Source organism: Spea bombifrons, chromosome 3, assembly GCF_027358695.1.
Source record: "Spea bombifrons isolate aSpeBom1 chromosome 3, aSpeBom1.2.pri, whole genome shotgun sequence".
Lineage (NCBI taxonomy): Eukaryota > Metazoa > Chordata > Amphibia > Anura > Pelobatidae > Spea > Spea bombifrons.
In genome coordinates this window covers 71,223,374-71,367,552 of record NC_071089.1, presented here as the reverse complement: position 1 = coordinate 71,367,552, position 144,179 = coordinate 71,223,374, and the positions used below count along the sequence as shown (strand labels likewise).

At 38.8% G+C, this 144,179-nt stretch overlaps 5 protein-coding genes across 5 annotated transcripts; 3 read left to right on the top strand and 2 right to left on the bottom strand.

Annotated features, from left to right (window-relative positions):
- Positions 1–6,020: 6,020 nt before the first annotated feature.
- LCA5 (lebercilin LCA5) lies at positions 6,021–14,158 on the bottom strand. The gene is made up of 8 exons (XM_053459982.1): positions 13,956–14,158; positions 13,071–13,432; positions 11,299–11,828; positions 10,466–10,603; positions 8,972–9,068; positions 8,469–8,608; positions 8,125–8,275; positions 6,021–7,046 (listed from the first exon to the last, which is right to left on the bottom strand). The coding sequence occupies exons 2-8, from the start codon at positions 13,417–13,419 to the stop codon at positions 6,247–6,249; spliced, it is 2,205 nt and encodes a 734-aa protein (XP_053315957.1). The 5' UTR covers positions 13,420–13,432; positions 13,956–14,158; the 3' UTR covers positions 6,021–6,246.
- A 1,972-nt stretch (positions 14,159–16,130) lies between these two features.
- On the top strand, positions 16,131–18,794 carry LOC128483993 (DC-STAMP domain-containing protein 2-like). The gene has a single exon (XM_053460314.1). It carries the CDS (start codon positions 16,131–16,133, stop codon positions 18,792–18,794), a length of 2,664 nt encoding a protein of 887 aa, XP_053316289.1.
- Positions 18,795–27,142: 8,348 nt separating this feature from the next.
- On the top strand, positions 27,143–42,655 carry SH3BGRL2 (SH3 domain binding glutamate rich protein like 2). The gene is made up of 4 exons (XM_053460600.1): positions 27,143–27,429; positions 35,303–35,488; positions 41,373–41,453; positions 42,061–42,655. The coding sequence occupies exons 1-4, from the start codon at positions 27,385–27,387 to the stop codon at positions 42,073–42,075; spliced, it is 327 nt and encodes a 108-aa protein (XP_053316575.1). The 5' UTR covers positions 27,143–27,384; the 3' UTR covers positions 42,076–42,655.
- An 8,906-nt stretch (positions 42,656–51,561) lies between these two features.
- On the top strand, positions 51,562–131,845 carry LOC128483992 (uncharacterized). The gene is given in 106 exon segments (XM_053460313.1): positions 51,562–51,700; positions 52,989–53,140; positions 53,892–54,137; positions 54,731–54,882; positions 55,208–55,381; positions 55,605–55,809; positions 56,545–56,747; positions 57,481–57,683; positions 58,455–58,579; positions 59,534–59,660; positions 60,163–60,251; positions 60,721–60,874; positions 61,433–61,568; positions 61,951–62,088; positions 62,756–62,876; positions 63,333–63,425; positions 63,978–64,189; positions 64,293–64,377; positions 66,482–66,693; positions 68,793–68,913; positions 69,634–69,759; positions 69,934–70,093; positions 70,518–70,752; positions 71,147–71,367; positions 72,211–72,389; positions 72,516–72,629; positions 73,080–73,255; positions 73,875–73,965; positions 74,575–74,640; positions 77,216–77,328; positions 78,184–78,283; positions 79,086–79,199; positions 79,971–80,102; positions 80,538–80,647; positions 81,175–81,271; positions 81,842–82,105; positions 82,874–82,966; positions 83,535–83,734; positions 84,614–84,824; positions 85,691–85,804; positions 85,987–86,121; positions 87,995–88,219; positions 88,526–88,634; positions 89,391–89,518; positions 90,553–90,621; positions 91,066–91,164; positions 92,392–92,529; positions 94,256–94,507; positions 94,783–94,948; positions 95,055–95,203; positions 95,341–95,533; positions 95,953–96,176; positions 97,184–97,270; positions 97,630–97,737; positions 98,886–98,972; positions 99,419–99,483; positions 99,811–100,017; positions 100,297–100,447; positions 101,854–101,968; positions 102,058–102,156; positions 102,632–102,732; positions 103,196–103,345; positions 103,515–103,589; positions 103,690–103,860; positions 104,167–104,319; positions 104,929–105,033; positions 105,120–105,286; positions 105,748–105,938; positions 107,405–107,508; positions 108,257–108,396; positions 109,097–109,228; positions 109,420–109,606; positions 110,273–110,415; positions 110,675–110,841; positions 111,865–111,954; positions 113,175–113,320; positions 113,408–113,491; positions 113,792–113,939; positions 114,203–114,299; positions 114,867–114,994; positions 115,711–115,983; positions 116,124–116,209; positions 116,565–116,677; positions 117,093–117,218; positions 117,532–117,640; positions 118,180–118,362; positions 119,697–119,852; positions 120,323–120,532; positions 120,992–121,137; positions 121,423–121,608; positions 121,689–121,800; positions 121,887–122,054; positions 122,546–122,662; positions 123,219–123,343; positions 123,700–123,913; positions 124,493–124,678; positions 125,190–125,387; positions 125,556–125,654; positions 126,515–126,626; positions 126,849–126,979; positions 127,082–127,199; positions 127,714–127,871; positions 128,315–128,431; positions 129,094–129,306; positions 129,778–129,939; positions 131,323–131,845. Coding segments are annotated over 106 exon segments (15,630 nt in total). The 3' UTR covers positions 131,647–131,845.
- Positions 131,846–133,708: 1,863 nt separating this feature from the next.
- ELOVL4 (ELOVL fatty acid elongase 4) lies at positions 133,709–142,679 on the bottom strand. Its single transcript, XM_053460725.1, has 6 exons — positions 142,450–142,679; positions 137,691–137,878; positions 135,958–136,038; positions 135,234–135,405; positions 134,762–134,889; positions 133,709–134,119 (listed from the first exon to the last, which is right to left on the bottom strand). The coding sequence occupies exons 1-6, from the start codon at positions 142,517–142,519 to the stop codon at positions 133,820–133,822; spliced, it is 939 nt and encodes a 312-aa protein (XP_053316700.1). The 5' UTR covers positions 142,520–142,679; the 3' UTR covers positions 133,709–133,819.
- Between the last annotated feature and the right edge of the window lie 1,500 nt (positions 142,680–144,179).

The following is a 144,179-nucleotide window of genomic DNA, read 5'->3' as shown; positions in this document are numbered from 1 at the left end:
ATTTTTTTTCAACAAATTCAACAAATTCAATTTACATATTGAATCGTATCTGTAAAAAAATCAAAGAAAAAGGGGCACATGTACAAAGGGCATAATCCAGGGGTGTCCAAGTTTTTTCTGCAGTGGGCCACTTCATCAGAATTGTATACGTGCGCGGGCCGCACTCATTTTTACTGTGACAAAAAATATGGCCTTTAATAAAATATGCAGATTAAAATAAAGTAAAATGACACAAAACCTTTACTCTTCCTCTCACTGATTTCTGGGCCTAGCAAGTTTTGCGACTACAAATTCAGGATTCCCTAGATTTATTCTAGGGATGAACTAAAATGAAAATTCTGGACCAAAACATTCAGGGTTCACTTAGCCAAAACCGAAAATGGCCCCCACCTTTAAAAATAATAAAAAAACTCACATTTTTAATAAAAGTAGGTAACACACAACTGGACAAAATTAGCAATATGACTTGGCAACCAGTAAATGCTGGCAACCCAGGCAACCAGTAAATGCTGGTACCTAGGCATGATGGGACTGTGCTCGCTGTGATTGCTGTTAGCAATCACACTCCTATCATGCCAAGTCAGCCAGTACATGCTGGTACAGGGTGGCTGTAAGTGATGTGCAGACCCCATACTGCTGGCAGCATCACTACACAAGGGGGGCAGCTAGCTAGGTTTCAGCATGTACTGGCTGACTTGGCATGATAGGAGTGTGATTGCTAACAGTAGTCACAGTCCCATCATGCCTCGGTTCCAGCACTTACACATCCATCCAGTAAATACTGGAACCTAGGCATGATGGGACTGTGATTGCTGTTAGCAATCACACTCCTATCATGCCAAGTCAGCCAGTACATGCTGGTACAGGGTGGCTGTAAGTGCAGACCCCTTACTGCTGGCAGCATCAATACACAAGGGGGACAGCTGGCCAGGTTTTTAGCATGTACTGGCTGACTTGGCATGATAGGAGTGTGATTGCTAACAGCAATCACACTCCCATCATGCCTAGGTTCCAGCACTTACACATCCATGCTTTCACACACACACACACACACACTCATTTATTCATATAATCATTCATTCACAGATTCATTCCCTCAATCACACACACTCATTCAAACACCCTCCCCACCCCCTTACCTGCACTGCAGCTCCTCGATGCCGCTTACAGACTTCAGCAGGGGGGGCGGCCTCCCTCTGCCTTCTCTGCTAAAGCACAGAGGAAGTAGGATGTCACGTGAACTCCGCTTCCTCTGTGCAGTCCAAAAGACCCTCCCACAAGCAAGTAGCAGGGCTTGAGGTGCAGCTCGCGTAAGATCGGTTGCCCTGGCTGCCGATCTTACGCGGGCCGCACCTCGAGGTCTCGCGGGCCGCATTTGGCCCGCGGGCCGCATGTTGGACGCCCCTGCCTTATTTAAAAAAAAAAAAAACTGAAAAAAGATTTCGGGCGGCCCCTTGGCTTGGGCCCCCCTGCCGCTGGGGCCCGATTTCGGGTGGCCCCTTGGCTTGGGCCCCCCTGCCGCCGGGGCCCGGTCGCAGTCGCGACCCCGGTAGTTCCGCCACTGGATGTGATTTATTTAAATGTTGTAAAAACATTTGATACATTTCAACTTAAAAGCTAACAATACACACTGAAACACGAAAGCTTAGACAATATTGCTTGCAACTTGATTGAAAACGAGTTCAGAGAGTTCCTGTTAATGGAAAATTTTGCAAGTGGACAAAAGTGGTAGACAGAGCACCTCAGGGTTCTATCCTAGTCCCACTATTATTTAATATTTTTATTAATGATCTTGCAATAGGTATTGAAAGCCATGTATGGGTATTTGCAGACGACAAGGCAATACAGTATGAACTAGATGTTACTTCCCTGCAAGGAGATTTGGTAAAATTGGAGGACTGGACAGCCAAGTGGAAGATGAGATTCAACAAGTGCAAAGTTATGCACTTTGTGAAAAGAAAGAGATGTGCAAATTACACCTTATATTGAATTGTGGCATAATTGTAGACAATAAACTTAGCAACAGTGTTTAATGTCAGCTTCTGCAAAGGCTCATAAGATATCGTCATGTATTAAAAAAGGGGTATTGACTCGTGTAAAAAATATAGTTTTTCCTCTGTATGAAAAAAAGGAATAAAAGAAATGGTACCGGTAAGACTCCTTGAATATACAATCTGGGCACCTGTTCTTAAAAAGGACATCATTCATCTTAAAAAAGCACACGGGTGCTCTACAAAATGATTAAGAGTAATGGACTACCTTGGTTATGAAGAAGGGCTAGAGTAGTTTCATTTTTTTACACTAGAAAAAAAGGTGTCTTAGATGGGATATGATATTATTATACAAATACATATGGGGACAAACAACTCCATGATGACCCGTTTATTAATAGGACTGTCCAAAAACTTTAAGAATTGAATTTAATTGATGACTTCAAGTGGGGGCTGGATGTTTTGTAAGTTTTGTAAGTTATAAGGATGTGATTAAGGGGCATGACCTGATGCTGAGCAAGATGGCTCTGTGTTAGAGTAGCTCTCAACAACCACCATCATTTCTGACCTTGAAAGCTAATTCATAGCTTGCGTGGGGAGGTCACATCAATTGCAGGGGACCCCTAGATCATCGGGGACCAGACCCATCTTGCTAAACCACACCATAAAAGTTTTTTTTAAAACTTTATTTAACATGGAAGATGTTAAAGTTAAAACAACAACAAAAAAACAATGTTTTAATTTAAGTCCAGGGCAGGGGCGCCGAGTGGTCGCTCGTGAAGTTTTCAGCAACCTCACTCTCCGTGACTCCGCTGCGGTGCCGGCGTTTCATGCTGAGCACCGAAATATGATGTCATATTCCGGTGCTCAGCTGTGAAGCATGCACCGCGGCAGAGCGGGAAGACGGACGGCTCCCGCTCCCACCGCAGGACTTAACAAGGTAAGTAAGGATAATGAGACATAGGGAGGGGAAGGCAGTGAGAAGGGGCAAAGGGGGGGGGCAGTGAGAAGGGGCAGAGGTGGTAGATAGTGATAAAGGGGGAGACGGGATAGATAGTGAGAAAGGGGAGTTTTGCGACAAGATTTTTTTCCTTTCTTTTTTTTGGAATGGCAGAGTAGTCCGCACTGATACATTTAGAAGAGTGTTTTGGGGTGCATCAATAGGATGCCGAAGATGCTAGTCAAAGGGAGACTAGTAACATATTTGGTGAAGTTGCCTTGTTATATAGGAATTTTAATCAATTATTATCATTATCTGATAAAGGCAGGGAGTAAATGTTGCACCCTCTACCGAGGCAGTACAGTTACATATGACACTGTTAGATACTCCAGATAAAACACGGATGATACATTATCTGAACTCTGCAAAGGCCCACGTTCTGGTGCATTTGTGCCCCCTGACACTCCCAACTTGTTAGAATGGGTCAAGAAAGTAGAATTTATTAGAAATATTGAAGTCTATGTGCACACTACCCTCCTGGGCAGGGTTACCATCGTGAGCTTTATTGGCTTCCATGGGCACAGTTTCTTGCTTCAAAACATTTCCAGCTCAGGATACAGGGAGGAAGATGCTAGATATGGGATTTGCAAAAATGATAAGGGCTATAAGGTTTGGAGTGTCATATGCATTAGGGAGACCATGCGTCTGCACTTTTTGAAGTTTGACTTTTGTTTCTTTAAACGTTAATTGCTTTCACTTTTTTTTTTGTTTATTTATTTAATTAATCTATTGTCACTAATAATTATGTCATATGTATTTCTATGACTTTAAAAGAGGGCCTACTTTTTCCTGCACAATATAATGTATAATTTGTGCAGGATCATCAAATACGGAAAGAAGGAACCATGGTTTAACAAAAGGAAAAAAAAAAAAAAACCTCCTTAGGTTATGAAAACCCCTGCGACCGAAGGGGTTAAAGATCTAGGACTATAAGATGTGCATTGCATAAACGATATGAATGTTTAAATTCACGCTTTGTGAAGTAAAAAAAAAACCAGGCAAACCAAGTAGCCAACCATTATTTACTATTAATCGAATTATAAAAGAAAGACGCTCAACATTTGTTGGAATTGTGTTTAATTAAATTAGCCGGGGAACAAAAGTTGATATATAGCCATCCGTCCACAATAAATAAATCAAAAGATTATATCTCCCTTTTGGTACATCAGGTGTTTTCTTGAACACCACTAATAATTGAAAGCAAAAAGCAAAGTTCAGGTGAAACTGGTTCTACAAGCTTACAAGTTTTAGTTTATTTATTAACAGTACATTAGTTCTGTGATTTTTAATTGTACTCAACTTCTGATTGGCTGGGAAAAAAGCACTTAACAGGCTTAAGCAGACATTCCATAAAAAAAATCTTTAAATTAATAGAGCAATATTTATTTATCTCCTCAAACCAGTATGGCCACAAGATGAATATATAAAGACATTTAACGTGAAAGCAGAATCTTGATGTTTTGTACCTTCAGTAATCTACGTTGTATTTTAAAAGGCGCTTCCAAATCTGGCACTGTTCTAAAACTCACGATACTGAATAATCAAACAGCTACACCTTCCCAGCACCCTCATAACTACTGAAGATAGCAAATTGAATATGCAAGTCAGCACCTTTCTACTGCCAGTCAAAATACTTTTTTGGAAAAAGAAAAGAAATTCAATAAATCTAATGTATAATATGAAGGCCACTCCAGCCATTAAAAGGTTAATTTCATTCATTTTAAAAATAAAATATTCCAAATAGTTTCCAAATGATTAAAAGCTTCAGTGAACGTCATGGGGCTATAAAACATTTAGACATACTTAAGCATCTCCCATAAACAATTTCTTCCATGGCATACATTTGACAATGTCAATCATTTATTTTGTTGTGAGATATAATAAATCAGATAAACACCAATTTTTCACCAGTGTTCAGATGTTACATACCTAATTTAAATTAAAAAAAATAAAAATATTATTAACATCTGAACTCTGTATCACAAAGCAATCTGGCTTGTATTGTATGGAAATCACACTTTATTATCCCTATTCTATTATTTACTAGCCCTTTATTAAAGTAGGAGACAATGCTTTTGAATCTGTGGCCTTTATGTAAATGAACATCCCAAAGCATTGAAATTAATGGTTGGCCAAAGGCTAGCCATCACCAAAGCCCTATAAACATACATATAAAACGAAAAAATAACACTAACGCTTTGCTTACATTGATAAAGAACAAGATCTGTGCCTAGACAGCGGATTGTTGTATGATGGGTGCATTTTAATAAATTCCAAGGATTACGGGTTCTGTGTTCGGATTAAGTCACGGTTGGCACAACATCACCGTACAGAAATATCACGACACACAACTCTGGCTGCACAGAAATCACAAACCACATTACGAGTGCTTTGTTTATTTGCATTGACGAAAACGGATGCAGATATTACGTACGATATAATCATAGGAGTACCAGGAATATATTACGCAATGCGGACAAATATCAACAGTTACACAAAACGATAACAATGACAGCTTAAATAATAGAGAAGGATAAAGCTTGTTGGCAATATACTCTTCTCTGTACACTGTGAAACATTCACCTTGTTGCTTCTTTAGGTATGAAAAACACTAAACCCTGTAAGAAAAACTATAAAATAAACATTTCCACTTAACAGTTTTGCGTACACACCATAATAACCCCATCATTTGTATTCTGGTTAATGCTCCTTTTACAGGACATAGACTTAAAAGGACTGCCTTTCCAATGTAGTTACAGCTTGAATTGTCACAATAAAGTTACACTTAAAAACAATATTAAATCACAACAGCCAAACTACCGTCAAATGTCACGTTGCCGCTACTGCAAAGCCGTGAGCTGAACCCCGAAGACGGCATGAGCAGACACCGGTAGATCTTGGTAAATGGCGTTACACTAATTATAAGAAAACAACATTTATTTCTGAGTTATGTGCGATTTACGTTCACTTAAAGTGCTAATTACGATGAAAAATATATAAATATATAAAAACACTCTTTACTATACACAGATTTTTGACGTTTTATTTTACAGAACATGAATCAAGTTTTTCACAAGCCTTGAAACGTGACAGAAACACAGCGTGGAGAAATCCCATTAAAGTTCTCCGAGTCTGCGTTTTGTGGCATCCTCAAAAAAATATGCAACTTTTATAATATTTCTGCTTTTACACTGGCATTGTAACCACGGGCCTGTGATATCTTTCTTCTCTTCTACATACTATCTCTATACTATTCTACAAGGCAACTTCTTCAATTTCATCCTCTAAATATTCAACAGCTTTCACGAGCGGCTTTCCTGCGTGTGGTGAACGGTGCCTACTAGAATTTGCAATTTTGCCATCCACAGTCAAGAACGCATCGTCTTTTCTTTTCCCTTTGCTGTTCTCCCAAGGAAAAGCGTTATCCGATTCTTTGTCAGGCTGGGCAACGGCTGAAGAAAAGCCACCAGAATTGGTGGTTTTGGAAATGGAAGGCAGTGCGGTACTTGCACCGCTACCAAAAAGCTGCTCCATTAGATGCGACTTTTTATCTTTCTGTATATTTAATTTAGTATTGCTTAGTAGAACAGGGTCTTCCAAATTCTCACTCTTTTGATCAGATGCAGGAGATCTTCCCTTACCAAAAGATGGAGCATAGCTACCAAACGTAAAATCACTAGTAAAATCAGTGTTTTTCTGCTCGTTTTTGCGGCCAGGGGCCTCTGTTTTTGAAGGAGCATCACGGCCCCCATGGACCGGAAGCCCATTAAACAGTTTCTGAGTTGGCTCAGTGAACCTGTAGGTTTTGTGCTTTGTCTCAACCATGTCTGGTTTCAAGTCCGAGCTGGATTTTGACACTTGTTTAGGAGGAGATGACGTTGGTCCGGAGACAAACACATCTTGACTTTCCTTATCAATTTCAAACATCTTTGCAAGCAGGAGCTCCTTTCGACGTCTCTCATCGTCAATCGCGCTCGTATTCACATCTTTGCCAGTTTTATCTTCATATATGAAGTTTTCTTTTCTCTTTCTTTCAGATTCTTCTCTTTCCCATTCTGTAACAATTGAAAAAAAAAAAGAAATCCACAAAAGTAAACTTAGTACAAACCCATCAACAAATGAAACTAATTTATGCTGCCGTTATGTGTAGTTACCAAGAGTCATTACATAAATAAACAGATCCATGGCATGGTGTAGATTATTCCACATTACTTCCTACTTTAGCAGCACTTTTACATGAATATTAGTAAAGCAGGTCTATGATAATCTAAGTAAATATCAAAAACAGATCCGTGGAAGCTGCAAAAACATTTACATATACACAAGTACTAACTTACGTAATGCGTGAGAATCAGTGACGCCGCGGTGAAATGGTCTTGTTTTAAAAAAATAAATCCATGCAATAGTGTACTAAAAGAGACCCATCTCAAATAGATCATGTCGTTGTCTAGTGACAATTAATGACCCATCTAGGCCTAGCTGAGGAGACTCCGACAGCATCCGCTGTCTAGGAATTTGGAGAAAAATGTTAAAAAAATAAAATAAGAAGTAATAGGAATTTAGCACAGAACAATTACACCAATACAACAAGTTTGCATGAGAGATGGCTACTGAACGTGAACATAGTTACATAATAGCAAGAAAACAGAACACGACTAACACGGAGTGTATGAAAAGAAAAAATGTAAACTGTTTGACCTCCTACACCAAACTGTCTAACCTAAGTTATACCTTCCCCATACCCACCCTACCCTTCCCACCAGACTACACTCTGCAGCACCACCCGCACACAGCAGATCATCCGACCAGTTCCACAAAACCAAATGTGTATTTCCCGCTTACTCTACAATCTACCACGCTATCTACAATACCAAGAAACATAGTTTCCAATCACATCAATGACGGATCACAGTGGAAATTGTTGATGACGTGGGGCAAAGCTAAATGCAGCGTTCCTATCACACTCCAGCACCTTCGCTCTGATTAAACCCGATGTGACAAGACTTTTATGGAGTAATAAAAGAAAGTGATAGCGGGACTTTACCTTGCCTATTTTGGTGAAGGCAACGCTAATACATAGAAAAACAGTAACAGGTTATCATAATACGGAGAGAGAAAATAAATGACAGATACCTTCACGCAACTTTCTGGCCTTTTCCTCTAACATTTTTTGCTCTGTCTCTTTTCTTTGCTTTTCTTCCAACTCTCTCTTTCTTTCTGCTCTTTCTTTTTCTTTAAGCTTTTCCGCTTCCTCTCGCAGCAGCTTTTCAAGATTGTCTTGGTCCTTCAGGGACAGTAAACGTATTTGGATGGAGTTACAAATCATACTATTAGATCGACAGCACCAACAAACTCACTCTGATCGATGGGACATAAAACTAGCTACAGGTCTTCCTTTATGAATCCTTTTACATGTTAATTAAACACACATTACTATAGCTGAATGTAAAATCATTGCATACATGCTGGTTTATTACCATTTGCAGAGCCACTTGTTGGTTGTTCTCCACTTCATCAGTAAAAACAGGAGGTGGAGGAGGAGGTGGCGATGGAAATAGGTCTATCTGTAGGGTGTTATCAGCTGTCTGGACTCCTGTGCTTATATTTTGATTTGCACCTAACAAAAAGTCAATAAAACGCTTATGTACAATCCTTATTTTGTATTATACAGATTTTCTTTTTTATATGAAATACATACTTAAATTAAAAAGAAACAGACCAAACAACCAAAAAGTGACAAGAAGACAAACTTGAGTTATGTGGAAATTACATAAAAAAGGGCGTTTTTTCTTTCTTTCTGGGCCATGTGACCCTTTCTACGTTACTCACCTGCATCACAGCGATACTAATTAAAACCCCGTTTCCTGCATCTTCTGTATGCAAAAGCGTGAAACTAGTATTTATCATCCCTATAAACAGCCACAGAAATGCTAGAGAGTATATTCATTACACGGTCTGCACCAAGGAAACATATACCCACCTTTCCTCCTCGGGGTAATCTCTGTGTCTTTCTTTGGCGATGGCTTTGATAAACGGTAAGCATATATGTTCTTTACATCAAGTTCCCTTTCTTTCTCCTGAAATAAATATCAGATAATCCACAAATGTAATTAACATGTATTGCACATTCGTTAAGTTACCAAAGGGTACCGAGCGATAATTCTCTGCTTAACTAAGTATTTTTTTTACATAATTCCAGCACCTTCATGTCATGGCCATGTCCCCAATTAAGCAAACCACCTACAAGGCCGTGTTTGTGATGTGCATTCACGATGGGGTAAGAACGAGTTGAATTAGGGCCCTAGGAGTGATGGAACGGCCCTTTACGAGCCAAAATACATGCCTACAAATACACTTGCATATAAATGTATATGGGGCAGTATCAGCTTGTAACATCAGTGTATATTATCAGTCTATATTAGGAGTGGCCCTTGCGATCACACGTTACTTTGAAACCTACATAGTTCTGTGTGGCCGGCAAAGAGTACTACAGTAATGACACAACAAGTTTTCATATCACAGCCCTTTAAATTCATAGCACATATTAAAAGACAACAATCGAAGTGGGTCTGAAAAATCTGCTAAATAGATTCTACTTGCTCATAATAAATTTTATTTTTATTTTAAAAATTTGTTTTTTTTTTTAATATTTTGCTGGAACTGGATGGTTCCTCTGATGCATAACCACTTTTTTTTTTCTTCATATGTTTTTCAAATATATTACTAATCACATTGTGATTAATGAGCTGGTCTACATTGACTTGCATGGTTGAATGCAGTACCTGTATTCAACCTAAAAATGGAGCCAGAGTTCTCAAGAGGGTCTAGAGACCCTCTAGCAAACTTTTCCAACTTTGTTTAAAGGAAGTGCCTCCATGTTGCGAGGGGCAAAATAACTTGCAGTGGCGGTTGTGACCACTCTCCGGAGTGGTCACAGTGCGTCCTGGGGTGAGTGTTCGGTGTTGCTGAATGCCTCGCTATCGAGGCATTTCAGCAACACCATTGAAGTTTTAACTCTTTTAAAACGGGCGTCCGCCGCCATACAGTGTATGGCAGATGTTGATGCCCGGGGAGGGGCCAGACATGCCGGTCTCGGTGTTGCTGAATGCCTCGACATTGGTCATCATCTGACAGTTTTTGCGTGACGTACCTGACCCTTCAATGGATGTTAAGGGGTTAAAGAAACACTTCTGTGTATGTCAACATATGCTTTTAATGAAACCAAGAAGTATAAGCAGAAAGCATGCTTCCCGTACAGGTTCAGTTGAACTCCCATGCATCAGCCAGCTGCATGTGTGCTTGCCAAACATTTGTTTTCACTTAGCACACTTGTGATTGGCTGATGCTACTCCAACCAATTTCCTATGGATTAGAATTGGAGTTCTGAGGATTACATCTTTAGGTCTTTTCTACAGCATGTACACAAACAGGCCATAAAGTAATATATCGCCCACTTTATTAACAGCAAACCTACTTTTAATTTCAGCATCAGCCTCTGGAGCTCTTCTTGAAGCAGTCTGTTCTGCTCCTGGGCATCATGTGCTTTCTTTTTTTCAGACTGCAGCTGTCTCTGGAGGCTACTTTGAGTTAGTTCAATATTCTTCTCCAAGTCCTGAATAATGTGACAAAAAAGACAAGAAGGGCAAAGCTTATTGGCAAGTGAAAAGGAAGGAGTTCAGTTTCCACTGAAATTAAATGGGAGAAAAGACCTAAAGGTAACTCCCATCAAATCATTTTCTTACTAGTATCAGATTAAAATGAGTTTTCACAAAAATTGCCCCCCCCTCATAATATTATGTTTTCATGCAGCTGCATTAGCCATCTGTGTGTCTACTATTGTAGAGTCTTGTGATACACAATAGAATAGCTCATTCTAGATCATCTGATTGCTGAAAGTCTACGGAGGAAAGGAGTTCATCGGGCAAGCAGGGTCTCTTTCCATAAACAGCTCAGTGCGGTGAGTAGGGAGAGTCACCTAAAATATCACGACTGCCTACAATGGCGAGTTTACTTCATTGCTAATTGTCATCACTGTATATAGAGCTATGCACTAAAGAAAAATATACAAGCAAAGTATATTTTGATATTTGTATTTTTTTTAAGTTGCTTATTGTTGTTTATTGGGTCAGCAAGACTGAGAAGGACAGGACATTTTTTAACTATGCCACCTTTATCCACAGATCTAACCTTGAATTAAGTATTGAATATTTTCAAAATAATTAGATTGACTTGAAAGCAAAAAGTCCAAGATATAGGCAAGTACAATAAATGAATCTGGTGACACCATAACAGCAAGGCAAAATGTACCTTGACTCTCCTCTCCCGTTCATCCAGCCTGCTTTCCAAAACGTCCACCTTCCTGGTTAGTTCTTCTCGCTCTGCTAGGTGTCTATCTTCAGACAAGTGTTTCAATTTCTTTAAAGCAGTATTTGTCCTGTACAGTTCATCCTCGGTGTCCTTTAGTTTCTTTTCCACAGCTCGTTCCCGCTCTTGGGATTTCCGCAAGCGCTCCCTCAGGGTCCGGATTTCATTGTTGTGCCGGGACAGAAGTTGAGAGATCTCATTCTCTGTATCTTCAAATTTATTCAGTGCCTTTTCCTGCCTACATTGTAATCTCTTTAAAATCTTGTTCTCTTTCTGGAGCTCATCCAGCTTGATCTGGTGCTCCGTGAGCTCGTTTCTTAACTCGTTAATTTTTAAGAGCCGAGCAGAGAGGACTCTTTTGGTTACCAGATCCATGTCCTTTGGCGGAGAGTCCTTGTTTAGACTCTGGGAACGAAATCCCCACCTTGGGCCTTTTTTACTTGAAGGAAACTTGGATGCTGGTTTTCTGGAACCTTAAGAAAATATATGTTAAATATATGTTAGGATATCAGGCTAATAAACCTAAGCGTATCTGTTATTTTATTATTTTCTATGAAGGTTAATCACACCAGAACAAAAACCTTGAACTCTTTCATTGTTTATGGCATCAACCTAAAACAAATATGTTTCAAAACATTTGTACAGTTTGGTCATATTCTATGAACTATTAAATAAAAGTATTTCACTTCACAGAGCTGTATGTTTGTCATGCGTATGTATGTGTTCCAGCTCAGAAGGATAATTAGCACTGTCCCGAAGAATTAGCTCAGTGTTGGAGCAGGAAAAATATCACGTGACCGACAATGGAAGCTTCCAGGTGTGCAGATAAAGAGGATTTTCTAAAACGCTAGTCTATATTATTGTATATGGCACTGTATGTGCCATATGTTCATTTTTTTCCCTTTAAAGACCTTACGCCAATGATGCTCTTGATTGCACCTCACCAAATATTTAATCATCTTCTAACATTTGTGCCTAAAAAGGTTTTTCTTCTGTTGCGTTGACACCTTTAAAGGGACACTTCAGCCATCAAACGCTCGATAGACAAGAGGTCCTTTTGTGTCTTTGTGGTGTCCCCCTTCCAAATGCAAGTAGGGATTCAGCAGGAACACACACACACATGCGGTTTGTCATGCAGGACATGTGTTCAGCCAGTACTGGCCCTGTGAATGCTCTGGGTGGGGGACTAAAACGACCCCTGTGAACACACTACACTCACAATTGCAGCTTCTCCCCAAGTAGGGATCCATATTCAGTGCAGTACATTATCTTTCTTAAAAGTGATCTGGTACTTTTCCAAAAATGTACATGTTGTTTAGTACACTAAATAAACCCTGGTGGCCGTAGTCATCTTTACATTTACTGTAGAAAACGCTCACAGCAGCTGCTGAGATCTGCGTCATGGAGCACGCTTCATTAGACTGCCATCACAAAACTAGGGCATATGTTTGCACTTTTCCCTGGTGTAGCTGATCTGTCTCTCAAATCATTTCCTCTTGATGACTGAAAATGTGTTATTATATAATTAAAGAAAGTACGCAAGCTGTATCGGTGGGGCAAATGTAAAACAAAGTTTTCAGTAAAATGCATCACGCTACAAAGCACAACATACCGACACTTAAACACATATTTAATAAGAGGTGAATATAAACCGCATGGAAGCCAAAGTGAAGAGATAATGGGCGACCATGAAATCTGCAGAATAAACGACCTACCGCCGTTGTGCATCGGTGTGGAAGCAATCATTTTCTGATCAGCTTTTTTGACACGTGGAGATCTAGACTTAGAGCTTGGCGTCGGCGAGCGGTCAGACTCATAAGTTGTGTTATCGAAATCCTCAGAAAAGTAAGATTCGCTATCCTTCTCTGTGTCGGAGTAACGCCTGCTCCTCGTTCTTCCTCGCTCACCGGCGGCCACATCCTGGTTTCCTTTCATTTTGCCGGGTTTCCGTTTCTTGGAGATATAGGACTGCGTGCTGGTAGTCTCTCCTCTACCTGGAGACAGCGGGCCCTCGGCTTCCTTGTAACCTTTGGCATACTGTGAGTAAGGGCTGTTGGGGTTCATGTCCTATACATTTCTGTAGAAAAATCATTTGAGAAGGAATTAGGGGAAAGGCGCAGTGACAATTTTTTTAGACTATCGCACAGGCTGCATGCCGATGCACGCAGACAAACGCCAGGACTAGTGACACAAACACATCAAACCTACAGGTCATCCATACATCAGGCTCCACAGCCACGATCAGCGCAGGCCATCACGTGAGATGTACCTGAGGAAAAGGTATTTACGGGAGTTTTTTCACACTGCGTGTCTTGCCAGCACATGCCCCATTCCCAGTGTGTAGAGAGCAGGCAGGAAACACCATCTCACCCTCAAAGTATTGCCTCCCACCACCCAGTAACACACGATGTTGTGTTCGTCTGTATGCTGAGGGGGTTAAACATGCAGCAGAGGGGGGGGGTGTAACGGGGGTCTGGGAATTGAAAGATAAAGGTTCATACAGAACTATACAGCGCGAGCAACAGGTGTGACGTTTCCTCGTTCCCCCCCTCATGAGGATGAATGACAGCTGTCACGAGTGGGCCGCATACACGTCTTACCCCACTTCTCTCCTGGAGCCCAGGCCGAGCGGTGTTTGTCCTCAGCCGGTCACCTGGCTCTCCCCAGGACCCGCGGCAGCGTCCGTGTTCTCCCGCGTTGCTAGGCTGTAGCCTGCCTGTCACTGCAGCCGACTTATTTACACGCAGCTCCACGGTAACGGAGTAAGGACGTGCCCGTCTCCAGCCAAGCTGCAGCAACAAAACCCTCCCCAGGCAACAACCCGAACAAGCCCTGCCATCATTGGCGAAATGTAAGGCCTCTTCTGATTAGCTGAGACCTGGCAGCCCTTTCACGCATCATAAGTTACTTTGGTTACTAGTAGCGGGACTTTGCTGTAGATCTCTCTGCGTGTGGCCGTGATTCACGGTGCGGTAAAGGGCCACGTGACTGGAAACCGGCAGCTTCTATTCACGGCGATTTTATGGACTTAAAGTGAAAAAACACTGAGCGATAAAATAAAGTGAAATTTATTGTATTTAAAAGATTTGGTTTTCTTATATTGAGTTGATTCGTCTTCTTACCGCCAACACTTTAGTGTTACAGGAAATATATACAGTCACGGCAATAACCGAATTCACACGCACGTCCCCATACGTTTCAAATGGCCACAGATTGACACCTTTGCTCTAGGGGGTGTGGCTAGGGGGCGGACTTTACAAGACATTTTTATGTGACTTAGTGACACCCAGGTAATTATCTAGATAAAGTCATCAAGAAGAATGTGTTTTATTTACACAATTCCAATTCTAAACACATTTCTGCTGTTACTATGCGCGTTATTACAACTATAATACACTGATACTCACAAACATTGTGGGGCAGGGGATTGGTGCCAGGGGATTTGTGCCAAGGGAGGGACTGTTCCTCGGACACTTGGGAGGTATGTGCATATGGGAACCTACTAATTCAAAATGCCCTTTCGAAAATTATTATATTTTTTAAACTCCAAAAAAGCTTGCCATTTTTACTTTTTCATGTGGGGTTATCTTCTGATACTATATCTATCTATCTATCTATCTATCTATCTATCTATCTATCTATCTATCTATCTATCTATCTATCTATATATAGATATATATATATATCTTATCCTGAGATATATATATATATTATCCTAAGAAATAGTCTGTATATATTTATATTATCCTAAGTGATTATATATATATATCCTAAGAGATATTATATATATTATATATATATAATAGTGCATAAATACTCCATTTAAAACTTTGCAATAATTCTGTTACGGAGCCAAAAGTAGAACGTGCATTTGTGTTTTCAAGCGTAAAACCTTTTGAGATTTCTTCACAGAGACCGTGTGGCATTTAGGGGAGTCTAGCAGCCCCCCAATTCTAATTGCCCCCCAAAATGTATATATGTCTGAAAAGTAGGCACAATAAGATTGTTTGGTGACTTTTCATTTTGCGACCTATTCCTTCCATAGTTTGTGGCAGACAAGTCTGTCTGAATATGTGCAAAGTGCTGCGATAGCCCACTGTCAGAGGTTGTGTGACTTGGCCCATGTCCCTTTTGGGCCAGTTTAGCCAGCGCCGGAGCCCTCCGACTCAGGGTATTTCACTAGAGCCATTTCACCACCAATTATTTTTACACGTTATGGCAAATGATATGACGGAAAAAGACATTTGCTTGATTTTCATTACGTGATATGGTCCTTACATACATTTTGGCTCATACCCTTTATTATCTTTTAGTCAAGCACTGAATTGTGCCGCACAGATTTTTCTGACTACAACCAGATTTTATGATTTAAATGGTATGTAATTTAATGTATATATATATATAGAGAGAGAGAGATAGAGAGATAAATATATATATATATAGTTTAATAAGCTTCTCATAACCGTTATGTCAGTTCATCTTTATAAAAAGCAAGGTGCCCCTCCCCCGTAGGTGCTGGCATGTGCCCTGCTCTCCCTGTCATGACAGCAGTGCTATTGTGACATCATCAGAGCATAATAACCTCACACTGGGCGTGGAGCTTCAGTACTAGAGGAGACAGCAAGCTACTTGTAGTGACTGAACCTCCAGTAGTGCAAAAGATTAGTAAAGAGACTGACTTTTATTTCTTCATTTTGACCAATTTCTCCTCCTGCTTTTGTGATCGCTGAGTGAGGCAAGTCAGGGCAGATATTGTCGCAAAAACAACTGACGAGATGGGGACAACACTAGGCCCCTGGGAATGGATGTGTACCTGCTGCAAAACCACATGTGGCCTATGCCGGCGTGCCTGCCCCTGCGCCTGTTCCTGCAACTGTCCTTGCTCCTGCAAGTGCCCCTGCAAGCGCAAGTGCCCCTGCGACTGCCCCTGTGACTGCCCGCGGGACTGCGACTGCCCTCGCGACTGCCCCTGTGACTGCTCCCGCGATTGCTTGTCAAACCTGTGCCCTGAAGAAGTGAAGGTCGAGGAAGTGAGCACCGAGGATTACATTGACGAGGACAAAAAGGAGGTGAGAGCCCAACTCCGAGAGGACAACGCGGTGAAATCTTCTCTGAGGAGCTGTGGCGCCTTCACCTTTGGGTTGATTCTCACCGCCATGTATGCGGCCATCGTCCTCTTTGTGAAGAACTATAGCCTGAAGTACTGCATCGTGTCCTCAGTGGTCATTTGCATCCTCCTCACGCTCGGCATGGCCTTCTTCATGAAGATGCGGGTCACAGTGTTCCTTATGCTGCCCCAGCTCTTCTCAATTGAGGGGAAGACCATTGTGCTCCTGGTCGCCTTCTCGCTGGCCCTACAGGGACCTGCAGCCAACACCTTGGAGAATTTCCGGCGCTCATCTGAGTCCGTGTCCTGCGGCGTGGAATTGGCCATGAACCAGACCAAGGAGCTCCTGGAAAAAGTTAAAAGGCCGTTAGTGAGTGCGCTGGATATTCTGAAGAACATCGGCCAGAGGCTGAAAGGAGTGGCCGATCGGGCCAGAAAGTTCTTCAAGACGGTGACAGACGGAGTGAAGCACATCGGACGCGTGCTGCGGAATGTGTGGCGTTTTATCGCCAATATCGGGGAGGTCTGCAACGAGGAACTGGAAGTTCCCTATCTAAAGTGCAGGAAAATATTTGACACGGCACGGAATCAGTGCTTCCAGGTGATGCCATTCTTGTCATTCCTGTGCTACATTGTGGACGCCTTCAAACCGCTGTGTGGACTGGCTAAAACCGCTACAATCCTATGCCTCCTGCCAAAGTATCTCCAGAAATATGTCCGAAAGCATGTGAAAAACCCCATCATCAACATGCTCCGCAACATCAAGGACAAGTTTGAGTTTAACGTGACGGTTATTCACGACTTCGACATAAACCTGAACTCCAGCAAGAGCATCAAGCAGGTGGCAGTCGGCATCATGAGCGAAGTGCAGAGCACACTGAACCCCTATCTGGATGTGCTCAGCATGTTCAGCTATTCAATGACATTTGTTTGCCTCTTCATCTACATCATGGCCGCTCGGTACCAGCGCAAGTACCTCTATGAAGATAACCACGACAATATCTACATAACGCGGTCCTTCATAGAGCTGGACGTGATGAGAGCCAAGCAAGGGCGCAGAACCCTCCTGCCCCTTTCCGCCAGAGAGGCCTACAACTTCATCCTGCCAGGTTCGCTTTACCTGACCAAACGTGAGAGGAAGGGATATTCTTTTGACATCATCAACGTCTTCCGAAATGTTCTGGTGGTCGCATTTATGATGGTGATGGACTTCATCATCTACTGGGTGCTGGACATGGTGTATTACCTGCTGCAAGCGGACGTGGTTGCCAGAGCTCCGGTGACGTTCTCTGTGCTGATCAACGGCTCCGGTTACGCCAGCGAAATCTTCTCCAATGTGGTGTCTGCGTTTGACATCCTTCAGAGAGGGAACTTGACAGTTTTGTCAAAGAAATGCCTAGTCGCTCCGTCCGCCCCAGACTTTAAAGGATACATACTCATAGGTTCAATGTATGGCCTGTGCTTCCTCATTGCGATATTTGGCGTCTACATACGGAGGCTGCAGCGCGTAATCTGTGCCTATTATTACCCATCCCGTGAGCAGGAGCGCATCTGTTTTCTTTACAACAACTTGATAACCAAACGCACAAACATTGAGGACTCCTTGATCAGGAGCGTGAGGATGAATGCAGAGGACGGGGGGCACTCTAGCTTCCTGCAGGTCCTAGCGGCAAAACTCCCCGGGTGCCGCTGGTTTGCCCAGCTGTTGGGCACCAACGAGCAGTACTGCATGGCATGTGCCAAGATAATCACTGGCAGCGAGGGGCAGGACTGCGTGGCCTGCATCACCCCAGGCTGTAAAGGGATGTACTGCAGGGGCTGCTTTGAGATCCTTGATAACATCTGCACAATTTGTATGGCTCCACTGGCATACTCTGAGGCTATCGAAGAGGAGGTCGACTCCAGTGACGAAGAACAGGTCCACCTCTGGATCGATGCCATGAAAACCATGAAGGCTGAAGAGAAAGGAAAGAGGAAGAAGCTGAAGGAGGTTGTGAAGGATCGCCTCAAACAGGTTCTCCGTAGCCAGGGTAGCAGAGCAGCGTTAGGCGAGAAGCTCCTGGAGAAGTATAAGGAGGAGGTCCATGGCAGGGAGGAAGATGAGAGCTCAGGAATCAGTGAGGTTGAATCCAGTGAGGACTCTGAAGATACAGATTTTGAATATCAGAACTCAACAGAGGTCACTGACTCTTCAGATTCTGAGGACCACACGACCCCCCCATTCACAAAGTGGACAGAAGCACGAAGGAAGAGGGATCTGGTCACCCCCGCGCGGCAGAGGCCACCCAGGAGGAGAGGACGGCGGGCGGTGAAGAATGGAGGTGGAAACTAGAATGGAATTCAGAACTATACCCACCCCTTCTTCTACCTAAATTTCCTTTGTAATCCCTTCACCACCAAGTGAATCGGCTTGCATCCTGTTCCTGCTGGTTTAGACCACAGTTTTTTGCGCCTTTCACTCTTAAATAAATTTTGACTTTGGGTTTGGGAAAACAAATAGCAGGTTTCTTTTAAGACATTTTAAATGTTCTTTTTTTTTTTTTTTATTTTTTTAGAAAACGAACAAAAAAGGATTAATATTTCAGGTCTACTGTACGTATTCCTTTCAATATTTAATGTCCCCAGATGTGAGTCATTACTGCCAACTGAATGCCCAATCCATTCTTATGACAAGCAGATCCAACAGAAGCTAGCACTTTAGGTCAGTATTGCTGACAGTAGATCGTCTATACCTGCTGAATACAGAACTAGACTGATGCATCATTTTCAAAGCCATTCGCATCTGGGAGGTATTTAGTTTTGCTGGCTTTAATCGCCAAATTCACAGGTTTCAGCATCTCTTTAAATGTAATACTTATATTTTAATGCTACCGAAAAATATATAATGGGAAAACTAAAAAGAAAGTTACCCGAATGGTCAATTCCCGCATTCAGATTCAATGGTCATGTTGTAGTATAAGCTGCATAGCATAGTCCCAGATGTTTATGAGTACTAATGTGTACTGCTTCTATTTAAATTGTAGTAGATATGAACATAGGGATAAAAAAAGAAGATGGGGTGCAAGTCACATTTTACCACTCAGTAAATTAAGCCAAACAGGTGTATAGCCCATGTCTCATTATTGTAACAAGGTTATTAAAAAAGGTATCTGACTGTCTACAAAGGGCTCTTGTAAATTTCAACTCAAAAACATCATTGGTCTAGCCCATCCACGGAAGAATCAGGGGAACCACCATAAACACAATAAAAAAAAAGTTTATATTTATGAACAAGTGCTTAGATTGGTGCTGTATCGTCCAAAAAATAATGACATGGAAAGAGTTAAAATACTAACTTTTTAAATACCCAATGGGTGTCTACTTTAAAAAAACAAATTAATGGTTTGATGGGGTAAATTGGAGTTGCCTTGGTCACGAAGGGTGCAAATAATAAGGTAAGCTCTCACTCAACTTATGGATCTCCTGTTGTAACAGAACCATATCTGAACTGTTGTGAATAATGCCTTCATTGATTAAGGTGTGTATTCATCCCCTACCTGTGTGTGTTCATTTTCCCATTCCTGTCTCCTCTTCACTAGGATAGCCCGATGTAGTCTCTTTTGCATCTAAAACAAAACAAAAAAAATACAGTCAAGAGCAATTCACTGTCTGCCATCTATAGCCTTGTAATATAATTAAAAGATCAGAATTTTAAAAAAGAACATATTTAGTATTTTTTTATTTCAAATTTGCTTTTCAAATGAAAACAGTTCAATATATAGAAAAAACAAACTCATGAGTCATAGAATTCACTGGCCAGCTGAGCTAAAGAGAGCCAAGCTAATCAGAGCCAACATTATTATTATTATTATTGTCTTTTATTCATATATCACCAACAGTTTACGCGGCGCTTAATACAGTACATAAATTCAAGGAATATGACAAGACAAGAATTGACAGACTAAGCAAACCGATACATTAGGTGGATAGAGCCCTGCTTGTAAGCTTACAATCTTGAGGATATTGTGTTATATTTTTTATCCCTACCTAACTGTAAACCCTCTAAAAAACCCATTCAATTCTCAACTCCAATAACAGTAGCCCCCCCCCCCATTCTGAAAGAAAAAAAGATTGATCACTATAAAACAGTAAAGTAAATGAGTTGTTTCAGGAAACCTTAATAAAACTATTCGGAGCATTGGCTGCTAAATTGTATCACAAGTTTTGTCTCCCTTTCTGCTCAGTAATGGGATAAATTAGTGCAGATGTTTTCCAAACGTGTGACAAGCCTTAATGGTGCATGGTCAAAGGTTCAATCAAAACAACACAAAGTGATAATTGACATAATTCTATATCACTGACCAAAACAAAGCAAATATATCAATTCAGGGAGTTTTCAGTAATACCTTACAAAAATACAAAAGTGTGATATTGTTCCCTTAATACAAATTATCAAAAGCCTACTTACAAAAATATATAAAGGTGCGTGGATGAATATAAAAATGTGGTACTAGTGACATCTAGTGGACATTTTCAGTATTCATAAAAGCACGAAATACAGTGACCTAAAAACGTCAAACTATAATATTTTCCTTTATATGGGGCCAGCTGCAGTGGTAGATACCGTAAACCGAAGATACGTGGAAATCTGTAACAACTGGGAGAAGCAAGAATCAGTAATAAATAGATATACCATATTGACATTTTTGGCATTTTAACATATAAACAACATATGTAGTATCACATGTGCAAAAGCAGCGGATTGAATCCTATTTATCCTTAGTTGGATGCTTGAACTTCTCACCATTTAGGATTCTGCTACATGATACACAATCTGAACAGGGAGAATTCCCCAATCTTTTAGTACCCAAGAAATGTTGTGGGCCAGTTATCCTATCCGGGAGAAGTCCTGCATGACCCAATCGTCACGGACATTCGTACTCCGTTTATATGTCATATGATCGGAGGTAAGTATATGAGGTCATGGCTGAAAAAAAAAAATAAATATATATATATATATATATATATATATAGAATATGTTTGCTGCCTGCATAGGTAGGGGCGACATTAGAGCCCATCGCTGTGCCTTCTATTGGTGCATAAAACACACCTTCAAAGATCAAATAATTATCTGATATCTTTAGCAAATCCATCAAAAAGGACAAAGTAAGTTAAATGAGGGTATAATCCTCATTGCCTCCACTCCTTCAGTATGGGAGATAGCACAGCAATCATGTGACCATGACTCCCGCCAGCTTGGCCCCTGACAGCTGCCTCAAGAAAATCCCCAATGTTCTATGCTGTCCCAATGCATTCAATGTAGAACATAGAACTCTGGCATAGAACATCTATTTGCACAAACTGGTGAACACTACCTATAGAGAAATACCCCGAAATACCGCAAAAGCTACTCAGCTACCTTCTGGGATTATACTCCAAGTGGGAACATAGATATAAATTTTGCAATCTATTGATTTTAGTGATTTAGTTTAGCAATGAATAGAGTATAGTATAAAAAGTGGTGGAAAGCCTTCACAGAGTTCACCTGCTGCCCTTCCATGACAGTTCCTGCCACTGATTGGCTGCTTGAAACAGCCAGTGGCAGAAAAGCTCTTCCATTGAAATTGAACTGATCCCTGTTCACAGTGCTTGCGGAGCCAATACTGGAGCTGATCGGAGGTAAGTATATGAGGTCAAATGCATGGCATGGCATTGCAAGGGAAACACCATTATTACCTTTTATTTATAAAGCACCAACAAATAACGCATTGGAGCAGTTAACACACACATAATAAATATGCATTATTACCAGTGGCGTCTCCAGCTTTCATATTTAGGGAGGGCACATGGGGGGCCAGGGACCAAAGTAGGGGGGCCAATTATAAAACGGCACATATACACTATATATATGTATATATATATATACACACGTTAGACGTGCATTTTTAACTACATAATAGTAAAGACCGTGATTGAAATATGGCAGTTATTTTTCATTCTTTAATATTAGCCCCTGCTGAGAATATATATAAATATTAGACCCTGCTGCCGATATATAGAAATATTACACCCTGCTTCCGATATATATTAATATTAGCCCCTGCAGCCAATATATATTAATATTAGACGCTGCTGCCAATATATATAAATATTAAACACTGCTGTCAATATATAAATAAATACAGAGGCGTATCTACTGAAAATAGCGCCTATGGCAAGCACTGAAATTGCGCCCCTGTCCAAATATCTAAAACCCATTTACTAGCCCCTGCTGCCCATATATATATATATATATATATATATATATAATTAGTCCCTGCTGCCGATAGCAGGTATAGATCAACACACAAACCCAGATCAATTGAAATTCACTTGTGATCTCAGCACTGAAGGTATATATCAAATAAACAGAATCAGACATACAAGTCCTGTATTTGCAGGTATACAATAATAATATATGAAACGTAGCATCGCAGGTATAGATCAACTGAATAAGACATATTAACCCTGTATTGGCAGGTACACATAAATAATGTATGGAAACATAGCATAGCAGATATGGATCTACAGAATAACACAAAAACCCAGCTTTGCAAGATCAATTGGAATTCACATAAAAACACGGCATTAAAGGTATATTTAAAACCCCCTAAATTACAGGCATAGATCACAGGTTGCACACCCCAAAGCCAGCCCTGGCGTCCACACTGCCCACATAGAACCTGGCCAGCACCCAGATTACACACATAAGATTTGCAATCTTTGTCCCCAAATAGCCCAGCACAAGTCAACTTTGTCCCCAAACAGTCCGGCCAGTGCCATCTTTGTCCCATATACACCCTGCCTGTGCCATCTTGGTCGCCAAAGCCCCAAACCTCCTGCTAGTGCCATCTTTGCCCTTCCACAATTATACATCTATGATACACAAACACTTTTACAGTCACTCACTAATTCACACTTTAATTCAGACAACTCATCCACACATTAACTCATGCTCTCCCTCATTCACTCAATGCATCCACACATTAACCCATGCTCTCCCTCATTCAGACAATTCATCCACACATTAACTCATGCTCTCCCTCATTCAGACAATACATTCACATATTAACTCATGCTCTCTCTCATTCACTCAATGCATCCACACATTAATGCACACTCTTTACTTATATCTACCCCCTCTCCCTTATCACTTTTTAAACCCCCTCCCTCCCTTATCAATTTTTAACTCCCTCCCTCATCAATTTTTAACCCCCTCCCTCCCTTATCAATTTTTAACTCCCTCCCTTCCTTCCTTATCACTTTTTAACCCCCTCCCTTCCTCATCACTTTTTAACTCCCTTCCTCCCTTCCTCATCACTTTTTAACTCCCTCCCTCCCTCATCACTTTTTAACTCCCTCCCTCATCACTTTTTAACTCCCTCCCTTCCTCATCACTTTTTAACCCCCCACCTCTCACCTTGAAGTCCAGCGACGGGAGGCCGATGCTTCTGTCTTCCTGCACCGCTCGCTGGTGCCCGCTGCTTCACTGCTGAGCGCCGTAATATGACGTCAGCGGGCACCAGCGAGCGGCTTTTAAACGCTGTCTTCTTTTTTTTGATGCGGGGGAGAACGAGGGGCGCCGAGCAGTTGCTAGGCGCCCCTCTCTCTCCTCCGCATCAGTGTTTAAAAGCCGCTCGCTGGTGCCGGCATTTCATGCAGAGCGCCGCCATATGCCGGCATATGGCGGCGCTCTGCATGAAATGCCGGCACCGGGACGGGGGTAGAGGGCTCGTGGAGGAGAATGAGGGGCGCCGAGCGGTTGCTAGGCGCCCCTCTCTCTCCTCCGCATCAAAAAATAAATAAAAAAAAATGCCGGTGAGCGGCATTTAAAAGCCGCTCACCGGCGCCCCGCTTGAGATGGCGCCCATGGCACGTGCCATGGCTGCCATACCCTATATACGCCTCTGAATAAATATTACACCCTGCTGCCAATATATAAATAAATATTAGCCCCTGCTGCCAAAACATATATAAATATTTGCCCCTGCTACCAATAAATATATATATATAAATATTAGAACCTGCTGCCAATATATTTTATAGTGAAAAAATTGGACCCTACCCAAGCATTTCCTTGGGCCCCGCTCAACGCTTCCTTGCATGCAATCACTCCCTCCGCTACCATAACAAAAAAAATATTTGCCACACTGACAGCAGATCAGAGGAAGACCGTGAGAGTCAGTACTTCTGACTGCACCGTGACATTGAGAGGTTCTCTCCCCTGTAATCATCCCCAGAGTCCCTTTGTCCCCTCATTCACTAAACCATACCGCTCTTTTACTTACACCCTGTAGTTCAGGTATAGATCAAATAAACAGCACATGCAACTGAAAAAAACTTGTATTTGCAGGTATACATAAATAATGTATGGAAACATAGCATTGCAGGAATAAACCAACAGAACACACAAACCCAGCATTGCAGGTATAGATCAACTGGAAATCACATGTACACTCAGCACTGAAGGTATAGATCAAATAAACAACACATGGAAACAGCACTCCAAGTATTGATCAACTGAATAAGACATACAAATCCTCTAATTGCAGGTAAACATAAATAATGTATGGAAACATAGCAGATACAGATCAACAGAATAACACAAAACCCAGCTTTGCAGGTATATATCAATTGGAAGTACATATAAACTCTGCATTAAAGGTATAGATAAAACCCCCTAAATTACAGGCATAGATCACTGGTTACACACCCCAAAGCCAACCCTGGCATCCACATTGCCCACATAGAACCTGACCAGCACCCAAATTACACGTACATAGGACATGCCATCTTTGTCGCCAAACAGCCCAGCATGAGTCCACATTGTCCCCAAACAGCTGAACGTACGCAATGTTTGTCCCATAAACACACTATCTGTGCCATCTTTGTCTCCATTGCCTAAACACACTGCTTATACAATCTTTGCTTTTTTGACAAATCAATAATACACCTATGATTCACAAACACCTTTAGTCACTCACTAATTCACACAATCATTTATTCTTTCACACAAATTATTTACACATATTCATTAATGCATCCGACACATTAATCCATTCATTCTCTCTCTCATTCTGACTCTTTATTTCAATATTCTTGCCACCCTCCTATCTACCCCCTCTCCCTCGCTATCTACCCTATCTAACCCCTCTCCCTCCCTCCCTACCACCTCTCCCTCCCTCCCTACCACCTCTCCCTCCCAATCAATCCTATCTCTCCCTTCTCCCTCCCAATCAATCCTATCTCTCCCTTCTCCCTCCCAATCAATCCTATCTCTCCCCTCTCCCTCCCAATCTATCCTATCTATCCCTCTCCCTCCCTCGCGGAGAAAAGTGAGAGGTGCCGAACGGTTTCTGAAAACTTATTCCTCAGCGACCGTTCGGCGCCTCTCTCTCTCCTCCGCGTCTATTACAAAAAAAAAAAAGACGGCGTTTCAATTGGGGGGCACAGCATGATGTGGGGGGCCATGGCCCCCTCTGGCCCCCCCTGCCGACGCCACTGATTATTACACATGGACACATCAGGAGATGAGAACCCTGTCCATAAGCTTGCCATCTAGTGTTAGGGTACTTTTATGCAAAGTTTCTGGAAGTAATGGTGGGCTTTTATGTGCCTTGCTCCAGAGCTTACAATCAGGGCCGGCCTTAGGGGTGTGCGACCTGTGCGACTGCACAGGGCGCCATGGTTGCAGGGGCGCCTGACCGGGACTTAGATTAAAGCATCGTTTTTTTTTTTTTGTTTGTTTTTTAAACTTTATTTAACATCATTGATGTTAAATAAAGTTTAAAAAAAAAAACCGATGCTTTAATCTAAGTCCCGGTCAGGGGCGCCGAGCGGTTGCTCGTGAAGTTCTCGGCAACCGCTCGGCGCCCCTTACTCTCCGTGACTCCGTCGCGGTGCCAGCATCTCATGTTGAGCGCCGGACTATACCGGCACTCAACATGAAATGCCGGCAGAGCGAGAAGACGGATGCCTCCCGCTCTTACCGCAGGACTCCGGCAACAAGGTAAGTGGGGGGGGGGGGGGTAGTTTGAAGGGGCAGAGGGGGGGGTAGTTTGAAGGGGCAGAGGGGGGGGGTAGTTTGAGGGGGGTAGTTTAAAGGGGCAGAGAGGGCGGGTAGTTTGAAGGGGCAGAGAGGGGGGTAGTGAGGGGGGGCGCCAGAGGAGTAGTCCGCACAGGGCGCCACAACGCCTAAGGCCGGCTCTGCTTACAATCGATGAACATTGAAAAGGTACCACTCAGCTTTTGTATACATTAAATTGCATACGATGACAGGATTGCTCCTTTCACAAATTTCTTAACTTTTACATAGGTCAATGCGTACTCAAAGCAGTTCCGAGTTTATTCACATTTCTATACATAACCTTTATGGACGTTCAATGGAAATAAAGCCATGAATGTCCAGAGGGTGGCGCTCATGCTTCACAACTCCTGGACTTCCAATGGTAACAGAGGACCATGTGGAATAAATCCAAAATCTGGAGGCTGAGACATTGTTTCTCTCACGCCCTGCTGGGCCCTCTTCCACACCGATGCCCTGCTGGGCCCTCCCCCACACCCTATCACTGGGATCGTGGGCAGGGGCTGCTGCAGTTCAAACTCCAAAGCCCAGTGTGCTTTGCTGCTGGCCCCGCCCCTTCTGGGTATGTGTTTGGGCGGAGCTGGAGGAGGCAGCTCGGTGCGTAGACTTAGGTTATGTGTTAGTGCCGGAGTGCCTGAGTACCGGCTCCCGAGAGTGGGAACTCATTGAGTGGTGCTGATAGACATAGGCAGGGTTGCGCTGGGTAATCTGGCTTCATCCCTTGGGTAGAAGATAAGCAGATCCCAGCTGTCACACCTGCTGCAGGGGCAGCACAGAGCAGGATCTCCTACCCTTGCCCGGTAGGCAGAAAGGGCAACGATGGTCATTCGGGTGTTCACAGCATCTTCTTCTAGCTCGGTGACGGTGAGTAATACGTTTGCCTTAAAACACTCATCAAGTCAATGTTCACATGAGTTTCTTTACTCCCCACTGTCTTTACTCCTATCACGCCTATCCTGCGTTATGCTGTTATTGAGAGGGGACAGTTGTTAAAAGCTGTTGATGGCGCTCATACCGATCAGTGTGTCCCAATATTGGTTTCAGGACAGCGTTGGATAGCTTACTTAAAGGGTTCAACGGACAAGGTTGAGAATCGAGTCATTAGGGAAGCATGGCCATGATTCATCAGCCCTTCTGTGTGTACCTGGGCAGGGTGTACTGAGGTTTGTCAGTGGAGCTCAGTGAATACTTCCTTGTAGTGTTAGTGTTAATGATGGGTTGTGTGTGTGTGTGTGTGTGTGTGTGGACAGCTTTTGTTTACTATGCAAACAGGTTTAGTACAGGTGAGAGGGTATCAGGTAATACAATGCAAATTATTCACAAAGCGAATGCAAATCATACATTCCAACAGCAGACAATGAGAAGTACAGGCATGTCTACACATCCCTGGTTGCTAGTGGTAGTTGTGCTGTGTACTGACAGAGTTGTGACATTAAACATTGGGGTCTATTCACTAAAGGGCGAGTTGACAGGACAGTTGTATTTCAGCAACAACAACAAAAAAACCCACAAATTTTTGATTAGAGCAACTGAAGCATAGCATCTAGTTGATAAATGCTAAAAGAAAAACATGAATTGTTTTAAAAAAAAAAAAACTTTTTTTTTTTAATATGACTTAAAATAGGATGTTATCAATTATTGACCAGTGAATCAAGAATGATACTCTTTAGAAGTAAAAATGACCCAGATGGGAATGATCTCCTAGCATATGAACATCATTAACATATGCCTTCAAACCTAACACTACCTGCCTAAAAACTGATGTCATACTAAGGATTCTGGAACTCGGCCAACTGCAAATGACAACTAAGCTGTGCTCTCAATGATAACCATGTTTCCCGAGAAAGTCTCGCCTTTCTCTTTTCATTTTGACCTTTTATTGAGTTTAGTTTGAGCTCTTTGACTTCACTATACATTGTGAAGGTCCAACCCCAGTAAGTGTCTTCTGCAGCAAGAGCTTGGCTGGCCTTGTATAATGCATAGTTAGATTTCTTCTCTCCTATTAAATGATGCATTTATACAGGACCTGTTCGGTCCTTCTCATTTGAGAAACTTGCCATGATAGTGAAGTCAGAGAGTTAAAAGCCACGTTTCTTCTACAAACTCTCTTGGACACTACCCCTCAAGTGAATAAGCTCCATTACATCCAATGTAACATTGACGACTGCACTCTGGTGGGATACCGATGTGGAAAATGTTCCTCTATGCTTATGGCAATCATTCCTCAGGTTTTCATACTTTCTCATGGTATGTTTGCACATTAAACATGTTGCTGTTAGAGAAGGGGGATCCTCAAGAGTCTTGCTGATATGAAAGTGTCCGTTTCTTCTCTTTAATAATTTATTCTTGTCTACCTTTTTGCATTTCTGGGAATACATTCACTTTATTATCGTTTGCAAAATATATTACAGAAACGTGGTGTAAGTCAAGAAAATACACCCTAGTTCTGTAGTAACCATACTTGAAGTCTATGAAACAACAGGACGTTTGTTCGATTGTAAGCTCCTTTGAGCAGAGCCCTCCTCACCTTTTTGCTTCTTTGAGTTCACATTGTTGTGTACTTATGTTGTGTTTACCTGTTGTACAGTACTGGAGAATATGATAAATCAATATTATCTATATTATAATAGAATCAGCATTATTAAGTGACTACACTTCTGTAAATGACGTAGAAAATGGTTGTTCCCAATGACTGGAGAAGAGGCACCATTTGTCAAAGAGTTACTTTAACTTTACGGGGACAACAAGTGCTACTTTTCTTCCTTCGCAGGTGTAATGCTGGTTTATTATAAACTTTAATGCATATGATTACTGATGATCCCTTTAAAATTATGTTGAGCCCCCCTTGCATGTGCATGCGGAGGGTTTTCCGCAATCCACCATATGCTTTTGTTCACCCCTTAGCTATTTTCTGTGCAGATGTGTTTGGGCTAAAGAGACCTCCTTGCACTTGCTTTGATGGTGGTTGGCTGCTTCAAACAGCCAATCAGTGGTAAGAATCATCAGATCACGAAGAGGAGGCAGGCAGCTGCAGAGTTGCAGCTTCTGTCCCAAGCTAAGTATTTTTTTTTTTGTTTTTGCTCGTTGAGAATATAAAAGTAAGCAGTCGAGTAACAACATTGACATTTTTCTATTTAGATTATTTAATAATTGCACCATCAATCTAGTATGTTATGCAAATATATTCTTAGTAAATATGTCATTGTATTCTTTCCTTTAAAGGTTAAATTAGATGAAAAGCAACACAACTTAAAAGCTTTTTCAATTTCTATGGCAAGAACCTATGAATGACTGTTTTTGTGTCACATGACACAAATTTTACATTATTAAATCATTATTTTGGTGAAAGGTTTAGACACTTGACGGTGCTAGGAATAATGCTATTATTTATAAGTCGGTAAAAGAACATTTGTGTATTACTTCTTGCTGCTCATTACAAAACCAAGCCACTAAAAATTTGTATTCTGCAAACATATGGAAAGTATTGGAGTATTTATAGGCAGACGTATCCATAGTGTAGCGGTATGTAAATAACATCTGATGAAGATCCATGTTTGGGGAGGAAAGAGAAGGTAGCCTGCACTTCATCTGCAGATACGAATATAGCATTGGTCCCATTTATACTAGCTGTATATAATTTCGGTACCTGTAAAAGTGTGACTAAATGTGGTTTTTTTTTCTCTACATTTTATTTACAAAAAAATATATCCATATGGTTTAAAAAAGACATAGGGAAAAAACACAAAAAATGCTCTGGTCCTGTAAAATAAAATAGCCCCGGTCCTTAAGAGGTTAAAATATCTAAAGTAACTGTTGGCTGCTTTTATATCGAGGTATGCTAAAATATTCGTTTATAAGCTAAACATTGAAATTCTTGTGATTTACTAATGTGTACCAAAACATTTTTGTCTATAGAATATTCTAGCAAACATATAGTTAAAATTGTATTCTTATCTGCACTTTTTCATCTCTGATTGTGTGTGTGGTCATGAATGGTTTGGATTTCTTTTCATACATTGTTTTGTTTCTTGATATATTTATATATTTGTTTTCTTTACTTAAAGCAGAAGAGCAGGAAAACCTGAATACACTTTTGTGTGAATGTTCCTTAGTTCCTATTTCCCCAGCGAGATAAACCTGGAGTAAATCTAGTGTTTTGTTATAGTGGACTTAGAACAGTAAGTGGTGGGACTAGCTTGAGTAAACATCAGAAGTGCCCTACGTAAAGCCAAAGTATTGTTGCCAATATGATTCATCTCACTAGTTTTGCAACAATATGTGGCTTGCTTAAGCATGTTTGACAGTATAAATGTTTAGATGATTGCGTAACCGTGTCACGTGTGATGCCGTGTTCCAATGCACTTCTGAGTTGAGAAAAGCTGGAAGATAGCACATGATGACGGGTAGATGAGTGTTTGCATCAAACATAAAAATAAATATTGAGTTAACTTTATATGATATGTATAATGGGACATATTAAATATTTATGGAAATAACTTAAGGATGCAAAGGTTAGGTAGGAGTTCCCCGTTAAGAGCTATCATAAACAACTAGATGGAAGAAGCACTCTTTCTTTACTTAGATCTTTAAAATGCCAAATTCTAAGAGTCCTAAGTAGATTGTTGGCAGTGGTGCTTTATGGAAAGCATTGTAAGACCACCAGTGAATCACATTTTAACAATAGTTTTTTTTTTCCCAGAAACAAATCTGGTTTTGATGCTTTGTATTGCATAGTTTAGAAGCTGCAAATAAGCCAGAAAGTTTTTTTTCTCTTTAAAATCTCTTTTAGAAACATACTAGTGTTGTAGCCGAACGTTGTGTTTTCTAACTTCCTTTATAGCTCTTTTAATTCTACACTCACTGGCCACTTTATTAGTTACACCTTGCTAGTACCGGGCTGGAACCCCTTTTGCCTTCAGAACTGCCTTCATTCTTTGTGGCATAATTTCCACAAGGTGTTACAAACATTCCTCAGAGATTTTGGTCCATATGGGCATGATGGCATCACGCAGTTGCTGCACATTGGTCGGCTGCACATCTATGATGTGCTCTATTGGATTGAGATCTGGTGACTGTGGAGGCCATTGGAGTACAGTAAACTCTGTTTGAGATGATGTGAGCTTTGTGATATGGTGCATTATCCTGCTGAAAGTAGCCATCAGAAGATGGGTACACTGTCGTCTTAAAGAGATGGATATGGTCAGCAACAATACTCAGGTACGCTATCGCGTTTAAACAATGCTCAATTGGTACTAATAGACCCAAAGTGTTCCAAGAAAACGTCTCCCACACTATTACACCACCAGCCTGAACCATTGATACAAGGCAGGATGGATCCATGCTTTCATGTTTACGCCAAAGTCTGACCCTGCCATCTGAATGTCGCAGCTGGAATCGAGACTCATCAGACCAAGCAATGTCCTTCCAGTTTTCTATTGTCCTATTTTGGTGAGCCTCAGCTTCCTGTTCTTAGCTGACAGAAGTGGCACCCGGTGTGGTCTTCTGCTGCTGTAGCCCATCTGCTTCAAGGTTTGACGTGTTGTGCACTTCTTTGGTTGTAGGAAGTGGTTATTTGGGTTACTGTTGCCTTTCTGTCACCTCGAACCAGTCTGCCCATTCTCCTCTGACCTCTGACATCAACAACACATTTTCGTCCACACAACTGCCGCTCACTGGATATTTTCTCCCCTTCAGTCTATTTTCTGTTAATCCTAGAGATGGTTGTGCGTGAAAATCCCAGTAGATCAGCAGTTTCTGAAATACTCAAGACTAGCCCTTCTGGCACCAACAACCATGCCACGTTCAAAGTCATCTAAATCCTATTTCTTCCCCATTCTGATGCTCTGTTTGAATTTCAGCAATAAAGTGGCCAGTGAGTGTATATATCTTTATTGGGGAGGATGTTTCATGGACACTTATGATATAACAAGACCTCAATGCCCATGTATGTACAGCACACATGGTGATTTCAATGGCAGAGCTTTCCTGATGATGGTTGGCTGCCTGAAGCAGCCAATCAGTGATGAGAATCATTGGACCACTAAGGACTCGTAAGGTTACTTTACCCTTTAACCAGCCTCTGATTCCTTGATGATCATTGTACAGGAGATTATAGTTAAAAACGAGCAGGACTTTGAAAGTCTGTCTAATACTGCACTTCAAATTCCTCTTCACTCACGTTATTGATTCATACAAATGCATGTTAAAAGAGACGATCAATGCTGGGTCTCTGAAGCTCCCAGAAAATTCTCTTTGGACAGCTAAATACACACTTTGGTTTCAAAGCTGCACACTGCACGACATCACAGAGAAGGGAAAACCATTTTATTTATAGATAATGTAGTGATGTTTCAATAGGAGAGTGAAAATGAACAATAACATTAGAAACAACAGTATACATTAAGGAAAGTAGATGACCTTGGAAAGGGTTAATTCCCATATGCCCTGTATCGATTGAAAATAGTATTTGTCCCTAGTAGCAGGGAGGCTTTTTGTTTTTTCTTTAGGGATTTTTATGAAACACAAAGATCTATGTTCTCAACCTTCTAGAATCTAAGCCCTGGACGTCACCTTTATCCTTTAGCAAACTAAAGCCACTGTACAAAAATATAGATCTGAAACTGTGGAATATGTTGACTTTCCTGGGGAATGTTGTAGAAACTTTAAGCAATTTCAGTTCTGTTTACATTATTTCATATGTGAAGCAGCTGTCGCCCAGATAAGCCTCCAGAACTTCATTATCACTCTTAATTAATCAGGTAGTCTTAATTTAGTGGGTTTTATTAATGCATATACTGCTTTCAGAATCCTCATCATTGTGATTTCCTTAAATAAAAGTAAAATATTTTAAAAAATCTGCATTCTTAAAGCAATTTTACATGTTATGACTATCTGTTTATTAAGGTTAATTAAGGACTTTCTGATTCAAATTCCCAAATTACAAGGGATCAGAAAACATTAGGGGGAGAGCATTATCTCTTTAAAACGTCAATATGCTGTAGGCAGATGCTATATGGTCTGCTATTATCCAACGTAGATCCTTGCTAAGTCATATATTGATTTTGTCTTACTTTGCATTAGTAATAAATAAATAGTTGGTACAAATCATCACATGTACAGGAGCTTCTCTTGATGAAAATTAGCATTTTAAAAATAAATTACGGAATTGCACTTTATAGGTATTATTAAATATATTCATTTATCAAATAGTGTTTGGTAAGCAGGGTGGAAACAAAAAATTATTTGGGGGAGGGTAGCATGGAGAGCATGACTATCAATCCACAGTGTCCATATTTTAAAATATTTGAGATATAAAATAACAATTAAAGGGAAAGTTTATTGTCCCTGACAATAAAGAAAAATGCATATTAAGCATTAAAGCATTCTTTAAGAGGTGCATACCTTAGGGAGAAGCTGCAGCTACAGAGCAGTAGCCTCTCATCTTTGGTCCACTGATTGGCTGCTTAAAGGGAAAGTGCCCCCATTGAAAACAATGTGCATTCACACAGGGGTCTCATGGCCGAAGTTGACTTGCAGTAAAAATATAACGTTTGGCTGTATCTGCCAAACACGCTGAAAATAGTTGGAAGTTGGTAAAGGTGAACAGCCACCGTCCCATCATCTGTTTGTATGTAGAGGGTGTACTGGTAACCTGTTAGTTGGTCTTCTGGCTTAAGGGCGGTTGGCTTGGTTTAAGTTATAAAGTTGTTTAAAACTCCGGGCCAAGAGTTTTGTGGTATGTTATGTTTCAAATTGGTTCATTTGGAAATTATGTTTAAGCTAAATAAAAGGCTCCGGCCTGTTCCAATCATTTGGCTTTCATGTTTTTATTTCAAGTTCTATTTGGAAGTTATTGATTTAGCCCTTACAACCACATGTAACTTACTGATTGAGCAACAATCATATATCTTACATTGCACCAGTGTTTTTCTTATTATCGGTGGAAATAGCCTATTCAGATTCTTAGTAAATGTGCTAGAGTACGAGTTATCCTACCCTGTCAAAATAGAAAGTGATTGTCCTTGCCTGGGTCCATTGCTGCCGATATGTTTAATGCACATAACAAATTAACCTGTTTCCCACTTGCAAGCGCATGGAGAATCCATCTGATTCGCCCCCCCCTCCATCCATTGGAGTCATGCATGGTGCCATACAGTATGTAGAATTTGCATACGCTGCATCCAGCCTGTGTAAATGGTATGGATATAAGTATAACATCATGTTATGGATACCAGCCAACTTATAATTACTACAAAACAGAGTAGCTTAATATGTACTTTTAGATTTTGTAATCTAATTACACATGTACAGCACTTGATGATACTTGTAAGGTAGTATCATAACTCAATAGCTGACTCAAATGATATGTTGAAGGAACCCTAAAGCAAATCATGGATTTATGTCCCTGGTGCTACTGTACACACTACTGTACACACATTCTTCAAACCCCTTAAAAGAATTAAATGTGTACTCAGGGTATGAGGTGAGCAAAGGCAAGATGGCACAGGCTTTAGGAGAAAGTGGAGTATGGCAGGCCCCGTCTTCTCCAGCTGTCTCATGAGCCACTTTGGAATCTTCATGGGTATAAAAATGAGGCTTTGTGGAAAAACATTTTCAAAGTATTCCTATAACCTAATATGGTAACAAGTAACCAGCTTTCTTTTTGTAAATACAACTTGCTTTTTTTGGTGATAGATTGATTAAATTATTATTTCAATTATGTTTTCCCCAATTACAGATCAAGAAGAGGCAGCAGGATATTCTGCAGTTTCTGGAAGCCAACAAGATTGAGTATGAAGAAGTGGACATTACTATGTTAGAGGATCAGAGACAATGGATGTACAAAAACATTCCTAAGGATAAGTGGCCGGATCAAGGCAACCCCTTGCCCCCACAGATATACAATGGAGAGACCTACTGTGGGGTAAGAATGTCTTATAATCCCTTAGTGGGATGTGGTATTTTAATACACATGTTTCTTGAATCTTTAAAGTGTTCAGTTTCCGTTCCATGTGAAGTTTATTGTTGACTATGAATAACAGAGGACTGAGACTTACAGTAGCTGCTTAACCCTTTCAACTTTACACACTCCAGATGTTTAAATTGTTACGGAAACATGTTTTCCTCTTTGTGAGAGCTTTTCAAGTAATACATAGCTAATTCTGTTAAATCAATATCCTAACGTATTTAATCTCGCCGCCACTCACCAGGAAACTCGGTTTGGCAAATAACCCACGTTTCTTCATGGCATGTATTATTAATATCTTTCTATATGTAAAGTTTAATGATTAAAAACATGAACATTAGTTGTATCATAGCATTGTAAAATACATTTACTAGAAATCTTGTGTGATTAATATTTTATGTTGTATGATTTATAAATATAGGCTTGTATATGGTTATAGCAAGTAACTCACCCTAGTTTATGATTTCCTTTAATCCTCTTATTCCAAATGATTGTGTCTCTCTCACCAATATACACAGTTTACGCCTTCCTTTATTTGAGCACAGTGTGAACCAAACAGGGTTAAGCAGATTACTTTAATAGAACATTATTGGCTGTTACCTAGGTGTTTCGTATGTGAAGAATTGTGTCAAAGGTTGGCTGGAAATCTATGAAAAAAAGCGCTGGCTTATTACTTGCTCTGTAGAAGAACGCACATAGCACCTCGTTTTTGGTATACTTCCAAAATACTTATCAAAATATTTTCTCCATTCCCCATTCTCTCCTCCTAATTAATATTGATTAACATGAACTCCAATATGTATTTAAACAGCAGTCGGGAAACAGAATCCCTGTAGGGTTTGGTTATTTTGTTTCTGTGCACAGTCCAATGTTGCCCAATGTGTTCTCTCCTGATAAGTCCTGGAACAGAGAAATGTGGAAATGTGATATTAATACCATTGGTATTTTTGCGTGTTACTCTCAGATGGTTTCAAATAATTTTTATACTAATACAAATATGTATCATATATATCCCAATACATAACCCTGATTAAGGCTGGTAGAGCAGAAAATAAGAGTCACTTTTTATTTTTCATAGCTAAGAAAACTTTGTAACTAATAAACAGATACCAAGGCGGGAAAGAGTTTAAATGATAAAAAAATAACTTTTTATTAATTAATTGATCCAAAAGCTCCACTAATGTACTACAATATTAATCTGGAAATTATCCTATTTTGAATAGAAAGGCAGAATCAGGAGTTTGCATATTCTTCTATACTAGTAAAACTTAGAGTAATTAGCATTGAGCGTGTTCAAGAGATATACAATTTTGAGTTGGAAAGAAAATCCTACAAACAAGAAAATAAACGCTCTGGCTACAGAAACTCAACTACGGTCACCTCGCTTAAACTTTTTCATGCCTTGGGAAATAAATCTGGAAATGTTTCTGTATAGTCCACTAATAAACAGCTATTTTAAATTCTAATGGAACAACGTAGTTTGTTAAAAGATGCATTATCTGCTTGTTTTAACATAAGAAAAAGGAATTGGCCTGATAAATGCTTGATTACTATCGCTAATAAAATATTAATCTTTTTTTTAATTTTTATTTATTTATTTATTTTTTGAGGTTCAAATGAGGGAAAAACTTTTTATTTCGATGTTTTCATCTGCTGCGTGCTTTCTCTGTGTTGTGGAAGGAAAGTTTGTTTTGTGCAATTTATAAAAGCTACAATATGCCACTGTTTCTTTCCCGACCTTTATTGTGAGCCCCGTGTGTTAGTAATCAAATATGCAGAGGACAGGACAGACTGTGCAAATCCACCACAGAGACGGCTGACTCATCGCTCTCGTCAAACAGAAACGTTAATTGAGCTTACCTTATTTCCTGCTATTAGTTCAGTCGCCCAGCTCCCCAGTATGCAGTCTGTCATATTCTCTTAGCATCACACTTAGGCAGGCAAAGGCTACATACGTGTGCCCTGTGCTGGAAACAATCTAGAATTACTTCTTGCTTTGGTTGAATGGAACGTAAAGTGTAGTAACTCCTGCAGTGCTTTGGGCTCTAACCCCATACTTGTTCGTTCCTTTTTTTCTTGTCCCATGGTTGTAAGCAATATGTATTTCATATTTGTTTTGTAGGTAGTAACTTTATAGTTTGTTTCAGTATTTTATGCGAGTAATAGTCTACCTGTGATCCTCTACTATTTGAGAAGCTAGTCCTCTTGACCTGGAAGCCTCTAGCACATGGCACCCGATTGTATCACATGTAATCCTGTAAATATGGATACCGCTAGTGGCCTCAAACATCCTTATGCAAGTCAAGCATTGTTGCAGGAATAGCAAAGTGTTCATGTATTTGTGGCTCCATTGTGGCACGTTGCTTCTGATATTTTCTGAGTCTAGTAAGTCTCCCTGGTGTCCTAAGACCGACTGAGAAAAGCAAACACTGGATTTATTGCAACCCACTAGGAAAACCGGGACTAAGGAATACCCACGCAAAACTTATATTAAAGTTTCCTTCTGCCTACATCGCACGCGTTGCTAGGTACCTACTGATGATATACACCCATAAGCCATAACATTATGACCACTGACAGGTTAAGCCAATAGCCCTGATAATTTTGTTATCATGGCACCACTCACTAGGTGGGATATATTAGGCAGCAAGTGAATATTTCATCCTCAAAATTGATGTGTAAGAAGCAGGAAAAATTGGCCAGCGTAAGGATGCGAGTGACTTTGACAAAGGCCAAATTGTGATGGCTAGACGACTGGGTCAGAGTATCTCCAAAACGGCAGCTCTTGTGGAGTGTTCTGGGTCTGCAGTGGTCAGTACCTACCGTGTTTCCCCCGAAAGTAAGACAGTGTCTTACTTTCTTTTTATCCCTAAAAGCCCCACTATGTCTTACTTTCGGGGTATGTCTTATATTGGGAAAAAATTGAGAGTGATGGGAGTTATGATGTACTTTTAGAGCATAATTAGATCATGAAAAAGACATTGGAAATGGTACAGCATAACACCCATCACTCTCACACACTTACCAATCAACACACCTACCAATCCACACGTATACCAATCCACACACATATACACCAATCCACACGTATACACAAATCCACACACATATACACTAATCCACACACATATACCAATCCACACACATATACACCAATCCACACACATATACACCAATCCACACACATATACACCAATCCACACACACATATACACCAATCCACACACACATATACACCAATCCACTCTCACTTAATGCTTTCCTACCTTTCCTTTCTTCTTTCAGCTTCTTTTCCTCCTCTTCGCTCCTCTTCTTCAGTTCTTGTCTCCTTCCGGGTCAGAGGGCACGGACAGCGGTGGGCGCGGCTTCAGTGTTGTGCGCCGGGATCTGACAAGAAACCCCGGCGCACAACAGCTGTTGCCGCGGGGATCACAAGGGAGCGGTATCGGAGGTCATTAACAGACCTCCGGCTCCCTTGAGTGATCTTAAGCCGGGTTGAACCCGGCTTAAAATCACTCAAGGGAGCCGGAGGTCTGTTAAAGACCTCCGATACCGCTCCCTTGCGAGCCTGCTCCTCCAGCGGCGGACATTACTGTCCGTCTCTGGAGGGGTGCCGGGTGCCGCAGGTTGGCACCCCCTGGAGTGTGGCGCCCTGTGCGGTCGCACACCCCAAAGGTCGGCCCTGCTCTAAGGGGCCGGCCTTAGGGGTCTGCGGCCGCACAGGGTTTAAATAAAAACATCGGGGTTTTTTTTCAACTTTATTTAACATCCTCCATGTTAAATAAAGTTAAAAAAACTTTATTTAACATGGAGGATGTTAAATAAAGTTAAAAAAAAAAACCCGATGTTTTAATTTAAATCCTGTGCGGCCGCAGACACGTAAGGCCGGCCTTGGTGGGGACTTCCCGGCCCCTTAGAGTGGCGGACCCGGCAAATCCCCCGTGTTTCCCCGAAAGTAAGACATATGTCTTACTTTCGGGGTACGGCTTATATTAGCCGACCCCTCTGAAACCCCCGATACGTCTTACAATCGGGGGTGTCTTACTATCGGGGAAACACGGTATCAAAAGCGGTCCAAGGAAGGAAAAGCGGTGAACCAGCAACAGGGTCATGGGCAGCCAAGGCTCATTGATGCACGTGGGGGCGAAGGCTGGCCCGTGTGGTCAAATCTCACAGATGAGCTACTGTAGCTCAGATTGCTGAATAAGTTAATGCTGATTCTGATAGAAAAGTGTCAGAACACACACAGTGCATCGCAGTTTGTTGCATGTGGGGCTGCGTAGCCAGGCCAGTCAGGGAGCCCATGCTGACCCCTGTCCACTGCCGAAAGTGCCTACAATGGGCATGTGAGCATAAGAACTGGAACACTGAGCAATGGAAGAAGGTGGCCTGGTCTTATAAATCACACTTTCTTTTATATTTATTATAAAAAGGCGAAATCAAGAAGTTGTAAGGCTATTTCTAATACTAAGTAAAACTTTGTGTGTAGATGCATAGCGTGGTGTTATTGCCTGTAAAGCCAGTTCTTGTCTTGTATGAAAAATGTTCTCCCGGTTGGCTCCTAATAAAATAATGAAATTAGTGTGCTGACATGTTGCAAGGCTTCACTACATACTATGAAGAAGAATAAAATTTAGATACTTATGCTGTGGTTGAGTTCCAAATGTACTAGTATGATTCCTCTAGATACGTGCATTTGTTGAAGGCATGGCCTGTATTATTCCCCAGGTGCTAGTGAACTTGTAGAAAGAGACAGAATAGGCAGCACAAAAAAGGATTGGGTTATCCCCAAGGTGTGATAATATTGTTTGTAAGTGTGTATATGCACCATAATCTGAGAAGATGATATATTATTATTATTTTATTAAGTGCCAACAAATTACGCAGACCCATCGAGTGTTAAGAACCCTGCCCGTGAGCTTGCCATCTAGCCTTATGGTACTTTTACATAGAGTTACAGGCTTGTGAGCTTACAATCTAAGGCATATACATACAGCATCTATAAATGTGTGAGATGTCCTGGGTCCTCGGGAAACTATGTGCAGCGTTACAACATAATCTAGCATTGGGAAGTCTTTTGTAATAAGCAGTTTCACTGGAATTGTAAAGTATTCTGGGCAAAGTGTGTTTATGTAAATTATAGTCATAAAAGGTTAGTATTTATTTTGACTTGCTTCATGCGGCTAAATTATTACTTTAACACACAAGCTTTCTGGGATGTTTTACTGTACAAACCATAAAAAATGAGCAGAGAAGATGTTAAGTGGGCGAAGAAGAATCTCTTCAGGAGGGAGTGGAGGAGTTCTTCTAAACACATGCTTGGTTTTCACCCTTGGCAGAGGGACAGTTAACTGCTGAGTTTCTGTAAGCACAGGATTGTTCTCCAGAATAAACTACATATAAATAAATAGATCATGAGATCTATCTATCTATCTATCTATCTATCTATCATCTATCTATCTATCTATCTATCTATCTATCTATCTATCTATCTATCTATATATATATATATATCTCACTAAAGATAGGCATGCACAACAAAGGATATAGCAAAAAGTGATCTTTATAGCTTTTTAAATTTTCGTGCTGTTTATTTTGGAGGTGCACGGGGATTGTAAAAAAAATAAAAATAAAGCAACACTTTAATGTGTGAAATAATACATTTTAGAATTTGGGTTAATAGTGAAAATGCCTTGAAGAAAAGTTCACTATTACATTTGCTTTGGGTGGCACGCTATATAAGACATGCTGGTCAGCCATATGGAACTGATAACGGAAGGCTGAGCACTGTTTTTTATTTTGGTGATAACAGGCATTGTTTGTGTTTTACTATTTTTAACAGGATTATGACTGCTTTTTTGAATCCAAGGAAAGCAATACAGTCTTCTCGTTTTTACGGTTGAAAACAAGGCCATCATCCAAGGTACTGCGTGTTCATCCCTCCACAGCCACATCTTCTATCATTAGTTTGAGTCATACATGGTCTGCGTGTAGAGGCGTTCAGTATCTAAAGTATATAGTCTAGCGTTCACCTCCCATTCTACCACCCTCTCCAAAATAAACTAGATTATTATAAATATATATTCCTCTTAAATCAAACCTAAGTAACTTCAGTCTGTCTTTAATAGCTTCAAAGCAACTGTGCCTTCTAGTTCCATTAGTAAACGCTAAAGCCCAGCCGCATATTTCAGGGAACAGATCTGCAACAAGGGCAGTGGCCAAAATACAATATTTTTTTCAAAACTTCTCAAAGAACCAGTTATGTCTTCTTTTTATTTCTAAAATTAGTTATCTTTATTGAAAGAAAAAGGAGAACATGCCCACACATGCAAATGAGTTGATACCTGGCACAGGAGAGAGATATATGTGAAGACCCTAAAAAATTGAGTGAAACTCATTTAGTTTCTCAGATCTCCAGAAGAAATGAGCATGTTTAATTCAATTTTTTGCATCATATTTTTTCTTTGTATAGAGACGTGATATATTACGTGATTCATTGCCTTACAGTTGTTTTAATCCTTTCTCCCCAGGAGGCCGAGCTGTAGAAGAATCCTGGACGTGTTGGACATAAGCACATGGAATTTTATTTCCTAAGAGCCCAGCATCTTACGTGCTCTGCAGAATTTTCTCTTTATCATTGGAAGCGCTCTCTTGATGTTCATGGACTGCACTACCTACGGATGTATTTTTCTATTATAAAGTTTGGTGTGCAAGATGTCGTTTCAAAAACAGCTTTATCAAACTTGACATTACAAATTATTTTATTCTTGCATTATTCCTACTATTTTTTTGAAATAGTGAAATTTATTGTTACACTTCTTTCTATAATAATCTACTTTCCTTGAACCTAAGTGACATTTAATTGTTCTTAGCCATTGCTTAGGGTATGATGCCTGAAATTCATCTTAAGATTGGCTGTATTGCTATTATATATGGAAGTTTTACCGTGTTGTATAGAAATGCAGTAACGAATCTCAATAAAAAAAAAAACATATATTAATATAGATATAAAAACAGTGACTCGTCGTTTCTTTGAACTGCTGTAAATTTCCATATCTTAGCAAAATGGATAAATATGGGTTGATGTATCTTACAGAATTAAAGTCATCTCCGTATACCACTAAATCTATAGAAGGGACTTGAAATGTTCAACTTTCCTGCAAACTGGCTTAGTGAATCACAATTAGTGCTCTATGAAACCCTGTTATTATATTAAAAAGCATATCTGTGCATTAGGTACAGCGGTGTTGGTGTCTAGAGTACTAATGACATTTTTTCACATATTTCACTTCATCTGGGGTTATGAGAAATCATGTCTTGGATTTTTTTTTTTTTGCCTTGCGCATTTACAAACTATTCTTTTATTCAGATGACCCAGATTGAGCACACAAGGCAGCCACTAATTAATCTGAAGTCTCATTAACTGAGATGCTCTTCTGTGGATTCCATTCAACGATTCAAGATGACTACGTGTACATGAGCACAATGCGTCAAACACTAACAAGACCAACGTTCTTTGTAAAGCAGGATGTTAATGTGACCCAAAAATTTAAAATTGTTACAGTTTATGAAATGGTTTAATGGTGAAGAAGGATAAGACCTTTGCCTCTAATGTTGTATCCTTGGCCTGCACACTACTTACACCGTGTATCACACTGAGAACTGGCAGTGACCGAGAAATCGATGATGTTGGCTATTCATAGAGAAAGAATTGGTGAATGGCAGTTCTCTGATTTGTTTTAAAATGTCAGGTAGCATAAAACCCTTTAATAACTGAAACATTTTCCTCTAACTGGTTCTACACTAAATAAAGCCATGTAATGTTATTCGCATAAATGGTACAATTGTGTACCCAATTTATGCTTATACCATGGGAACGTCTCTTCTATTTGCATTATGTTTTCTCTCACCTATTGTAAGGTTGCCGATAATTGGACCAGCATTGTTAGTGTAGGAAGAAAGGAGAGGACTTCAGCTACAGAGCCTGTGAGAAAATGGTCCTTTTCAAACCAAGTATCTAGAAAACCCAACACACTGATTAGAAAGCACAAGATATAAATGTAATGCCAAAGTAATGTGGACATCAAAACTTCTGCAAAGACAGTAGTTCCCTTTTAAAGCACTGTTGGCCATGAATGGTGGGTAGTTATGACTTCATCTTCCTCCCCCTTGCCTGAATTGATGCAATATTTAAGAACCAGCAGAGATCAATGTGACCACGTATCTCAAAAAGCAGTTTCCTCCTTGCTTTGGAACAACTATTCCTGTCTCTCTGCATGTTTCGATTCACATTCTTATCTTCATTAACCACAAATGCAACATGCCTGGTGCACTCAAAAGATATTCCACTCCACCAGAACTACTAAACATAGATCATTGTCTTTTTTGGTAACTGGAAGTATCGATGTTTACCGATTACTCTCTGAGGTTTGGTAATAGTGTTTCAGTGTTTTGCAGTTTCTAATCCAATATATTATATTGTAATATGAGATATGAGGGATCATATGATGTTGCAGTGTTTTTCAGAAATCCATTAAAGCATTAGCAAAACTAAATTATCATTAGCTTTCAGTTGTTTTTTTTTAATGGCAGTCATTTGGGTTACTCAGAGGGGAATTGCTACTATTTTTCATCATTAGTATCAGATTAAAATGCATTTTCAAAAATATTGTGCACAATATAATGTTTTCAGACGGCTACATATTAGCCATTTGTATGTGTTCAAACTGACTTTTTATCATGCTGCCTAAGATAAACAGTAGACTGGCTCAGTCTTAATCACCCAGACTATGACGCTCTGACAGTCATGAAAGTAATGAAAGTTTATGCAGGAAATTATTTTGCTGGACAGCCAAAACATCCTTAGCAAGTACCTTCAGGTCAGGAACATTATTAAATAAAATCAAATGGTTTTTTTTCTTTCAGTGCCAATCTACATTACTGTATACAGCATTGTATTTAATGGTCAAAGAAAATATTACTCTTTCATGAGACTTTATAGCATAGTGAACACTGAAAAAAAGTTATTTTATAATTGCCAATATTATGGCATAATAGTAATAGAACGGGATTGCCAGTTTCAGCATACAATAAATGTATTTAGATTACTTAATTTGGCCTTTTTTATCAGCAAGGTACTGCAAAACATCTGGTATTTTACCCTTTTTTGGATTATCAGTACTCATGGTGCTCAAAGGTTTGGCAAAGCAGATCAGTCCCCTAAGTGGCCACCTGTTTGGTTTATATAGCTGTTTGGGGGGTGTTGTACTGCTAAGTCGACAATCTGCCCCTAAGAAAAGCTGTCATGCTGATTTATGTTACATCAGGAATTCTTAATCATTTTCACTACCTAATCATCACCTAATTACAGTCCTAACATGAACGTGTCTAGCATGCCATAAAGGATTTGAAGGGGTAACTTATATGAACCTAGTACAATGATTTCTAAATCTCACTTAGTATGAAGTATCCTCTGATTATTTAATCAATCATTCACATAACACCCATTGTAAAGCGCTGTGGAATATGATAGCACTATATAAAACTTTATCAGTCATGAACTAATCACAAGGGAACAGCCCTAATCAGAAAATTTCCATCAATTTCGGTGGTTCAACCAGTATCCAAGCGGATCCTTAAATGTCACTATAGAATAGCAATTGAGCACCTTCTTATTGTGTTTTGTGGGCTTTATGGCGTGCCATAGCGTCATTACACACCTTGTAGACCCTGGCACACTCTAGTGACCTAATCGGTCTTATGCATCCGATTGTTGAACCTCGTGTCACTGATTGTCGCTCATGCATACGAGGCAATCAAGTACCTCCATGATCTAATGTCAACACCTTGCAATTAAGGTGATAAAAAGGCTTTATGATCCCATTAGTTATCCGTAGCTCAGAATCTTTAACTTTATCAACCACTACGTAGCTAGATCAGGAGTAAGTTGTTTTGCTGTTATTTTCTGAACCACTGAAAGTTTACGAAGCGTGGCTTTTAAAGCATCTAATTAAGAGCACTAACTGGCAGAAAGTTACAACCATGACGAGGCTGTATTTGCCATTAGGAAACATAAAATGATCTTACGATGCACTAGAAGGTATGCTGCATCACCTTTGCACAATTATTGAGGAATGTCTCCAGTTCTGTAAATTTTCTCACATCAACGATCAGCTGACCATCTCTACCACTACCCTCCTTCGGGGTATCAGAGGGAATGTCTGAGAATGTCCTGAGGTTCTGCGATATTTCCTGGCCAATATCATTCCAAGATAATACAGAAACAGTATTTTAGATGGGAGGACATAAGTAACCACAAGCAAACCCACTCTCATTCTAAAATTAATTTATAAGGACTAAAGTGTTAAAATCCGCCATTTCAGCTGGTTTAGCTCCTGTTTGCTCTCCTCTACTGTTGATGAGCCTTCAGCAAAACAAAAAGAAAAATAAATCCAGAAGAGTCTAGGAATACTTTTCAAAATCTTGTGAAGGCTTTTGTTAATCCACACAGAGTAGAGTATATACACATCCCAAAAAATCTGACTTGGATACTCTAAATGAAAAAATAACTTTAGACGAGGTTTATAAAGAAATACATAGATTGCGGGAAAAAAAATCCCCTGGACCAGATGGGTTCGATGCTACATTCTATAAAATATTTATCGAGGAGATTTCTCCATGTCTAGTCCGAGCCTATAATGAGGGTATGGATAAGGGGGTGCTCCCTGAAGAGTTCTTGAGAGGCAATATTATGCCAATACTTAAAGTAGGGAAGGAACCTGACAAGATAACCAGCTACAGACCCATATCTCTTTTAAATATAGATGCAAAAATATATGCAGGTATACTAGCTCAAAGACTAAACATGGTGTTACCGCAGCTGATCCATACAGATCAAGTTGGATTTGTCAAAGGACGTTCTGCATCTAATCACATAAGAGCGTTATTGGGAATTTTGGAAGATAATATACAAACCGAAACTCCTCAGTTGACCCTATCATTAGATGCTGAGAAAGCCTTTGATAGGGTCAGCTGGGGATACTTAGCAGAAACCTTAAAAGCATTTGGGATAAAAGGTAAGATTCACCAAGCGATAATGGCCCTTTATAAGAACCCGAGAGGCAGAGTAATTGGATCAGGAATTAAATCGGATTGGTTTTTGTTGTCTAATGGGACAAGACAAGGTTGTCCTCTTTCACCACTGCTCTACGTCCTATCATTAGAACCTCTCGCAAGAGATATTAGAAGTGATCCTGGGATAGTGGGATGTGGAGAGGGTGAAATACAAAAAATCAAACTTTACGCAGACGATATATTACTTACAATTAAAGATCCAGTGAATTCAGTGAATCAGATCATAAAGCAAATAGATCGATTTAGCTTTATCTCTAACTATAAACTAAACATAAATAAATCAATAGTGTTACCTTCCTATCTTAGTGAAATACAAAAGAAAGAAATTGAGAGAATTGGTTTCGGCTGTACGAATGATACTTTAGTTTATTTAGGTCTTAAAATTACAAATACTCCAAACACATGGGTTGAAAAAAATTTACTCCCCATGATTAAAGAAATGAATTTATCCTTTAAAAAATGGCGAAACCTATTTATCTCTTGGTGGGGGAGGATAAACGTGGTGAAAGCATATATTCTACCCAAATTTATATATTTGTTTAGGATGATTCCACTAAATATACCTTACAGTTGGCTAGATCTAATTCAAGGTGCTATAAACAGATTTATTTGGGGAGGTAAGAAACCGAGATTAAATGCTAAATTGATTACAAAAAAGAAAGACCAAGGAGGATTAAGTGTTCCACTAATCCAAGAATATTCACAAGCAGCCCTTTTAATGCATGCTAGTATATCACAGAGAAAGGAATCTATTCAGGAGTCTTGGTATAGAGGTGAGACTATAAAAATATATCCTGTTAAAGTGCTACAAACTCTGTTTTGGGCCCCCTACAAGAGAGTGATAGAATTAATCCCAACTATAAATAGCTTAGTCTTAAAACAACTGTATACGAATTGGACCTGGGTAAGAAGCAAGTTAGGGCTAAATAATAAGATAATAGTAGATTTACCGTTGGAGGTTATGGAAAATGTAATGGATAATATCAATCTAAAAACTTGGCTACAAGGAGGTGTTTATAGAATTAAAGATTTAATCAATGGCTCTAATGTGAAGCCCTTCTCTCAGCTTCAAATAGAATTTAATCTGCCAGAAGGTGAAGCATATAATTATTTAAGAGTTAAAAGTTTTTTATTAAAATCTATAAACTGGAATCTAAATGTAAAAGTACAAAAACTTTTAAGTGACCTAGTAGTAGGGGATTCACAAAAAAAATTGTTGTCAAAAGCACTAACTTTGATAACGCTACTTAAAAGGGAATGTATCCCCCCAGCAATTAAAAAATGGGAGAGAGATTTAGATATTATAATTAAACCGGAAGAATGGAATAAATCATTATATGTATCGTATAAAAATATACACTGTTTGAACCTTAACGAGATGCAATATAAACTGATGAACCGGTGGTATTTAGTGCCTACAACACTGGCAAAAATCTCTCCCAATAATCTGGCGAATTGTTGGAGATGTGGGTATTATAAAGGAGATATGATCCATATTTGGTGGAGCTGTCCTTTGATAAATAGAATTTGGCAAGAATTATCTAACAAGTTCATTAAACTGTTTGGATCACACTGGGGATTAACACCAGAAAGAGCCTTATTACATCTAAATCTACCTAAAATATCTATTCAGGAATTGCAGTTCTTATTACATGTGTTAACATCAGTTAAAATAATTATATCTAGGAATTGGAGAACTTCTGACCCAATCAATTGGATAAAAATAAAAGCCCAGATTATGCATCAATGTTATATGGAAAAATTGCTTCTGTTATATGATAGAGGGAATAAAGCTGGGTCAGAAGCCTGGGAAAACTGGATAAAATTGCTGCAAGAAGGCAAAATGGATTAATTAAGATTAGCAATCCTTTAATTTCTTCTTTTGCAGCTATATCTCTGCTGTTTGAAAGAAATAGAGCTTCAACAATATCCCAATAGAGTCAATAATACATTGATATGAAGAAGTAGTATTGTCCTCGTATTTTTTATTTTTTTTCTCTATTTCTTATTTTTCTTTTTTGAAATACGTGGCAATTGAGGTTGTTAATTGGAATCCAAAATTGTATGTCTGTCTTAAATTATGTTATGTATTTATGTATTTGTTTAAATGTTATCGATGTATTTATGCATTTACTTGAAAGTCTTTTTGTATTTTCGTAAAATAAATAAAAAAAAAAAAAAAAAAAAAAAAAACACATCCCAAAAAATCACTAAGATTGGCATTTAGTGATTAGTCAACAGATTATGACTAAGCACTAAGGTGCGAAACGCGTCAAGTGATTTCACTTGTTTTGAATGTGTATATACTTGTCTCGGTGTGGATTTACAAGAAAGCCTTCACAAGATTTTGAAAAGTTTTCCTGGACTCCTTTGGATTTTTTTTCTCTTTATGTTTTGCTGTAGTACCCCAGGAAAATAGATGACCCGGCACTACATATTTCAAGTTTACTTTATACCACCAGGACTATATGGCTTGCTGTGCCCTTGCCTGTTGACAAGCCTTGAAGAGCCGGGCATTGGGCTCAGGTGGATGGTGGCTCAGTCACTTCCTCTAGATGCTTTTGTCACCTGTTAAGGAAAAATCCACACTTATTTAACACAGATCAACAATGGGTTTTCATACATTTGCACAAATGCACGCACACACATATTATTTTATATATTTGATTATTAGATCCCTATTACACTCCCTGCTTAGACAGTACATGAGCTTCATGTATTGGTATTTTTATGTTTTTAGTTGTGTAAAGGTTACAAATCTGGCAAGTGGTTACTAAAAGGAGTAATTTTCACCCAAATATAATAAATCATGCGCGCTAGTAAAAACAGCACTGAATCAATATATACTACCTACCTACATTTTTTTTTGTAATTTAAAATTGTAATACTGGTTAATTTTAGTAAGAAGCATGTCCTGTGAAATGCCTGGATCATTTCGCATTCCTACAGAGCTGACTTTCTTGTAGAAGAATTTGCCTTTAAACTTGACAAACAGGTATTTAGTAGTAAAACAGGTTTGGTGGGAACCAGTAAACTCTCTGTACACCTGCTTGCATACCAGTTTGAGGTTTGCAGGACCTGTAACCTGTACTCCTTGATGTCGAATTATCAAAACTAGGCTGTAAACTATGGGCTCTTACATAGAGATAGAACCTCTCTGGTAACTCATTGGAAACTTGTATTGTTGCCCTGGTTTGCATTTTTTCCAAAGTTCTCAGGTATGCTTATAGAGCATGGTTTTATCTTACAACAATAAACTAATCGCTTACAATAATATGTTACATGGCTAATAATTATAGCAAAAACAACGTGGAAAGGACAAATAGTAGGGCTGCGGCTGGGTAATTATGGATTCAGTTGCATAGCGGTCACAGGACCACCCAAACCTTCTGTGAACCGAATGCAGCAACCATCTCAGACAATAAAGGATTTATTTTTACCCAACTGAGAACCGCAGGCCACACAGGTCTCACCAGGGTCCAAGTCATACCTCGACTCTCTGAGGTGCACCAATTATTCCTTATGGTTTTGGAATGGGATGTCCTACAAGCTCATATAGCACTGGAGCTGGCTGGAGATGCGTTTCCTGCATGGCATTTAGCTGGGGCGTGGAGAAGGGAGGAATATGTATTTCCAAAATGGACACCATGAAAATTTAAAGGGACCACGCAGCTATCATATGCATTAAAGGGTATATCATGACTTTACTTACTTATCAAATTACAATAACAAACTAAAGCACAATCTAAAGGCCATTTTAAATAAACAGTTTAGTTAAAGTATTCCTCTTAACCCTCCTTTTAACACTTTTACCTCACTGTCTCATCCCTAAACCCTTAGCTTCTTTAACATTTTGATCCTTTCCCTTCATTTCTTTCCTTTTAACCCTTTCCCAAACATCTCTGTCCCTGATCTCCCTTTGGGTCTTCATCCCTTTAAGCTTTCTTGCAACCCCCTAAATTTTCCTGAACATCTTTACTTTAGACGCTTGCCTTATACCCCTCTACTGCTATTTCTACTTCCTATCAATCATCCTCCATGACAAACACATATTAAATATGAAACTTACCAATTGTTTTCTCTTTTCACAGAAAACCTGCCAAACATGCATGCTGGATTTTTCAAAAGACATCCGCATATAAAATGTAAACTATATATGTTTATAGTACTTTAAATATATTAAAGTTACCAAATGTTCTGCTTTTAGGAGACAGTCCCTTGAGATGTCTGTACCTATAATTGTTTTTTATCCCTGGAAGTTTCCCTTGAAACAATCTTAAGCATAAAGATTTAGTATATTTATATATATTTTTATATTTTTTTGTATTTATTTTTTTGCTTTAGATATCATATGCCATAAAGGTGTTCAGCATTTGCTGTATAATAATTTAAAGAAATACACATACTTTTATTCACCTGTAAATAATATATAAATAATACAAAATTTTAAAAAGATTGCTAATTAAATTTTCTTGCGTAAAATATCTCCAGATTTAATTTTAAAAATCTAATTGTAATACCAATTACAAGCATAGGCGAGCTCTGTGTTGTGTTTTCTCCTTTGTTGTTGGTCAGTGTGGCAATTTATAACCTGTTGTTTATCACAAACTCTAAAGTTATTGGAAATGTTTAGTGTTTAAGAAACAGCGAGTATCAGAGGCCAACACACCCGGTCTATTGTCTTTATCCCCGCCAGGAGTTAATGAAAGAGTTGCCAGTTTAGAACAGTATTGATTGTCTTTGCTATTTAGTACTGTTTACTGTTGGCCTTGACAACAGATGCAACTTCACAAGGCAGAGATTCAAGACTAGCTGGCCTTTGCTCAGCAATTTCTATTTCTTGTTTAAACATCTTTTGTTTTTAATGCTGTTTTGTTAAAAAAAAAAAAAACACCAAAATGGATGAGCGACACTGGTGGATAGCAGAAAAGGTTCAGGAGACATTAAATCTCAGAGAAGGAGAAGATGCATCTGCTGCACTGGAGTCATTTTTCCTACAAGCTGAAAACCTTCACCTTATCAACAGTTTTCTCCAAGGTCTGTACTGTACAAGATTTAACAAATGTACGCTTCCTATAGCTTTGGTTAAGCGGATAATTCTCTCCCCATCCCTTATATCATATTTACCTAAACTCTTTGAAGCCCCATATTGGGGTAAAGAAACACGACACCACCCAATGTGACAACGCATTATAAACATTGCTACGTGGTTCATGTGGTTAGGGTGTGATCCACATAGTAAGATTACACTGACAAATTCACCTATTTTGTTTAAGGATTGTCGGCTCACGTCACTAATCTTGGCTTTTGTATTCACAGATTAAAGTTGCAATTTGGGTGAATTTGAAGCTTTTGTTTGATTTTTTTAATTAATTGTTGAATGCCTAATCAGGAATTATCTTCCTTTGATATGGCGAAAAAGCAAGTAACATACATTTTTTCATGAAAACATAATAAATGTAATATATTTATTTGCTTTTTTTAACTCATCTGTGATATCTGCATAATAGCTTTGGCTGGAATTCAGAACATATATGAGTTTACTCTCCAATGAATTCATATTGATATAAATAGATATTACCCTTTTAGTCAACTAATGTAACTGTGTGATAAAAAATCAGTATAAGTCTTTGTATGTGTTATCAAGAGTAGCTGAAAAAAGTCAAAAGTGTGTTATTATTATTATTAATAATAATAATAATAATAATGTCATTTACGTTAAGGAGCTCTGTCAAATTCCATAGCTTAACAATATAACACAAAAATACGCAAAATCAACGGTTACATGAACAGACATATCGGCACAGAGGGAGAAGGGGCACTTGCTCTAGTGAACTTACAATGGCAACAGGTGTAGCTGCCCCAGGCACCTCAATGTGAGGGGTGTGCTTAAGCCACCCGGTGGTAATATCTCTGCACCCCCTAAAAGCCAATGTGATCACTGACCCTGCTCCATGGCCCAAGAATCGGCGTTATAAGATAAAACAAATAGAATCGTTCAGGGCTTTAGTAATCAAAGACAGCACTGATCTACTGACCGAGTCTGACAGAAAAGTCCCATAGACGGAGGCGTGAATTTTCACCTAACTAAACAGAACTATATATTTTAATGCATCTTGCAACATAGCCCATTGAGAGGAACGGGTTGCCCATAAACCTATTAATGACAATGCATTGTGAGCCCGTACATGTACGGGCATTGTCGTGAAGGGGTTAATTTAGTTATAATTTCAAACTTTAGTGTTAATAGGTGGGATTGGGATGAATGGCTTGTGTTTTGCATACTTATTTTTATTGAATATATATGTGTTTTTTCTTTTTTTAGCTGACGGATGTCACGCGCTATTTTTCTTTGTCGATGTTAAAGACAAAGCTAGCCCAAGATGGAAGCTGCACCTTAAGTCAGACCTTCAAAGTTTGGAAGATGTGATGGGATGCACGCCTTTCCCCCCTCTCCTTTACTTCCTACGTTCAGAGGTATGCCGGCTGTTGCTTTGTGTGTTGATTGTGATGTTGTTGCGATGTCCGTAGGGGGGGTTGTGATGATTATCAGATCACCAAAATATGTAGCTAATGAGTAACAACCTAAATCTGAAATAGTACATTTGGGGAAGAACAAGCAATGAAGATGTATATTTGATTTTAAGTAAAGGGGCTGCTGAGATCCTAGTATCTGAGCATGTTCAGAATATTATAAAATCTTATGCTGCCATATTTTGGCCTATTAATAAATTGAGTATTCAGGTGCGTTAAGGGTTAAGTTGACCAACCAGTCTTTGCATGCTCACTAAACAAGGTTTGCTCAAAAGGTGTAAAACGTGTAGAAAAAAATATTTTTTTATCGTAGATGGGCCACCTATTTAGTGAGACGTCACGGTGGGTGCAGCGGGTGCAAGACACCCGCTGCTCCCAAGTAATAAAGACTTCTAGTGAGGTCAAGTAATGTGTGTAAGTAGAGGCTCTGCGCATGAGGGATAAGAAAGGGACAGCTGTGCGAGCTGCACCACTCATGAAGTGGAGTAAAGGGGGGGGTGCAGTTCCATTTAATTTTCATTTCCTATTTGCTTATTGATTTATTTATTAAAGAGTTCAGTAGTGGGGCAGACATGCATGTTACTTTGCATCCCTTTGGGTAAAATATGTGAAATGGAGTTCAATTCAAATCAATCTATCTACATTATGATGTGAATCACGTGGTCAGGTCTAATGAAGATTGCTTTCCATGCAGACAACTCATGACGTAGAGGCTACCTTGATGGAGAGGGAAATCTTCTGTGGAGAAATAAAAGAAAACCCTGTGGAGAGTCTAAAATCACTCCTAAATGAACTGTGTATTCCTATGCTCCGGGCTCAGAAACACTGGGGTTCTTACAGCCAGGAGAACGTCGCTTCTTTTCTGTCTGGTGTGGAAAAGTATGTTGTAGCAATTGAAGATGCTACTAACACAGCCAACTGTGAAAAGCAGCAGATAACAGTAAGGAGTAGCTGACATGATAATATACGTTATGTTTCATGAGTACAAGAAAGCCTAGGGAAATGATTTAATTGATTAGGCAACCTTTATCCGCCGAACTGTGTTAGTACTACTCGTATGTATGTTTCCTCAAATGTATAGATTGATATTCACAAAAAGGCCCCAGCACTCATATCCTCCAAAAAACTAAAACTCGGGTGCTTAGCACAGCAATATGATATAATAGAAAAATGGAGGCACTTATGAGTATTTTAATGTAAAGCAAATATGTTTATTACACATGAAGTATGGACTGAAATGTCTATTTCATCTATTTTACTGTGTTATGAACTTAAATTACAGGACACGCATGAAGCACAGTACAAAGAAAAACATCTATATTAAAGCAAATTAAAAAGTGATCATAGGCTGGAATTAATTGGCCATTATCAGATGAGCCAGCAAGGGTTCTACTACTCGTGGTTTTCATTGTTGTGAACATTGCTTAATTATATTTTTTCCGTCGATGGCAATACATTTTATTTTATGTTTTGCTAGAAGCAGAAAAAAAACGTGCTTGCTATTCATGTGTAATTATTGATTTATTAATACAGCTTTTGAGAAGACCACATATCATTTTAGCGCCTGAGCTTCTACAGCAAAGACCTGCGGTTTTGGATTCGGAGCTTGTTGAAGAATCTGAAACACTGGTTTGCCATTGGATAAAAACAATTGACCAGATATTGATGGAAGCTGTAGATGAAAGGTACAGAATTAATTTGAGTAGAAGAGTACTTGTCATGTCATCAAATGGTGTTGGGCAATAGGCATTCATCTCTACTGAAGCCTTTAATATAGTTGCCACATGAGCTAATATTGATGGGAGAAGCCTTTAATATAGTTGCCACATGAGCTAATATTGATGGGATTAATTATAATATCTCCCACCTATGCTTTCTTCATTGCCACCTATTCTCTGCACATTTATTTTCTTTGTGTGTGGGGGAATGAGGATACCAACAGCCTTCGGACTACAATGTCATCACTGTTCCTCTGCTGAATGTCTTGTTACTTGAACTTCTTTCTTACAGGGTGCTAGATATTACATCCTCTCCTCTAACTGAGTTAGAGCGCTGGCGTCGAAGACAGAAAACATTGGGATTTATAACAGACCAACTGCGGGGAAAAGAATGTAAAACTGTTATTGGTTTGTTGATCTCCGCTAAATCACGTCTGATGAAAAAATGGAAGGCTGTGGATATCAGGTATTTAGAAAAAGGTGTTTTTGGTTGTAACATTTATGCATCCAAAATAAGTCACATTATACCTTTCTTACAAACTTTTTAAGGGAACTTTTCTGAACAAGATTGCAAACAGTGATGCATTGTGTTTGTTGTATCTGGTTTTCCAGTGCCATAGTCTCTGATAGGCTTTATAACTATTTTGAAAAATATGTCTCATTTGTTTTAACCAGGATAACCTTATTAGTATTACAGATGCAACAAATGCTGCCAAAGATCGAGTTAAGTACCTGGAAGCACTCTATCGCCATCTGGAAGCTCTAGCTAATGAACACGATCCATTGATGCTCATTAATAGTGTTCTTCCGGCCCTTTTCAATGGCATTCAGCAAATGGAAATTATGTCACGCTTCTTCTCAAGAAACGGGTATCTGGGCCTACTGCTCACAAAGGTATGATCTACACACGTGTGGACTGACCGACATGATAATATTCTGCAGCCTGTTGGCGTATGACTTCCACTGGGAGACTGGGGTTATGCTCTTCGAGGACATGTATAGTTGGAAGTTGTCTATTACTTGATTATAGGAAATACCTATCCAAGTGGTCATAAGTATTAAAGTCTAGCAAATTAACCCAATAATAAAGCAGCCTAAGACATATCTATCCAACAAAAAGTAAATGTGCATTATCCAATCCCGTCTTCATTACATTTACAGAAATAGAATGCCTACAAACCCAATAACAGGTACACAGAAGGATCCTGTTAATTGTTAATCTAATCGCCCCAGTGGATATATGTTATCGCAAGTAAAGCACAATAAAAGCTTCAGGCAGCGGCCCAATGTTTAAGATTGCATATATTTTTGCTGCTTTTTTATTTGGAGTAAATGCTTATGAAATTGAAATATATATCAATGTACTGAATATGTGGGGCATTCAATTTGAAAAAAGATTTATCCATTGCTCAAATTAGTTTTTTTTTTTTGTCGATTTTGTATTACGGTATTTGAGCTTATTTTTTATTATGTTTTTAGATCATATTATATATTTTATATATGTATTAGAACAGCCATGTAAAAATGTAAAGCTTCCCTTTAACGTCACTATATGAATTTACATGTACATTCAGACATACAAAGACACAAATGCAATCGAAACCTGATTCTTGTTTCTGTTGGGTCCAGGTGTGTAATCAGCTGGCTCAAAATTGTCGGGCATTTTTGCGTCAAAGCCTTTTGGTGGAGACAGAAGATAAGCTGTGGGACAGAGTAAGACAGCACATGTCAGCCACTGAAGTGGAGCATGTGTTGGTCAGTTTTGAAGAGGAGAAGAACCATAATAAAGAAAAAGGCCAAGAGCTAAAAAGCAGCAGTATTTTATATGAACAGTGAGTAACAATAAAGGACTGTTGTAAGATGTGAGAAATTTGAGGAAGCCCAAAAAGTGGTCAGTCCAATTAAAGGTTGACCAGACTCCACTGAGATTGCATTCTATCCAATGCTAACACTCACAAAACAACTCACAGAGTCACTAAAATGCAAGGGCATGTGACTTTAGGTTGAGGAGACATTGAACTTGTAAAAGCGTGCAAGTTCAATGTCTCCTCAGCTAAAACTCACTGTCTACCTTGGTGGGAAAAAACACCTTTTCAGCCAGTGAGGATCCTTGAAGCCAACAATCCTAATTTTTGGTCCAAGGGAAAGGGTCATCGAGAAAACAAAGTAATAAAAACAGCCAAATGCAAAACAAAAACAAAAAAACAACAATAAATAATAAAAATAATTAATTGTTGGCCGATGGCAGTGGACCACAAAAATGGCAACTTGTTATGCAGGAATGTGCATATTTACTCCCTTGTCCCAGTTGATCCCAGTGTTTAGAGGATGCATTGTATCCTGCCTCCATTGACTTCATGCATTTCTTCTGTTTATTAGTTAAACCCCAAGAGAGCTAGATACTGTGTCTAGAAGATGCATATCACAAATGGCTAGCATTGTTATATCCTACTTGGTGGCACCTTATAAGTACACATAAGGCTCCATCTAGGGAAAAGACAAGAACACTCAACAGCTTCTCTAAAAACATGATTGCCTTAAACTAGGTATCTATGTATGTTGCAGGATCCAGGCATGCATGGCAGTACACACTTATTTTCAGGATGCGTTGCATCATTTGCGTGAATGGCTGCTGGGATCACATGGAATGCACCGATATTCATCTTCAAGTGACATTTCAACACAGCCAGGGAGAGTTTCCTCTATACAGACAATGAAGACTAACAAGACCAATGTCAAGAAGCCACAATCAGTGACATCTAGCTACGGTATTTATTCATATTCTCATTCTGTATTTTTTTTTGTATTGTATCACACAAATGTGAGCCAAAGTTTTGGGCAGACAAATCTGGGCAGATATTCTTTATTTATCTTCTGTCTCATTTTCCTCTTCCATTGGCTGGCCCTTTTCACACCAGAAAATATACATGGGTATGTTTCTTCACTGTATCGTCATTAATCACAGGTTAATAGGGTTTTCAGAAAAAGTAGGCTGCGCTGGGGCTTCTTCATGATTTTGGTTTTGTATACCAGCTAAAAAGTATCAAAACCTGACTGTTTGAAATAAACCTTGATATTATGTGAATGTCGCATTTAACCACAACAAATGATCCATTTTTTAATTAGAAGAACTCAGTCTTTGCTTCCTTGCATTGTGGAATTGTTTTCCAACACAAATTTGAAGTCACTGACACCAGTAACTAATTATTTTTCTTATTCTTCTCTACTCCACAATAGCCTGTTTCATCTTTTCTTAAATGGTGTTTTATAAAAATCTAATCTTAGTGATTTCTCTCTATACTTTTTTTTCTGCCTCACTTCTGCTCCAGACATTTGCTCTTTTACCCTTTTGTAGGCGGGAATTTTTAGTGACTTTTGTCTGTTAAATTGTAAAACAAAATCTACACCAAGGTATTACAGAGTTAGGCTTTTATTGGTAAATGTATAACTTCAGCCTTGTTATTCTCTTAAAACCTCCTTCGTTTGACATTTAATATTTTAATATTATTTATTTTACTTTATATTTTACTGTTCCCTAGATCAACAGCATGATTATCAAAGTACAGGCGTGGCTATAACCGATGATGACATAATAATGAACCACTTGGATGTGCTTTGTGGAAATCTGAAACAAATACTTGACATCATGGAGAAGTTACAAGAGGTATCTATCTATCCATGACATGTCATTGAGGATTATCAGGCATGCTGGGTGTAGCTTAAAGTAAAGGTTCAGTCAGAGTGCATGTACTACACTATGACTCAATCATCTCCTACACTGTGTTATTATGTGCAGTTCTTTCCATGCAAATCGCAATGTATAGTTTTTATTTAACAATATCTTTAATATTTACAGCTTTAGACCATTCGTCTTAAAGGGAACAATTGTTGTTTCAATTGTAGTCGTTCTACGAAATGAAGAACCATCATATTCCAGGCATGCTAGGGGGAATAGTCAATATATAATTCTGACATCAGGTGACCACATGCCCTGGATTGCTAGGCCAGTCCCATCTCCTCAGCTATTCCTGTTTCTGGACAATATAATGTCCTGGAATAAAATGTTTAACATGTGCAGGAAAGATGATGTTGCTCTCATATGCAACTCATTGAGCCTATGGGAGAATACAAAACTTTTTGCAAGCAATAAAAATAGAGCACCATTCTAAAGGTAGCTTCAAGTACTAACCAGGGTATGTGTGACAGTATGTATTTATATGTACTAGCGTGTACGTAAGGAGGAAGGTGTATGCGTAAAATGCCATTTGTGTATATGAATCCATGTGTGCCTGAGAGTGTGATGCCTAGAGGCCATCAGAAATGAGCTAACATTAAAGTGCACAATGTGGTTCCCTGAGGAAGTAAATTACTAAGTACACTTCTGCAATTAGTGTAAGTGTTTATGTATGCATATGTGAGGGAGAGAGTGTGTGTGTGTATGTATATATTGTGTCACATGCAAAGACCCCTGCTGAAGCCACACCCCTCCTTGTGCCTTAAATGCAATGAAACCACATCCTGTGATCCCATAATATGATTTCCTGTGCTTACTTTTTGCTTCTTCTGGTCTTTTCCAACAATGTGAAAAACAGGTTATTAATATGTTTTGTTTTTACAGTTCAAAATATTATCTAAGCAGACAGAAGGTCTGAGAAAGCCTTCTCGCGAAGATCTTCTTGAAGATGATGAGAGTGAATCAGGAAGTATTTGTGATATCCCACTCCATGAAGAACCTAAGGAAACAGGTGTGGATAAATAATTTCATTTATATGATTGAATGTGATCATATAATAAAGAAGATTCACTTCTGTGCTTTGTACTTTGGTCAGATGATTCTAGACAGAGGAGAGCAAATAAAAAAATAATTTCCACCAACAGCAGAATTCTTTATATTAAAAATATTAAGTTTATATTAAAATATATTAAACCTTCTCCTTATTCTCATTTCCCAAATGGCTTGATCCAAAAATATGTCAGTATTTTAAGTGAATTAGATTAAAAAGTATGTTTTTTTAAATGATGAAACCTAAATATTGATCCAAAAAATATGTCAGTACATCTAAATCTGTAGTACATTTTCTTCAAAAATGAAACCTAATGGAAGTTAAAATTTCATTACCAAACCTTTAACTTCCACTGGCCTTTTGTCTACTTGTTGTTTAGTTTTGTTGTTCTTTTTGAACACATATACTCTTTTAGATCATTTAAAAATCTACATTATTTATTAACATTGTTTAGTATCCTCAGAAGGTGGGAATGAACAAACACAAACAGTCAGACTGAATGTGAGCTCTCCAGGAAAACTCCATACTCTGATTGAAGAAGACGAGGCTCTGGTAAAAATATTTTATATTTTTTAAAAAGTAAAAAAATTAAGATTTTTGTTGTACATGGTATTAGGTCCACAGGTATTGCCAAGTGTGCTAGATTTTGCATGTTCCTTGCTGAAACGTTTTAAAATGTTTATAAGTTATTATAGTTCTGTAGTTTATGGTAGTTTCATGTATATAAGAATGTATATATGAACTTGATTTTTGCAGTAGTAAATAATTCCAAAGTATGCTATACCTACTAATTGTATTTTATAATTAAAAAAAGGGGCCAGCATACCTTATTTAGGTAATAAAATTAAAATCTGAAAATACCTACGCAAATGCCTATGCATTCTCCTAAAATGTTCTAAAATGTCTAATCAATCCCACAATACTTAATATACTAACTTTTTATGATATTTACAAGCCAGAAAGATGGAGTATTACCGGTATTGTTTTTTTTCGAGACATTGTTTTGTTTGTTTACTTCCAGGCGCCCCCAGCTTATTCATCAACAGAACCAGGGACACATGGGGATATTTTTAAGTCAAACCATGAACTATCTAGTTTCCAAAGTGAGGTTCAAATACTGGAAAGAGAAGAAGATGTGGAATTAAGGCTTTCTAATGATGAAAAGCGCATGCTCGGTCAGTAATGTGCTGCTCTGGTTTAATGATTTTGGCTTTGGCATGAAACTTTTTCTTGCAATTCCACATACAGCCACTAGGGGTGGCCAGTATATTAGGCAGCATTAATGTGATGGTGGGACCAATTCCATGGTACTTTAATAGGTTTTTTTAATCATTAAATGTGTTGTAGACAGGAATAGATAGTTTGCTTGGAGTTACCGTGTGCTCTACGTGCCTTTGCAAAATTTGTCAAACCATGTAATTTAATATTGTTCATTTAAAGCAAATATATACACTACATTTTGTGTACAGGTTTCATCCGGTTATATAATTTAATAAATAATGTCTGTGCCACATAAATCTTAATAGGCTGTCATGTTGCTAATGTAATTCATTCTACATGTTGTTAAGATCTAGTTTCTGAAACTGACACAGATACCTCAATTATTTTTGTTATAAAAGAAAGGAAAATTGCTTTGTTTTGTTGTTTAGATGTGTCATAAATTTAAGTGTATATGATAGCTAACAAACATTGAATTCATGTAAAAATACAATAAAATTATGCTCTGGTTCTAGCTAATTTGTACAGTGGGGAAGATATGGAAGATGATGACATGACCTTGTCATCTGTTTTGGTGGACAAAGTAGAGCAAATGATTGATATGCTGAGACAGTATATAGACACCGATGTGCTGTTAGACACTGAAAAAAGGTATGTCATTGTTCCTATTAGTACATTATAGTGCTTGACTGTGTTTCCTAAAACATATCCGAGTATTGGACAGTAATAAAGTGTCCTTTATGGAATGACCTCCTGTAAGCAGAGCTGGACCTACCAGACTTTGCCTAGGACCCCCCGCTTGTAGGGGTGCTGCTATAAGATCCTTTTCTATGTTAGGACAGAGGTTCACACAGGAGGTGACCTCCAGATGCATAGTTCACCTAGAGGTCCAGCCCTGTCTGTAAGTGAAAGCACCGGAGGTCTTACACTGAGAAAGCCCTGTCGTTTGTGGCAGAGTGGGATTCTTGGCTGTGAGGGTGACCAATCTTTCGTCCTGTTGTTCCAATACACACTAGTATGTCTGTAATTATAGGGATAATAACCCATGTGAAGAGGGTTATTCGGAATTTCTGGTGCTGAACCAGCAGACAGAGAAATACATTTCAGTGTACATCCAGGCTTTGTTTCTGAGAAAGATGCCTACCAAAGAAGCCCTCTCCATTCTTCAAAGGTAAAAAGATTAATATAAAAAATATAATGCTGAATATTGTGTTAAATGCCCATATTAAATCAACCCAAGGCTAATAATGCTCTGTAGTATGTACAGGTGAAGAAAATTACCCTGGGACTTTTGCTAGAAGATCTGGATAATTTCTTCAATAAAGCAGTCATTAGAAGTTTTATATATTAGCTTTTATACCAGATGTATTATTATTATTTAGGAAAGAAACATAATTGTTTAGGTAGGGGAAGGTAACCCAATGTACCTGTTCTGTTATTGCCACTGGAATGTAACTCACACCACCTTCAATTGGTGGAGGGAGATGAATTCTCCCCTATTGAACTATACATTATACAAGTCCAACTAAGCTCTTCTTGTAGGAAAGCCTGTTCATGCATAATGAAGCCAGAGAGTTAAAACTGTATTGGCCTTGCAAACTTCATCTTTAGTAAATAAAACCCTATGTGATATACGTATAGTCAAAGTCCATCTTAATGGCCACACACCCTACACCCTTTGATATTTTTTGCATTAAAGAGTAATGGTTGGGGATATTGTATGAGACTGAACAACTTTGGAGTAAGACTGAAGAAATAATATAGCTCCTGATAAAAATAATTATAGTTTGTCTGTGCACATTATCATGATTTTTAAACTGCTTCAATATTTTGTAAAGGTTTTCAGCTGTAAGTCATCGACAAGGCATAAAGCACATTATCAATGAGTGTTACTTGGAGGTCTTTGATTGGTTCTATGAGGAACTCAAGGAAGTTCGCCAAGTGTATGAAACATTTAAGGTCGGTCATGAAATGATTTTTTCACGTTACTTAATTATTATTTATTCCCTTTGAAGCACTATTTAGTTATAATGGTATATTATGTGAATTAGATAGAAATTGTTTCTTAAATACAATAAAAATATTAGTTGTGTCATGCATCCAAGTTGTAAATAATTTTGCTATGATTTTTATGTGCATTTTTAAAAGACATTTCTATAAATTTCTGCAAAAACACACTTTTCATCAACACTTTACCAGCTAGGGAAATTAGCCGCACTTATTGATATTTCGAAAGGCCTCCCTATGTTATGTTGATCAGAGAGCACAAACCTTTCATCTTTCCTTCGTAGGAATTCACCACAACCTCAGCTCTAGTACTAACCAACACACCATAACTTAAAAATGACATCAAGTTCTAAATGTAACCACTGATAATTATTCATCATTGAATATTTTTTGGTGTGTGTTTCACAGGACGATCCAGTGCTTCCAAGAAACATGCCACCTGCAGTGGGAGCAATCATCTGGTCACGGAAGTTGCTGGCAAAAATTGAAACAATAATGAAGGTGAGTTTGTGTCAAATTAAATGTTTAATTATTTTAATTAACTGATGTAAATAATAAAATCTGATTATATGAGGAAGTTTTACTTTATCGAGAGGGTGGTAGATAAATCGAACAGTGAGGGAATTTAAACATGCATGGGATTGGTGTAAGGCAAGCAATCACGAATCAAAGAGAAGACCAAGGATTATTTAAGGTCTAAATTGGCAGAAATGGGCAAACTAGATTGGCCGAATGATCCTAATCTGCTGTCAAATTTTATTTTTCTATTATTGAGTTGTAAGGGGTGCTGTCAAATTGTACATGACAACCTACAATAGTATCTGCAATTAGACAAATGGCAAATGACATTAAAAGGAAACAAAACATCTATACTCTATAGTACTACATAACATACTGTATTTAATGCTCAAAATAGAAATATGCATATATATGAATAGGGAAGCAATATCTCATTACTAGAAAATATGCTTGAGTCTTTTAAATGCCCTTATATATGACATAGATATTGGATGATGTTGTATTGTGATATTGTTTCTTTACATTTCATTCAAGGTTTTCAAAAATATCCACATTGTGACCATGTGTCTGACATACTCGCAAACAGTGAAGCTGTACAATCGGATAGCCTCAGTCTTGATGACTTATGAGGACTTGTGGTATCAAAAGTGGAAGGCGCAGCTAGACAAAAGTCTGAGTGGCCTTAGTTTTAGATTACTATTTCGAGACCCTGTTACTCAGCAATTGAAAGTTAACAGCGACTGGAGGTAAATAGAGTGCTTTGTTTAATTCTAGTTTATTTTTTAGATTATATGACTATTGTTGTACCATGAATAATGCATCTGCTCTATTTGTATCATATCACCATAGAATAATCCACCTGATTGAAGAGACTAAGTGGATGACTAGGCTTGGAATCCAGGTTCCAGAAGCTGCTGTAGTAGCCTTTAATCAGGTATGTATATAATAAGGGCAGTATATATGGTAGTCAGGCAGGCATAGGTTAGCTTAAAGAAATCCGTCATTGTGTCGCATTATATGGACATAACAGCAGGCTGTAAATCATGTAAAGCAAAAACCACTATTAATGCATTCCATATGGTTTTTGTCAATGTCAAACAGACTCAGAATTAAACACTGACTAGATACAGTACTCATGGACAGAATACAATTTTTAGAGCAATATTTAATACATGTTGTGCTTGTGCGGCTTTTATGCCTAGTTGACACAAGAAGATGAAGTACTATTATGATGGGGTCAGGTGAGGAAACCAGTAAGCAGGGATAGGGGCGAGGAGTATAGCCTAATGTAGGCAAAGTCCAACAACAGGTATCAGGACGAGAGCAGTCGGGTAGCAAGCAAGGTCTGGCATCAGGTATCAGGTTAAGAGTAATCAGGTATCAGGCAAGGTTCGGCAACAGGTATCAAGTTAAGCGTAGTCAGGTAGGCAAGCAAGGTTCGGCAACAGGTATCAAGTAGAGAGTAATCAGGTAACAAGCAGGGTCCGGCAACAGGTATCAAGTTGAGCGTAGTCAGGTAGCAAGCAAGGTTCAGCAACAGGTATCAGGTAAGATTAATCAGGCAACAAGCAGGGTCCGGCAACAGGTATCAAGTAGAGAGTAATCAGGTAACAAGCAGGGTCCGGCAACAGGTATCAAGTTGAGCGTAGTCAGGTAGCAAGCAAGGTTCGGCAACAGGTATCATTTAAGAGTAATCAGGTATCAGGTAAGAGAAATCAGGTAACACAGGGAGCTCAACCGTTAAAACAACCAAGCACTGAATGAGTGTCAGTGCTCGGCTTTTAAATGTGCCGCTTCCCTAGACCCCGCCCCCTGCCGTGCCGGTGTCCAATAGACATTCCGGCGTCTCCACAGGGGAATGAGAGAGGAAGGGGAGCGTGGCGTGCAGCACCATGCACGTCCTTCTCTCTGTGGTGGTTCGTTACTACGAACCGCCGTGCTCGGACACCGTGAGGCATCGGTGCCGTAGCGATCCGGCTCACCAGGGGGATCGGGGACGTAGGAGGACCGAGGAGGTAAGTGTCGGGTACCCGCCAGTCGCGGGTACTTGGGAGACATGCTGCGCTCGGGGCCGTGACAAGTACATGTATTTAAATAATTCTCATCACTAAGCCAGATCTAGAATCAACAAGTTCTATATGTATAACAATCACCATGAAAACCCATGGAAACCACATAAAAGTTCCTGCTGATTAAACCAGGTTTGCAGAGTTTGAACCAGATTTGCTATTTGTATATATGGTTCAGTCCAAGGGACTATGAAAAAGTATATTTCTATGTTGTCACTCACTATTACTTATTCTCCATGGCAACAGTGTGTATCCCAGGCAATAGAAAATATTACCTGGGGAAAGTCTAGGTTTATTGCACCTGGGTGCAGTATTTCTTCAACGCAACCCCCTCAAACTAAAAACCAAAAAACACGTTTTAACACAATAAACATACACACGTTATCTCCCTCCTTTTCTTTGCACCACTAACCCTAGGTTCACCCCTGATACACTAACATGATATACTGACACGCACACTAACGCTAACACCGTACACTAACACCCACACACACCAACACCAAATACTAACATGCTAAAACCATATACTGGCCCTCACATGCTAACATAGTCTGTGAGCAGTCATAAGGAAATGATCTGGGTAATGGTGTGATTTGTGAAGTAAGGTGTGATGGATAGCGTATGTGTTATAGTGAGAGTATACTAGTGTGTATGTTACTGAGGGCAAAGGGTTGTTGTACACTCAGCTGTACCTACCTCCCCCCAGCCCTCCCCTGATACAAAACACCCCCCTCTTTCCCCTTTCCATCATTAGTGTAGCTCACACAGCTTAAACCGCCCTCCCTTACCTTGAACATAGTCTTCACTTCAGCCCGCATTTTCTGTGTGAACTACTATTCCAGTCATCTGTCTTACAGTATTCCAGATGCAATGCTCACAATGTTTTCCTGGTTTCTTATTCGGACTGAAATAGTATATCGTTATTGCAGGAAAATATCAATAATATTGTTTTTTTGCAAAACATTTTAGGCACAAAAGTTTAAGATGTACAAGAGTAATTTGCAGGACATAGTTCAGGACTATGAAATGCTTCAAAGGAAGATCCCACCAAGCTTTGGTGCACTGTTCAACTTCCATATAGAGAAAGTAAACCACTGCTTCCAGCCTGGACTGTCAACTCTTTCATGGAGTAGTGTCAACATAGAAGGCCTTCTTCACCAAGCAACTACTGCCGTGAAACGGTAGGGACCATATCAAATAAAATTTCAATTTCAAGTATAATACCAATATGTACACCTATACGTACCCTACATTTGACTTAATTTATGGCAAAGTAGGAGTAGAAAGACCTACTTTTGGCCAAATATTTGATCATATATTTCATAAAAAGGAAGAGGACCTGTCGCTATCAAAAGGCAAAAATGTTTTGCTCCGTTATATGTGATAAATAGATGTAACTGTGACTAAAGATTAAAATAACACTATATACAGTGGCAAGAAAAGGTAAGTTAGCCCTTTGGAATTACCAGCGTTAATGTATAAATTTGTCTTAAAATATAATATGTTCTTCATTCTAAGTTACAGTAATGAACAAACACAATCTGTTTTAACTAATTACACAAATTATTGTATCGTTCTTGCCCATATTGGATGCATCATTCAAAAAATTCAAGTGTGGATTGGAAGAAGTATTCAAACCCCCAGGCTAATCACTCCAACAAACCTAGAGTCCAATCAATGAAAGGGTTTGGTGTGGTTTAGAGCTACTTATTCTCAAAAAGCATGTGCTGATGTGAACCATGCCTCACAAAAAAAGAAATCTCAGAAGACCTACAATCAAGATTTGTTGATTTGCATAAAGCTGGAAGGGGTTACAAAGTAATCTGAAATAGTTTACATATTCATCAGTCCACAGTTAGACAAATTGTTTATGAATCGAGATGATTTAATATCATGGCCATTCTCCCTAGAAATTAGCGCCCAGCCAAGTTGACTCCAACGCACAATACAGAATGCTCAATAAGGTAAAAAAAAACCTAGAGTAACAGCTAAAGGCTTGAAGGAATAATTGCAACTGGTTACCATCTCTGTTCATGAGTATACCATATGTAAAACATCTAACAAGGATAGAGTCCAAGGCAGGACATCATGGAGGAAGCAGCCGCTCCACAATTTAACATCGTTGTTTTTAACACATTGACACTCCAAATGGTACTGGAAAAATGTTTTGTGGATTAATGAAACTAAGGTTAAATTTGCGTGAGAAGAACACAAAGCAATATGTATGGTGTGAAAAGGGCACTGCATACCCGCATTAAGACCTCTTCATAATGGTGAAGTATGGTGGAGGGAGTATCATGATTTAAGGCTGTTTTGGGGCCTGGATAGCTTGCAATCATCAAGAGGACAATGAATTCACAAGTTCATTAAGGTATCATACAGGATAGTGTCAGGGTCTGCCAGCTGAACAAGGCAGCAGGACAATGACCCTAAACATTAAAGTAAATCTACTAAAGAATGATTTCCAGAAGAAAATCCGCCTTTTGGAGTGGCTCAGTCAGAGCTCAAACCCATTAGAGATGCTGTGGAATGACCTCAATACAACCATTCTCAGCAGACATCCTAGGAAATGGCTGAGCTTAAACAGTACTGTAAGGAAGAATGGTCTAAAATCCCTCCCGAACGAGAGTGCTGGTTTGAGGTTATTGCTGCCAAAGGAGGTTCAATCAGTTATTAAATCAAAGGATTTACTTACTTTTTTCACCATCAATGTGAAAGTTTAAATGGCAGTGTTCAGTAAAGACATGAAGGGTTATCATTGTTTTTGTCTTATTAGTGTAAGCACACTGTGTTTGTCTTGATACTGTATATCACCACACCATCTCAGCATACCAATGACAGCTGCATCTTAAAGCTCAAGTTGGCCCACTTGATGTATGCAGCTCTGAATATCCAAAAATGTAAATGAAAAATGTTATAAAACAGGCCGGTAAAGGTTCTTTAGGAGCCACATGGTGGTGAATGAAGCCCCACCAAAACATTGACATAGTAACTTTTATAGGTCCCTCTTGCTGGCTCTAAAAAACCCTTGTGGTCTACAGATGGCTTTTGGTGCCTCTAGCTGAGCCCTGATTAGTGTCACAGATTATATTTGTATTTTCTGCACGTTCTTTGCTGGAAATATCCATAGCAGGGTAGCATTATTTATCTAATGCTATAGGCAACTGATAAATTGCTCAACTTTTGCTCAACTTTTGCTCAAGAATGTTTTCCCTGTGCAGATAGATAAGGAGGTTAAATGTGATGTTTCAATGCTCATATTTCTTTTTTTTTTGCACAGATTGCAAGCCATTGTTGATAAAGTCACAGAAATTAAGACACATGTGATTGAAGAAACCCTTGAAGAGATATGTTATTGCAATATTTTTCCTGTGGATGAGCTCACCAGAGCGGCACCAATGGTACAGTGCTTACTGATATAAATTCCATTTGATTTATTTTAATTGGTGTTAATCTATTCTCCAAACAGCATTACTAGTACTAGGTGATTAAATGGGATGCAGACTGCAGAGTGTTAGCTCAATTTAAATGGACACATGATTACATGTGCATTCCGGGCAATAAAAAAAGAAATATCTAGGATCCACACGACACACATTAAGGAATTTAACACGCCATAGAAATATGTATTAAACACCCTGCACATTCGCAGGGAACAAACACTATATACCAGTGACAAATTAACCCGTCCAACGGCAACACATGGACTTGAAGTAATGGCTAGAAAAAGATGGTAGTAAATGCCATCTGAAAATCAAAACTAAACAGATTTTAAAGAGAACACAGAAAGTTGTTCTATAAAAGCTGTAGTTATGATAATAACTAATATAATCACACTGATAATATTATTATACTAATGTATGTGCACTATTCATGTGCACTTTTTCTTTCTGCATCAGTCTCTATGTTTTTTCTCGTTTTCTTCCCTTTTTTCTTTTCTTCTTTTCTCTTCTCCCTCGCTTCTCCCTCGGTTTTCTCCCACTCTATCTCACTCTAAAATAAATAGCAATTAGAATGGATGAGAAGAAATGTGCTGGATTGCAGAGATATACAACACTTTAATGTCATATCAGGATGATGGCCTCATAGGTGTTTAAAATAACCATATGTTTTTAATCCAGAGCACTAAGGAATTTGTCCAGTTGGTGAAATGTTCTGTACTAGAGAAGAGAGCTGCATTGGAAGAGAAGACATCTATTATTCAAAGAGCGTTTTCTGAAATCATTATAGCATTACAAAGTTCCACGGTATGAAGCCCATTTTTTATTTCTCTGTATGTATTTCGCATGTAACCTCCCATGACCTATCTGCCATTTATGACAAGACATATGTGAAGGGTCATATTAGTGTGTAGCACTCTTTATTGCTAGCATACTTAAATTTATTACCAAATATCAAATATTATTGTGCTTATTTTTCAGGACACTGCCCAAGAAAACATGACTTCCACTACTTCAAAGAACGCTAAGTTAACATCTAATTCTTGGGTGCCAAAATCATCACGTAAAACACAACCAGTAACCGCATCCTCCGAAATCCCTAGAAATGGATACTCAGAGGAAATTACTAACCAAGTGCTCGGTATGTCGCTAAAAACAAAATACACATGTGCAAACATACGTACGGTATATATATATCCACACGTTCTCCCATGATGAAATACATCCAAATACCACTCTATAGACATACCAGGATGATTTAAAAACTTTCATATATACAGAATTACGTTTTTAAATGATTCCAAAGTTTCCACATAATATTGCAACAGATTATTATTATTATCTTTTATTTATATAGCGCCAATAATTTACGCAGCTCTTTGTTAACTTGTTAATATATTCTAGGGGTATGATAAAACGAGAAGTGACAGACTAAGACAAACCGATACATTAGGTGGAGAGATGTGCAACAGATTCACCATTAACGTCTTTTTTTTTAACAAATATATACTATTTATTGTGAACAATTAAAGTGTGTTAAGATAGTATTTGTTCCTATTTCCCAGAAGCGCTCAACGATCAACTGCACCAGGCTGTATATACCTGTACCTGCCGTTCTTTAATCTACTTGGCCCAGCTCGCAGGATGTGACATGGAAAGAATGACGAATGAATTAATGATGTCATTTAATGAAATGAAGCAAGTTAACAAAGATTCTTCTGGGTTCCTGGGACAGACATATTTAGCTAAAGTGCATTCTATGAAAGGTTTTGTTTCAAACACGGAGAGAGAACAATTAAGGTAGGTTTTGGAATGACATTTTCTTGCAATATATTTATAGAAGAAACTTTCTAAACATGAGGCAATGAGGATAGTACAATGAAATATTGGTTAACTTGGCCTAATAGTTATATGAGAATATAATTTAATCTGCAAAAAGCAGATTTCTAAAACAGTTCAATTATTTTAATACAGGTAGAAGGAGAATACTTATTTTACATAAATGGCCGACTTAATAAGGACTGTATTGCTGAAATTGCATAGTTATGGTTACGTTCCAGAGTTCTGCCATTTTTTCCCCCTATAATTCATTTTGCGAATTAAAAAAGACAATATATATTAGGTTATGTGATTTTCATGTATGTAAAATGACATAGAACCATGTGCATCCATGTGCATTTCTTCTCTTTGACAGGCTTAAGCTCACGCTGAAGTTTAAAATTCCACATATCGCAATTGACCCACCAATAGAAACAGTACAAGATGCTCTCGATCAAGCTGTCCTTTCCGTTTTCAGTATCGGTGACTCTTTCAGCTGGTGGTCTGGAGAGAAAAAGGGTCAATCATTCTATACGTCCATAACTGAGGATGGCCTACTAAGACATATTGTAAATAATATTTTCAAAGTGACAAGTGGTGAGTCATGTATGTCCTCGCTGACATCATCGTTTGGATACTTACTTTTATTTTGTGTTTATATCAATTAGATTTCTATCAAAGTTAATAGAATGACTGCAACATGACTATATTTTTTTTCTCAAAAAGTAACCGCATTTTTTCCACCAATCTAGTAAATCTAATTTAGGAGTAGGGCAAATGCTGTCTGTTTCATACATCTCTCAAGGGGTGAAAATGAATGAATGAAAAAAGGGTAGAAATTATAACTGCAAAGAAATGCATGCCTCTTAAGAGTTGATGCCCATATTATTATGTGTATCAATTAATGCTCAAAAATGCTTAGGTAATGTTTAGGTAAAAAGCTTGACCCGCCTCTATTTTCCTTATTAATAAGGACTGTGGAAATTGTGAACACAGTCCCAGTTTTACAACTGAAAGAAAATGTTTCTCTTGGTTTATATTATTGGTTTAAGCGGATCTGTCCCTTTTCCTTAAATTAATCAGTTTAAACATTAAAATACGCTCTCTCTAGATTCTTAAAACTTTTGATTTCGGCCCTAGGGGTCATCCTAGGCCCAACCTAGGGCAATGCCTTGTGGAGGTTGTGCTAAGCTTGCCTTCATAGGGTAAACAGGCCAGTTGGGGAGAGCAAAGATCTCCCTCGTAACTGACCCATTGTGCAACAGGTCACCGGGGGGGGCTTGATCACTCAAGAGGTCATGTCACTGAATGAACTGTTTCTCCTTTCTTCTGCTTATAGAAATTATGTCATTTGGGCTACAATGTTTTAGAGAAATATCCATAAAATGCAAATGTTAGTGTTGCATGTAACATCATTTTGATATATTTCTCTTCTTTTAGACATAAAGCCTACCATTATAAAGCAAGTTTCCAGTTTGAGCTATTATGACTTTTTGTGGACAGACAACATGCATAGACAATGTGAAGAATTTATAGACAGCAATCCTGGACTTCCTCTTATTCAAAAGGAAGTGAAACGGTTTTTGGACATTGAGCAAAAAATCATTGATTGTCCCGAGGTATGTGATCTTTATGTTATGATGTACACTATCTACAAAACAAAATACTTGTAAAGACCGTAAATATTATTAATAACATTTGGTTCTCCTGTGTTACAAGACTAATATCCATGTGTTCCCCATTAGGTGTTGCAATTAGGCTGCATTTGCCTTGACTACTCACTTATAAAAGAAACACTAAAAGGATTTACAGGAAGCTGGAAGTCTCATTACTCAACATTTTTACACCAGCAAGTTAAGGTATTTCCAGTAGCCCCTGGACTATTGTCATTATTGTTCTAGTTATCAGAAAGAATGTATATTATTGTTGTAGCATTTTGGGACAGGTTAAGGTCTCAGACAACCTCACTAAAGATGAGTATATATGAAAGTACTTTAATATTTTAATATGCATTCTTTAAAAAAAAAATTAAAACGTAAATAAAAGCACCTACCTTTCGGTAGAAGCTGCAGCTTCTCAGCTGCAATTCCCTACCTTCACTGTGGGCTGAGATTTTGTGCCACTGATTGGCTGCTTGAAACGGCCAATAGTCCATCCACAGTTTTGTAAGGATACTTTAGTGTTGAAATAAAGATTTCACTCGTGGAAGTCTAACCTTAACAAGAACATAGTAGGTATACATCTTGTACATAATGCTCATACATTGAAGTTATAATTATTGTCTACTTTGTTGCTTAACATCCCTGTAGCAAAGTCTTCTAAGTGTAGTGGAATATCGAGAGACAGTACGGCAGCAGCTTACAGTGCCTGTCCAGAGCCTGGAACAGTTAAATGCTTGTGTAACTTTGCTAGAAGAAGTACAAGACATGGAAAATAAAATTGATGATGTGTACCAGCCAATAGAAATAATGTATGAACAACTCAGGTAAGCGTTCTTGTTTCAGGATGCCACCCACTAACCCATGAAAAATAAACTTTTAGGATCTTCCTGGACTGACCCAGTCCTGAATCCATACCGGGTATTGTAAGTAATACATTCAAACCATGGAATTTGTCCAATGCAAAAAGGTTCTGGTCTCATTAGAGGTTCTGTATAAAAAGTGATTGTGGTGCAAAGTTTGAAACGTAGTGTAATCACCATCAGTCACTGGAATGATCCGATTCCTAGTTACTAAACAAGGGCTCTTGCCTACCATGTTTTTATTTTCCATTGATTTTTATCAAGGTTTCCCAGGTGACAGAACCAAAGAGAACCATAAAGTGGGATTTAGGGTAACAGCTGGGGGGTGATCTGGGTTTATGCTTGGCTTGGGCCTGCCGAAATCACTACCAGCATACATGAGAATTTCACCTAGCCGTCTCTTAGGGCCTTTTAGGGACTGGAACTGGGCAGGTTGTGGATATATCTAAATGTCACTCCCCATATCCGAGACTCCCTCAGAGACCTGGCAGAGAGTGTTGGGCAAATCTAGATATAGTTTTGCTGGTGTGGTCTGTATATGTAAATGCCTTATTTAGCTCTAAAACATTTTTTTGCTTTTTAGGTCTTTCCAGTTGAGGATCCCCAGAGAGGAAGTGACCGAGGTTGAGGCTCTGAGGTACAAATGGACAGAGTTGTTGAATCTCACTTATGTTGTAAGTGAAACATCATATTTTTTTCTTTATGCTTTCAGTTTAGTCATTTTGGTTATAAACATTTTACAAGGAACTGCCATGTGTGATGGTGTTATTATGATTTTTGTTCAACATTGCATTTTTAAAAGAAGAACATAGTGTCCTATACAGCCTCACCAATTATTTTACAATTACTTACTTAAATTGGAAGTACTTTAATATGTATTATGAATGTGTAGGGAAAAAAGATAAACAAATCACGAACATTAAGCAGTGCAGCTCCCCTCCCCCTCCGTGGTCCTTTTTCCATGGCACTTCTGGCTGCCGGAAGCAGGCAGTCAGTGGTGGCAACGCGCCCTAAACTCTTGCGCAATCCAGCGCTGGAGCCAGCTGGTGGTGGGTACAATGCGTACTCACTTGGGTAAGCAGGAGATGGGTTTTGGGAAACAGTTCTCTAGCAAGTTAAAGAGCAAGGGGAGAGGAAAGAGACAAATGCTTAATTATTCGAAATACAAGCCATATATTTTATTTGCAATGTGTGCGATATTGCAATGTTTGTCTTTTTAATTTAACGGTAGTTACTGCAAGTAAATATGTACTTATATATGTCATTTTTATTTTGTTTCACAGGTTAAAGAAATGTTGCTAAAGGAGAAGGAAGACATCTTTAGGCAAGAACTCGACAAACAAGTAAAAGTGAGACTTTTAGTTTTTTTTAAAACACTTTGATACTCACCTTTATTTTAACATTTTAAGGCGAGTGTATTATATGATTCTTAAATATACACATTGGCTACTGACACAAACACCCTTACTGATACATGATAAATGTTTGATAAAATATGGGCAACATTCAGGTCTATTCACAAAGAAGTTGAGTGGTCAGTCTAGTAAGGATTAAAAAAGAAACTGGAGTCCTCTGTTTAACCTCCCTTCTTTCCCCACCCCACGTTCTTTTGGGTGGGAGTACCTAATAAAAAACTAATCAGGGAAGTATAGAGCCCATCTATACCCCCTCAACCCGATCCCACGCTTAGAGCGATGAAGGATGGAAGGTATTGCATTTTGTTCACTTTGCTTTTCTTGAGCTCTCTCTTTAGTTTATTTTTGGAGTAACCCGTTTCTTTGGGCTGAAAATGCCAAATGGCTCCATAGAAACATAAGGACCTCTCAGCTCATCTAGTTTGTCAATTTTTCCTGATGTAAGATCTTTGTCCTTGGTTTTGTCTTAGAATTAGGATGGGTTAATGCCTATGACATGCATGTATAAATTCCCATACTGTGTTAGCATCTACCACTCCTAATGAGAGACTGTTCCATTTATCTACCACCCTCTCAGTTAAGTAAAACTTTCTTATATTACATCAAAACTTCTGACACTCTATTTTTAGACTATGACCTTGTTCTAAAAATGTTCTCCTTTGAAATTAATGTCTTTCCTGTACTTTCCTGTACACAATACTGTAGGTGAGGCCTGACCAGATCTGTAAAGTGGCAGAGCTACCTCCCTCTTCCTGCTACTCATGCCTCCTGTTAATCCTGCTTGCTTTTTCTGATGCTTTATTGCATCTGCTTACCTTTAAGTCATCGGAAATAATTATTTCCAAGTCTCTCTTCCCTGTTGCCACCGATAGAAGAGTGCACCCAATGCTATATTCTGCCTTGGGCTTTTACATTTATCAACGTTAAACTGCAGCTGCCACACGCTTGGGCATGTTTCTAATTTAGTTAAACCGCTTGCCTTTCATAATATCGCAAATAAAATATTAAAAAATATGATCAATACTGATCCCTGAGGTATCCCACTACTAACAATACCGTCCTCTCAATACACAGCATTAACTACAACATTCTGCCTTACGTCACTCAACCATTGCGTTATGCATTCAACTATTTTGACATCCAAACACTGCAATTTTTCTAGGAAGGACAGTGTCAAATTCCTTACTGAATTCCAGATAGACTATAAAAAAGGCTCCTACCTCTCTATTATTTTATAAATAAATGAAGTTAGTTTGACAAGATCTTCCTGCATAAATCCATGTTGTTTGTGACCTTGCACCCCACCTTGCACTTGCACTCCACTTACATCCAGAAATGTACCAATCTTTTTCTTTAGAGTGGTTTCCATGAATTTCCCAGCTGCCTATGTAAGAGACTTTGTGGGCTGTAATTGGCCGAGTCTTTCCCGCTACCTTTCTGGTGAAGCGGTACCACAATTGCCAAGTTCCAATCCTCTGGAACCGTGGCTGGTGAAATAAGTCTGCCACACTATATGTCATGACATAAGTGCATTGTCTATGGAAAAGTGGAAAAGTAAATGGCAATATGAGGGTTTTGACAGAAAACAGCAAACTTGATCCATTCAGTGATTGGAATAAATAATAGTTCACAATGGCTTAACTCAAGAGGACTTGACTTAGTCTTAGGTGTGTGACGGTGTAAACCCCAGGGAGATGCTTATTTTGGCATTTGGGTACAGGTGCTATCCAGATCGTAAATACGGGTCCCTGGGGTGGAGCAATTGGAGAGCAGGGCGGACCAATGCTCCATTCCCCCATTCTGTGGAAAATCCATGCCGCCTTTTCCAGGAGGCTAGAAGTCTGCAGGATCCAGTACAGGATTTCTATGAGGCCGGCATCAGGCACAGGTGCTGGGCATTAAAAATCCCTCGAGCCTGATACTCAGAGAGACTGTTGGGGGAAGAGGAAGTTCCCTGCGCTCCCAGGGCAAGGAGAGGCCCTGCACAAGAAGACCATCCCTGAGCCAAGTGAGGCAATACTTGCCTGGACATTTGTGTGTTGTCTGGGGGAGGTGGCGTAGCTGGGTCTGGCTGGGAGGTTGAGTTAGTGGGTGATTAGGCTGGTCAGTCTGGACCAGCATAGTTCAGTTAGAGAGGGCTCCAATTGGGAGCTAGGTTTTCTTTTTATGATTTGGTTTTTGGGGTTTAAGCGGTTAAAATAAAGCGCTGTTTTGTTCAAAGCTGCTGTTCCTGACTCTGATTGCCCTAGAGGACTGTGCTTAGGACCCCTAAAAGTGACATGTATGGCCCTCATGCTATAGGGTTTGTCACAGGTGGTACCTCAACCAATAGCTAAAACATATGTCTTAAAGAATAGGGTATTGAAAATCTAAGTTTTAAGCTACAGGATTCTTGTTGTAAATATATATTTACTTATTTACTCTAGCTAAACATTTTTGGACATGGTTTTATAAATAATATTTCACTTTTTTTTAGTAAAATTGTTTCATCCATGTGATTTTCTTCCAGAGCTTTGTTGTAGAAGTCATCCAGTTTAGAAACAATTTCGATACTCAAGGTCCTGCTGCGCCTGGCGTGAAACCGGAGGAAGCTGTTGAACGGTTGCATAGCTTTAAGGAGAAGTATGTATATATGTCCACATTTAACGGGACAAGATTAGGTGAAACAATAGCTTCCTATTTTAATTCCATCATACATTTTTGATGTTTTAATATGTTAGTTGCAGGCGGGATACATTTTATAGAATTTACACTAGCTTGTTCGGTATACACTGGGTCATGCAGACAACACAAGGATTTAAAAGCAGTGATTCAAGCAGAACAATTATCTGCAGGGGAATGGAAACGCAGAAAAATGGCATTGTAGGAAAGAAATAATAGATGTTTCTAGAGGCAGTACGAAGATCTATACCTGTTAGGATGCAGGTGAGCGATCTATGCTCAAGGTATCTCTTGGATCACAGATTTTAGCAAGAGCTGGTTTTTATCCCCAAACGTCAGTCACATGAATAAATGCAACCCTTGGGATTTGCTTAAGCTACTGATATGGTTCCATTACAAATGAATGCCTTTTTTGGGAGTTCTAAAAAATAAATAAACCTAAAGATTTAGATAAGTGACATATATTTATTGGAAAGTGCTACACGTAGTTATAATAAGCAAATTCAGTTGTGATGGTTGGAGTTCCCTTTAATGTTTTTGCAAGAGTAAGCACCAGCCGTCTTATTAAAATAGTTATAGAAAGCCTGTTTCTTTTTACAAATGTGCTATCTGCGATTTAGACCAACTTAATATATTAAATAAACCTTTTATTTTATTTTCAAGTTCTTATATCAACCTCCTATTCACAGTACGCAGCTCATTGCACTAGTTGCTTATGTGGGTATTTAATGTATTGTCTCTCAGAGTTACTATATTTTTACATATGTCTAAACTCACATCAATTTTATTTATTTTAACACAAATATCTTTTTGCAGATATGAGATTTATAATGCCAAGAGGGAGACTCTGAACGCGGTGCAAAAACTATTCAATATTGTTCCAAAGCCATTTCCTGAACTAGACAGGACAGGGAAGGTACAGTAATAAATGAACGTCATTGGGCATTTAGCAAATACTGGGAACATGTTGTTTCTGTAGTGTTACAGTAACAATTTATGACATCATTTGTTAATGATTTTAATTTTGTATTTTTATTCTCAACATTTTACTAATTCTTTAGTGAGCAGCTGCCTGCTGGAGTCACCCGGAGGTGGCACTTATAACATTTATCTGCCAAGGCCCTGAATAAAACACTTTTATAAATATACCTAGCATTAGACATAACATTAAGATTACTTTTGTGCCCAAAAACATCCACAATAGTAATCTTTTAATCATATATAACGTGCCCTGTCCACTTTTTTCTCTTGACCAAATCAATAGTCTGAGCTTGGGTCACTCAAGGTGAGGCCACCAATAGGTTTTGTTGCCTAAAAGCAGAAAACATATACATATATTTTTTTTTATTGATACTACATATATTTTTTCAGCTTTATGCAAATAAAACATTAAAACAACAAGCATCTGAAATAGTTCATATTTTATTCATGCTTCTACATTTTTTGTAACATATTTCCCCACATTGTAAATGGCCAGAAAACACTTTTGCTTTGTTTAGTGGCATAGGATACTCTTTAAAGGGCTTTGTGATCTATTTATAGTTATTTATGAAACTGTTGTATATTAAGAACATAAACTTAAAAAAAAAGCAAAAACATTTTGTTTATACACAAAAGCAACATTTGGGAGATTGTGCTTTAAACTGTTTATTTCCCCGTTAAAACATAATGGTGCTCATGCTAACTAGCTTTCTCTACACCCACATGTTTCTTTTCAGGATTTGCAGCTGCTGGGAACCCTTTACGTCCTCTTCCAGAAATTCATTGATTTTGATCAGAAATTTCAAAACACCCTTTGGGCAGAAGTAGACCTGACACTAAGCAATAAGGAGGTTTGTTAACTGTACAAATCACCGTATTAACAGAGATTAACAGATTAAGATCAGTTAGGGCAATGTGGCAATATATATATATACATATATCTGTCTGTCTGCGCATGATATTGAATTCTTCAGTAAGGCAGTGTTGCGTTCATGCAAGATCTGGGGAGCAGGGAGACAGGTAAATGCATGTAAGGTCTTCATATGGATAAGCCTCTTAGGTTCTAGACTTAATAGACTTCTTCATGGTATTTATTTATTTGCCAAGTCCTGTGAGTGTGTGGCTATTTTGGATTGATAGCTATTGACCCCACTGCACCCAGGCTGCTGAACAAATGCGGATGATATTAAAATGTGCAGAGGTTTTGGATGTTTTTTTAATATATATATATATATATATATATATATATATAACTGTAGCATAGTCTGGGGTCACAATTTCCTTGTTTTTGAATGAAAAGCAAATATTTGTCCATTGAAATAACATGAAATGGATCCGAAATACAGTGCAGATGTTGTTAATATTGTAGGTGACTCTTGTAGTTAGAAACAACTGATTTGTAATGGAATATCTGCCCTTTATCAGCAACCACCACTCCTGTGTTCCAATGGCACATTGTGTTTACATTGGAAAAGCTAATTGATCATTAGAAAACCGTTTTGTAATTATGTTAGCACAGCTAGCTGTTTTCATGAAAAACAAGGACATTTCTAAATGACCCCAAATGTATTCTACATTTAGAATTGTTGCGTTTTTTTTTACCATTTGTGTTCCATGTGAAGGTTGAACAGTATTGGTCCGAATGCCTGATCTGGAACGACAAACTAAAGGATTGGGATGCATATAATGAAATGGCACGAGAGGTTAAGTTTTACGTAGACATCTTTCCACTTCTGCACGCATTGAAGTCCAAGGTAATTTGCTTATGGAAGCAATGGTAATGAGCGATTCATATAATATATTTTGTAAACATCACAGTAGATCCCTCAGTAATTTACATTCTGCTTGATAACAGCCAGGTTTAAGTACTTAATGTTACATTAGTACTAAATTATTATATTAATATGGTAGCCGTTAGAACTGTGTAAAGTTAGTAATAGGACCCTAGATAAAATTATTTTTTATTTAACAAATAATATATATAATATAATAATCATAATAATAATATTAACTACTTTTATGATTATTATATTTGTTAAATAAGAAATTGTATTCTTACCCATGGATCTGGAAGAGGGATAAGGTAATCCAAGCCCATCCACTGAAGTTTTGAGCACTTTAAAAAAAATCAATTTGCCTGCATTTATGTGTTCTCTTACGTGTTTAATTTTACATTGCTCTTTTTCAAGGAAATTCGGAATCGCCACTGGCTTCAGGTTATGTCTGTCACGGGAAGCTCTTTCCCTCTAGAAGCAAATGTCTTCAAAATCTCTCACATACTCGACATTGGATTATTGAAGTATGTTGGAAAAGTTCACGTGGCTTTAGATCTTTTACATGATAATGTTCTATTGAAAGATTATTTACATGTAATTTTCCTTCTTTATTCTACTGGCAGCTCTGATCGCACTTGCAAACACTTTAATGTTGATTTTCTTCACCTTTGGAAGCAATGTTTGTACTGTGCATAATTTAATTTTAATTTATTATTACATTTATTATTATTATTATTATTATTATTATTATTATTTTTATTATTATTATATAGCACCAACAATTTACACAGCTCTTTTTACAATGCATATAGAATTGTCAGACTAAGACAAACCAATACATTAGGTAAAGAGGGCCCTGCTTGTAAGTTTACAGTCTAGAGGGAATGGGGTGAGGAGAAACATAAGATATGGAGCAGAGGTAGTGTGGGGATCAAGCCTTTTGTTCGATACATGAAATAGATTAATGCAGAATATCAAATTGTCACTGTATAGCATGCTAATGTTTGCCAAACTGTGGCTGTATTAATACATTGGCCTTGCTTTATTACAGATTTAAAGATCAACTAATATCCATAGCAAAAGCTGCAAAGAAGGAGATGGATTTTGAAATCAAAATGAGAAAGGTTGAAGAAGAATGGAGTGAGCAGGTAAGCTGTACATTGACGCAGACATGGAGCAGCAAAGATAGTCTCTCTACCCAGCCAGTCCTTTATATCAGACTGGACATACCAAGCCATAATAGAATTAATGCTGAGTGTTCCAAAACTAGCAGCTCTGCTTAATAGTAAAATGTGGTCAACCTACAACTAAAGTTGGGAACTCTTTGGGATTGTCCTGGAGGGTTCAGTAATAACAGCTGATCACTGAGCCAGGATAGCCTTTGATCTCTGGGTGAATGGGGTGTCTCTGCCCACTCCCCACACCAACTTTGTCCAGTTCATACTTTCATCTGTTGGGGCCAGTCTTGTCATCTTGCCTTGCGAGCCTGTTCCTCGGCTTGACAGCACACCCCTGCCATCTTCCAGAAGTAACAGAATGTTCCTGAGTATGCCGGTGGCCCATCAACTGCTTATAGAGTACAACTATCACCACTGCAGCACTTGGCTGATATTATCTGTAGTCTAAATAGTCTAAATAAAGGCTGTACTGTGTGTAGGTATGTTCATACAGTACAATACAGTGTTATATTAACAACAGTCCGTTATAATTTTTCACAGGTCCTCAGCTTTACCCCTTACAGAAACAAGGGGTTGGTGCTTCTGGTAAAAGAGGATTCCCTAAAGTTGCTTGAGGAGTTAGAAGATGCTCAGATTCTTCTCGCACAAATGTTGACTTCAAAAGAGATAGACCCATTAAGAGAGGAAGCAACAACGTGGGCAGAAAAACTGAAGCGTGTGAGCGAGGTGCTGGAGCTATGGATGGATGTGCAGGAGCTGTGGCAAAATTTGGAGGACATCTTTAGTAATCCCACCATTATAAAGGTAAATGATTAGAGAGCTTTCTGAAAAAGTCCTATTGACAGTTATTTGAAGCTGAACAATATATTATATATTTTTAAAACTAATACGATTCCCGAGGCTGTAACGCTTCTTGTTATGAAACTTGAGTAAAATAGGAAAACAACTTAAAGATGCACACATGGGGGATGATCAGGGTCTTGCCATGTAAGGAATCTGAAAATCCTTGTTCCTTAAAAGTATCATTTAAACCCCAAGCAATTTTTATTTTATTTTTAGGAGAAATTCAGGCTATGATATTCCCATTACTACACTAGGATTAGGGTGTAATACATTCTGCCTTACTGACAGCAGCCTGAACTGCACATCATGGACAGTGAAAGTGGTGGACACTGTGCCCTATAAAAGGGAAAAGGATGAGGGACCCTTCCCTTATGCGCTCATCACCTACCCTTTTTTACTGCATCCCCCACATCCATTTTCTGCATAGAGCTTGTCTGTTTTGCACTTTCCATCCAAAAGAAATATTGTTAATAGAATTCTACTTGAGACATCTGCTCTACAAATTATAATTTATCAGTTGCCATACATTTCTTGTTTAAATGAACATTGAACAAAATGTTAGAAAAATCGTTATTTAGGGCGTGTGCATTTAACAAACATTGCCTTTCTTACGGTGTTCATTGTTCTCAGACCTATTTTAGAGGGTTTGTTTTGTATTCACAGTATTTATTTTTAGTTCCATTAAATCGGTTCCTTAAACCAGTCATTATTTTTTCTAAATATGATTAGGAACTACCTAGGGAGGCAAGGCGATTCGCAAAAGTGAACAGGAGTTGGATTTTGATGATGCGTTCTACATACAAAACAAAGAATGTTTTGCAGGTAATTATCTATTATCTATACAAGTTTCGTCAAGGGTCACTACATTTATAAAACCCAGGAACTATCATATAAAAATTATTTTTATAAATGTAAGAAATGCATTTCTGTAATATTTGTGTAAATATAAATTTAAAGATAAGCAAAACCTCATACGATGCTTCTCTCATGGACAAAAGCCATACAACCATTTCCAGCACATGTTCATAGCAGTTTTTTTAATTCTAAGTTTAGTTCAGCAGCTGACAAATAATACTAATAATAATACTCTTGTTCAAAAGTGTTGGGGTAGGACTCAACCAATTTAGAGCAACCCTGGGGGCAATTGCCAGCCCACCCCTGTTATGTATAAAAAAAAGTGGTTTGGTGCAATGTGAAATACCAAACAATAGAATGGTCCAGTCTTCATCCAATAGGATCCTGTGACATATGACTACTTTCCAAACTTCCCACCAAAAAAACTATTTTCTAATACTTTAAGTATATCAGTGATTGTAAATGGATTAGGGATAATATATGATCCCAAATATAAGGAGAATCACATGAACATTTTTTCCTTTGTATGTTCTAGTGTTGCTGCACTGGAGATGTCCCGAAGGAGGTCCTCCTGAGACGTTTCTACCAGGAAATGGAAATCTGTTTTAGTTCACTTAATTCTTACCTTGGCAGGATGAGACAGGCCTTTTCCCGTTTCTATTTCTTGTCCGACTCAGCACTTTTATCTGTGCTCAGCCATCCTTGTGATATCAAATATCTCCAGAACCATTTCAGGTAAATGACAACATTATCTTCTTCAAGTGCTAGCTTGTTAGCTAATGGATGCCGTTAAATTCATTGTCTAATGCAATAGAACGTAGGGGCACCAGCAGGATGGTAGCCATATGCAATCACATGGACATCAGAGCTTCAATGATGTATCCCCTTGTTATGCTTTTACTCCTGAATAATTTATTATAATAGGTTTAATACATTTAAAGTATATTTAGACAGGGGGAGAGAAGCGATATAATCCAGAGAATGTAATAGAATAGAACATAAGGATAGAATGTAAGGATGTATTCCAGAGGTGGTGGCTTTATTCAATTTAGCTAGGAATGTATTGTTTATGTGGTAAAATAAATATTTGGACATCAGATATTTTTAAGCCCTAAATAAACAACATTGAATATAATAGTCTATTTGAGTTTAGGCGCTCTTATATATTTGTAATTTAATGCTGCAAAAACACTCAAGTAAAGCGACCTTCAATATCTCACCAAGGTAAATCAAGTGTCAAAATTGTGAGGATAGCGATTTTGACGCTAATTAAACAAAATCTCATGTACCCCCAATTGATCCACAGTCCTTGGAGGTTCTGGTTAATGGAATGTTCTACCTTTTCCGTCTACACTTGCCATTAGGTGACTGAATTCAGAAGTATATAGTTGTAAATGACCATAGTTCAACTTTCTGGTCATTTAAAGTGTTACGCAATTATTTGTGATCTTTAACCACCTCTGTAGATGTATACTAGCATCCTATAACACATTTTGATCAGTTTATGCATTTACTATGATTTCATCATTTAAAAAGCATTTTCTGTACTAATAACACACAGACACATGCCAAAATGTCTACTGCAAGTTGTACAGATGATATTTTTAAATACAGGTCACTCTTCGGGGGTGTTTTGTCTATTGATGTGGAGACAGTAGAGGAGGAGGAGAGTACAGAGTCTGAAGAAGAACCTGCTGAAACGTCTCTTCCCACCCTTGATTTCCTAAGTGTCCGATCCGGTAATGAAGGATGGCTGTCAGTAGGACAGCGGAGCACCACTCACATAACAGACAGTGAAAGTGTGTTTCAAAGATCTCTTAAATCTGTAAGTAACAGCATATATATCAGGGGGACTAGGAAGGAAGACACTTTATTCTTCACATAAATCATGCATTTATTTAGTTATAAATTATGGAACTGAATATTTATAAATTGTTCTATATATGTTTACTAATGATTACTTTTCTTTTATTTTGAAGAATGTTGTAGCTATATTATAGCTTATTATACCAAAAATCACTTTTCTTTTACATGATCACATTTGCCAAAAGTGAGCAAGCCTTTATTCTAGAGGAGAAAAGTCTTGCCCAAAAAGGGGTAGTAGTCTCAACCGTATTGCTAGAATCAGAGCCTTATGTTTGGCAGTGCTTTCAACAGTCAAGACAGACTTGACTGCTGTTTTTGGAATAAAAGATTCTTCTCATGGTCCTTATTTGGTCCTGTTTGCAGGACCTCCTGTGTTCCTCTGATTTATTTTATTTGTGTATTATTAGTTTGCTTTACTTGGAAATCCTCACATAACCAACAGGTTGTCTAGAGTAGCAAGAGCTTTGGGAAGCATTTACATTATGACCTGATGTTTTCACAGCTCCTTTTATGAGTTTTCTGTTTAATTGTTTACACAGAGCTGTAAAGTGTACATTTTATTGTTGTCTGACATTTGTAGTTTGGGTTCTTTATTATTAAAGCATCTTGTCCTGTTTACTGGGGTCACGGTTTATTTGAGCAATTGGTTAATTGGGCATTGTGCATGAAAGAAAGGGGTTGAACTTGAGCATTACATGGACCAAGTGTGACACAACACACAATGGCTGTCTTCATCAACGGTAGGCAAAAAATATTATTTCTGATGAGATCAACTATTGTAATAATTATGATTAATTATGATTATGATCATGCCCTTTTTTTCAGGCAGGCGTTTCTCATGAAAGAAATCAGCCCATTCCACACAAAGAGCCTAAAAAGAGAGTGAATGCGGTAGCTGTCAGAGGGCATGCAGGGGAAATGTTACAGTTAGAAGAACAGGTGCGTTCTTTCACCTGGGATACAGAGGCTAAACCACAAAATAAATTTGGAAAATGTTATTTGTAGTCTGATCTATTTTCATTAGCATGCATTTTTCTTGCAATTTTCATACTGCAAACGTAAACAGTAAGTATACATTAATAAAGTTAAGTAAAAAACTAACAGAGCCCCTGTGACTGCAGGTTGCCATTGCTCCTGGACTAGGCGTTTGGCTCAGTAAGCTTCAAGAAATTATACGTAAGTCACTCGACACTAGAATCTATGAAGTGGTTCAAGAAGTTAATCAAGGAATGACTGTCTATGAATGGACACAAAAGGTATGCCTAATAAATAATTAATCTTAATAACATTAAATAAAAGTCTAGATACTATGAACACAAATGGTTTTGTTTTCACTTTTATACATTATGAAGGATTTAATTACTATGATTTACTTCGTTGAGACTATGCCATTTACCGTATTTGCTCGATTATAAGACGAGGTTTTTTTCAGAGCAAATGCTCTGAAAAATACCCCTCGTCTTATAATCGGGGTCGTCTTCTAATCAGACCTCAAATAGAGGTCTGATTAGGAGACTAAGATCCAGATCCCCCGCACCGCTGCAGGGGACCTGGATCCTCCTGTCGTCGCCCCCCCCCCCACACACACACACTTACCGGTGCTTCCGGAGGTGAAGTTGGCAGCGGGGGTTTGTATGCGTCCGTCGCAAATACCTTCCCCGACTGTCAGAGATCAGAGTTCAAGAGTTCCTGATCTCTGACAGCCGGGGAAGGTATTTGCGACGGACGCATACAAACCCCCGCTGCCAACTCCACCTCCTTCCGGCTGCCGCGGAATGAGACGTCAACCCGCTGCCCCGGCAATACAGCAGGAAATTGGAAGCACCGGTAAGTAAGTAAGTAAGTAAGTAAGTAAGTGTGTGTGTGTGTGTGTGTCATTTCTGGAATGCCTTACACCCCTATATGCCACTCTGGCACTTAGGGGGTTAAAAGGCATATTATGGGGCAGAGTGGCATATAGGGAGGTATAAGGCATTTCAGGAGGCAGAGTGGCGTTAAGGGGGCATTTAATAGTGCACTCTGCCTCCTGAAATGCCTTATACCTCCCTATATGCCACTCTGCCCCATAATATGCCTTTTAACCCCCTAAATGCCAGAGTGGCATATAGGGGTATAAGGCATTTCTGGAGGCAGAGTGCTCTATATAATGCCTTTTAACTCCCTTAATGCCACTCTGCCTCCTGGAATGCCTTATACCTCCCTATATGCCACTCTGCCCCATAATATGCATTTTAACCCCCTAAATGCCAGAATGGGATATAGGGGTATAAGGCATTTCTGGAGGCAGAGTGGCACATAGGGGGTCAAAAGGCATACCATGGGGCACAGTGGCATATAGAGGGTTAAAAGGCATATCATGGGCCACAGTGCCATATTGGTGTGGCAAGCCTGGGGGCAGATGTGCGTAACTGGGGGACAGGTTGGAAAATACAAGAAATAAAAACAAAAAAAAAATATTTTTCTCAATCATAGCTTTTATTAAAAAAAATAGTTTACATGAATTAACATTTACTGGTAAAACTTTTTTCCTTTAGGGTCGTCTTATATTCAGGCTTTTTCTTTTTTTCCTAAGTTAATATTCAGATTTTGGGGGGTCGTCTTATAATCAGGGTCGTCTTATAATCGAGCAAATACGGTAATACATTTTGGAGAGTCGGCTACTCTAGGCTTTAATTAAATGTATGCAATCAAGTAGTCACTTGCTCCCTACTCATTTAAAATCATCTACCTTGAATATATTTTTTTTATTTAAATATTTATTTTATTACATTTTCGTAGAGAAAAGAAAGATATGCATTTGATTGACAATAATAGCACATATCATCATACGTATTACAATACAATGATTATCCTAATATACAATCAAATGCAAAGAATGAGAAAAAAAAATAACAAAAATAATATATGTGTTACACACCACAGCAATTCACGTGAAACTTAGAGTTTCCCAACAATAAAACTTAGTGGATCCCAGCAATTGATAGAGGAAAATAGAAGTCTCATGAAGACTTTTGTAAACATGAAGACTTTTGTAAAATGTAAAACAAGTCATTAGCAATAATAAACCACAAGCTACCCATTTTTAACCAATATTTCTATTTAACACAAAATGCTTGTTTTTCACTACAGTACCCAACTCAGGTCTGTGTCCTTGGTTTGCTTTACCTGTGGACAAAGGACTGTGAAACATCTATTTGTGAGATGAAGCAGGACCGCAAGGCTCAGTTCCGTGCCCTCAAAAAATATTCAGGGTTTGTCACTAAACTGTCCTCGGTGGTATCCAAAGGGCACTGGAAGAACACAGAGGAGCCCGTCTCCGAGTGTCAAAGACTGAAACTGGAAAATATGATAATGGTACAGTTACTCATTTATTAGTTTAATCCTAATATTTCATGTTAATTTATGTGTTAACGTACGTGTATTTGTGCGTTAGCGTTCATTTCTTGTATTTGAGCACTGCTTACTTGTTACTATGTTTTTAGATTTAGAAAAAGTTTAGATTATAGACAGGCCATTGAATTAAGTCCAAGGTGTACTGAGAGTCAACAAGAAAGAGCAATTAAACGTATAATAACTTTATTTTAGTATGGAAGAAAATAGTGTTACTTTTATGGATAGGCAATTTCTATATTTCTATAAAATGTCTTTCTCTTGAAACAGCAAATCCTATACCTTCGTGATGTTATGGATACCGTTATGTCCCAAAAAAATATTGAGATCTCTGATTTTGAATGGAAGAGGGCCATACGATTTTATATGAGAGAAAATGGTGAGTAATACATTTTGAGTGACTGCAGGAAAACTCTAAGTACTTGTGGGTTGGTGACATCACAGAAGCTACTGGAAGCCGCCATTTTGGAAACGTATAAAAAAAATATATAGAAATACAGTCATTAAAAAGTCATCTACAACACATATAAGATTTAGATTCCCATAGACTCTGAACTATTTTAATTGAGTATTACTTGCAGAATTAAGTAGTATATAAACATTTAGTGCCGTGCTAAATATTGTGTAGCATTGCTTTACCTGCAAATATGGTGTCTCATTATTACAAAGTAGACTACACTGCATTGAATTAGGCTATACCTGGGAACATCGAAGGGTGGTTAGCTGGAGCTTTCCCTCTTCTGGGGGAAATACTTTGTTAATTGCTGGGGCTAGCCACAGTTGATGAAACATGGGCAGAGTATGGGCATGTCACCACTGCCCTGTCCAGAGAAAGAAGAAACTGACCAGGAGACCTGGGGAAACAGGGCTTTACCCAGAGACTCTGGGCCAAATTCCCCAATTATAATTATGGCAGAGATCAATACCTAAGTTCACATAATACTTGGTCGTTGAGCTGTTGCATCACGATCCCATTATAACTTTTGTAACAATAAACACTTCTTCAGGCTAAGGAAACTATGAAACTGTGGGAAGACTGCAAACTATTCAACATACCTCTACATTTTTCTAGATCACCCTTAAGCAAGCAGCTGTGGAAATAAAATAATAATAGACAGATTGACTTTTTTAACAGATGGCATGCTCGGACATGAGATAAACATACTTGATGGTCATTATGTTTACGGGTGTGAGTTCTATGGAGCACAGAATCCTTTCATCATGAATCCCATATCTGAAAAATGCTTCCTTAAAATGTCACAGGTAATTATATATATGGAGCTAACCTCATAATACTGTTAAATATATTGAAATTGCAAAACTAGTAGTGTCATTTATGTTGGTTTCATTGGCCATCACTTAAGCCATGCTTACCAAGCTTATTTATTGTTGTTGTTATATTAGATCATTGTCGATTCCTGTCTTTGTTCTTTTCAAAATTTGTCTGACAATGGCATATAAATGAATAAGATGGAAAACTGCCCCAAGTTGAGTCATGCAGCAAGTGCTCTGCTGCGAGGACATTGCTAAATGGCACCTATTGTTATCTGTTGGCACTAGTAAAGTTAAGTCAAAGGAAGTCAAAGTATGTTTCATTCCACAAGCACAAAATGAAATTGTATATTGTCCAGTCTGTTTTCCCTTGTGATCAATCTTTCACAAGTTTTTATTTTGTACATATATAATAACCTGACCTCCCCCAGGGACATTTTAAAATCTATCCTGCAGAATATCAGGAAATATGTCTTTGAAAATAATCTACAACTATTAATACTTAGCATCAGAGATGTTCCTATGGAGCTCCTTCAATCATACAATGTGATTATTTTCTTAAGCAGAACTGTGAACTTTTGTAATTGTGTTTGGAGAGGAAAGCATGCAATGTGTATGTGTTGCTGGAACCAGCTATCTTAACATCCTGTTCTCAGGATTCGCTTAACAGTTCCTCATCTGTCCTCTGTTTCTAAGTTGCTGATAGTTGATGGTTCAGGCAAATTTAGATAATGGTAGTGGTGCCACAGGCAGCTACAGATCCTGGCATTACGGGAAGTTAACATGAAAACTCAGTATGTACCAAATAGTGATTGACAAACAAGATGTCCAAGCATTAGTAATGAGGGAAATGGATGTAGACTTATTGGTCTAATAAAGGATAGCGTCTATGTCAAACAAAGGTTTTTTCAGAACCATCTAACTAATGGACCTGTGAAGTTCTGGATGCAGATGTGACCTTGTCCTTTTATATAATGACTATTATTGTGGGGACATTTTATTATTAATAATTGTTTTCTTTAAAGATGCTGCAGCAGTTTAGTGGTGTGGTCCTACAAGGAGATCAAGGGGTTGGAAAAACAGAAACTGTAAAGGTACGTAAAGCAACCATTTCTGAGTTCGTATGAAAATGTTCTAATTGTGTTTAAACCAACGCTAAATGCTATATATAGTATCATGGTATATAAAATGTGTGCTTGGGCCCACAATCTTTTAGAGGTGACCAAGCCACAATAAATAAAGGAACCACTATAATAGATAAATATACGTTATCAACTGATACATAATAAATAAAGAGGTGGAAGGTTCAATATATGGACACTTCCTTGGCTCATTGCTATTGGCTGAAAGAAGATGTAGGCAGCCTATGGTAGTTGAGTTTTTGTTATTGTACTTCAGATCCCTTTAGAATCAGAGCTGCAGTCTAACAACAGCTGATTTATCAGAGTTTGTCCTTTCTGTGGTATAATTAAACTGTTTTGTGAATGTTCTAGAGTCTCTCCTTGATGACACATTATTTTTCTTTTATGTAACTGCAGGGCTTGTCTTATTTGTTGGGAAAATTCCTTTTTCTGTTCACGTGTTCCCAAACATCAGATGTATGTGCTATTAGAAGGGTGCTGAATGGAACCGCTCTTGTGAGTATCTAGAAGATGGTCTAACGCTGTTGTGTCACTTTTCCCAAATAAGATAATAAAAAACATATATATATATATATATATATATATATATATATATATATATATATATATAGATCAAATTTCTTTCTCTCAAGTTCTGCATGAATATTTCTCACCATTGAGCTATCTCTACTCTATTGTTTATTTACTGATTGCTGATGATTGCTTCAGGCAGCCTTTGTAGTGACGGGAAGAAAAAAGAAAACAATAGATAATGTTGACCATGGCACTCCGAGACACTGATCTAAGCTTCCATGAGATTAGAATGTTATACAACACACAAAGCAAAAAACACAAGCTTTAGGCAGTTTTAATACATTTAATTATGCTACGATGACAGAGAAGCACCCCTTTGATCTCAGCAGGAATAATAAAGTGAATGATTTTGAACCAGTCTAATGACAGCAATGTTTATTCTCATAAAATTAGAGCCGTGCAAATGTGTTGGTTTACTGGGAATCCAATGAATGTCCCTTTAGGCATCAAGGCAATGAAACAGATAACAATAGATGCAGGTCTCATCCAAAGTGCTGCCTCAGTTCACTCTTCTAGGAATTTCACTGATTTGGTGCTAGAATAAGTGTCCTCCAAAACTTCATTGTACCTACTGTCTGGCTGCACAAAGTGCCTCTCTAGGAAACCATCACAAAGCTTATTAAAACAAAACAATAATGTTCATTATTGCATTAAAACACAATCTAAAGGGTTTACGGTGTAATAGAGTTTTATATTTAAACGTTTACACAAAATCCAGTTTTAAGTTGATTCACTTTTTTATGTGATTCTGCATATTTTAATTGTAATCAGACGGTCTTCCTAATTTAGAGTGATGGCTGCAGCAAGGGAGTGGCGCTGCGCTGAGGTTTGACACTGACGGCTTGATATAGTTAATAATCTATTTAAGTTGTAACATAAATACTTGTAAAGAGAATGAAAATGGGCATCCCGGACCTCCTTTAAAATTAAAGTGGCCATATCTAGTATATGCAATTTAATCATTTTTCATTTTAAAATAAACCTCAAAACCAAAAATGTAGTCCCTCTTTGATTCTGTTTACTTCCCACAGGACCAACATGGTGCATATATATGAATATTATACAGCAAATATTGTTATTATATACTAATTTACATAGCAATTTAACTTTTTTTTAAATGTATTATCTATTTCCATATTTGTTGTGTAGGATGGATGCTGGAGCTGCTTTGACGATTTTCATCTACTGCCTAAGAATGCAATTTCCATTTTCATGCATGGCGCAAATGCTATTTATGATTCCATGAAATCAAAACTCTCTACAATCAGTTTACAGGATGGCCTTAAGGTTTGATATGTTCTATTTACAATATAAATATAATCCCATATTTAAAACAGAATTGATCTGTTGATGCTGTAGTGTAGTAGCTTCACCTTTACAATACACAGACACACTTGTCTATTGTATTTAGTATTCTTGCCTGGCCTGGCTTTGTGCAGGAATCCAGCACTGCTCCACAGCAGACCTGTTTTTTAAATTAAATAGATGAATATATTTAGCCCTGCTGTTACGCAGGTTGTCCAGAACCATCTGAACATTCAAAGTTCTTCTTGTTGTTTTTTATTGTTTTATATAGCACCATCATATTCCATAGCTCTGGACAATGAGTAGACAGGACATAACAAGCAGTATCTAACATAACAATTTGACTTACAGAACAACAGGTGAGGAGGGCCCTGCTCAAATGATTTTACAATCTAGAGAATACCCCTGTCGTTTTACAGTTGGTGCCCGAAATTTAAGTGATGAACTTTCCAGGGAATCCCATGCCAGTGTTAAGTTAAAGTGTAGAATAGAGTTGTCTCAAATGAGAAATACCTGGGAACTTGTCTGAACTGGCCCAGGCAGAGGAGTGACATTTGGTCATGCCCACTCCGCATCCAGGTTTAATTTACTTAATTCCTTCTCCCCTGCCCCTCACTCACTAATATTACCCCTGCTTCCTGACCAAAGCCAGAAGAGAGGGTACCCTACCCTACCCTGTCAAGTTCTCAGGTGTGTTCACGGATGAAAGACAACCAACTTTTTACTATGAACCCAGTTGCTTATTTGGGGAAATCTGTCTGTATCATTTGGATTGTAGGCTTGTTTGAGCAGGGCACTCCTTGCTTTTTGTAAGTTCAAATTGTTATATGATGCTTTACTCATTATGTTACTCGTTATATAATAAGTAATAAGTGCACCAGTGTCTTTCCCTTAACCCCAGCAAGAGATTTTTGCATCAGAGCACACGTAACACAAATAATCCTGAATGGAACCCAAGCGTAGGCAATGCCGACAGTCCAGTGTCCAAGGAAATAAACCCTGATGTAGCATAATTATACAATAAAGATTAGTACTTAATGTTTCAGGCAAATATTTTGCAAGAGGGTTGACATAGATAAGCACTCCCCCCTTGATCTCTCATGTATATAAACAGTGCATAAATTAATTTGGCCAGGTCTCACTTCTAATTAAAATGACATTTAAAATATTTAGGAAAAAACTATTACGCAATGCCGATCTGCTGAAAGTAACGCAGTCATCACCTTGGAGCCAATCATTTCACATGTGTCGTTATATAAAGACTATAGTGCCATCTAGTGAACAGTAGCTATGGTGTTGTAGGATACATTCACTTGTCAAACCTGTATGAGTGTTTCAAAGGTTGGTATGAGATGGGGAAAAAATATTCATTATGTTTCGCTCTGTATTGAGGATCATGTCCTGTAAAATTATTGCGTGCATGGATCATTTAAATCTGTACAAACCGTATTATTTAAACTATCCAAAATATGAGATGGCTTAATGTCATTTTGGCTGATGCTAACTAAACTTTTTTTCCACACTAAGATAATACTTTATTGCAATGCTACTGAAGTTTGTTCTTCTATAGATTTTCACTAGTTAGAATGTCTGACTGGGCGATTGAAACTGAGCCATTCTATTTTTTTTACCGCAGACAGTATGATAAGGAGAAATAGCAAAAATAACAGAGGAGACCTAACAACACATACCTGTTTTTGTTTTTTAGATTGTGGCAGATCCAAACTGCAGCCTGTTCCTCACTGTGTCTCAAAGGTCTGGGTGTCATAATCTACCAAACGATGTTCGGGCTGTCTTCAGAGCCATCTCTTTGGTTGTACCAGACCATACTGTCCTCCTCAAGGCCAGACTGACCAGTCTTGGTTTCAAGAAGCCCAACGTCCTTGCTACCAGACTTCAGCTTGTATCAGAGCTCCTCAGGGAACAGCTGTAAGTATAGTTCGCACACAATTGCCTATATGTTTGCATTACTATTTTTTGGTATTGTCAGTGGTTTATCTGCTTCTATCAGTGTCTTTGATGGAATATCAGTGGAAAGTGAAGCTGCAGAGAATCTATTTTGATATTAAATCTTCCCAAATCCTGAAGGTTTCAGAGGGTACCCCTTCAGTACTGATGGATGGCATCTTAACATACATTTGGGAATTAGTGAAAGTTTGTTTGTAATGAACTACCATGAGTCCTTTATTGACAGATTTGTCTGTTTTTTTTCTTCTAAGTCCTGAAAAATATGAGCATTTTGGCTTTCAATCCATGACTGAAGTCATATCCAGAGCTTGTCAGAGACGGGAGGCAGATAAGTGCATAAATGGTCAGCAGAGTCGCTGGGATCTCGAAGGAGGAAGAATGTCTCGTTCTAGTAGCGTCACATCTTATCAACAAACTGGAGCATATGCATCAAGTCAGTCAAGTCTACTGTCTATATTTATAGCTTTCTACCTAGATTGGAAAGAAAAAAAATATTGTGTAAAATGTGACATCTGTCAAATATTGCTATTTCTATTTAGGTCCATCACCCAGCTTAAAAAATAGCAATAGCTCTGGGAGAAACAAGAAGTCCACATCATCAAACCCAGCTCTTATGGCGGCAAAGGAAAGCAATGTGCTAATCGCTGACGCATTGCAAGATATAGTAGGCCCCCGAATGACTGGCCATGTGAGTACCAGAGAGGGGCATAGCAAATGTAGCGGTAATAATCTAATTGTAACCATCCTGTGCCTGTATTTTTCATAGCTTATCAGAATTATAGCAGTACCACACCCAGTGACAAAAGTCTGAATGTATCTTCACAGAGTAATTTGGTGTTCAAGCACATTGTTGAGGATGTGTTTATGGGAATGTATGACACATCTGGCGCCCGACAGATGTCGCAAAAAGAGCTGGAAAGAGCTATCGTGTTGAAAGCAGAGGAAAACAAATTATTTCCTCATTCTCCATGGCTGAGCAAAGTGAAACAGCTTTTCAACCTATCACTTGTCAACCCTGGTAAGCATATGTTCCTTTCATCATTATGGAATATCTGAAAATGTGACCTTCAAACTTTATATTACTTTTTGCCTTTTCTTATTGAGTTTTTTGTCCCAAGGGACAAGCGGTTTTGCCCCAAATTATTAAATCACACAACCAAAACTTGTTAGTATGGTGAAGCTGTTAAATGAATCATTCTAGTATATATCAGCAATGATGGGAATACCACAAGAGGTCATAATCAAATAATTAATAGGGGGACACAAAAATTAACAGTGATTGCATTGTATTTGGAGGTGTAAATGGGTCTTTTGATTTATTTTGTTGAATAAAATTGTAATATAAACTGAAAATGACAATCAAATGGGTTAGCAACATACATTTTAATAGTATGTACTTGTGTGCGTGAATGTTCAACGATTTTTGTTTGCACTTAGGTATCATTGTAGCAGGACCCCCAGCTTCGGGAAAAAGTTCATGCATCAGGGCACTGGTGCAAGCTCTTAATCATCTCCAAGTCTCTACGGAGGAGCCTGCGCATAAACTTGTCAAAATCAACCCTCTGAGCGTGGACAGTGACACGTTGATGTTTGGTGTTCAGAATCAGTCGCTTGTTTGGCAGGATGGGATTATCACATATATTTGGAAGAAGGCCATGCGGGTAATGATTTTAAAGAGGGGCATGTGAAGATATTAAGAGCGGTTTAGGAGATCAATGAGAAAGCCATCAAGAGCTGTTCCTTTTGGACTGGGGGGCAGGTACAGCTGAGTTGCCGCCCGGCCTGTTGGCTCTCCTTTCCCATAACATTTTCATTAGCGCACATCCACTCACACACTCGCTATAACGCATACACAAAGCCCTTGTGCCATATCTTCAAAAAAACAGAACTTTGTTTTCTAGAACATTTATTTAACGGATAAAGCCCACATTTGGATTTGTGTTGACTAGCACTGCATTGTTGTATGATTATTTATTTAGAATGCTTAATAAACCATTTGGGGTTTAGGACCATTAGTGTAATTTTGATAAACAGCTCTGTTTGCATTAATTGGCAGTTCCCTCACACAGAGATTACACATAAAAGGATGTTTGCTCAGTTATAAGGCTGCAGCCTAGTAATTAATGGTGCAAATACTGATAAAGTATATCGCTATGACCAGGTGGGAAGGAACAGAGAAGCTTTAGCATGACCAGGCAAACAAGACTATTACAATGCTTCTATAACTTGTACTTTAGCAAGAAAACGAACTGAATATTTTCAATTAATGGTGCTGTTCCACTTAGATAACAACGTAATCACAGACAAACAACACAGAAATGATTAAGAAGCTTCATTAGTTTCTATGGTACCAAACTTGAATTGCCTCTTTTTTTCTCACATGGTAACATGAGGCAAACTTTTACTTTATGAAATAATTATTTCAGCAGTACTAGGAATGATGTTCCTCATACTGCACCGTTATAAAAGAGTTTAATTCAGCCAAGTAGGTGAAAGATGACCATTTGAGAGTGGAATATATATATATCTATATAGATATATATATAAGTTTTGTCTTTATGTTTTATATATATATATATATATATATATAACATAAAGACAAAATAACATAACATTCATGGACTGGTTTTGATTACCTTTATGACATTGTGTTTTCCTTTTGTGTTAGAATCAAAGCAAAACATGGATCTGGTTTGATGGGCACCTTTGTTCCAGTTGGGCTGACAATTTCAACAATGTTCTGGGACCAGAAAAAGTAAGGTCATATTTTAAATACACATTTGGTAATATGTCCAAACTCGTCTAGGACATGAAACATTATTGATACTGCAGCAGTATAAAATAACAAAAAAACAAGTGAAACAACACATAAAAATGGTATATGTATAGTAAAACTGTCAAAATTGGCAAAATTGCGTTGTTTCAATTAAAAGTCATAACTCTAAAGAAGAATATATATACGTTAGACCTAGACCTTTGAACAAAAATATCGCACAGTGAACTCATAATAAACTTCAATATGTGTATGTATAGGAGTAGCAGATAATTGCTAAATACCATAGAAATGTTGAAATGTACAGAATATTCATATTGGTTATTATTATTTTTTTCAAGGTTCTGCAACTAAGCAACGGGGATTGTCTGAAAGTCCTGGAAAATATGAAACTGGTCTTCGAAACAACTGATTTACACCTGGCATCACCTGCCACCCTTACAAAAGCTGTAAGGAAAAAAATCGTCATGTTATATTACCAATTATATTTTGGGTCTGCACACCCTACAGCTATAAAGGATATATATATATATATCCTGTACAATGGGTAGACAAGTGGTGTATAACATAAAAATTTTACTTACACAAACAACAAGTGAGTTAGGGTGTGTTACACAATAGGTAAAAGGTAAAAGTGTTGTTATTAGGGATGGAGCAGCCACACTAGTGTAAGTATTGCAGAAGAGGGACTAGGAAAGGCGAGCTAAAGGAATATGAGAGAAGGAGATCATTGGATGAGCGGAGAGACCGGATAGAAGTGTATTTAGAGATGAGTGAGGAGATGTAGGGAGGGGAACAGCTGTGAAGGGCTTTGAAAGTAAGAGTCAAGATTTTGAAATAAGTCCTGAAGCGCACAGGCAGCCAGTGAAGAGACTGACAGAGGGGAGAGACGTTAGTAAAGCGATGAGAGAGGAAGAGTTACAATAATTGAGGGGGGAAATGAGGGCATAGACAAGAGCCTTAGTGGCATGCTGTGTTAGGAATGCGTGCAATGTTATAAGATCGAGACGGTGGTTTTTAGAGACAGACTGAATATGGGGGTGAACGAGAGGTCAGAGTCAAGGGTGACACCAAGACAGCATGCTGGAGGAGACAGGGAGATGATTGCGCCATTAACATTAAGGGAAGCTGATGGGGGAATCTTAGCATTGGAGGGAGGGAAGATGAGAAGTTTGGTTTTGGAGAGATTGAGTTTTAGGAAACGTGCAGACATCCAGGTAGAGACAGATGCAAGGCAGTTAGTGACATGATCTACGAAGACAGAAGGAGAGAGATCAGGAGAGGATAGATAGATCTGGGGGTCATCATCATATAGGTGGTATTGAAAGCTAAAGGATGAGATTAGTTTGCCAAGTGAGGAAGTGTAAAGAGAGAACAGAAGGGGTCCTAGAACTGAGCCCTGGGGTACCCTGACTGAGAAGTGGGGGGGTGTTACTGTAGACAGTGACACTGAAGGTATGATCAGAGAGGTAGAAAATGAACCAGGAATTGTGTCATTTAACACTTAATTTCCTCACCAACCATACAACCTAGAAGAAGACTGATATTTAAGTACATGTGAAAAAGGTCTGGCGCTAATATGCTGTCTGTGTAACAGGGAATACTGTACATAGAAAGTGATGCTCTTGGCTGGGGACCTCTGTCCAAGGTGTGGCTGGAGGGAAGGAACCAACAAGAAAAGGCTGTAAGTCTAACAGTTTTTGTGTACTTTGTGGGGGCACATATTCTGGTTTTCACACAGCACCTTTCTTTGAGAACAAAAAACTACATTTGTGTCTTATAGAAACATAGAATTTGACAGGAGATAAGAACCATTTAATCTGCCCATTAGAGAGCTACAGTTAACACAAAAGCGAGAATGAGCAGTGATAAAAAATGTTTATATTTCTCTGTCACTGGAGGGGTTATAGTTGCAGGAATTAAAATATTTAGCGTTTACTGTTAAATTACATAGAAAGGCAGGACTACCTCAACCTAGAATGGGCAACTCTTAAATGGCCTGGCATCCAGTTGAACCCTAGCTGAATACTTTGGTAGGATAATAAAACAAAGCCCCTTTATGTTGATGCAACCAACCATTTACACTGGTTGCTAAATATGTATTGACCTAACTGAATTTGTACATTTTAGGTTCTTTCAAAAGCCTTCTACAAAACTCTGGATCCCATCTTCAATCTTATTCTTCGTGAGACCAAGTAATGTCCTTAACCTCTTTTGTTCCCTCTATGGTGCCAGTCTAATGACCTTGTAAAATCTGTTGTCTGAATTACATGTTAATGTAGACTGTGTCCCATGATGGGGACTGTGTGTATAATTTTTCAGTGTGTTCTTCTAGGTTACATGTTTCCAACTTTGTAATGTAGTGGACAGTACAGATTCTTGATTAGGGACAGAACCCCGTTAAATGTAATAGTTCCAAGCCAGTAGATTTATCAGATAGGGTATGAACTGTGCAGTCGCATGTGGATCATGATGACACTTTCATCATTTACGTACACTAGATAATTGTGTCTATCATTTAGGCCACTGGTTCCAGTAACAGAAGTTGGTCTGTTTCACACTTGCACAAACCTGTTGACCGTCATGTTGAATGACAAAGCTCAGAGCATTGGTGGACAACTTCATATCGAGAGACTTTTCATCTTCTGCCTCATCTGGTCAGTAGGAGCCCTCATTGAAAACTCAGAAAGGAAGAAGTTCAGTGATCTACTGAAAGTCTATACCTCTGTGTAAGTAATACACATAATGTGTTTTTGTTGGTTAAAACTCAATTTTGAAAATCCTGTCAAATTATGATTATGTTACACCCCAATCATACAAAAGGTAACACAGTTCACATTTTTGGAAAGATATGTAAAAGTCTGATCTCAAGGCAAGCAATATTTCACAGCTATAATAAAAGGATTTGTACAAAAAATTATCTATAAAAAAACTATCCAAATAAATGCATCTCGAAGTCATCGTTTCTACATTTCTCATAACCACTGATAACATTCTTTGAATTGTAGTTTACCAGATGACGACCAGGAGATTTCAGTCTTCGACTATTACCTGGATGAATCTGGAGAGTGGGACACTTGGCAGTCACGTTTACCAGAAATGACATACATTGGGAGCACAGACCTTATGGGAGAGGTGTTTGTTGAGACACAAGATACAGTGAGTTTGCCCTGTTTAATAGAAACAATGTCCTCAGCACTTTAAGGCCATGCAGCCACACATTAAAGGACAGGAAGTAAATATGTTGCCAGTTTCCAAGATGGCGTGTATATATATATATATATATATATATATATATATATATATATATATATACCGTATTTGCTCGATTATAAGACGAGGTTTTTTTCAGAGCAAATGCTCTGAAAAATACCCCTCGTCTTATAATCGAGGTCGTCTTCTAATAAGACCTCAAAATGTCCGCTGGGGCCATGCTACTTACCGGGCTTTGGTCGCGAGCAGCAGGAGAAAAGGAAGCTAGAAGAGTGTCACATAACTTTGCCTCCCCCCTCCTTCCTCTGGGGGCGGGGCCAGAGAAGTTGCTCGCACAGCCGGGCCCCTGCAGAAGTCTTCGAGTGAGAGATCTGCAGTTCAGGTAAGGGGGTGGGGGGTTTGAGCGTGAGTGTGTGTGTGTGATTAATGGAATGAATGAGTATTTAAAGGTTTGTGAATGAGTGTGTGTTAGTATGGATGTGTAAGGGTGGTGGTAGCATGGCATAGGGAGGCTGTACTCACACTCCTATCATCCTCAGGTTCCAGCATGTACTGGCTGCCTTGGCTTGATAGGAGTGTGATTGCTGTTAGCAGTTTATATATATATATATATATACACCCCCAGAAATGCCTTATACCCCCTATTTGCCACTCTGGCATATAGGGGATTAAAAGGCATATCATGGGGCAGAGTGGCATATACGAGGGTATAAGACATTTCTGGAGGCAGAGTGGCATATAGAGGGTTAAAAGGCACAGCATGGGGCAGAGTGGCAAATAGGGGGTATAAGGCATTTCTGGGGCAGAGTGGCAACCCTGGAGGCAGATGTGCATAACTGGGGGGCAGGTTGGCAAATAAAAGGAAATAAAAAAAAATATATTTTTCTCAATCATAGCTTGTATTAAATATGAAAATATTGTTTACATTAATTAATATTTACTAGTAAAACTTTTTTCCTATAGGGTAGTCTTATATTCAGGCTTTTTGTTTTTTTCCTAAATTAATATTTAGATTTTGGGGGGTCGTCTTATAATCAGGGTCGTCTTATAATCGAGCAAATACGGTATATACAGTATACATATAATATACATTGATCACAGTCATTAAGGAAACTGTACAGCAATTTCTAAAGATAATAAAAAGGATGTTATGCATGACATTTGTGTAGAAGTTGCATATCATTGGTATGCATATTCCAGTATTTACTACCTACAAATTAAACCAATTTACCATACATTATTGTGTTGTCCTATGTATTGCTGTAGATTGGATCATGGGTTACAACATATATACTTGGAATGCACTGCGTGAAAACGATTAAGTGTTTTGATTTCCTTTGTTCATTTGTTAGATGATAGTTCGCACTTTCCTAGAATACGCTAACATGGGATCGCAGCATATCTTACTGACAGGGCCTCAAGGGTGTGGAAAGACAGCTCTAATGAACGACTTCATCTTAACACAAGGTTTGTGATGTATCTCACTGAAAGCACTATCGTTTTCCTGATTCCATGAAATGGCACTTGGATCACTGTCCTTTTTTCTGCATTTGTAGACAGAGTACGCACAATACAGAAAAGAATGGTGTTTTCTGGGTCTTCAAAAGCCAGAGAACTTCAGGAATTGTTAGAGCAAAATATAGTTCACAGACAAGGTAATAAATCATTTTCCAAGTGGAGACTGCTTGTGTTTATAATGCCACTAACTTGCTATACCAAGATGCGTGTTTTATGATCCATTAGGGATCACCTATTGCAAGTATTTGTGGTAGAAAATGGTATATTCCACATTTGTTCCACATTTACCAGTTTTGTTTTCCCCAGAATTGCTTGTTATACATAAGTTTCCTTTTGGTGATCCAGGCCATCAGCCCCAGCTCCCCCGCTCCAGACTTACCAAGCTGAGGAAGACCTCAGCTGACATCATATCCCGGTGCCCACACCCTCCTGTTCTTCCATCTTTGATCTTCCTAACCAGCCCTTAGATACCAGTAGGGTATTCAATCCCTCGTGAAGCATCCCAAAATCCCACCCCCAGGCACCTGCCAGAATATGTCACTATCCATGATACATTGGCTCTGTGGATGTGATCATAAACAATGTTTACTTAATTAAAAAAACTTTTTTTAGGTTTCATCTATGGTGCAAAAGATGGAAAAACACTCAACTTGTTCATTGATGATCTCAACCTTCCTACCCAGGATGAGAATGGGGTGCAGCGTTGTAATGAGGTAAAGCAGCTGCTTAAAATGTAACAAATATAAACTACTCAATGTTTCAACCGAGCATCCGCTTTTGGAAGATGATTAGTGTGGACGTGTACATGGCCCGTTACGTGTTATCTGATCTTCCTATAATAGATGAATACAAAAGATTTTTGTAAAGAAAAAAATAACTGCAAAATTAAATGTATTTTCAATAAATCATGTTGATTTGAAGACAAAGGTGTCTAAATCAAGTGTGGAGCACAGATGTTATACTACCTCTTAACACATGAACGTTTATTTTGTGCTAAAATTCAATGAATGTGAATACATATTAATACTTTCAGTGCTTGTTTAATGCACCGGCTATGTTTAACCATTACTACTATGAACAGAAATATTTCTAGAAGTCTTGATCTTAACATTTACGTTATTCATCACATGAAGTGTTGACGGGTTGCTGGGTATGGTTTAATATTTCCTGCTACAGCTGTTAAGAATGCTTCTGGATGATAAAGTTCTCCTGACAATGAATAAACCTTTCGAGTGGCGATCGCTGGAATCACTTGTAGTAAAGGCAGCAATGGCTTTTCCGTTACATACCAACAGCACAGACAGAACATTCTTGCAAAGGCTATTGGTGAGTTTAATGGGAAAAAATACTAAAGTGCTAACGTTGCTCCAGTTTTGGATTTATAAATACGGCCACTAGACTGAGTTCTAAACAGTCCCCCCATAATGTTTGTTTTAGTGGTTAGTAAATGTGATTATGCCCATAATAGTTGATCTCTGTCAAATTATCTCTCCAGCGCCATTTCTCCATATTCCCACTTCCACAATTAGAAGGCTCCCGACTCCAGCAAGTAATTTTCTCCATACTGGAGGTAAGTGTGAACTAAGACTAATAGACAAGGGGAATACACCATATCATATTAGTAAAATGCACCGTACACAATGTCCATTTTGTGACACATTTTCTTCCAGGCGAACATGGGTGAGAAAGAGGGACTTCAATTACAAGAAGAGTTGCATCTGTCTCTGGTCAGAGCTTCGTGTCACATTTTGGAATCTATTAAAAAAGCATTGGTTCAATCTCCAACTCCAGGGCGACAACACTATGTGTTTTCACTAAGAGAAATCAGCAAAATCTTTCAGGTACTTTTATGTCAATAATCACATTGTGTCTTTTTATTGTAGGGTGATAAAATAGGAGTTGTTTCTCAACAGCTAGAGACATGTCTGTTTGTTATTACTGTTCTAAATACCTACATATTGCCCATGAAAAGCCCACTACATAATATAGATGTATTTCACCGCAGGGTTACGTGACATGTTCCTGTCTCCTCGTGCCGGTTCAAAATAGTTTAGAATAGGGCCCTTCTGACCTTGACCGGGACAGCTGCGTCCCGTGTAGTTACCCCACGGATAACACACGCTTGACTTTCTGTACTTACCTTGCAGTCACTCCGTAAGATGTCCAATGAAGATCGGGAGGACCGCACTACCGTTGTATCATATTGGCTACATGAAATGAATTGTGTTATTAAGGACAAACTGTGTCGCCGCATTGACCTGAACTGGTTTAATTCTGTAAAGGAAAGCACACTAAGAGAGGTATATATGCATTTAAGTAAAACTCCCATGTACTTCAGTCTCTAAATAGCCAGAGTAGCCTATTTCATAAGAATGGATCTATCGTAGATAGTTACCTTGCATTCGAGGAAATATATTGTTCAAATATTTGAGAAGATACATCGCCGTATATCTGTCAAATACAGATAACTATAACTGAATGGAAACAAAGTAGATGTATTAGGGTTAGTAATTTAATTGACTGTGGTTGATTTTTATTTTCCCAAAATGTTGTGGAGTCTGGATTTTTTGGTGTTCTCAAAAGAAAGATTAGACTCCATCAATAAGCTCCACGTCTAACATGAGTCTGTGATAATGAGCCTGACTTACATAGTATCATAATTGGCATCACTGCAGATGCAGCTTCTTTGAAGCTTAATTCATCTAGTGAGACCCAAAATGGAAATGGAAAATAGTGTTCCACAGGTTCATCGTGTTGGTTCACTGCGATATATTATTATTATTATTATTGTCATTATTATTTTAAGTGACACCAGTATTGTCTTTTAATATAAGTAACACTTTGTAGAATGGCTTTGCTGTCCTTATAGGGGCTTTAACCCATCAATTAAACATACACATTCTTCTCAGTATTTTTCAGATATCTCCGCATCTTCTCTCCAAAAGATGTTTATAACATTTCCTTTGGAAATGAAGTTTTCTCATCAAGCCAGCCAAGAGAACAAAGGCGTCAAGGTAATATTGGGTACCACGAGTGTCTGTATCAGTTTTTGTATATTGCCCTTTATAGAATTGTATTGATATTAGGATTTGTCCTCTAGGTCCAGCTGCAGTCAGTTAGTAAGCTAGATGACGTGAGAACCTACCTGCAGACCATAGTGCAACATTATAATGAGGAGCTGGGAAACCAAAAGATCCACATTGAGCTATCAGCGAATGTTGTGATGCAAATAATTCGTATTCACAGAGTATTATCCTGTGAGCATGGGTAAGTAGCTGATAGAGAGAGCCCTGGAAGACGTGTGCTCTATTTCTTCTATGTCACACCTCGCTATCCCCCCTGCTTCTTAGCTTCCACCTCTCTTCTTCCCCGGCTACTTGTTCTGTAGTTCAGCTGCTTCTTTATGTTGTACTTCTTGGCACTTCTTTGTACTTTGTGCGTCTCCCTACTCATGTACTTCACAGCTCCCTTCTTTATAAGTGATGTCAACTTTATATATATATATATATATATATTTAATGCCACTTGAAACCGGTAGCTGTTTACAAGCTGCTTACGTAGATGGCCAAATGACTACCAATGGTCACACCGACATTTTCAATAAGTTGACCACTACCAATGAAATAAATGTAAAGATGGTAATAGTATTTTAGTTTTATAGCCCTCTTTTAAACAATACTGATCCTACAGTGACTGTATTATAATACTTATATTTTGTTTCATTGCAGGGGTAACGTTCTCTTGGTGGGATCAGTAGGCTCTCGGCTACCAACCCTAATGAAGCTTGCGCTCTATGTTGCCAACATACCTCTCCATGCTTTGGACACATCTGGACAAAGTCAATTCATCAACAGTTTAAAATTAGCCATCCAGATGTCGGCAGTAGAAGGAAAGCCGGCTGCCATTTTGTTAACTGTACGTTAAGACCTTTTTAAAGCCTTTTGCATTCAGTTTTGTGATAATAAGGGCTTGACTATGAAAATCATGCTTGGTGTTCCGTGAAAAGACCATAGAATGGAAAATAACAGTGGAGACATTAGCCAGTACCGTTGCACAATGACTTAATTGCAATTTCCCTTAATTAGTGTAATTAAACCCTTATTGCAGTCATTCCAAGTCTCTCTTTGAACTAAACAATTCCCTAATTTCTTTGTACAAAACGTAGAATCAGTTACCATAGTATTAATAAGACCCTGCTATGTGCAATCACAAGATAATTACCTTAACGACAAAAGTCCCAGCTATTAGCTTATTAGTCTTAAATATGGTATACGTTGATAACTGAGGAAACAAAAAAGCCTTGTTTATAATTTGTGCCGGTTTATTTAAAAATAGCTAAACCAGAGGAAAAAACGCAGTGCTAATTAATTATGGGCCGGATTCAGATCAAGTCAACGTCAGTAAGGATTTTCACAATGTATTTGTGCCTTTGGTTATACTCCATATGTATACTGTATATACAGTGGCTGGATTCTATATATTCAGTGGATTATTTATTATACTCTATAGCAGTGTATAGGGCATGTGTTTCGTGCACCAATGATATCATTTTTGTAGTACAATATATTTAAACAAAAACCTGAAAGAGCCATGTCATGCGCAATAAAAACAGGGGTATTCCTAAAAAAATAAAAGGAAAGACGCCTTAATATCCTTAATATGTACATCTGTGAAGAGTAGAAGGCGGTAGGAGACGTGATAGATATATGTCTAGGAATTACTAGGGGGAGGCATGTCATAGCTAAACAGTAATTTAAATGGTAATTTGGGACAATTCGACTTTACAGAAAAAGTACTAAGTAGCTGGACAATACCTCAAACAGTACAGACTAATGGAATTCAACAAATCTAAGGATTTGCCTTAAGTTACTCTATAGATTGAATAAGTAAAATGTGATTCAAAAAGGACACAATGGAGCATTTCTTCAATTTTTTTTTCCTGTCACTATTTATATCTGAGCACATATTTTAATGCCATTCATAATCAATAATACATCCCCATGAAGAGCTCTTTGGAGGCCTATATCTGATTATTATTTGGCCGGTTATTGTGTATAATAATGCACCTACTGTATTTAATGGGGCTTGCATTCCCTAGATGTTCCAGTAGATGGTGCTACAGGCTTGCTTTGTACACATGCTTGTTATCAGATGTATGTAGATATATAGATATATAGATATGTGTGTATATAGAATCTTGTGTTTAAATATGCTGACACTGATATAATAATGGTTATTCACTGATTTTTTATATAAATGTGTATAGCTAGGTGCTAAATTGTAATTACTGTAAAATAGTAATTCCTGTTTTGTTAAATGCTGCAATATTTATTCAGTTATCTGGAAACAGAAAAAAACTGTATTTTGTTTCTATACCCCAGCCAGAAGAAGTGGTCTCTGACAGTTACCTGGATGCCATTAATAGTTTACTCATATGTGGAGAGTACACATCACTGTTTACCACTGAAGAAATGAATGATTTACTCCAGGTGTGTCCATGTTATATGGAAATATTACTTTACATTAACAACAATTATAATTTGCAGCTTAAGGAATTTATTCATTTTAACAATGTTTGAGGCAGGTGTACAAAGCTTTCATATGTAATGGGGTTATAAAGAGACATTCCTGCCATTGTGTGCACTTTAATACATATGACAGCTGCATGGTCCCCTTTAATTTTGTGTGATCCGTTTTGCAAATGCATGGGAGAGTCTGCAGAATCCGCCCAAACGCATTTGCCCCATTACCTATAACCCAGCTAAATGCATTCCCCTGCACGCCATGTACCCACCTCCAGTCAGCAACAGCTCTGCTGAACAATACGTTGAGGGGTCTGTTTAGACCCCAGGGTGCATGTGTAAAGTCTTCCCATTGATTTCAATGGGGGCACTTTCAAGCCACTGATTGGCTGCTTGAAGTTGTCAACTGTGATCTAAGAAAATAACCTAAAATAAGAGTAGGAGAAAACCATTTTATTCATGTATCACATTTCTTCGTTTTAATGCTTAATTGCATTATAAGATCGAAACAGGCTTTCTTGAGTATTGATTGTCACATTTGACTCCGGAAAAATGTTCCAACCTAAATGGATCTAATGATGGGGTAACAAAATTCTGATAGTATCTACAATCATTGCAGATTTTACAGCCTATGTGTTATGTTAAACCATACCTTTACAATAGAAGCTATTTATGCAAAATTGGTAAATAAGTAAGACTTGCAATGTTTCTTTAGGTTCTGGGGCCTGTTGTCCGGAGGAAACATCCACACCTTGGATATGACCCAGCCAGGTACCTTGTTTCTCAAGTGAAGTCTCTCCTGAGGATAATGGTGTGCCTTCCTCCTAATCACATACTTCTGGAGACGGCAGCAAAGTAAGTCCACCACTAAAGATGGAGAATTTCAGCACCTTGAGTCCACTCCTGTTTTCAAGTTGAATGCATATTGGGGTCCATTTTCCACACTACTACAGAGAGAGGAAGCTGCCCCATAGGGCCACAAGATGAAAGGCACTCTTGGGCCAGCTAGGGGTGGAAATGCCACTAAGTCCCCTGCTGCTTTCAGAACCAGATGTGGCATCAGCCAAGAATATTCCCTCCATGCTTGCCTGTGGTGCCAGGAGCCCTTGTCACGGCTCTGAGAAACTGTACATGCGCTCTTACAGATTGGAGTTAGGAAATTAAACTTTTTATTGTGAGTTTTACTTCTCTATAATATACTCATACATGCATATACAATAAAGCCTTTAGCTATTAATAAAAGAAGACACCAGGACTGGAGGTCAGAGAGAGTACCAAAAACAACTGTGTCCTCATAAAGAAGGAGACATAAATTGCTAGTAAAAGGCTGTATTAAGTGAGTTTCTACAGGAATATAAACCTCATATCTACTGGATCCTTTTCTTAACAAGACAGAACCCCATTCTTAGTTGGTACCTCAAAGTGATTGTTAATATGCTCATACTTTCAACAATACTGTTTCCATAGACCGTTGAAACTCCACCATTATGAAGACCTTTGTTTTCCATGCTTCTTCTGTTAGTATAACTCATTCTGGTTTGTTGTTTAATTCCAGGAAATACCCAGGATTTTTAAATGGTTGCCAAATAATCTGGATTGACAGCTGGTCAGAAGATGTTATTAATGAAGAAGCAAAATACTACATAACACAGCACCAAATTATGGAGACGTTCACAGAGGAAATTCGGTAAAAACTTGCAGTCCTCTGAATTCTAGCACGCAAACACTACTCAATAAGCAACTCTGTCGTTCCAAGATTATAATTCTCACCATGCTGACCCACCCAGTGACTATTCCTGCCTCCAAATGTTGCTTACTCTTTATTGGGGTTTGTCAAATAAAAACATAAACATTTTAAATCTGTATTTTCTATTGCAGAGAAAAAGTTGCCTTGGCCATTTCTTTGATCCATAGTTTTATGCTTAAAGAAAGCAACCAGGTTCCATGGGCTGAGGGATACACAGCCAACCAATCTGGAGACACTGAAAAGGAGATTGATGGGGCGGAAGATATAACGGGAGACATAATCACCAATGATTTCCCTTATTGCAGAGAAATTATTCAGGTACAGATTCACATTGCCATTTTTCAACAGTGGTATCAGGAGAGTTTACTATGAACTTTAAAGTATTCCTCATGAGAGCTCAAATATAATGAATGGCTATAAAAAAAATGCATCCCATGGTCTCTGTATGCCTTTGTATGCTGAAGGAGACATACCAAGACATTGTTTTGGACAATGCTATACTTCCAACTTTGTGGGAACATTGCGGGGAAGGCCCTTTTCTATTCCAGCATGAACGTATCCCGGTGCACAAAGCAAGGTCCATGAAGATATGGTTGGATGAGTTTGGTGTGGAAGAACTTGACCGTGCCACATAGAGCCCGGACCTCAACCTCATCCAACATGTTTGGGAGACGTTTCGGAGGTTGCGAGCCAGACCTTCTCATCCAACCTCACAAATGCTCTACTGAATGAATGGTCAAAAAATCCCACAGAAACTCTCCAAAAGTTTTCCCAGAAGAGTTACAGTCTATGAAAGCTGACTTAGTATTAAGCATAAAGATTTAAAATGAACCATTGCGATTCAGCCTTAATGGATATAGTGAGCATTTGTGTATTCCAATGTGTTTCATTTGCCTTACATGATGGCACTGGCCTGTCCACTAGTGTTTCCACCTTTGAATCTCATACGCAAACTAATATAAAGATTTCATTTTATCATCCCAGGAGAGGATTAAGCTCCAGGAAACAACAGCAAAGCGTGATTATGTTTTCATTGGACCAAGCACATTGGAGATATTTTTGGATAACTTTAAATATATCTTTACAAGGAAAAGAGAAGAGCAGGATAACGCCATTGACCAAATACAGTAAGTGTATTTTCCTTTTTACATAGTGTGCTGTAGCATTTATCTTTTTTTATGCTATATTAGAGATATTTGTCAAGGTTAGTGACAAATAGTGGAAAATAATATGCATCTACTTTCCTCTCTCAAATTTCTAGAGTTTTCTTCCATAATTAGTGGAATAAATGCGACTAAGAGCATATACAATTATATTTGACTATATTACTAGATTATATTATAGGCATCCACAATTTGAGTAAATCATTTTGTTTCATTTTTGAAGGTGTGCCATTGAAACACTTGCTAGAACCAGAAGCGATGCCAGAGAAACTGAAGAAAAGATTACGGTACTCGAGAAAGACTACAGCAAAGCACAAGCTAAAGCAGCAGATGTACTAAATAAACTTATCAGCAAGACTTCAATCTTGGAAAGGCTTAAAGCAGAGTTAGGTGAGAGATATAATATGAAATAGTAGAATACAGTATGGTGCATCATTGTAACCTGTGAAAGTTTGGCTATGCTCTTAAATTATGCTAATTTATGTTAATTTCTTAAATTCTTAAATGTGCCAGCCCTGCCCTAAAACAAAGCTTCAGACTTGTGGATGGAGATTACTGGAGCCTGGGGTCAGAATTCTAGTTTGATCTAATGAGCCAAAAGATCATGGCTGACTCTTTCTCAACAACAAGTGTTTTCATGGGACAACTTGAATATCCGATGACACCTTTATTTCTTCTTTCTTCTTAGCATGCATTTTAAGCATCAATAATTGTCCTTGTATGAGTATAATCTGCCATCATCGGGCCTTACTTTTTTCCTCTTAAGAAGTTAAATTGATTTTCATGCCTGGTGGTACAGTGTGATCGAGTATTGATTCCTTCTTCACATACAGTGCGCCTAATGCCTGACCCACCTATGATGTCATATATCAGCAATCGGCTACATCAGTGCGGAAATTTTAAAGGGGGAATCGTTAGTGGAGGGGGCCAGTGCCATCAGCTGCACAGACCGCTCTCTTGCCTTGCAGACTTTCCTAAGCAAATTTGGTAAAGAGAATGCCTCATCACCTTAGACTTATTTAGATTTTTTTCAGAGGGTCTCCCTAAAAGTAAAAATGGTAATCCAGACATGGATACCCTTAATCATTATGATTACATTGATACCAACTCCACCTCACTGACAAAGCCATTGAAAGCCAAAGTATGCCTGTCTTTAGTCATACTGTGCTCCTGTCTAGGTTTCACCCGACTGGATCCCTTCATAGTAGGGATCGCCCTGATACACGTATAAAGGTGTTTCCTCTGTGCTGGCCAGCTCATTCGCATTTTGAAAAATATTATTATAAGATGGCACTCATTTTCTGCTCTACATATGTATGCTTGCTGTGATGAAACAATACAGATTAGAGTCCCCTGTCTCTTTCTTTAAAAGTAATAATAATAATATATCATAATCCTTTCATTTCAATATAGGTGTGGGAGACAAGACTCTTCAGATTTTCCTCTCCCAAAATGAAAATGAATTTGACTGTCTTGAAGAGAACGATGATTTACTTAAAGATGGTAAGATTCCTGATCCCTACTCATTTTTCTGAGCTGAATAAACTGCACATAATTAACTTCTTGCTGTTAAATAAAAAAAAATAATAAAGCATCCGACAGTATAGATGAGTCCTGTCCATGTAGAAAAATTTAGATAACTTCTAGGTAATAAAAGTCTTCAAAGCCATGGGTGGATTTATTATTTGTATGAAAATATACCGTATATTCCGGCGTATAAGACGACTGGGCGTATAAGACGACCCCCAACTTTTACAGTCCAAATATAGAGTTTGGACTATACTCGCCGTATAAGACTACCCCTCTACCCAGCGTACAACAACCAGCCAATCACGGCAAGCGATGTACCTTACCGGTGATTTGCTGACATGCACTGCCCTTACACACACACACACATATATAATATATATATCTATATATATATATATATATATATATATATATATATATCTACACATATGCCTGTCCATACATACACATTTATACACTGCCCTCACCACACACATGTATATGTGTATATATATATATATATATATATATATATATATATATATACATATATACATATATATACATATATATACATATACATATATACACACACCAGTATATATATACATATACACACACACCAGTATATATATACATATACATATATACACACACCAGTATATATATATTTCTCCCCCCTTTGTCCCTTTCTCCCTATCTCTTACCTTATCTTCTGTCTTCTTTCTTCCATCCAGTTGTGGGAGCCCGAGGTCTGGCACTTCAGACCTCGGCTTCCCTGCTCTCTAATCACTAGGCGCCGGCTATTGATGCCGAGCGCAGGGATGACGTCATGTCCCGGCGCCCGGCATCAATAGCCGGCGCGTAGTGATTAGAGAGCAGGGAAGCCGAGGTCTCAAGTGCCAGACCTCGGGCTTCCCTGCTCCCTCATCACTACGCGCCGGCAATTGATGCCGGGCGCCGGGACATGAAGGCATCCTTGCGCTCGGCATCAATAGCCGGCGCGTAGTGATTAGAGAGATTGGTGGCTTCGTGGGAACCTCCGGCTTGGTAAGTACCCGGCGTATAAGACGACCCCCGACTTTTAAGAAGATTTTTTGGGGTTAAAAAGTCGTCTTATACGCCGGAATATACGGTATGTTATATTTTATGTGTGATATTAGTAATATTTCATGCGCATCTACTAGGTATTTATTTTGTGGCTTGTTTCACAGACGGTTCAGATGAATATGATGATGCCTTTAACCGCATGAAGGAAGCCAGTAAAACATCCTACCTACATCAAATCTCACTGGTGATCGACACAGCTACTAGTGAACTGGAAGATGTCAGAAGCAACCTACAGAATGCAAAGAGCCAGGTAGTAATTTGGGTTCTCTTCATGCAGCAAGGAGACTTAATGTCATGTGCATCTATTAGGCGTTTACTACCTTGATTTTATTTGTAGGTAATGCACTGGTGCAGCAAAGTGGACAAATCATGCATTGAGAGGCTTGTTCGGTGCCAAAACCCACCATACCTTGTTGCACAGGTGAGATCAATGTAAAATGTAAATGTAAAAAAAATGTATTTGCCTATTCTTAAAAAATTAATGCATATATTGCACACTTCCAATCATCTGGAAAATGGCAAATGTTAACCGTGGAAAAAGTTCTACAGAAATAAACTTGTGGGGTAGAGCTTTAGCCCTTAGTTAATCGAGACATTTGTGTCTGCTATCTAACAGGCAAATAGAACATGAAATAAATAGCTAAATTATGAAAAAATATATATAAAAAACTGTTAGAATTAGAGTGGACAAAAGTTTAACGTCTTAACTATCTCTATTTAGATTCTCGAGATGGCGTTGGTCATGGTTGGCTGTCTCACGAGAGCTGAAAACACAAACGGCCTTCCCAAATCTCCAGTACAAATATACGAAAGCTCTGAAAGTAGAGGTAGCAACAGATTTCAAGCAAAACAATCTACATCAAAACGAGGTAAAATCCATATGTATTTTTTCTATAGCTTTATGCACAGCTTTTGCTAATATTTTCAATAAATCATCTTTTAAAATCGCATAGCTGTTCTGTTTATTTGTATATAATACGTGATTGTCTTAATTATCATTTTTGAAATGTATAAATTGAAATAATCTGAATAACTCCTCCTGAATAGCATTAGCCAGCCTTTCACGTGTTGTCCTAAATATAACGCATTTAGTGTACGTCTGTAATAATGCTAATTATACTGTGATTGGCAGGTCTGCGGGATCCAACGGATAAGGTGGATAGAGCCAGATGGAAGAATCTGCAGTGCCAAGTGGGGGAGAGCAGCAAGTTTGTTGAAATGATTAATCAGTATGTATAAATATAGCTATTAAGCATAAAAGTATTCAGAATTTTCATGTTTTTAACGTAAACCAAATCTTATTTTAAAAGCAGAGCTATTAACTGTGCACATCCTTAAAGTATTGGTTTTGAAAAATTGTTTTTAATCTCGTGTTTTTTAATACATAAGTTATCTGTATTTTTATTCTTTACACCAGCAGTAAAGCACAGGCTATATGAGCTCAAGGGTTATTATCTGCTGTCAAATTCTATGTTTCTGTTAGCGAATCAAAACTGATTGAACAAGAAAATGATAATTCAGCACCGAGAGGCAGAATAATCACATATATTGGTAGCTGTAACTTCAATGCCAATTACTATTAGCCCTAACACTGGCTGTGCGGTCTCTTTGAAAAGCCTTGCTTTTTTGCATTACACATGTAATAAAAATTGGTGAATATTCTTATGCGTTATGTTCATTTTATGCATAATTTCTTATTAGCGCATGTATTTTAAGAATGTTCCCCTCTGTCTTGACATATTTAGCACAAACATTCAGACATCCTTTCTTATGTTTGTTTGTTTGTTTTAACACAGGATCGCTAAACTTGAAGATGGGCTTCCGGATCAGACTCTAAAAGAAATAGAGACATACCTTGGAAAGGCTAAGGAAGGTTCCCACGGAGTAACTGGTGAAGGATCCTTACTTGAAAATGCTGCTCCTTGTACGTAAAATTGATATTATTGATATGTATCAATGACACCAAAAACAAAGTGCCCCCGGGGCCTTTTCACTTCCAATATTTTTTATTTTAAAGTTCAGTATACTTAGCAAACATACACCATATAGATGTATTAATGGCACCAATAAATACTGTATATCCACCTTATCTGTATGCCAGTGCAATCCCACATTTTTGCCACAAGATTTGCATTGTTATGCCATCCTGCTTAATTGTTCCTTTGCTTTGGTAACACTTTAGAAGGGGAGAGGGGGACAGAGGTAAGTACACCGCAAGCCTATGATTAGTTATGCAGGTATTGTTCCACATAGTACCCCAGGCAAGAAGCTCCTTTGTTGCCTCCATATGCCTTATCCTTATAACTTAACTAGGGACTGTCACCGTCACAACTTTTAGCATCACTACATTAATTTATCTAAACTACTTGCAGCTGCCACGTTTTGTTTTTCCGAGTAATTATTTTGATGCTATTTAATTTAATTGTTGACCTCATGGAAGAAGAGATCTGTGATTAAGGGTGACAGAACTAAGACTATGTGGTCCTGAGTGTTCTCTCCCTTCTCGTGACCCTCTTTTTCCCCTTAATAGGGGAGAGAACTGTTCTCAATTTGTAAATACAATTGTTCCAAATAAAAGGGTTGGAGACCATTTTTTTTCCGATAAGGACCTTTAATTAAATATTAAGGCTTGTTTTTCAGATGCCACACCCCAATCCATCACACCAGCTAAAAAATATTCCCACACTGATAACAGTAAAACCAAAGATATGAAGAAAGGGGAGATCACGATTGCAGCTGCCAGATACAGCTCAGAAGATGCAGCTACCTTGGTGGCTTTTGTTGTTGCTGTTGTGGAGTACACTCGTCTCTGCGGTCCGTTAAAGGAATGTCTGAAGAAGCTCTCAGATCTGGAAAAAGAGAAGGGTGATCTTGTTTTAAAGGAGACACAGTCTTCAATGGTGAGCTCGTTCAGTACCTACAAACGTTAGACACTGTAACTCCGATTTTCTGTGTCACCTCTGGTTTTAAAGGGGATGTATGATTTTAAATAATATGCTGTGTACATTCTCACCAATCTAAACCATCTTTGCTATGCTCCCGTGTTTAGGAAGATGACAGTACTGAGGAAGAACCTATGTGTTATCATCAATCTATGAGCACCCTTAATGAAGATGACATTCTTGCTCTTCAGGCGGAGGTAACTTCTACTTTAATCGCTATAGGTGTTTTAATTTGGTGGGTGATCCCTTACTGTGGACCATTTTTCCTTCTTATTACCACATGTGTTATATGAGATTGATCACACAAGTATTGGATGCTGAACAAAACAAAAAAGCCAGAACAACTCTAAGAGATGGGTTTCTGAAGTTTACTCAATCAAAAAACCTAGCAGTCCCCATGGAGCTTGTCCCCTACCCTCGACTACTAAGTCATTGAAACTCTAGATCCTAGTAGATTTTACAAAATACCCTGTGATATCTGTACTAGTTCCATCTCTCTTAAGTAATACGAAGTCCTAGCAATGTTAATGAAGCCTTCCCTACTTGTCACAGGTGGTGCAGCTCCATGAAGAATATGACAGTGCTGTGAATATCAAGTACCAGCTGCAGGAGGAGCTCCATTCACACCAGGAGAGCCTTCAGGCAGCGCTGGACATGCTGGAACGGTATTGTGTACAGTTCTGGAGACCACATCTCCGAGGGCTACTGAAATAGTAAATGGTTTGCAGAATAAAAATGATCGGCAAGACTAAAAGCTCTCAATATGTATAGCTTGTAGAAAGGAATGTGATATAAACATTTGAATTTAACAAAGTACAGAAGGGAATGGAAGAAGAATGTTAGAACAAGTGGCCATAATCTAAAACTTGAGTGTCAGAGGAAGATGGGGTAGAGGCTAAAAAAGTATGTACTTTTTCAGTGTTTAAATAAACAGTGTTTGACAATATACTGTGTGATTGAGGGAAAACGGTACTTCAAACTTTTCTTGCCAATATGAAAGGAGACAAAGTTCACCTCCCGAGAGAAGCTCTAAAGGGAATCCTAAAATAATGTGATTAATAAATGTTTTATTCTTTTAAGATTGAAAATAAAAGAAAAGGAATGGAAAGAAACCCTGGAGCAGAGTAACATTTTGGATCTTCTCACAAATTGTGTCCTGGCAGCTGCATTCCTCACCTACTGCTCCCCTCTTACTTCTGATGGAAGGTGCGCTGTTTTGTAAAAATAAAGCCAGCTATTTGCGTAAAAATGTTGTTGGACTCACTGGACCCAGGACCAGTGAGAGGCAAAGTAAGGGTGAACAGACTAGATGATGCATTGCATATCTTGTGAATGACCCTCAATCTGCCAGGAAAATCTAAAACGGTACAGAAAAAAACAAAAAGTTCTATACCTACTTGCCACGGAGGGTAGTCACTGATACATTTAAAAAAATGGGTTGAATATATATATAATATTACTGGTGATGGTGTGTGTGGTTAAACACAGCACAAATTTAGTTTTTCTTTCTTCCTTACAGGAACCGAGTGACAAGATTGCTTTTCAAAGTTTGTGAAAGGTGCGGGCTTCCTAATCCTCAGAAAATAATCCTGAAGCATCTTCCCCTTATGCAGTTTCTACACACTCCGGTACAGTATCTAATCTTTCCGAGACACATGCAGCAAGGTTAATGTAATTAAATGTTTCAGGTTTTTTCCTTTGTTGGGTCTCGGTTTTGTCCAGAAGTGTATGAGATGAGATGGTGTATTCATCATAAACATAAACTCAGAAGAGAGTTTCAAATAAAGTGTATTGGCGGCTTGAAACACCGTTAGTTCATAGAAAAGACCCTTTTTAGAAAAAGACCACCCTGTCCGGTATATGGCTTCTGCTAACAAAAGTACTTCAGTCCTGTGATTTCTTAGCCAGGTATCTTGGTCACCTCCACCAAGCATCAGGTACGCAAGAGATTTGGAAATATCACCTGTTTGGCTGTTCTGAGCAGACATCCCATGTGTTTTACAAAGAAAGTTAATATTTCAGCATTGAAACTACTATATTTTACATTAAACAGTATTTATTTCCATGTATTTCTCTACTTATAGTTATTGCAATGTCAATTACCGGTATTTTTCCTTAGTTAACGGTAGATGTTATTTTCATTGGTCTGCCCTTTTTTTTGTTTCAGGTAGAAATTAAGATGTTGGAAAAGAAAGGCCTTCCTGTAAACCCACTTGCTTTGGATAATTCCTGCATTTTAACTAATACACAGGCGAACAGAGCCTGGACTTTAATCAGTGACCCCACCGGCCAATCTATTGAGTGGATTAAAGGCCACCTTCCAGAGGAGACTGTGGAAGTCATGTACCAGGTAACAAGACAGTCATGCTTATGTCCTCTAAGTCCTTTTAAAAGGGCTGAGTTACCAATGCATATACCGTATTTGCTCGATTATAAGACGACCCTGATTATAAGACGACCCCCCAAAATCTGAATATTAACTTAGGAAAAAAAGAAAAAGCCTGAATATAAGATGACCCCAAAGGAAAAAAGTTTTACCAGTAAATGTTAATTCATGTAAACTATTTTTTTTAATAAAAGCTATGATTGAGAAAAATATTTTTTTGGTTTTTATTTCTTGTATTTTCCAACCTGTCCCCCAGTTACGCACATCTGCCCCCAGGCTTGCCACTCCAATATGGCACTGTGGCCCATGATATGCCTTTTTATCCCTCTATATTCCACTGTGCCCCATGGTATGCCTTTTGACCCCCTATGTGCCACTTTGCCTCCAGAAATGCCTTATACCCCTATATCCCATTCTGGCATTTAGGGGGTTAAAATGCATATTATGGGGCAGAGTGGCATATAGGGAGGTATAAGGCATTTCAGGAGGCAGAATGGCATTAAGGGAGTTAAAAGGCATTGTATAGAGCACTCTGCCTCCAGAAATGCCTTATACCCCTATATGCCACTCTGGCATTTAGGGGGTTAAAAGGCATATTATGGGGCAGAGTGCCATATAGGGAGGTATAAGGAATTTCAGGAGGCAGAGTGCTCTATTAAATGCCCCCTTAACGCCACTCCAGAAATGCCCTATGCCCCCATTTAACACACACACACACCCTATACCCCCATTTAACTAACACACACGGCACCGGTGCAGGGAACTCTGATCTCTGACAGTCGGGGAAGGTCTACGCGACGGACGCAGACAACCCCCGCTGCTAGCCACACCTCCTTCCGGCTGCAGCGGACGTTGTCTACGCGGATCGCGTAGACGTCAACCCGCTGCCCCAGCAATACAGCAGGAAGCACCGGTAAGTGTGTGTATGATGGGGGGGGTGAGACAGGAGGATCCAGGTCCCCTGCAGCGGTGCGGGGGATCTGGATCTTAGTCTCCTAATCAGACCTCTATTTGAGGTCTGATTAGAAGACGACCCCGATTAGAAGACGAGGGATATTTTTCTGAAAAAAACCTCGTCTTATAATCGAGCAAATACGGTAATCACCGCTGCCAGCAAAAGTCAGTAGGGATTGCATCAAGTCATTGTGATGAAAAGGAAAACCGCTTGCTTTAACACATTAATACAAAGGCGGTCTTGCCATATATGTGACAGTCTAAATAACTAAGATTATTAAAAAACTGCCACTGATTAAATGTGTTAATGTATAGCTACTATGACCTAATGTAATATTTTTTAGGATCTCAGTTCAGAAATGGATACATGTCTGATAGATGGACTTCCTCTCCTTTTGACGTACTGTGATGTCCGAGCTTTGCCCCATGATGTCCGATTTACCCAGGTTCTTAATTCAAAAAGCGCATTTCAACAACATAAAGTTCCTTTCAAAATGATGGTAAGTATATCAATGTGAACTAATGCTTTTCAGTTTCCTCCACCGTATGATGTTTGTAATTATAAAGGATGCTTTCTGAAACATACATACATACATGGAGATAACGTCTGCTCAAAATTGGTTATTTTCTGACCTTGAGAAACACAAGAATTTATCCTGCCATGGAAGGGGTAAAATAGCTTTTTGCTGTTTCAACAGCTCTGCATGTAACCTAGGTCAATACCTAGAGTCCCAAGCCATAGGCCACTGTGAATGTCCATTTATGCCAGCCATAATTTGTTTTAGTAATAAAATATCTACACCGACTGGAATGGGAGGAGATGGGGAGATATGATATAAATGATTTGCTTATGGTAGGGTTTTGCTTATGGTAGGGTTGTTCTCGGGAGAGTGACAAAGCCTCAGAAGCCTAGAATGTAACAGAACATGTTAAATGTGCCTTTAGATCTCAATCGTAACTTTAATTGAAGGTTGCAGAACATGAAGTAGAGTGTCACCCTGGCTTCCAACTGTACCTGCACACCAACTCCAGCCCAGACATTATACCCCCAGAAGTGGCTTCCTTCTGCAATATATTATACTTCTACCAGGACGGAGATGGGCTTGTGGAACAGCTCTTGGATAGATTTGTACAGCAAGAAAAGCCCAGACTGCGTGAGGAACAGCTATTGCTAAAAGAAGTAAGATATGGTGCCTGTGACCTTTTCTTAAAAAATGCTATCATTCAAAGCCACAGCATACCTCCTGCTGGCCGAGGTTACAAGATGAGAACTGCACTTCTGTTATTCAATTCAAACTAGGAGTTTATGCACAAAATATATACGGTAACTATGTAAGGCAATGGAGTTCAATATTTATTGGATGTCCATTGAAATTCTCACTCCACTCGAAGAATGTAAATACTACAATTGGATGATAAAGAAATCTTGGCTGTATACTCAGCCACTCCTTAGACAGAAAACATATTTGAATATACGAAGAAGCTCATCTTGGCCCCACCACTGTTTAAATGCTTGGGATTTTATCCTTTAAGCCTGTGCGTGTCTGTAGGTTGGTCAATTCAAATGCAAGGAGAGGTTATGCATTTCAATGTGTTTATAATATGAATCATTAAATACTTATATTTTTTTTTTTTACAGGAGTGTGTTAACAACATGGTAGAGCTGTCAGATTTGGATGGGAAAATGTTAGCTACCTTGCAACAGAACGGCTCTCTTTTACACAACCTATCTGTCACTAAGAGACTGGGGGACCTTAAACTGCAGCATGAAGAAGCCACCGAAACGTACGGACCACTTCTGAGATTGGCATTGTTATTTAATGTCTGCTTTATTAGAAAACATAGTGGTACTATGCTCAGGCTAGGGTGACAAATATACTGCGTAGTTTAACAAATTACCATCATTCTTATTCCTATTCCACAATCAAAGTCAAATGAATGCATCACTGCAGTAGGTTTCTTGCCGAGCTATCCCATTGTCCCTTTCAATGATAGCCTTCGTTTTGATTTTAATAGCTAGCTATCTAATGAAAGGTGGTTATGTGATGGGTAGTTTTGATTATTTGACAGGTACACAAAGATCACCACTTCAGAACACAACTTGCTTCGTTCTCGTGAGGGGTTTCGGGAGATAGCCGTGCGTGGTGCAGTTATGTTTGACACAGCCAGAAAGCTCCAGAAGCTCAATCCGATATATGATACCAGCTTCAGCCAGCTGATAGGACTTTTTGATCTGTCAATCGCTCATTCAGAAAGGTGAGTCCTTGAGTTTTTACTAAACTTCACATTACAAAACATCCATGAGCTAACCCTAGTTTATATGGTTGCCTTCAAAGGTTTTCCATCAAAGGGGTAGTGAGCTGCGTGACAAGCAACATATTCTCGTACCTATCACGGTCATTATTAGAAGAAGACAGAATGGTGTATGCTTTGGTAGTAGCGTTTGAGGTAAGCATCGAAAGTACAATATTTATTTGTTTGAAGCTGTGTGAACACCTAGAGTAACCAGTGGCACGATTTCTTGCCATCTGTAGGTGGAACGTTCCTTAGGACGAACAAAGCCTGGGGAGAGAGAGTTTGTCATTTCTCCAGACTTCTGTGTCACTGTACTGCAGAGTCTGGGCTCTAAGGTGTCTGAAACACGACAACAAGCGAAGAATCCATTCGACTGGATGACTGAAGAGCAGTTTAAAAATGTACAGGTAATCTGATGGCACGGTTCACACACGTAACCAACAAAGTGTTTGGCCATGGAACTAGTTAAAGGGATATTTTTATATATATATTAGCCTATTAAACTTTGGACCACGCGCTCTAAGCATTGGTCGTAGATCACACAGATAAGTGCATGGTCCAAAGGCATCAGGTCTTTCCCTCAATCTAGAGCATTCGCTACTGATTAAAAATTGGGCGAAATCTGCCTGAAATCAGTGACAGGATTTGCTAAATTCAGTCAGTCTGGACTTCAACAAAGACTCTGTTCTGTTGCTGGATTCATTTGGAAGTCACAATACCAATTTCAACAAAGATAATGCAGAATCCACCAAAGGCAACAATTGCACAGTTCAAGATTTTGTAAATGTATATCCATGATGATCTTAGTATAGTAAGCATTGCTTAGTCATTTTTGGAAATGATGCCTTCTTGGCAGTCATTGTATTATTTATAAATACCTATGGTTTATTTCATAAAGATCCTAGCGATGTATTATGACTGGTTTGGAGTCCTCTTTGACCGAATGTACAAAGATAGTAAAGATCTTTCTTGGAAGACATTCTGCGAGAGTGAGCAGCCAGAAAATGTTTCCAAAGTGAGTACCTGAAGTTATATTATATGAAAAAAATAAAAATTTAAAAACAGAACTGTATAAGGTTACATTTGCAACAAGCTTCTTGTCATCTGTGAGTTCCTTTTTGTATCCAATTGAAATGAATGAGAACGGAACTCCCACCTTCTTCCAAGAGCCATGAATTGACTCTTCCGAGGTCTCACGAATTGCTGTGCGTTAACTACATTTCTTTTTAATGATTTATAAAAAAATAAAAGCTGTTACAGGGCAGATTGTGGTCACGGATATTAAATCAACACAAGGGGATGGAGCATGGTTGGTAAGCGCATAGGTCCGAGTAGGAGAAGCTGTTGCTAAGCCCCTCTCCTCTTGCATGCCACAATATACTCAATATACTTTTTGTGGGATTAAGTGCTGTGCATCATCAAACATTTAATCTGTTAGAAGGATACTGTTTTGGGATTTGTGTGCAAACCATGTGCACTGCTCAGTGTTATTGTACATAACAAAGTACATTGAACCTGCAACACAATAAACTGTATTTATTGATGATAGAAGACAAATGTCCTATTTTTAGGTGAAATGGCCAGAAGGACTGGAGGAACTGAATCCACTCCAGCGATTATTGGTTTTGCGGGCAGTACGTGTTGACAGATTACTTCCAGCTGTTGCTAACTACGTCAGTGGAACCTTGGGTAAAATGTAAGTGATAAATTACCTACAGCAACACTCCATTGAAAATCAATGCCCTTTAATAGGCCACTGATATCGGTTGACACCAGTATAGCTTTGCAACACTTCATTTCATTCAAGAAGTGAATACTGAGTTTGTATAATTCAATAATAACCGAATCTTGTGTACATCAGTTATGAAGTCCAGGGAGGGTTGGGACATTTTTGCCCAGTGGGCAGGTAAAGTGGCCCCATCTAGTAAATAAGTGACTAGATGAATAGGAGTGTGCATACTATGTGAAACAGGTGTGAAGTAACGTTTCAACAGAATATATGTCAATATAAGGCTTTTTCTTTTCATACCGGTGACTAATTTATATTTCCAGGTACTCGGCAGAAGTCACTGTGGATCTGCAGGCATCTCTGGCATGGATGTCACCCTGTCACCCAGGCTTACTGATCTATGATACAGATAGCAATATGCCACGTGTGCTACTCCTGGAGTTTGCAAAGAAACTGGGCCAGAAAATAACATTTTTTCCAATTAGTATGCAAGAAGACAAAGAGGCAGACAAACTCATCAAACACAGCATGGCAGAGGTACTTATGAATGCTACCATGAAGGGCACTAGCGTATATATGCCCTCTCTGCTTTTCCTCTGTCTACACTCTCACTTTCTGCTCTCATCCCATCTATCTCATCTCTCCCCTCTTTTTATTATCTCTCCTTCTTTTTCTTTACTCTCTACATCTTTTTTCTTTAACTCCTTCTTTTCCCCATCTTCTGTGTCTTACTCTCTTTCTACCCCATCTCTTCTCCCTCTTTCTCTCCTCTCGTTCATCTCTCTTTCCTCTCTATCTTTCTGTATCTTAACCTTCACCTTTAGCCTGACCCAGTGTGACTAACAGTTGCCATAAAGCAGTACAGTGCCTGAAAATCAGGACTGCCCCACACAAAACAGCATGTTTATTACATATGTATACAGACAATGGATCTTTTATATAGGAAAACCTGTGCTTGTGGAATTTCAGTTTGTTTGTTGAATTGTGTCATATATTTCAACTGATATTGTATACTTGTAACACTGATATCATCCTGCATCACAGATATCTCCTGCAAAATGTTTGTTTTGCTTGACAGTATTGAGAGCATACTTACTTGCAATTTTTGTTACATAGGGTCACTGGGTTCTTCTGGAAAATGTACAAAACTCTACCAAGTTAATAACCTCACTTGAAGAGATTCTAAAATCAGATAAGAACCCAAACAAGAATTTCCGCCTCTGGCTCTCTGTCCAAGCCAGTCCACATTTGCCAGTACGATTACTCCATAGTACTGTGAAGACGTTTGTGAACATGCCAAAGGTAAGACTTTTCCAGTGTTATTTACTGATCATTCATTAATTACACCAGTGACAACATTTACCAAATGCCCCTGACATATTATCAGTCTCTTTTTCCATTTTTCTTCATTTTGCTGAATTCTTAGTAATCACGTTTGTCACATTTTGTATGCGTATGCTAGTTATTCACTGCTCAGCATTCCCTTTCCACTCTTTATAACTAATCTAATTATATATTTAGAAAGAGAGAAATGAAATTTGGTAAAGATGATGCCTTTATTGGCTGACGTAAAATAGATTGGTAGCTTTCGAGACTATCTAGGTCTCTTCTTCAGGCATATTATTTGCTTCTTCGGGCATATTATTTTCAGAAGCTTGTGATCCATTATGCATCAGTTAGACAATAAAGGTATCATCCTTACCAAATTTACTTTCTCTCTTTCCATTACATAATGATTCTCTAATATATGTACAAACTATTCAAGAATCCTGAAAGCTTTTTAAACTAGTGAAAAACATATTTGTCCTTACAGAATATAAAAGGTGGAATTATCCATTCCTGGCAGTTTCTTTGCCATGATACACTGACAATGAGTAGGCGTCCAGACTGGCCTGCTCTGCTCCATAACTTTTGCTTTTTACACTGTGCAACCCGCCTGAGGACATTATTTGGCACCACAGCAGGATGGAACTGCCCTGACGTCATGCTGTTTGGATGTACTGAATTTCTGGTAAGTTCAATTAAATTAATAAATGGCTTATACAACCACACAGGCTACTCATATACAAAATATATTCTGATTTGTATTTTATGGTATCTGTCCCCTAAGCCTATGTTGTGCAACTCTCTAGAAAAAGTTGGAGACCTATGGTGTAAATAGTTGTATTTTTCTATATAGGACGGCCTACAGCTCCTAAAGAATGCCTTCAAGGAGAGCGAACTCGAGTCAGGAGGAAGAAATATTTCGTGGACTGCTATCAGATCCCAACTGGCTGAAGTATACCAAACAAAATTATGATTTATTTATGTAGTACCAACAAATTGTACAGTACATATTGTAGAGTGTATGACAGAATGCAAAGACCTAAGGCTTGCTATGGAGTAGCCTATTGTGGGCAATGCCTAGCGTGGCAGTTCCAGGAGGGTAGCAGCCTCTCTGCAGCATAACCAGTGGCAAACCAATACCTACTGGGCCACCAAGCGCTCTGGCACTCCACTGCTTCATAGGCTGATCGGAGAGCTCTCCCGTGAAACTGGCCTATTCCCACATTGGAATACTGCGCCTAGCCAGCACAGCCTCTAAAGCAAATTTACTCATCCTTAAAATGCAGCGTGCCAGCATATGAAACCATATCCCTAAACTTACCATATTAAGCGACTGCAGAGGTAATATGTCATTGTTCCGGTGTAAAAGATTGTCATATTCATAGTTTAAATGGTAGGGGTTCTTTGGCCTTTTGGGATTTGTCTTATGTAACACACTGCAAAGCATAAATACATTCTCCATCTCATGAGACATGTCAAATATTAGCTGGCTTTAAAATGGTGTTTTCAACACAACACAGAATAATTAGGTGTATAAGAGAAGTGATTCTGGGGAAGAGTCTAAAAACTGGTCCTTGTCCCCACATGACAAATCATCAGGACCATTTCATTTTATCCATAAACCCTATCATCTTTAAATAAATGTTAAAGGCAACTGCACTATCCATCAAAAGAGCACCCTCGGGGTTCAATGAGAAACACATCTCCAAAGTGCTCGAGATAATAGTGTCTAGGGAATGGCATTATCCTTCATTCAGACACCTAGTTTATTACTTTCTTTTGGAGACAACTGGAAATTGTCTTTCTTTTTAGATAATTTATGGATGCAATGTATCAGATGAGAGTGATATGTCAACATTCACTGCAATGGTTGACTACTGGATTAGCTCAAACACAACAAAGAAGGACTGTGAGCTCACAAAGTGTAAGTATGGGTTTCCAGAACTATTCGCTGTATAATATAATACCCACTACTCCCTTTTATGCTACCTTTTATGCTATTTTTTGTCACTTGCTTAATGTGTCATTCACCCCTGCAGAAGCTTGGCTCTCTTACTTTGTAACTTGAATGTAAGGGTTTACATGAAAAAATGCCCCTGAAGATATGTTTTATGTGCCATTTTTGATCTTTTTAATATTTTCACAGTAAAATACAAGATTCCTCCAGCTTTCTTTATGCCTGATTCAAGTCCTGGTTCTCTGGCACAAGGTCTGGAGTCTATTCCTCAGTTTTCACTGGATTTTCCTGAGGCTTTTCATATGCATTCATCACCTATGGTAATATATAAAACTAACATAACCAATGCCATAGCATTTAGCAGTCCTCAGTTTGGTAATATTCCATTGCCTATGTTTGACATGCCTTTACACCTCTTTCAGGTTCCCTTTGGTCAAGGGAGTTATGTTGTCTCTAGACTTAATCAGCTTCTTGAGTTTGGCCCTGAGCATAAAAACTGTCTGCATCCTACTGTAAAGACTACTCGGTCATCTGCGAAAGGTAATACATTTATCTAATATTTCAAATTATCCACAGTTTTGTAAAACAAACCTCCAATTTTACAGGAGAAAAACTCCTTTGCAGTGGGTTTTCTCTTACTGTAGGAAATTTTGGCCATAGATACACTATATGGACAAGAGTATTGGGACACCTGACCCTTACACCATCAGGGACTTTTGTGACATAGTCAATAATATGTAGTTGGTACCCCCTTTTGCAGCTAGAACAGCTTCTGGGAATGTTTTCACAAGATTTTGAAGTATTTTTGCCCATTTATAGAGCATTTGTGAGGTCAGGCACTGATGTTAGATGAGAAGGCCTGGCTCGCAATCTCCGTTCCAGTTCATCCCATAGGTGTTCAATAGGGTTGAGGTCAGGGCTCTGTGCGTGCCAATCAAGTTCCACACCAAACTCATCCAACCATGTCTTTATACATCTTGCTGGAATAGAAATTGGCCTTCCTCAACCTGTTCCCAAAAAACTTGAGATTTTATTTTATTTGCTTCATATCCAGGTGTCAAACCAGTTGCAAGTCCAAACTCTAGTAGCCTTCCTGTTGCCTTGCCACCAAGTATCACCTCTACAAATATTATTATGGGAACAGTCAGATTATCTGAGGTGCAGAAGACCTGTACGTCCTTGCTGTCCAAAGTACCCAGAGGATGGAGTAAGGTAACCCTGACCAGCATGTGCTTTTCCTGATAAAATGAATGCATTTCACTACTCTTGTTGCAAAGCTGTATATAAATTACCTCAAATGAGCCCATTAAAAAAGACTGTATATTTTACACGTAGAACTAAAACCTGGTAGGACCATAAAAACTCACAAACGGAATTAAAATGATCCCCTGCAAAACAGTTTTATTTAATGCAGACAGAGAAATAATTTCACACAGTACTAGAATAGAATGTGTTGAGGTTGACTATGTGGCCTCAAGATTGTAAGCTTGCCAGCAGGGTTCTCGCCACCGAATGTATCGGTTTGCATTAGTCTGTCAATTCTCGTCTTGTCGCAACCCTTAAATATATGTATTGTAAGAAGCGCTGCCTAAATTGTTGGCGCTATATAAATAAAATATAATAATAATAATATGTTTTATCTTGATTACTTAAAGGATTTTATTACTGATCGACTCAAATCACTTGGAGGGGATACACCATTTAATTTATTCTTAAAAAGGGAGCTGGATCATCTCACATCATTACTGTCTGAAATAAGAAGGGATCTGCATGTAAGTATGAAAATAGGAGCTCTGCACAGCATTGACGTTAGTGAACTTCTTTAAGAAAACACACGAGTAAAATAAACTTTTGTTATATTTCGTACAATATTTACGAAAATATTGACCTCACTCTGATGGGGAACTAAGAAAGTGTGTTGAATAACACAGCGCTCCCTATCCACTTCAAAGGCTGTACTAATGGCAGCTGATTTTGAGGCCTCTTTGGCAGCTTTCACTGTGTGGGTCAGGAAGTGATGTTTAGCTCTTCCCGCCTCTTTCCCAGCCTATCAGAACAAGCCATATACATGGTATGACTGGGCCTTGGGCCTGGCTCCATGTTCTATTTCCCACATGGACAGCATACTATCAGCAGTTCAAATATAAGTATCTCTAAAATTGTCCACAGGGTCACCAATTAAGAATATGACCCCCGTTGGCCATCTAAAAAAGTATATAAAATTGTTGTACATAAAATAGATGAAAGTGGAAGACAAACTAAAAGAGTGAATCTCAAAATGGTTTTCAAGTAATGCTAAAATACCAGGAAAGTTCAAACCTTTAATCCCATTACCTGGATCTCTTTAATTAAATAGAATTACAATAGAAATAACTGGTTGTAGAAGACCACAGGAAATAATTGTCATGCTTTGTTCTGTTTTCTGTTTGTTTAGAATATAAAGGATATATTAGAGTCACCGGACACTTTAGGGGACCAACTTTCCGACATCGTCGTTACAATCATTCAGGATTTGCATAATAAAAAAGCTCCCGCATACTGGTGCAAGCTGGCCTGGAACTTTCCCCGGCCATCTGATTGCCCCGTCTCCTCTTGGATCAGTGATTTGCAGCAGAGGGTGACACACTTCGACAAGATACTGCAATTAGTAAGTCTACCATGTCCCTTGCAATTTATTTTCTTAGAGTCTGCTATTATCAACCATTTTATCTCTGCAACAGGGCTACATTTTAGCATGATCACACCAGATTCTCAATCAGTCACATGGCATTAGTGACTCTCTTTGTAATCCAGCTAGATATTAGTGTGTGTGTCTTACTCTGTCTGAGACTTCATTGTTCAAGGAACATGAGGGACCAAATTGGGCACCAAGCTTGTGCTTGTAAACATAGATCATAAGTCTTTATCCCACCTTGACTGCACATACCCCTTATTCTCACCAAAACCAGCATAACCAGCTTAGGTCATCATATCCCTTTCTGATTATCCAATGCTGGTAGTGATTTTTAGAAAATGTGGCTTTTGCCTTCCCTGTCTATGGGAACAAAACCTTAGAAGCGATGGACATTTATTCACTGAAGGCAGTTGCCATTTATCTGTTCACATTACATTTCAACAGGGTCGTGAAAAGATGCCAACATACTGGCTTGGAGCATTTAAAAATCCCAGAGGCCTGCTGTCTGTATTAAAACAAGAAGCTATCCGCAAATATTGTAAAAAAACAGGAGGTGCCGAGCCAATGGAGTTTAAAACTGAAATAACTCAGCGAGACAAAGAACATGTAAGTGATTCATAAAGTTATTCCATATTATATTATACTAAAGACCTGAACCATGTAAAGTAACTATATGACCAAAAGTATGTGGACACCTTACTGTCACACCTATGTGAACTTTTTGGATGCCCCTTTCCAAAACCATGAGGCATTAATATGGAGTTGGCCTCCCGTTTGCAGCTATAACAGCCTCCACTTTTCTGGGAGGGCTTTCCACAAGATATTGGTGCGTGTCTGTGGGAATTCCGCCAAAAGAGCATTTGTGAGGTCAGACACTGATGTTGAATGAGAAGGTCTAACTTGCAGTCAGCGTTCCAATTCATCCCAAAGGTGTTCAGTGAGGTTAAGGTCAGGGCTCTGTGTGAGCCACTTAAGTTTCTCCACATCAAACTCCTCAAATCATCTCTTTATGGACCTTGTTTTGTGCACAGGAGCAGTCATGCTCGAACAAGAAAAGGCTCTTCCCAAAACTGGTGCCACAAAGGTGGAAGTACATCATTTTCTAAAATGTCTTTGTATCATTAACATTACCCTTTAACAGTGGTGTGCTTTACACCGCTCCAGCCGACACTTGCCATTGTGCATTGTCATCTTACGCGCAGCTGCTTGGCCATAGAAACCCATGTCTGTGTCTGTGCGTGGTCTACCACTTGTGGACGCTTCTACTTCACAATAAAAGCACTTACAGTGGACTGGGGCGGACATTTTATAAACCGGCTTATGGCAAACGTGGCATCCTATGACAGTGCCACATTGCATCAATGAGCTCTTCAGTGCCACCCATTTTACTGCCAATGTTTGTCTATGGAGATGGCCGCCTATGTAGTTGATTTTATACACCCGTTAGCAATGGCCGTGGCGGAAACACATGCTGTGTCAACATACTTTTGGTTATATAGTGTACCTCACTACGAAATAATACTGCTCAACACACTGACAAGTTACACAATATTAAAGGATGTGCACATCTGCTCATGTTGTGTATCTGATACAGAATTGGTTATAATGTCATTTGAAAGCCATCCCCAGGTTAAAAGGATTTTTACAAGGAGTCTTGTCATTTTCTTTTACATTACTACTGCTCCAACTGCCAAATGATTTTTTATTAAACTGCAGGAAACCTAAGCATATATCTTTATTAATAAAATCCACGATATTGCTTGGCAAGGTATACTGTTGGCTTAGTTCATTATTTTTCCTCTCCTTCCTATAACGTGTAAAAGTTAGGTGGAAACTTCTCTCAGCCCTTTTAATTTGACTCAAACATATGCACACTGAGAATGAAACATTTTAGAAATCTTTCTAAACATCTACTATATAAGGTAAATTGTACATAATGACTGCCCTTAACCATGTAATATGACCATAGCTTTTTGTATGTTTATTTAGATTCGAGATCCACCACATGAGGGCATGTTTGTATACGGAATCCACATATGGGGAGTATTATGGAATAAAACTGATGCAGAGGTTGTGGATTCGCCCCCCAAGCAGACTCTAAATACATTACCGGTAATCCATCTACAGTGTCTCCCTATGTCAGAGAAATTGGGGATCAGCGATAACCCAAAAACAGAGACATATTTGTGTCCAGTCTACTTATCCTCAACGTCTGCAAGAGAGCCGGTCTTTAATCTAGACATTCACAAAGTAAACATAACCAGCTCTCGCTGGGCTCTTCGAGGCACAAAGGCAACGATTCACCCGTTTTGATATACTCACGATCGAGTATAAAAAGAACCGATTTGGAATGGAATACAAATGGAAATCTGGAACAGGACTACTGTTTTATCTTAATGCATCCATTCTGAAAGATATATATAACAATACATATACATTTATGAGTATACAACAATGTCACGTTTAATGAAGTGAGTGAAGGAATAAAACGATAAACACTTGTCAGAATGACATTTTATTGAAACTTCCAGTTTACATTTTTTTATTCTCTGGATCCTTCTTTAGGAACTGAAAGGGGGGAAAAGGATCCTTATAACTCAAATTTGCTATTAACAAACATTTTTCTAGAACACGTATGAGCTCATGCATATCCTCTTAACCCCAAGCATGCCAGGGGGGGGGCAAACATAATCACCTTAAAAACATTCAAGTATACGTATGGACATGAACAGGTCAGCACAGAATATACACAGTATCAGTCACGGGACACTGATACTGGATGTATTACAAAGCACATAAATAATTAAATACCATACTTCGCTCCGTCCTGCTTTGCATGGTTAGTAGTCAGTACCAAAAAAGCAATGCAGTGTGTTTCTCACCACTGAAAGCGCTAATCAAACAGAGAACATAGAAGAACATATCACACACAGAACGTATTGTTCCTTTAAAAATGCAACGTTACATCACAAAAACAGAACATCATGACGACATTGTGTCCGGCAACGTCTTGACCCTCTGAGACAATGAAATATAAATAAAAATGTTCTACATTATTCATGGTAACAAAAAGCACATCTGTAACTTTCCAGGTGGGCCACATATTCATTATTTTACAGTAATGACAGGTAACTTAGCATGTGAAGAAAGAAATATTACACATATGATCTTTAGGAACGCGTTTCACATGATTACATTTTGATGTGCCATATATAATAAACTCATTGCTTATCTGCTGATTACTAGAGCCACTAGCAGAACTTGATTCAGTAGAACTCTTCGGGGCACAAACATGTTATTAGTTAGCTAAGAGCCAGCATTGTCTGCATATTTCATCTTTTAAGCACACAGTACATCCCTATGTGAAAAAATACTGCACGTTTTATGCAAAAATCAACTAAATCATGCAATGTCTTCGGCTCTGAGAAGTTTCCAGAACTTGCGCCTCAGGTTTGGTTTGCTCACTAAAGCAGGAGAGATGTGGAGTCAACTCCCTGAATTCATTATGCATTAAAAAATTTCATGAAATCACTCTCATTTGACTATGAATTATAGAGGTCTGATCAAGATCTGCTTGCAGAAGTTGGACCTGCATAATGTATAATCTGAGCTGAGCTGAAACTGCAACTTTACTTCCAGTTCCCACCTTAGTGGACAGACCTCAAAGATGTTAGAAAAAAATCCTGTATGTCTGAGCTGGAGCATATATCGTCTCTCATTCATTAACTGCATGGAGCAAGTACATGAATGTTGGTAGTCTCTATGAGCCCAAGCCTTCTGTGGTCCGGCTGTAACAAAGACACGGTGTTGCTCTCAGCCAATGCAAATCAGGACTGGGCTCCGTGAACCATAAATCTTCTCAAATATGCAAAGATTCCAACGTTAAGGAAAATATAGAGAGTACTGGAAATCATCAGGCACTCGACGGTTAAACCATATACTTTTTATGTTTAATAAGAGTGCGACTGCTAATAGCCAGTGCAGACAAATGCCATTTCCATGTTTTCGTATTATTATTACAGCAATTACACATAATTGCAATCTTCACCGCAACTAAACAGGGAGAATGCATCATAATATTTTGACATGCTCATCTATTGGACAATTAAATTATCCCCGTATTCACAGCCTTTCCAGCGATCACGGGCTCCCCCCTTAATCATCTGAATTACTGGTTACGGAATCGGGTTCTAAACATATTCACTAGAGCTGCCTTCCTATCGCGCACCCACTGGGATTCAACTTCAAAGTCATTCCTCCCCGCAGAGAAAACGGTTTAAAAATAGAGCATTACCAGTAGCTAGAGGCTGCCAAGAAGACATTGAGCTTTCCGAGCTCCATAATAAATATGTGACAATAGGATTTAGGTCCGGATATATCTAATGAAATACAGCCGTTATGTTACCTCTCGTTATATAGAGGCGAGTGTCTATCTCATCCTATGAATGAGTCTCCATATCAGCATACAAAGAGCTTAGGGGGTCGCTTATTCTTTCTTTGATTTTCCCTTTCGCTTTTTCCGTCCATTTTCCGTGACAGGTTTATTGTCTGGCTTGTTTACTGAGCCATTTGTGACTGCGCCGTTTGTGGCCGCTTTGCCATTCGTGACAGCTTTTCCGCTTCTTGCGTGTCCTTTGGGTTGTTTGTATGTCCGATAGTAGAAGTTAGCAAAAAGGACTATAAAGGTAATAGCGTATACAATCAGTGCCCAGTGCATCCATTTGGGGAAGGGGCAATCAATGTACAGAGATAGGGCTGTGTGACCGATCGTTACGTGGAACTGGACCTGAAATGGAACATACAAACAAAAAAAGACTAAGGAAATGCATCCACAAAGATTTCTTTCACACTAATCATTTTACTTATTTAGAGAACAATACTGAATGTAAGTGGTTAAGAAACAGAATGGTTGAACTTGAGATTATTATTGAACTAGATAATTAAAGGGGAAGTCCCATGGTTAAAATAATTTTTGACACAAGTGTGTACACAGTAATGTAGGTAGTAATTCTTTCTATTTTTGTTCCACTACCGTTGTGTCAGTTCTAATATTTTGGGTGACTAAGCCAATTCTTTGTGGCAATGGATCAACACAGTAGGGACACAATATGTATATAGGTTGAACTTGATGGACTTTGGTCTTTTTTCAACCTTATGAACTATGTTACTATGTAATGTTAGTGCCAATCCAGGCTTGACAACTTCCTAGCAAACATAGCTAGGGAGACCACATCGACCATAAGAACATCAGTAACCAACAGAAGATGAATAGAGTTACTGCATGAATATTTTTTTTTACTGCTGATCTGATCTGATCAAACCCAACCTGTTAACTATTATGGCATCTGGGGCCCCCTCCTGCAATTGGTAGGACCATGAGGCTCATCACATATCCCATGACAAATAAAGAAAAACAAACAAAAATTACCAGTTGTAATATTGTCAAATATTGCTTCCACCACAAGTACTTCTGAAGGTGTGGTCCACAGGCCGCCAGCCCGTAATACAGATACATCACAACATGGATTAGAGCGTTCATATGTGCACCAAAGAAGGCTGGAAAATAAAACATAATGCATGTTGTAGAACGCAGAGAAAAGAGAATCCCTTCCCTACTGGAACACGGTATGAAGTAGTTTGGTTATAGATGTCCATTAGCCTTGCTTACATGTTATTTAATCAGCTTTGTATTTGAGAAGCTCCATTCAAATACACCAACCAAGTAATGCTATTATAGGATTTGTATTTTAACCAATGCTAGTAATGTCTATTACCTGTAGTTAAATACAGCATCACAATGATTTGTCACAAAGTGAAAAAATGCACAACAAACACACTGGAATAACCAAAAGATAAGCACGACAGAAATAACTTAAGAAGACTGCAGCATCAATACTTACACTGTCCTCCAGCGACCCACTTGATTCCAATCCACCACAGGGTGAACATAGAGCAGTGATGATACACGTGTAGAAAACTAACGTGGTTGAATTTTTTCCTCAGTATAAAAAACACTGTGTCAAAGTATTCCACCCCTTTAGAAACATAGTACCACCAAAGAGCCGATGCCACCTGCAACAAACACGATGAGAACTAAGTGAAGCCTGGCACAGGAACGCGTCACTTCAAAACATGGTCAGTCAACAAAACGTTAGTGAGAAAAAGGACAGCAATGGTTAGAGAGGGGGTCTATGTCCCAAAACATCGATTTCCTTGATGGGCAGGCATACCAGTACATGATATTGAAACACTAATATAAGTAATTGGTTAGATATCCCCTAGCTCTTATACCGGTATCAAGCAGTGTTGCAATATATTTCAAGGTCACCATGACATGCCAACCAGGTTAGGCACTTAAGACTCGAGGGAAGAGCCATAACTGACCCCGTCAGCAAATTTTCCATCTCCATTTTTGCAGGGATCATGGAATCAAACTGTGTTCTTGTGTTCTCATGTGCACGAACAGTTATGACAAAGGGTTGACAGGAACTTACCTTAAAGAGTTGTCCCCCCCCCCAATTGTACTCCTAGCAGATTAGCACAGGTGAATTAGATTACTCACAAATGTTATAGGTTAAAAAGAAAAATATGAGTGAGAAGGACATGAAAAAAAGGCATACTTACTCTCACTTCATTAACATCATCAGAATAATCAACAGTCTGACAAATATAACTATAGCCTGCCGCTTTTGCTCCCAAAAAAAGCTGGAAAAAACACAAACAAGAACAAGTCATCATCATTTTGTAACACTATATAATGACATGGCGTGAAGCAGACGAACATAGAAGACTAGAAAGGAGAAGGGGACACGGAAGTGGTCAGTGGAGAAGGTAGGGAGACACAGAGAGGGTGAGAGAGCATGACTGAGTGTGAGTGGGAAAAAAAAGAAAATTCAAACGAAAATTCAGAGCTCTCTGCTTGTTTTTTTTTGTCGCGGATCTCTCCTCGTTTGCGGATGTTCGTATGAACTGACAAAATTAGTCTATTCACTAAAAAGAAAGTTGAGCGTTCAACATATTGGCATCTCTACACAACATGACGTATGCCAATATGCGTCTGCTGCAAGAAGAACTAAGCGGGCTCTGTATAACGCGTAGTTCAATCTGGGGGATTTCTTAAATCACCTCACATATTGAACCCCAACATCAGGAGGTGGCAGGTTCAATACACTAAGCCTTTCTCCCATTTTGTTACAGGGCACGTTAATGAATATTTGCTTAATCACTGAAATAAAAGGTTTTGGTTTCCAAAGAAAATTGTTGTCGCCCAATTCCACTACAAGAAACTAAATTGGTAAACATTAACGAATCCCATATACTCGTAAAGATTATCATCTCCTGAAGGGTCCCTGTATTACTGCCATACGAGAATCTGCGTGGTTTTTGGATGTTCTTTGTTCCAGCTTTGTAAACAGCTCGCTGTTACATAATTAATTAGCCGTTTGCTGCTCTGGCTCCCCTAGGATATGAAAATTAGAAAAGAAAAACAAATCCCTCAGTCTAGTGGGGTGATTAATTTCCAAGGAACCAGTTATTTCTTGCATGGATGTTTTGTAAAATGGGCATGTATTCTTTTGAAACCACAGGAGAGAATCTGAAGACAGATAAGAACCATTTGGCCGTCTAGTCTGCCCATTTTTCCTGATGTTAAGACTCAATCCTGTCGTAGATTCAGAATAGCTTTAAGCCTATCCACCAGCCCTAGCATGCCTACTGAGATATTATTTAGCATTCTTTACCCTTAGAAGAAGCACGAAGTGCACCCATAACATATCACCTTATTGCCAGACCTTGGGCACTAATGACATTAACACTAAACTAATATATTATAATAACTAATACATGGTGACCTCTGCTGTCATGAGTACAATGTTATATTCAAAAAATATGTTGGTAGACCTGGGCGACTCAGATTTCATTAATGTAAGAGTGCTGGCCAAGGATCACCATATGGATCTACTAAAAAAGATCTACTAATAGATAGACCGTATTCCTTAATTTGCACTCTTTAAGGGATTCTGTTACAAATTATAATGAAAAGAATAACTGTTTGTCTCTTTAGACATGCATGTATGCATGTATGATAGCTGAATATCAAGGTTCTGCTGGCATCCATCGGTCCCGTCCTTTGTTTTAGTGGGAGTGCTACGGAGCTTCCTTCATTACAGGTACTCACAGCGAGGAGAAAACGAGGCAGACTTAACATTTTTAACTCCTATAACCAATCTGCAAGTGTAACATTTTAATATAGATTTCTAACAGCAAATAGATTATTTTGCATAAAATGATATGTTTATATATTTCCTTCCATCAGTAAGACATCACTATTCAGATCTTACATATGCCTAAGTACTAACCTCTTTGAAAATGAAGAAGTTCAAAACAACCATACCAAAGTTGTAAACAATCAATGGGTAGCGTAACTGGAAAGGTTCTCGGTTCTTCATAAACCTGGGACCCAGCCACACAACAAGGAGATAAAGCGTGCTTATTGCAAGGGTTGGTAACGGAGACTGCATCAAGGGCCATTTTTCAACACGTTTATCTGAAAAGGAAGAAAACAGACTCATTACTCTTCTCTATTGCAATAATCACAATTAAATACATAGAATTCTGGTACACTGTATTGTGCGCACAAGATTCAAATATAAGGCTAGGGATTTTAATTTTGCCATTAACGACGACTGTAATCGTGGCAGCCAATCACACGGATGCTCGTTGGACATCAGTGTCATTCTAGCACATGCGCAATCGGCTGTTGCTACTGAGTGCTAAGGAGTGTTTCCAGGAAGGGTGCTTAAGTATGCTTCCAGCTTGCAGGAGAGACAGTTGGAGGAAGAGCTGAAGATATTTAAAGTCTAATTTTAAATTCTAAAACTAAAGAACAGTTGCATGGAATATAATGCATAGGAGTCCAAACAAAAAGGGACTTAAATACACATTAACATAAAAAAGGCAGAAAAAAAACAGTACTACTGTAATGGGACAATTAATAGAGAGAGAATGTGCTGATTAAGCTCATAACAATAGTATAAACTAGTATATATCCAGCTGAGTGAAGTGTGAAATACTTTTGACACCTCCAAGAACCTTGGACATCACCCGGTTACTAGTAACTGAACTAAGAGCCTGGACTTTATCTGTCCAAGCAGTGTCTTCAGGTAACTATATTTAAGTGACATGCCCGATTGTCCTTACGAGCCTGCCCTTATCCATTTTACTACACTGGCCAATAAAGCAGTAACCTTGAATATACAGAATCTGCAAATTGGAGAGAGTGAAACATTATCCAGCAGCACCCAGAGAGAGAACGGTTTGAAACACATAGTGTCACTATAGAGCGCCTACATATTCAGGGTCAGACGGGTCATCTGGTAAACCGTGCAGATGCAGATCATTGAACGCTTCAGTGTGCGCCCGCTAGCTAGTTGTGACCTTGCATAAATCTTTTAGGGGCTTCTGGCCTTAAAGTGACAGGGTCGCTTTTGTTCCCCAGTCCATCCGTTTATATATATATTCATGGCACATGACTTTAAAGGTCTGTACGATGAGGTTAATGGAAATAAAACTAATATTAAATATGTATATATCATTTCAAGCATTAGATACAGGGGAGATAACTATATACAAACACTCAGGGAAGCCAGTTCATTATATTTAGTCATCATTAGTAAAGCCATTTTGTTTTGTACCCTTGCCTTGTTTTACTAATGAGAACTCAAATTCTGTTTGCGTGTATGGAATTGACAAATAACTATTTTATTATTTATTTATTTCAACATACATTTTGATACTGTATGCAGGGCTGACAACAACCATTTTATGGTCAAGTACCAACTTGGGTACCTTTCCTCACCATATCACAGCCCATTATGTTAATCCATCTTGGTGTCCTCCATCTGGGCGGATTAAAAGACAGAATACACTTTTCCTTGCTCTTTCCCCTGCCACCCAGAAAAGTATTCCTTTCCTTCCCTGACACTGGCCCTGTATTAAAGACACACATATTTGGCCTCCAGCCCCCAAGCCAAGTACCCCCTTCCCCAGGATTCTCTCTGGTTAGCAGCACACACACAATTACACCGAGGTCTAGCTGCAATGTGAAGTAATACAGTAAAAAGATGAACCTGCAGTTCCCAAACCATGTATTTAATCCGATTCTAGTATCCCATGGCATGAACACCTAAGACATCTTAGTTATTTCCAAATCGTACGATATCGTGCAATACTACAGTCATCTCAGGGCTCTGTGAACACAGATTTGTAATAAGGGATAAGGAACTTAAAATGGCTTCTGTTTCTGCCATTGTGTCTACATGCTGACCTTGCTTAAATGGCAGTCACTCAAGATTAATCCCCATGGCAGCAGGAGCTGAGAAGATGAAACATCCCGGCATCACGATGCTCAGTGCTAATCAGAGGCTTGTGTGTTAGAGGCAGAGAGTTAGCGATGCTTTAAATACTAGCTTGTGAGGGATAGCTGCCAACAAAAAACATGACTTACAGTATTGTCCTTTCCAGTTTGGTAGGGACTATGATAAGAACCATGAATATTATAATATTATATTATAATATTATAATGGCCAGGCCAAACATTAAAATACATACTCACAAAGGGGTTTATGCATTATAAAAAGAGTTGGCAGGAGAGCTGCAGCTCTCCTGCCAACTCTTTTTACAGGGTAAAACAGGGTATTGAACTATGCATTACACAGGGGCAGTTGACCCATACCTGCAGATGGATGGCCTGTTATAGTGCATAGTGATTTTAGGGATTTGATACCAAGAGTCTTGAGTACATGACAAGAGAAATGGATATTGCCATATTAGCCCGGGAGGAAATGGGGTCTTCATCATCAAGGATTATATATTTTATTAGGCCAGCCTAGAAAAAAGATGCCTTCATCACCTGTTGGACCAATGAAGTATACAGTATATATATATTAATAAACTTTTAGTTGTAACGTAAATACCTGTTCCCGTAAAATGGTTTAAATATGTCAACATTTCCTTTTAAATGGAGGAACACTTCAAATACCAATATAAAACATCCTCTCTTAGCCGGAGGCTACGAACATATCCGATATCCCTGACTGATAGAGCTCTTCTCGCAGAGATCACATTTCATTAAGCTTCCTCCGGCAGAGCAAATGGCAGGGTATGCCGTCTACACATCATACCCAAGCGCCTGTTTGCTGGTGCTGCAGCTTGAAGAGCACTTGGACTGCCAGCAGCCATGATGTTGTGTCACGTCACGAGCCCATCCGCATATGCAGACAGTCCGTGTTCATACTTCTACACGACATGCAGATGTCGAACGCTCGAAAACGAATGCCTCAAGGTTACACTTTGTTGCTTTATTCCTAGATATCTGTGGTCTTACAGCTGATAAACAAAATCAATTCACATTTATTTCAACTGCTTATGTTACAAGCTAAATGTGATTTCAGAGGCCCAGTGGAAATTCTTTACCATTACGAGAACGATCTCAAGTTAATTGTGTAGCGCACGTCCCGAGGAATCCACCGTACTATATCTGCATTTACTTGGATAGAAACGGCATCGCTGGGACGGTGGGTACAGTTTTGGAACACTGTTTACTAATGATGAGCAGCATACTGTAGGAACTCACAATCCATGATGGCAAAAAAGTGGACAGGCTTGGACAATGGGGTGGCGAGAGTCAATGTGAGCCAAATCGAGCTTCAATGGGCCAATTACAAATCTCCTTCGCCATCACAACCTTTACGGTATGTTGTACCGCGGCGGCTCTCAAGATACATGCTAAGGGGCTAAATACACCGCTGTTCAGTAAACAAGCAAACTTGCATTCACAATGCCTCTACACCATTCTTTTTTTTTAACATTTCCCTGAATTGAAGACAGCATGAAAATAAAATTCCTGAATGGGAAATGTGCATTATCGGTAAGGTGGTTACCTTAATATTGTATTAATATTGTACACTACAACACCCTCCCTATTAAATATTACATCTATGTATTTATTGGAAACACTATCATACCTCCCTCCATGTTTGCTATGACATCATCTATGACACTGTAGATTAGCACTTCAATATTTTTTCTTTAAATTATATTATTAAAAATAAAAACACTGCAGTCTCCCCCAAGGTTAGAAAATATAAGTATTTGCAGTCTACTTTTTCTTCCTGGTCCAACAAGCAAGGTAAGGGTTCCTATTGGCTGGATGGCCATGATGACATCACTACCCTGTTTGTTACCAGAATTTTCTGCGCAGAATATCTCTTAATGTCTTTGGCACCCCCAATGTCGCTTCTAAATTGATAGGATGAGTATTAATACACTTTACAAGGCTTTCACACAAAGTCACAATAGCCTCAGCTATAACCGTTATAAGCAACTGGCAATATTCACGTGATGACACAAAATGGTCAAGTAGCCCGCACAAAAAAAAAAAATGCATTTTATTTTAATTTTAAAAAGTATTTCTGGGTTATCAGTTCTCTCAAAATGTCATGCGGAACAAATATGGAACAAACTAAAGGGCATTTTCTTTGCACACAATGGCTTCAGATGACATAAAAACTGAAAATATATCGATTACTGGAATATGACGCTTTTTTTTTTAAGTGGAACACATAGCTGATGGAGAAGCGGGCAAATTACCTTCACCCCTCCGCGAACACTTTAGAAGCCATATATATTTATATACCGGTACGTATATATTATATAAATATCAATTGAGAAATACATTAAATATGTCTGTGGTTACAAATAAGAAATTTAAGAAAATGCTAAAACATGCCTCGTACATATATGGGGATGGAAGGATGCATTTAGGTAAACACGTATGTGTGCTGAGTTTGTATATATGGCAGGGTGGGGGGTGGGGACCCTATGCAGATGACAGCTATAGGCTAAATAATGAAACAGGACAAAAGGCAGAACCATAAGCAAGAATGGATTGTCAATCTAATGGAATGCTAATCAGACTTAGAGATGATGATGCTGGCAGGGTACCACTGGTATGATGTCATTGTTTTAACCCCTTGGCAGCTGGGGGTACTCCAGCGATGGGCCCATCATGTAACCCCCGCGGTGTAAGGTTGCCGGCCCCTTGAATATCCCGCTTACCTGCGATGCTCAGGCTCCAGCTATACAGACTCAGCGTGTCATTGATGAGCTCGGACACCGTATTCAGCATCTTTCCACCGGCGCCCGGGGGCCTAAGCCTTTGTGTGACCGAGCTGGAATCCCGGGGAGGGCTCGAGCACTTGTTAGGAGGTAGAAGGTCAGTGAGAGACAGCCGTGTGGGGCATGGCGGATACAGTGCTGTAAAGTAACGGGTCTGGGGATGATGGCGGAGGAGGCAAACTGCGCCACCTCTCAGCCAACTGAGAGTCCGCCACGCACACGTGACGCGGTTACCCTGGATACAGCCGCATTCAATGTCCTAGTCCTTCCCTCATGTACCATGGATGTCAATCACTTGCCGGGGGCGTGGTTGTAGCGTTCCCGCCCAGTGCAGGTAATCCATGGATGAGGGCGGGTCTGTAGCTGCGAACGGCTGAGAGGCGGATAGGAGTGTGTAGTGAGTTGCCGCAGGGAGGGGTTTGGTGCAGTGAGTGACAGGATAAAGCCGGCCTCACCACTGGAGATAGGGGAGGAATTACCATCTCATCACATTTAATACCAAAGGAGGACCATCGCTTGACAGTCTGTTATGTATCATTAAAGCAGCAAAGCTTTTTATTGGCTACCAGCTCACTGCTTATTAGCCCTTATCAGTTTTCTAGCTGGGCGAGCTATAGCCTGTAACTGGCTTATTGAGCAGAGGGGCCCCAGTGGTCCATATGGCCCAAGAGAGCAGTCTGCCCTCCCAGTTGTAAAGCAGGGGGACTGCTGCCTTAGGCCAGGATACATCACTAATTTGGCCAGCTTCTCATTCCCGGGTTGAAGCATTTTAATATATGTATCATCTTGGCTCGGTACTATTCATACTGTTTTTTATAAGTTGGGTACTCCATTTGATACAAGTCAGTTTGGCATGAGCAAAACAGTAAAACAACATGGCATTAATCTTTTATTGGTGCTGATAGTATGTGGTTTTAAACAGGGCCGTCTTTAACATTGATTGGACCCTGGGCCAGCCATCTCATGCTCCTTGACATACAGGGCTATCAATAGAATAACATTAATAGTTTAGAGCTTCTTGATCCAAGGAGAAATCCAATTCCCTTTTGGAGTCAAGAAGGAATTTCCCCCCTGATGGCAGAATTCGAAGTAGCTTAATTAGGGTTCAAGAGTAGGACGTTTAGGTAGAAGGATTAAACTTGATGGATTTAGGTCTTTTCTTAACCTTATGTACTATGTAACTATGTAATCACACCCTCCACCTAAATACCAAAGCCCCCCCAAAAAACAAAAGTACTTACTGCACGGACCCTGTGGATTAGGAGGAGACTGTCAGAGGCCTCCTTCTGACCCTACCGTGACTCCACATGAGATATCCTCCTGCCACACGCGCAGTGCAGGAGCACAATTCTATGCCGATCACATAGCAAATGCACGGTGGGGGTTCGGCAAGTGACCTGCAACAAATATGATCAGGGATGGCTTTAGGTGTTCAGGCGCCCTCAGAGTCCCTTTGTCTCCTCCTACATTGTTCTCCCTCGTGTAATTCAGGTATAGATCAAATGAGCAACACAAGGAAACAGGTGTAGATCAACAGAAAATCACATGGAAGCACATCATGGAAGGTATAGATCAAATAATTCATGGAAACTCTAAATTGCAGACATAGATCATAGGTTGCACACCCAAAAGGCTTGTCTTGACACCCAGATTGCACACGTAGGACTTGC

What these genes read in the sequence shown, in the direction of transcription:
- LCA5 (XM_053459982.1), bottom strand. Translation starts at nt 13,419, where the DNA reads ATGAACCCCAACAGCCCTTACTCACAGTATGCCAAAGGTTACAAGGAA. An exon ending in CACACCGATGCACAACGGCG is followed by an intron (nt 11,829 to 13,070) that starts GTAGGTCGTTTA and finishes TATTTTCTTAAG; the next exon opens with GTTCCAGAAAACCAGCATCC. An exon ending in GGCTGATGCTGAAATTAAAA is followed by an intron (nt 9,069 to 10,465) that starts GTAGGTTTGCTG and finishes TATTTATTTCAG; the next exon opens with GAGAAAGAAAGGGAACTTGA.
- LOC128483993 (XM_053460314.1), top strand. Translation starts at nt 16,131, where the DNA reads ATGGGGACAACACTAGGCCCCTGGGAATGGATGTGTACCTGCTGCAAA.
- SH3BGRL2 (XM_053460600.1), top strand. Translation starts at nt 27,385, where the DNA reads ATGGTCATTCGGGTGTTCACAGCATCTTCTTCTAGCTCGGTGACG. An exon ending in CTTCTTCTAGCTCGGTGACG is followed by an intron (nt 27,430 to 35,302) that starts GTGAGTAATACG and finishes CCCCAATTACAG; the next exon opens with ATCAAGAAGAGGCAGCAGGA. An exon ending in ATGGAGAGACCTACTGTGGG is followed by an intron (nt 35,489 to 41,372) that starts GTAAGAATGTCT and finishes TATTTTTAACAG; the next exon opens with GATTATGACTGCTTTTTTGA.
- ELOVL4 (XM_053460725.1), bottom strand. Translation starts at nt 142,519, where the DNA reads ATGCTGAATACGGTGTCCGAGCTCATCAATGACACGCTGAGTCTGTAT. An exon ending in CTGGAGCCTGAGCATCGCAG is followed by an intron (nt 137,879 to 142,449) that starts GTAAGCGGGATA and finishes CTTCCTTTTCAG; the next exon opens with ATAAACGTGTTGAAAAATGG. An exon ending in ATGATGTTAATGAAGTGAGA is followed by an intron (nt 135,406 to 135,957) that starts GTAAGTATGCCT and finishes TGTTTGTTGCAG; the next exon opens with GTGGCATCGGCTCTTTGGTG.